The sequence below is a fragment of the Arvicola amphibius genome, chromosome 3, assembly GCF_903992535.2.
Source record: "Arvicola amphibius chromosome 3, mArvAmp1.2, whole genome shotgun sequence".
Lineage (NCBI taxonomy): Eukaryota > Metazoa > Chordata > Mammalia > Rodentia > Cricetidae > Arvicola > Arvicola amphibius.
The window spans coordinates 143408375-143531062 of NC_052049.1; the positions used below are offsets into that span (position 1 = coordinate 143408375).

Genomic DNA, 122688 nt, shown 5'->3' on the forward strand with positions numbered 1-122688 from the left:
GCCCTCATCTCTGGGGACGCTGGTTCTTGGAAGCCAGCTGCTATGTTCGGAAGTCCAAATAGTTCTGAAAAGAGACTCCACTGAGAGACCGTGAGTAGACATGTCCAGCCATCAAGTGCCAGATACATGGGTGAGGCAGCGGATTCCAGCTTAGACCCTCTGTTTCACGCACCTTCTTCCTGGTGGAGGACCCAGATCTCCCCAAACAGAGTTGGGTCATTGCCTTTCTTCCCTGTCAGACTTCCTAATGAAGAATCTGTGCGGACAAGAGATTCAATCAATCTTTTGTTGGGAACGGTGGTAGTGTATGTTACCCCAGTATCAGGAGGCAGAAGTAGGAGGGTTGCTCACTTGAGACCGACCTGAGCTCTACAAGAAGATTGTACATATTAAAAAAAATGCATACAAAACAAGCCACCATTCCAGCACAGAACAGGGAGGATACTCCATGTTGATGTCCACGATCTGTGCTGCTCCCAGGGACGAGGTTGATGTCAGGGTTCCAAGCTGCCTCTGGAAACCGTGTGGAAGTTCATGGTGCCGTCACCAGCTGCCGTGGACAGGGAAGCGTCTTTTGCTGAAGACTCATGTCTGAGAATGAGACACATTGAAGACTTCTGTGACAACCTCTTCCCACTCTACCCCTCCCCCAAAAGAAACAGTTTAGATAGGAAGCTTTTGAAACTGTGATAAAGTGTAGCTCTTCACAGTTGATGGCTTCTGGTAGTGGGTGGGGAAGGACTCAGTTTTCTTTAAGGGACTGGCCACCAGGAGTTTGAACATGCTCCAATGAGTATATGGGTAATACAAATTGGACTTAGTGTGTTGGGGGGGGGGCACAAGCGTGGGAGAATGGACCTGGGAGGTGTGGGAAGTGAGTGTGATCAGGGTGTGCTTTATGAAATTCTGAAATATTTAATAAAAATTATGAGAAAATTTTTGAAGAATTGATAAAAATTATACTAAAGAAAAAACACAAAACAAAGAAAAGCAACCATTCTCTTATACATATAAGTCTTGGGATGGTTTGTTGGGCAACAATTATAACTGAACAAGCAGATGAAAATTTACTCCTTTTGAGGAAGTTCAAAAGGATGTACCCAGAGGTTTTATTGTATGAATCTCTAGGGTGTCGGGTAGATAACCCCAGAATCCTATAGATTTTATTACATGAATCTCTAAGGTGAAGCCTACAGGTTGATTTTGTTTTTGTTTTTGTTTTTTTTGTTTTTCAAAACAGGGTTTCTCTGTAGCTTTGGAGCCTGTCCTGGAACTAGTGATGTAGACCACGCTGGCCTTGAACTCACAAAGATCCACCTGCCTCTGCCTCCCGAGTGCTGCACCACCGCCTGGCCCCACAGGTTGATTTTTCAGGAGGAATTTTTCCTCCTTCTTTTCTTCCTTTCTTCCTTCTCCGCCATCCTTCTTGCTTTTCCTCTCCTCCTCTCTTCCTGATTATTATTAGTAGTAGAAGTTGTATTGATTTTTTTATTTTGCTTTTGGTTTTGTAGTTGCTGTTTTCTTTGTTTTTTGAGACAGAGTTTCTCTGTGTATGACACTCCATGTCCGTTGTATTAACTTTTGAAACAGAAACTCCTACTGCAGCCCAAGCTGGAACTCAATATATAGTCTAGGATGCCTTTGATCTCAAGGAAATTCTCCTGTCTCAGCCTCCCAAATGATTGGGTTACAGGTGTAAGCCTCCACTCCCAAATCAGTGAAGGCTTTTAGAATGTTAGCAAGTCACCAGCATTTTAAAGTCTGTGTTTTCTCAGGAGACAGAGGGCACAAATGAAGGTTCACTTGCAACTCAACAGAAAATTTCCAGGGGATTCAAAGTCTTGAAATGCTCAATATGCATAGCCCAGTGCCTAGAAGAATGTCTCACAAAACCAATGTCCTTAGGAGCCAAACTGGTACTGGCTCATATAGAGACCCAGAGTCTTGGAAAAGAAAGAGGCTCTCAAGGCCTGCACGTTGCCAGGGCAGCACAGCAGAGCCGACCCTGTAAGTGCAGGCGTGGGTAAGTCAGGCCAAAGTTGTAAGCATGGGAGAGCTTTCCCCATTTCACATCTGGCAGACCAGCCCTACAACTGCCCAGGCCCAGACCCAAGGTTATGACTTGGCCTGCCCTATCATCCACCCCGCCTAGGATCTGCTAGAGCACGCGAAGGGGCCTGACCCGAAGACACTAAACTCCACAACACAGGGCAACAACAGGATATCCACAAGAGTCCCAGTGAATACCCAGCATCTATAGAGATAGCACAACAGAAACCAGAGACCTCGAACCAGATCAGTGACTCTTTGCAATGAACACTTACAGGACATATGGACAAAGGGGTTTACGGCATGACTCGCTGTGTCACGGTGTAGCTTCCATGATGAGATTTTTATTTTTTTCCTTTCTATCTTATTTTTTTCTTTTTTATCTTAAATTTTTTTTGGGGGGGGGGAGGTACATGGGTGAAGGGCACATGCAAAGGGATGGGGAAATGAAGGCACAGGGATCAAGATACATGGTGTAAAAAGCACATAGAATAAAGAAATTTTAAAAAGGAAGAAAGAATGAATAAATGAGAGAGAGAGAGAGAGAGAGAGAGAGAGAGAGAGAGAGAGAGAGAGAGAGTTTCAACAGGATGACTTGCAGCTGTGTGTCCTGTCCCGGACCTCCTGTGGTCTTGCAGGTGGCTCCGCCTGCAGCAGTGTGGCCTGTCCCAGTCCTCCCGTGGACTTGCAGGTGGCTCCGCCTGCAGCAGCGTGGCCTGGCCCGGTCCTCCCGTGGAGTTTTAAAGGCAGGATGTTGGCCTCCTGCAATCCCAGCCTCCTGCCAGATCTCCTTTACAAGAGATACTCAGAGCCCTAGAACATTCTCAGTATCTGTGTTCTCTGGATGTTGAAATACGGTTTCAAAGGTTATTCCCAAGTAACATGACCCGCCTCACCAGCACAATAGTTCAAGCTGGCCATGGGCTCCAGAGCCTCCTTTGTTAGCCTCCTGTGTTACTGAAAAATGTTTTTTTTCCAGTGGGGGGATGCTGGGAATTGAATCTAGGGCACTGTGCTGGCTAGGCAAGCACTCTACTGATAAACTAACTATGTTCCCAGCCCTCACGCGCATCTTTTGTCTTCTTTGCTTTTTACTTAGAGCCAAGTCTAAGTTGCCAAAACTGGCCTTGAACTCACTCCGGGGACCAGAAGGCCTTGATCTTGTGATCCTCCTGCCCCAGCCTCCAAACTAGCTGTGACGCGCCTGGCTGGGGGGGGGGGGGGGGCGGGGAATTCGACTAAACTTCTTGTAGAAAATGCATCTGAAAACTGGATGTGGATATTTGTTACATGAGGGTCCATCTGAGAATAAAATCCTTTTATTCATTCATAAGCTTGGTTCAGTTTTGGAGCTTCCTGAGGGACAGTCTAAGAAAAGAGAAAAGGAAGGGAGGGAGGGAAGGATGGAAAGAAGGAAGAGGGAGGAGAATAGAAGGAGAGGAAAGGAAAAGAGAGAAAGGGAAGGAAGAGAAGGGGAGTGAAAGGGAAAGGAGGAGAGAGAGGAGAGGGGAGGGGAGGAGAGGAGACTTGACAGCTGCAGTTTTCAGCACTAACTGTCAAACGTCCCACTGGGTCTTGGCACTTGAGGACACTTTAATGCTGCCTCTCTGTGGGATCAGTGCCAGCAATACAACGTGGCATCCCATAAGTAGCATTTCTGTAGTTCTGGGCATTTGTAGTTCTGTGGGGTAACTACCAGCTCATCAACACAAGTATCAGGGTATACAATTCAACACCATTATCTTGAAAACAACAATAAAACACTCAGAGTCCTTAGCACCATGGTTCTCAACCTGTGGGGTTGCAGCCCTGGGTGGAGGAGGGGATGATGATCCTTTTACAGGAGCCACATAACAGATATCTTGCATATCAGATATTTACATTATGATTCACAACAGTAGCAAAATTACAGTTATAAAATACCAACAAATATAGTTTTATGGTTGGGCTCACCACAATGTGAGGAGCTGTATAAAGGGTTGCAGCATTAGGAAGGTTGAGAACCGCTGCCCTAGGTGAGCCAGGTCTGAACTATTTTGAGAGAGCCAGGCAGGGCAGGGCTCCCTGAGGAGTAGATCTCTTTTAATCGGCCTCCCTCTGGGCTTCTCCATGGAAGCCTTGCTCTCTTTATAGGGTAGGCTGCTGTCTTGCAGGTTCCGAGCTCAGCTCTCAGGCCCCCCAGCTCTCTTCCACAGCACAGACCCTTGCTGCTGCGGTGGACGCCTGGTAGGTAGGAGTCTAGAGAAAACGGGACCTGCAGCGGGGTGATGGGGTAGGAAGATGCAAGTCGGAATGGATGAAAGTGATCAGCTGCAGAGGTAAAGGGATCAAAGAACCTGATCAAGATGGAAAATACTCCCAGCTTTGGTACAGGATTCGGTGTCCAATGCCTTTCATCCCGTCACAGCTGAAGCAGGAGGATTTCAGGTTTCTCAAGGCCAATAGTGAGACTGTGCCTCAGAAAAGAAAATAGAAAAAGGAACCACACACCAAACAAGTAAACAACAACAACAACAACAACAGCAAAACCCAACTTCTCCACATTTGTGGTTGACTTCCCCTGTAATTAACAGTTTTCTGAATTCTGCTTCAGCTCCCAAACTCCAGGGTTGTTCTAAAGTTTCATACTTGTCATGGAAGGTGGCCGGAGTCTCTCCCATTGAACAGTCTCTGAGTCGGTTCACATAAAACATAACTCACATTCTGGAAGGGGCTCACTTAACCTTTCTTTCCTTTGCTTTGTTTATCCATTTTGTCCTATTTAATGACCATTCTAAATTAATATGCACAGCAATTTTTTCCCCCAGGACAACTCAATTTTCCTTGCTGCTTCTTTTTGTGGTTGTTCTGTTTGTTTGTTTGTTTTGATTTTTCAAGACAGGGTTTCTCTGCGTAGACCTAACTGTCCTGGAATTCCCTCCACAGACCAGGCTGACCTTGAACTGCCTGCCCCTGCCTCTGCCTCAGGAAGACCAGGATTAAAGGCTGGGCACTACCACACCCAACTCCTTTCTCCTTTCTTGAAGTCCCAGAAAGAAAAAAAAAAATCCCTGAGCCTCCCATGACATCAACCTCTGGTAACAGGTTTGCTGTGGTATGGAAAGAGAGTGTATTCAGGACAAGATTTTAATAGGTGACAAACCTGCACTCGGGGGCTCATCTATAAACAGCATACAGCTTGGTTGGTGATATGGCTCAGTTAGTAGAACGCCCTGGTTTGATTCTCCTCCCATACGGCCACTGCATTTCAGTTTGTTTATTTGTTTGCTTTTGAGAAACTTGAAAGTAGATGGAAAATATATGGTCCCTCAGTCTAATCTTCTGTAAGGAATTGCTCTGTGTGTGCGAGGGGGTGTGCCCTCTCATTTCATTTCGGTGAACCCGGAGCTCCATATTTCAGCTAGACTGGCTGGTGAGCCAACCCAGGGACCGCCACCTGCCAGTGTTGGAAGGGTAGTGTCTCAGCTGTGCTCAGCTTTTTTGTTGTTGTTGTTTTGTTTTGTTTTGTTTTTTCGAGACAGGGTTTCCCTGTAGTTTCTAGAGCCTGTCCTGGAACTAGCTCTTGTACACAAGGCTGGCCTCGAACTCAGAGATCCACCTGCCTTTGCCTTCCGAGTGCTGGGATTAAAGGCGTGCGCCACCACCACCCGGCTGTGCTCAGCTTTTAGCATGCTACTGGAAACCTGAACTCAGGTCCTCACACTTGCATGGCAAGCACTTTTCCCACTGAGATAGCTCCCTAGCATCAAGTACATTCTTTTACATGCCACATTAGCATGAAATCCTAGAACTTTTTATAGCAACTGATTGTTTTCATATAAACTACAGTCCATATGCCGTTTCAATTTTGTTAGTTGTCCAAATGATCATTTTTTTCCTCCCACCAATGTTGCATTTGATCATGTCTCTTTTCCATCCTTAACTTGGAATATTTACTGATTCCTGTCACTTGTGACATTGACATTTTTGAAGATTATGAGCCAGTGATTTCATATGTTCTTGAATTGGATGGGTAGTTTTATGTCCTCAGAAGGTCAAAGATAAGGCACAGGGTATCTGTTGGTCTCTATTGTAGGATGTCAATTTTCTTCACCTGTTACTGTATGTGATTCTTTGTATATCTGCTCCTTATTTCCTTGAAGCCTTTAAGTATTCTGTAAAGACAGCAAGGTTATACAAATACCCTGTTCCTCATGTGAACATCCCCTCTGGGTTAGCACCTACTCTTATCCAAACTGACCTCTCCCGGATGGTTATAAAATGGTTACCTTCCAATGATTGTGCTTAGCACACACACAGCCCTTGATTCAGCCCCCACCACCTAATTATAATGATGTACATTATTGTAATAAACACTGTTCAATTGTCTCTAGAAACTATAAGCATTTGGGGCTGAAGTTTGCTAGATATCATTTCCTCGAACGTGCTCTAGGTAAATATGTATAATAATAGGACCAGTCACGAGGCTTGTTTGTTTGTTTTGAAGGAACCATGAATCCTACTCAGCACTGGACTGAAAGTTACTGCTGTGGTTTGAATGTAAAACATTCTATGAAAGGCCCATGTGTTAGGGGCCTGTATCCATATGGTTGGTGCTATTTTGAAAGTTTCTGGAAACTTTAGGAGGTGGGAGATGATAATTGAGGGAAATGGGGTCCCTGGGAACAGACCCTCAAGGGTGTCTTGTCCTGGCGCCTCCTGTGTCTCTCTCTGTTCAGTGTCTGTCTGTCATGAGTTGAAGAATCTTCTCTGTCATATGCTCCTGCCAAGAGGGTAGGACCAAGCCACCATGCGCTGAACCCTCTGAAACTGCGATCCAAAGTGGATGTCTCCCTCCTTAAGTTGTTCTCTCAGGAGTTTTGGTCATGGCTATGGAAAAATAACTAATACAGAAAACTGGTACCAGAAGTGGGGTTGTTGCTGTTTTGGATCTGGTTTGGGGGTATTTGGAGGAGTGGGATAGTCATACCCTAGAATGCTGCAAACTCAGATTGACATGTGATTCTGGAGGGAGCTCAGAAGACCAGAACACCCTATGAGAATATAGAGAGTTGAAAATCAGCCTCTGAGGCCTTCAGATGGGAACAAGGACTCTGCAAGGAGTCTGACGGCCAGGAGCAATTGATAGTATAATGAGGCAATGAATTTGTTGACTTCCATGTCCTAGATTTTGTGGATAGTTGAACTTTAAAGTGGCAAACAAATTAATTTAGCAGAGGATATTTCAAAATGGCCTAATATTCAGACTATGTCATGGCTATACCTAGATACCTTTCACCAGATTCATAGTGAGACTAGTGGCAAAAGACAGAAGGGAAACAAAGCCTTGAAAAACTTGTAGTGTGATCAAAAGTGCCCATACAAAGTAGGAGCTAAAAACAGTGTGAGTTTAGAAGTGATGAGGGCCTATTAAAAGGAAGTCAACAAAGTTTCAACAACAGGAGAAACACCGGGAGGAAATCTCAATGATTAGCCAGATCATACATATGCCAGGCTCAGGGGCATGGAAAATTAAATTAATCTGAAAACATTTGATTAAGAAAAGGGAATACTTCAAGGGTACCCCACTCACAGAAGACCACCTATGAAGGTGTTTCCTGATGTTTAACTGTCCAAGTACCCAGAAGTCACTGAAGCCTTGCTTCAAATGGACCCATCTACTGCTCAAGTTGGCAGTAGACCTCAGCATCATCTGAGAAAGAAGAATAAGCATCTGTGCTGGTCTTCCCCTCACAGTTAATTTGTGAATCTAAACTTTAGGTTTTAGGGCATAACTCTGTGTTAGAATAATTCTCTGGCACGCACAGGGCCCTGGCTTGATCTCCAATACCAGATAAAGGAGGGGGGAATAGAGAGAGAGAGTGGGGGAGAAGGAGGAAAGAATGAAGGAAGGGAGGGAAGGCGAGAAGAGGGAAGGAAAGAAACTTAAAAGTCTAAATTTTAGATTTGTACATTGAGAATGTATTCTGAGTATTAAAAAAGAGACAGTTGTGTTTTAGAATGCCTCGTGTCTACTGTGTCACATTTGGTTAGAAAAATTGCTCTAGAGCTGACTATTCTAACAAAGACAATGCAAAACCCAGTCACTGCTGATGCCTCCAGTGTCTTTCAGATTCTGACAATACTAAATCAGACTGATACAGGAAGGGGAAATAAGAGTACACATCTCAAGACATAAATTCAATCCCCCCAAAAACATGTTTTAAAAATAAAATCTGGGCATAGTGGGACACACTTGTAACCCCAGAACTCAAGCAGCGGAGGCAGAAGAATACTGAGTTTAAAGTCATCTCAGATAACATAGTAAGACTTTATCTTAAAGAACCAAACCAAGCTTTTCCATCTCTCTCCCAAAGAGGTAGCTTCTTCTCTCCTCTCCCTGACTCTCTCTCTCTGTCTCTCTGTTTTTCTTTCTCTCCTCTCTCTCTCTCTCTGCTCTTTCTCCTCCTCTCTTTTTCCCCTTTTCCTTTCCCCTCCATAACACACTTTCTCTGAAAAAAAAAAAAAAAAGAACCAAACCAAAACAGGAAGATTTGCTACATAAGGACATGAGCATTCTAAATCTGGAGGCCACACAAGGAGAGTCCATTCTCCCCATGGACAAGGATGCCCCTCATCTTCCCATCTCCTGCCTGACAGCAACAAGAATACAGTTCTTTTCAGCCCCAAACACAACCAGTGTGAAGGCAGAGACAAGAAAGAGGAAATACAAGGTAGGTAGGAAAAACTACTATTGGCTCATTGTAGGAGGCCATCCTACCACGGTGCTTGGGTTTAAGCAGGCTCTTGTTCACCCGGGGCCGGGAAATGTTTCTGCTAATGCTTCACATTTATACAGTGCTTCTCCTTTCAAAAATACTTTTGTTTTCACTCCCCTATTTTACCCATCCAAGAATAACTTTCTTCTTTCCACTAGGTCAAATGGCAATTTGTGTTGGACTATATCAAAACCCTTCCCCCACACTTTGTCACACATGAATCTCCAAAACCATGACCACTGCTGCTGTTTTGTTTACTTATTCTGTTGTTGTACTAGTAATAACATCTAAATAGCAAAGTGATTAACTGTCAGTCCACATTCTATACCTAAATAGTCACTATCTAGATAAACTACAGAACATACTCTGTATCCATGAGAGCCCCTTTGTGCTTTTCATTCTAGGCCCTGAAACAATGGTCCCCTGATATGGCTTCTAGGAACATTTTTTAGACAGAACTTTGCTTAACTTTTATATAAAAGGAATCATAGACTAGAACTCTTTCGTGTCTGGCAGGTCATTATTTTTAGTAGGCATAGAAAACAGAAAATGTACTCCATTAAGACTTTTGCAGACATATGTATCATGTATTTTTTTAAAAAAGATTTATTTATTTATTATGTATACAGTGTCTTCATGTGTACCTGCATAATAGAAGAGGGTATCAGATCTCATTATAGATGGCTGTGAGCCAACATGTGGTTGCTAGGAATTGAACTCAGGACCTCTGGAAGAGCAGCCAGTGTTCTTAACCTCTGAGCCATCTCTCCAGCTCTGTATCATGTACTTTTGTTCATCACTATCACTCTTCTTCGTACTCTTCCTTCCTCCAGATAGTCTCGGATCTTCTTTCATATGTATATAATGTGTGTGTGTGTGTGTGTGTGTGTGTGAAATAAATATATTTGCTATTAAATGTAGATTTCACATATGGAAGAAAATGTGACATTTGTCTTTCTCTGCCCCAACTTGCTCCCTTTTCTTATCATTCCTCCTGTGTTTGGCTTTCCCTCAGTCTTTGTAAGATTTCTTTATCTTCTTGGAGCTGATCAATCCTCCAGCGGTTGTTCATTTGCTTGTTTGTGCCGTTAGGAGATCCAACCCAGTGTCCTATGCATGCTGGGCAAGAACATTAGGACTGAGCTAAATCTTCAGCTCTTGGTGTGTTGAGTGTGGTTTTACTAGATTGCTCGGGCTGACCTTAAACTCTTGATTCTCCTGCCTCTGCCTCTCGAGTGATAGAATCACAGAAGTGTAGCACTACCCTCAAGGCATTTATTTCTTTTTAAATTATGGTGTAATGTTTTTCTCTGTAAATTTACTATCATTTGTTTTCTGGTGGAATTGATTATTTCAACTTTCATATACTTTAAATAAAGTTGTGGACACAATATTATACAAACAGAAGGACAGGTGTATTAGGTTCTCTTGATGACAAAGAATAGAATTGCTGATTCAGGCCCCTAAGTGCAGGCCTCTAATTGCAACTATTAAGGAGGCTGATGCAGAAGGATTCCAAGTTCAAGGCTTGGCTGAACTACGGAATTCAAGCCTGGCCTGGGCAACTTAGTGAAACCCTGAGTCAAACTAAAAAGAAAAAAAAAATGAGGCTGACAATGTGGCTCAGTGGTAGAATGCTTGCCCAGAATGTCTGGGGCTATGGGTTTGATTCCCAGAATTAAATAGAATTGTTGAATGATAAAGCAGAGGCAGGTTTAACTAAAGCAGAAACTAACAGGTAGTTTTCCAAAAACATAGCATCCTTTTACACATCCCTGCAGGTATGGATTCTACATCCTTGAAAATATTTGATGTTATCTATATTCATAATTTTAGCCTTTTGGGTTTTTTCAACCTTCTTTTGTATTTTCTGAGTTATTTGTAAGGCTGGGTGATCCTCTCTAAATTGTTTTCCTCATTCTTTTTTCTTGTCTTTTCTTTTACTGCTGTGAGAAGTTTCCTTTTCTAGGTTTCTAGTCAAGTCTTTACCTAAGTTTTCTTTAGTACGGGAGACTGAATCCAGGGCTACAAACACACTGAGCTACACCATTGCCCGTGCTTTCTACTTTGCTGATTTTCTTTCTGTTTTCCCTTTTTTTTCTTTCTTTCATTTTCTTTTTTGTCTTTTCAAGACAGGGTTTCTCTGCGAAACAGCCTTAGCTGTCCTGGTATTAGCTCTTGTAGACCAGGCTGTCCTCGAACTCACGGAGATCCACCTGCCTCCGCTTCCAAAGTACTGGGATTAAAAGTGTGTGCCACTACCACCTGGCTCGAATCTTTATTTAAACAAGTTATAGGAGCCTTTTTATAACATGGTGTTTCTGAGACTTGAGGTGTATCTTAGGTGGTGGAGTGTTTCCCTAGCACACACAAAGCTCTGGGTTTGATCCCTAGCAATGTATAAACTAGATACAGTAGCACAGACCTGCGATCCCAGCACTTGGGAGGTAATCAAGAGAATCAGTAAGCTCAAAGTCGTTTTGACTACATTATCAGTGGGAGGCCTTCCTGGACTTTGAGATTTTCTCAAAAACAAACAAATATGCCTTTTAATTTCAGGACTCAGGAGGCAGAGGCAGTCGGATCTCTATGAGTTTGAGGCTAGCCTGGTCTACAAAACAAGTTGAGGATAGTCAGAGATGTTACACAGAGAAACCCTGTCTCAAACAAACAAACAAACAGTGGATGTTTGCATCCAATAAATGGCAACGTCCTTCTAGTCTATGTTTTGCAAATAAAAATTAACTTATAAAGCAGATAGAACTGCATATTAGAAGATAGGGAAAATATTCTGAGGTGTAGCCCATCGTATCCTTATGAGCTAAAGAAGTGAGTCAGGGAGTTGGGAAGATTTCTTGTGGGTGGGGCACTTGTCATGCAAGCGTGGGGACCTGCGATCAGACCCCCAGCTGCCACATAAGTGCTGGTCAAGCATTTTTAGCTGCCTGAATTCACAGTGCACAGAGAATAGAGATGAGATCATTGCAGCAAGCTAGCTAGTTAGACTTGCTAAATTGGTGAGCTCTGGGTCAAACAACAGACTGTACCTCAATACATAAAGTGGTAAGGAATGGAAGATGGCAACCAACATCAGCTTCTGGACTCTACATGCATGAACATATATATGCGCGCGCACACACACACACACACACACACACACACACACACACTCATGCCCACAAACACTTTTAAGCTTGTATATATACACTCATACACAATACATGAGCCCACATGCACACACATACACACACACACACACACACACACACAAAAGGAACTGAATCATATTCTCGAATCAATTATCTAAAAGGTCATAGTTTAATTTGGTTTCATTCACCACTAAAGCATCTGTTGACACCCTCTAGGGATTCTAAGGCATGTAAGAGAGTTTCTCTCTATGAGGTGTTACTATTGAGCAAGCAAAGGCAAGTAGGTCAACCAGGACTCCAAAGAGGATGTTAAAGGGCATGCATAATGCGACGTAGGAAGGGGGAAGGTAGAGAAGGAGGAGAAAGAGGAGAGGCAGAGACTAATTCATTCTAATTGGTGGGGGAGAGGGCACTCCTAGCAGAGGAGAACTCTGGAAGATAGAACAGGAGTTGTCCATGGTTGGACAGGCTTTGCTGGATCAGGAAACATGAGGAACACCCACAGGGACAAACTGGCCAAGGGCCAACGGGGATATGAGGTGGCCAGAATAGTCTTCATTTATTTCTCTTTTCCTGCCGCTACAAGAGCCAAGTTCTGACCAACAACTTAACACAGCATCTCTGGCTCTGCTGAAATCTACTGAGTTTATGAAGCAATTGGAATAGGGATTTTTTTCCCTCACATTTGACTTCTGGCAAGGGTACTCACATTGAGAACTGTAGGATTTAGTCATCAGAGGCTGTGAGTTATGAAAACCCAAGAACTCTAATGGCACCAGACATGTACATGGTATGCAGACTAAAGATCTTTATACATTAAATAATAATTTTTAAAACATGAAAAAAAGAACACCAAGAAGTACTGTATGAGGACTTATTTAAAGGAGAAAAGTTTCTAGCAAATAGAAGAAGTAAACTAAGCACAGATACGAAGATCCCTGGCAGCCTTGAGGAGCAGGGGGTTTGGTAGCCATGCTGGATATTTAGGAAGCTAAGGCGGGAAGATCACTTGAATCAGCCTATGCCACAAAGCGGGATAGTTTTTTGAATGTTGTGTAGATATGCAATGGAATACAGTCTAAGATCAGGAGTTTGATTTAACAATGGAGCTCTTGCCTACTGTGTGAGGCCCTGGCTCTGCTTCTGAGTCCACACAAGAAAACACGAGACACTGAGCTTGCATCCTCTACACTGATGAGCACCCAGGAAGCTTCAGGCCTGGCAGTGATAAGATCAGGACAGCAGAGATTTGAAATGACTTTTACAAAGTTTTAGTCTTTTCTGGACTTGAGTTTCTTTGACAACCTGGTGAAGTCCACAAATTCCACAGAATATAACTTTGTTATTATTTTTTTTCTTTTTTGAAATAAGATTCTACTAAGTAGCACAAACTGGCTTAGAATTCATAATGTAGCCCAGTTTGGCCTTCAAGTCATGACCATCCTCCTGTCTCAACCTCCCAAGTACTTAGATCACAGGTGTTGGCCACCATAGTTAGCTGATATTATTTTTAAAAATGTATAAATCAAAGTGCAAGATGAGTCTGGCAGCACACTCCAACAATCCCAGCACTTAGGAGGTAGAGGCAGGAGGATTAATAATTCACAGCCGGTCTGAACTACATGAGACTCTCTGACAAGTAAATAAGTGCATAGAAATTAAAAGAACACAATCTGTATTACTGGTGGTAAATGCTTGTAATCCCAATACTAGGGAGGGAAAAGGAGAGGTAGAGGCAGGAAGATTTCTCCGAGTTTGAGTCCAGCCTGGTCTACATAGCAAGTTCTAGGCCAGCCAGAGCTGTATAGTAAGACATACGAAAGAAAGACACACAAAGGGCTGATGCAATGGTTCAGCAGGTAAAGATGCTTGTTCCCGAGCCTGCTTAAATCCAACCACCACATCAAAGAACTAACAATTGTCCTCTGACATCCACAGGCATAATATGGCATGCATACACATACATGCACAGGTGCATGCACACATGTGTGCACGTGCACACATACACACACACAATGTAAAAGAACTTAAAGATATACAAACATGTTGAGACACACACAATTTTTTTTTTGAGACAATCTCACTAAGTAGCCAATACTGGTCTCAAACTCCCTATGTAGAGCAGCCTGGCCTCTGGCTCTCCATCTCTCCGTATCAAGCTCCTGAAAGCTGGGTTACAGGCACAGGCCACCATGCCCAACTCTGAAATATTTCCTGTGATAGTAGCTCCATTATAAGCACACGAAAATCCAGCCATAGACCTAATGTAATTTCTAAGGGAGAGTAAGCAGTTTCTTGGGATAAGAGTACCAACTTCATTGTGATTTGAGGATGTCTATCATTCCTGCTGGTGACAGGTACAGGAACTGCTGATATGTTATGATCTGGCACATATATACACAATCAAAGGAAATTCAATCCTTGTTTCTATGTTAACAAAAATAAAAGCAAGCCTCTCTTACAGACTGTGTATAACACACACACACACACACACACACACATACACACCAGCTTCAGATTCTCTGTTACTAAAACACCTTTGCCTACCAGAAAACAGGAAGCAGAACAGCCATTTAGGAAGCCTCAGTGGTCCAGATAAGTCTGAGTAGAGAATTCTATATAGCATCGAGGCAGTGGGTGGGATCAGGGGTTTTTGGGTTGGAAGACAGCTGGTGTCATGGTCTGAAGAAGAACTGTCCTCAACTTATTTATGAGTTGAACACTCAATACCCAGACAATGGTACTGTTTTCGAGGTGTAGGAGCATTAGGAAGCCTAGCTAGAAGTAGGTCACTGGGGGCATGCCTCTGAAGATCCTGCCTGGTCCCCATTCCCTTCCTCCTCTGCACCTTGTTTCTGCACAGTGATTTGTTCTGCTCCACCACACCCTCTAGCCTGGCAGATGGAAACCCACAGAAGCGTGAGCAAGATCAGCCTTTGCTCCCTTAAGATGTTGTCATGGGTATTCGGTCTCAGCAACAGGAGAGTGACTAACCCAGATGGGAGGTGGCTGGGTAAATGGCTGAGAAGAATGACTGGGATTGCTCACTGAGGTTTTTAGCTTGGGTAACAAGCGGAAGGCAGCCCAAGCCATAGTAGGTCATTCAGAGACAATAGTCATAGCCTACTAACCTGCCCTTTAGGTCTGTCCTTGCCCTGCTGAAGGCTAATTTCAGCATAGCAGTTAAAATGACTTCTGCAAAATAAGTAGCTCACGTAATGTCAAAGTCATCTTACTTGTCACTGAGACCCCAGCTGACCTAGACCACTCTGTCTTTCAGACCCCATTTCCAACTGTCCTCCACGCCTCCTCACGAAGTTTTCTCCATCATTGTTGGCCTTGAACCTTTGCCTGGGACAGTTCCTGCAGAGAATCCTCTGTGTTGTATTCTGTAACATACCAGGATGTATATGGCTTTGATTCCCTTCAGCTCACCCCAAGGAGACACAGTCTGACAACCCCACCTTAAAAAGTTTCTTTGGATTAATGGTATAACTCTATGATATAGCACATGCCCAGTACGCCTACAGTCCTCATACTCCTAAATATAATAATTTAAAAAAAAAACCCTTACTTCCAAGAGCTGGATGATCGGAGGGTCAGGACCTAGGAATGTGAACTTGGCAACAGATCATCAAGAAAAGGTTAGTGAGTTGGTCTTGAACTCACTATGTAGAGGAGGCTGATACTGAACTCTTAATCCTCCTATCTCTACCTCTTTAGTGCTGGGGTTATAGGCATTCACCACCATGACCGGCAAGAGAAAATGTATTTCTGAATTAGATTTTAAGGCATGTGGTAGGAACTTGTCTAATGTTTTGGCATTGGTGCTGTTGTAAAACAGCAAGATTTTTGAGTCATTAATGGTTTATTTTGGTCTTCTCTGTGTTTTAGATTTTCTGAGTCATTTGAAATAAAGATGCATGTCAAATTTCCATGAATTATTTGATCTCTAAGGAGTAATGCTAACTAATACCTGCTTTAATTCTAAGCAATCTCATATCAAAGACTATTGAGGTAGGCCTTAAGAAGGCCATGCAAGGGCAGAGGGTGTGACTCAGCTAGTCGAGTCTTTGCTTAGCATACACAAAAACCTGGGCTTTAGCCCAGCACTGCCTACCCTAGACATGGCAGTGTGCATTGCCTGTAATCCTAGCACTTAAGAGGTAGAGGTAGGGGGATCAGAAGTTCAATGTAACCTCTGGCTATATAAGGAGTTTGTGAACAGCACAGAATACATGAAACTGTGTTTCAAAAAAGAAAAGCAAAGAAAGGGATGAGAGCCGGGCGGTGGTGGCTCACGCCTTTAATCCCAGCACTCGGGAGGCAGAGGCAGGCGGATCTCTGTGAGTTCGAGACCAGCCTGGTCTACAAGAGCTAGTTCCAGGACAGGCTCCAAAGCCACAGAGAAACCCTGTCTCGAAAAACCAAAAAAAAAAAAAGAAAGGGATGAGGAGAAATTTATAAAACAGAGGAGGAGGAAGACAAGGAGGAGGAGCGATGGCCAGACACTGATACCCATAGTACTATAATTCTACATTGTATATTTGGGTTGGGTGCTGAGGACCGGGCTGTTTTTGTTGATACTGTTTTGTTCTGGACACTGAATCCAAGGCTGGCCTGAAATGCACTGTATAGCCCAGGTTGGCTTCGGGGTTACAGGCGTGGGCCACTATGTTGTGTGTGTGAAAGACTGCATCAAAATGAAAACTAGTCGGGTCATACAGTGCACTCTATTTAGAAGCTGTGCCTAATTTATTGAACTAAAGAACAATTTAAATGGTTAGGCACATGCATAATGCAGGCCCATTTAATTAGTATCTATTTTGTAAACCTGATTTTTTTTTTTTTCCGAGACAGGGTTTCTCTGTAGCTTTGGAGCTTGTCCTGGAACTAGCTCTTGTAGACCAGGCTGGCCTCGAACTCACAGAGATCTGCCTGCCTCAGTCTTCCTGCTTCAGTCTCCCGAGTGCTGGGATTAGGCAGGTGCACCACACTTGCCTCTACCTAGTTTGATTTCGTTTTATGATTTACATTTCACTCATTCGCCTTAATTTTTGAATGTCCTTATATAAAATTATAAATAACATTTTCATAATTAAACTGAGCAGTCCTCATCTCTAATGTTTGTGTTCTCTTTGTAGAACGATGCAGATATTCAGACTGCAGCCTATTTAATTAAAGGCAACAAGAGAGAATCCTCACAGTGCTACTGTAGCAGCCAGATTAAGTCTCATGCAACAATTAAGAGTTCTAGCATTTAGGGATTTGGGTGTTTTAGAAAGAAAGTCTGTACAAATTTTGAATGGTAGGATATAACTGAAACATTTGTAGTCCCTTGAAGTTAAATTAATACCTAATGATTCTGAGCAACTATGAACCACTTAGCACCTTAGTGCTGCACCCCAAACCTCCAATGCTGCACCCCAACAATTCAAAGCTGTACCTCAACATTCTGAGTGCTGGAACCCAACCCCCTCGGGCTACTTTATCTCCTCTGGGGAAAACATTCTTAATTCTGTTGGTATGAGAAACATAACATTTAGATTTTTGGCTTGGCCCCTTAATCACAGCAGGGTCATCTTGGAATGCATCAATGTCAGATCCTGGACATTTCAATTTCACCAAGTATCAGATCCCATCTCCTCCATCTTCCTTAATCTAGTCTAATAAATTACCCATCTCTTTATTTTCTCAGGCTCTTATCTTGGGCATTCCATGCCATTAATTTTCAGTTTATCTCATTCTTAGGATGAAGAAGGAAGACTTATTACTCTCTGGATTCCCTTTCGTTTGTCTGTGGCACTTTCCCATTGATACAAAATGCTAGCCTCGTACAGGTCATCAGCTGCTTGTAATTGATTTCTGCAAATTTTATCATGGTTTTTTTTTTTTTTCTTCTAGTGCTACTGAGGGACCATGGTCTAGTTAATAGTTACACATTTACTGAGGCTGCTTTCTGCTGCTTGCCTTGTTTCAAAGTGCTAAGTTTTAGGAAGTCCGTGGCTAAATTTTGTAGTGCTTGTGGAAGTATTCTAACACACGAGTCTTGATAATATGTTGTGGGTGTAATATGTCTAAAAGACCAAATACATTTTTTTTTAAAAAAAAAGGCAGATGAGTACAGATCCCAAGCTTCTGAGCTCTGTGAAGTTAAAGTTTGTCCACAGGATACATAGTCTATACATTCTTGCAGACTGTAGCACCAGGCGGCAGGAATCACAACTTTGTTCACTAATAAACTCCTAATTAGTACAAGTGTCTGTCACATAGTAGGCAACCAGACATAGCGTTGACTGAATAACAGATGTGTGGAGAGAACTAATTAGGAGTTTATTTTTAACCTTTTCACTCATGACTTGAAGTTGTGTAAGATTGTTTTACTTATATTTACTTTCTTAGACATGGTCTTATTACATAGCACAGAAGACCTTTAACTCATGATTGTCCTGCCTTAGTCCTTAGTCCTGGACTGCAAATGTGTACCACCATACCTGATTCAGATGCTTTCAAGTTTCAGGTATCAGAGCTATTCAGACTGCCTTTTTTTTTTTTTTTTTTTTTTTTTTTTTTGCGGGGGTTTGGTGGAAAGATTCATAGGGTCTTAAAAGGAAGACACAAGACACTCAGTAGCTGTAGCACCCAAGCCAGGGAACAATGGACCACCCATTGTTCTTACCTGGCACCTCCTGTAGCCTACAATGGAAGCTCGTTGGTTGAGTGCAATTGGTTTCAGGACTTGGGTTCAGTTCCTAGAACTCACATGGCTATTCATAATCATGTATAACTCTAGTTCCAGAGGATCCAAGGTTGTTTTTTTTTTCGGGCCTCTATGGGCACTGCATGCACATGATGCACATATACACATGTTCCTACACATAAAATAAAAAATGATTATCTCTCTCTCTCTCTCTTTTAAAGATCACTTGCTATTCTTTGCAACCTAAGTGCTGTTACTTCCTTATCTGTTGCCTACTCTCAGGAAGGGCTCTATGTTGGAGAGTTAGCTGGTACTAGCTGTGCATATCTGGATCACATCCCAGTCTTCCCACCACCACCATCAAGATGAATACATGTAGCCAGTCATTGATCAGAATAATACACATCTATCTGCCTTAACTACTCACTAACCAGTGTAATATAATACATTTCTATCTGGCTTAGCAAGTCACTAACCAGTGTAACCCTTGCCTCTTTGGCTTAGCTGTCACTCATCAGCATAACACATTTCTTTCTGGATTAGCCACTCATTAACCAGCCTGGTACACTCCTATCTGGCTCAATTCTCTAGCAGCGGGACACTCTGCCGACCACTGGTGGTGCAGAGGGTTGCTTCAGGTCAGGTATTGATCCTTGGATAAATCCCAGTGGCCAGGAGCATCAGAATTCGGGCACAAAGGGAGTCCCAAGCAAGACAGGTATTCTGAGCCATACCCAGGGCACGTGTCTCGTGCCCGTGTCAGTAACCTGAACAGCCTTGCTGCCTTCATTGCATTACCCACACCTTCACGAAATAGCTCTGCTGTGAGATGTTCACTTGAATAGGACATGGGTGTCCAGCCATGTTTCCTGGAATGATCCTGATGTGTTCTGATGAAGAGTTAGACATGAGTCAGAATTCACCGGGAGGAAAGTACATGTAGCACAATGCAGAAAAATCCCACGCACAGACATCTGTGAGCGAGACTGCAAGAAGCCTGTAGTGTTCACTATGTGGCATTCAAGTACTCCAGGAAACACCTCAGAAGTACATTATTCTCAGCAAAACACTTCCTGCAAAATTTCTGGATGTTAGACTTTTCCCCCAAACATTTATTTTAGAGGGCGTGTGTGTGTGTGTGTGTTTGTGTGTGTGTGTGTGTGTGTGTGTGTGTAGATGTCTACGGAGGCCAGAAGAGGTCATCTGATCCTCTAGAGCTGGAATAACAGGTTGCTGTGACATCCTTGAGGTGAGTGCTGGGTGCTGGGAGTGTTGGGAACCAAACCCTGGTCCTTTCCAACAAATAAGCTTTTTTAAATGCTGCACCATCTCTTCAGCCACAATACGTTAGATTCTTTTTGTTGTTGTTGGAACATTCCATCATATAATGCATAATAAAATTTCTGGAATTTAGTACAAATGATGTTGAATTCCCAAAACATGTGCTCAAGATAAGCACATTTGCGCTTCTCAGGATTATACCACACTGACCTGATATGAAATAACAATCGTATCCACAGCAATACATGGTAAATTTCCCAAACATGGATGACTTGCTGAATGTGTACCTAGTTCCGGTCTGTCTCTTTGTAAAAGCAGTTTCAAAACTGTTCCTTCCTTTACATGTGATGTGACAGTCAAATCAAAGGATGTTTTTCAGTCCTTGCCTTATCTGAGGTCTTTGCCTCAGTTGAGGTAAGTGAGCAACCTTTTTTTCTAGATACCCCAGAGGCCTGGTCATCTCTTTTTCTCCCATGGAGTCACCACCATGGTGTGCTTAGAGTGAGACCCCGGCCGCAGGTCCCAGGGCAGAATATTTTTCTATTTCTGAATGTCTGTTTGGATGCTTATGGGTTTTCAAACACAATGTGCCTAAAACACAATTCTCTTATTCTCACTTTTCCTTCTCCCCATACCTCACCAGTCAACCTGGTATTTCTCTTATATTCCACTTATTTTTATTCTTTATATTTTATAGATGCATACAAAGGAATGAATCCTATACACTCATATCCCCTCAAGCATATCACCTGGACACAGCGAGGGAGAGGAGGAGGCGGAGGAGGCGGAGGAGGAGGAGGAGGAGGAGGAGGAGGAGAGGAGCGGAGGAGGAGAGGAGGAGAAGGAGAAGGAGAAGGAGAAGGAGAGAAAAGAAAAGAAGAGCGAAGAAAAAAGAAGACAAGACAAGAAAGAAGAAGAAGAAGAAGAGAAGAGAAGAAGAGGTAAGAAGACAGAGAAGAGGGCAGAAAAAATCACAATGACAAAGCGCACATAGACATCCTCATCCTACGACTCCCTACTCCGACTACCTGCATCACTCCTCCTCCTCCTCCTCCTCCTCCTCCTCCTCCTCCTCCTCCTCTTTCTCTTCCTCCTTCTTCTTCTAGAGCTTGTGCGTGGAGTTTATTTGGGAAGAGTGTATCGGAGAGCAAAGGGAGGGGAAAGGAAAGACACAGAGACAGAGACAAGACAGAGGGAGGGAAGGAGGAGAGGGGAGCCACAACTTCATTTTTTTTATAACTCCTAGTTCACATATTAAAAGTAGGAGTTCAGGAGGCTAGAGAGACGGTTTAGTGATTAAGTGTGTGTATTACTCCTGCCCAGGCCCTGAGTTAAACTCCCATCCTTCACACGAAGCAGACGCCTTCCTCCTGTAAGTCCAGCTCTGGGGATCTGAAACCCTCTTCTGGCCTCCTTGGACCCCAGCACACACATGCACACCAGCTCACCGCCACATAGAGAGACACATTGTTAAAACTAAAGTAAGCCTTTAAAAGAACATGGTTGGCACACCCAGGAGCCTGTGCTCTACCAGAATCTCTTTATAACCACTGCTAGGGCTGTTCTTTTCATTACAGCTAGACACCAGATAAGCCTAGACATGTATCAACTGATGAACTGGAAATGAAAATGTGGTGCATACACGTGCTGAAAAGGAAAAAAAATGAAATTTGGAGGGAAATGGATAAAACTGAAAAGGCAATTTTAATTATGTAATCCAAGTTTAGGAAGACAAATGCAACACATATTCATGGATGAAGGACTAGGGAATGATACCCAAGCTTGACCTCTGACCTCCCATACAGGCTCACACACGCCATGACACAGAGACCTCCCACAGCTCAGCAAACCTGCGGAATAATTAAAAGTTACCATGGTTTTAAATTTAGAAGTGTTTGCGTGTCTAGGTACTACAGTCACTTCTGCAGGCAGGAACTAGAACCAGTTTTCACTTCCTTATACCTGTGGTCAGAGAGTAGACAGTGTCACAAAAGGACAGAGCAGACAGCCAATGGAAGGAAAGGCATAGGACTGTTTATAGAAGCTGCTGTCTTGGCTATGAGAAACCATTTAGAAAAGACAGCTTACACTTCAGAGAGGAAACCCACACAGTTTGGTCTGTCTGTTGTTAGTTACTGTGCAAGACTAGATTTAGCCATACATTCTAATTATCTTTGCATTTTTATTTCCACATACTTTATGATGAAAAAAGCTATCAAATGCCATACTTGAAAGAGTATATTTCTGGGCATGGTGGCACACACCCTGTAATAACATTACTTGGGAGGTTGAGAAAGGGGATCTTGGGTTCAAGTCCAGCCAGGGTTACATAGCCAGACTCTGCCTGTAAGCAGGCAAGCCCAGCGTATTTGCATTAGATGATTCTTAAGTGTTCTTTTATGATTGTCCTTGAGCTATAAATGATAGAATTACTTTTTTCTTTCTTTCTTTCTTTCTTTTTTTTTTTTTGGTTTTTCGAGACAGGGTTTCTCTGCAGCTTTTTTTTTTTAGAGCCTGTCCTGGAACTAGCTCTTGTAGACCAGGCTGGCCTCGAACTCACAGAGATCCGCCTGCCTCTGCCTCCCGAGTGCTGGTGATAGAATTACTTTTAAAAATTATTTTTAATTTATGCACATGGGATTTTGCTGCATGTATGTGTGGATATCATAGTGCTTAGCCCAGAAGAGAGTATTTGGAGCTATGGGCAACTATAAGCAGGGTCCTTTGGAAGAACAACCAAAGTTCTTAATCATCTCTCTAGTCCATAGACTTACATTTGATATCTGAAAGATTTTCTTAACATTTTCAATTGGTTTATAATGATTTTTGTGGAATTAAAGACCTTCATGTGCCGGGTGGTGGTGGCACAAGCCTTTAATCCCAGCACTTGGGAGGCAGAAGCAGGTGGACTTCTGTGAGTTCAAGGCTGGCCTGGTATATAAGAGCTAGTTCCAGGACAGGCTCCAAATCAACACAGAGAAACCCTGTCTCAAAAATAAATAAATAAAGACCTTGATGTTTTAGTGACCAACCTCTGGACTGCTGATCTCTTTGTCACATGACCAAGTTCCAGCCTTTGTCTCCTTCGTCTTCATATTTCTTCCTTGCAGTGCTAGGAGCTCATGTCAGATAAGCACTCTGCCACGGAGCACACCTCCAGCCTTTCCAAAGATGCTTTGTTTTGGTATTTAATAGAATCTCAGCTGGACATGGTAGCACAAGCGTTTAATCCCAGCACTCTGGAGCAGAGGCAAGCAGATCTCAGCGAGTTCGAGACCACCCTGGTCTACCAAGTGGGTTTCAGGATAGTCAGGGCTACCCAGATAGATTCTGTCTCAAAAAAAAAAAAAAAACAACAACAAAATGTAGACTCTTGCTCTGTGGCCTTGGTTGACCTGGAACTCATTGTATAGTCTAGGCTAGTTTAGGCTAAATTTACAACAATCCTCCTGTCTCAGCCCCTGAGTACTAGGATTACATATGTTCTCTCAACATTCTTTCTTTCTTTCTTTCTTTCTTTCTTTCTTTCTTTCTTTATTTGGTTTTTCAAGACATGGTTTCTCTGTGTAACTCTGGCTATCTTTGAAGACCAGACTGGCCTCAAACTCACAGAGATCCACCTGCTGGGATTAAAGGTGTGCACCACCGCTGCCTGGCTACATTTTTCTATTCTTGTTTATAACTATATTTATTATTGTGGAAGGGTATATATGGATAAGTGCATGAATGGAGGTCAGACAACTTGAGGGAGTCAGTTTATTCTTCCAGCATGTAGGTCCTAGGACTGGGGTGATAGAACTTAGGTCACCAGGCCTGGCACCAAACACCTTTTACCACCTAAGCGATTTCGTCAGCCCATTTTTCTGTTCTTCATACTTCTTAGAAACTAAGCAGAGGTGTTGGTGCTGAGTCGCACCTCTTGCTGCCTATTCACCCTTAAGCCTCCTACAATAGCTGGTCTGTGACCCCAGCTGTTGTGTTAAATTATTTTTGATTGTCTGAAACTGTTTTGTCTGTTTCCCATTACCAGGGTTAACTGAGAAGTGATTGCAGAACACGTCAAACTTCTGTTCCCTTTTTAAAAAATTGCACAAGACATTACTAAATAGTGTCCATGGGAAGTCTTCCAGGAGTTAACATTTGTGGCCACCACTATATCAAAGAGCTCTTTCCGTTGTCCAAAGGTTCATGTCTCATTGCTGAAACAGCTCATCTCTCCATGTTCTGCCCTGCACAAACCAGCTTTGGAGCTAAAGTTAGTCACGTTGGTTGTGCATGTTATTTTATTGTACATATCTAATCATCAACAAAATACTACTTGTTCACAACAGAAATTTCATGTATTTTATCTGAAGCAAAATAATGATGGTGATAATGATGATGATGATGGCTGGAAAGATGGCTCAGCAGTTAAAAACACTTGTAGAGGACCTGTGTTCAGTTCCCAACTCACAACCTTCTGTAACTCTAGTTCCAGGAGATCTGGCGTTCTCTTCTGGCTTCTGGATGCACTGCCTGCATGTGGTACACAGACAAAAACACAAGCAAATAAATACTTATACACATATGTATTGTTATATTTTTCCTTTGGCACTAGAGATTTGAACCAGGGCCTTTTGCATGCTAGGCAAGCACCCTACCACTGAGCAATATCCCAAGCCCTCACACATATTCAAAAAAATCAAACCAAATCTTCAAATAATAATACTAGTATTGCCAATTTCGTGCTTTGCCAAAAACATGGGTTAAAAATCATACCTCTAAAAATTTAGAAATGGAAAAACTATAAAGGGAAAAAGACACAGAGTCGACCATAGATTGCTTTAGTCCTTCCTATTGTGATTCTCACTCAAATGCAAAAAAAAAATGTTTCTTAAATAAGTGTGTTTTTTTTTCCCAATGAAACTAGAACCTTGCAATTTTGTACTTCTTCATTTGGGTTTGCCTATAATCGGAGTGGCTAATAGCTGCAGCCCTTGTTGCTTTTTTTAGCTGCAGCAGATTCTTGACATCTGTTTGTGCTTAAGTGATGACACAACATCAGAACACGCAATGTCATCGTGTCACATTGTTATAGCACAACAAGAAAATTACAGCTCCCCAACAATAACATGGTGTCAGAAGTGTCCGCTTGGTGGTGAGTCAGTGCTTTAGAAGTTGCAAGCTATTTTAAGCTCATTCAGTGCTTCTGAAGCTTGAGTCCTAGCAGATATGGAAAAATTTAGGGATGTAGAGGACCTGATATGTATGGCCCCCATCTTCCTGTCCTGGTCACAACAAACACGGGTTCCATGGGGGAACTGCATGTATTTAGGGCTGGGTTCCAACTCTTCTGCGCCAGGCCAGCATCCCTGTGGAGGAGGAGGAACTATAATTATCTTCCCGTCTGGGGTAAGCCCTGGGGTGGCATCTCCCAGGTGACCCTACTGCACTCGGGGCGCAGTTCCGTAGCTGCTTAGGTGCGCAGCGCAGGTGGTCCCTGTGGGTCCCGCATCCTCTGAGACCCTGGCCCGGGAAGACAGGTCCCCAAACTCCAACTCCAGGGCGCGCGGCGGCGTTGCCATAACAACCGGCGCGCGCAGCCTCGGCGGAGGAAGTGACGAGAGTGGGTTGGCTGTTGTTGGGACACGTGACCCGGGTAGTGTTTTGACAGGGCAAACAGTGAGAGAAAGAGTGGAGAGCGAGCGAGGCGGGCAGGCAGCGAGCGAGGCCGGTGGATGCGCGGGGCGCGGCGTCTCGGCGTCTGGGCGTCCCGTCGGCCGCAGGGTCGCTGCGCGCTGCGCTCGGGGAGGCGTGGCCCGGAGCACGGAGTGTGATGTGAGCGGCCGGGCGGCCGCGGAGAGCAGTGCCGGGAGGAGGAGCGAGGGGTCCCGGAGGGCGGCGAGCGGGCGGGCCATGGGAGCCGCTCCCGGGTGGGCAACGCCACGCGTGGGTCGGCGCGGCTGAGGACATGCCCGGGCTCTGCTGCTGACCGGCTCCGACTCCGGCGGGAATCCGCCTACCGAGGCCTCGGCGAGGCTAGCCAGAGGGGGAGCCCCGCAGGTGAGGCCCGGGGGGCTGCGGGGGCTGCTGCGCCCCGGCCCCTGCGGTGGTGCCTCGGTGCCCAGAGGACACTTGACCAAGGGCTGCCTTAGTTCCCGTGGCCCGACTCTTCCTCCTCCGTGCCTGTCCCTCCAGGGCATAAATAGATCCTGCTTGTGCTTCCGAGACGCTGTGTCAGAGGAGGACACCTTGGCTTGGAGAGCCGAGGGGCGGGGAGCAGGGGTGCTAGGCCCGAGGACGCCCGGGGAGGCGGTGCACAGACTTGAGGGTTTTTTTTTTTCCTTCAGACCTGCCCAGGGTTCTGTCACTGCAGTCTGCACCAGGAAGAGGCCTAACTTCGTAGTTTTTCTTGCAAGATCTAGGGGTTAAAACAAGACTCGAGTGTTTCTTTTTTATTTTCATCTCTTAGCGTTCGGAAAACGAAGCAGAAGCTGTTGAGTCAGCGGTGTGCCGGTTGGAAGAACCCACACCTGTGTTTTACAGCACTTTGGGTGGAAATTGGATGCGAAAATGAAGCCAGACCGAGGTAAATGATTTATTTAAGTAGGGCCTGGGTTGTGTTTTGTTTCTCTGTCTCCGTTCAGAGGCGTTAACCTAATTTTCCACAGGATCAACTATTCCTGTTTCAGACTTGAAAGGACAGTTTCTGTGAAGACACCGGCTGCTGAGGAAGAGATGAGCTTATGGAGTGGGTGGTTAAAGTCGGATGGGAGGACCAGTTCTAGGAGAGTGTTTGGTGTGTGGCACAATGAAGGTGACAGAAGTAGCGTTTAATGAGTGGCCACAGGCTCAGTGTCCTGTTTAGTTGCAGTTACTCAGGTTTTAGGTAAAGTCAATCCAACTTCTGAAAAGTTTTTCGACTTTTGAAACTTCAGTTTGAACTTCATAAAGAGTATTATTTTATTATCATTACCGTTTTTCATTATCTGTGTTTTGTTTTTCTCGGTTTGTTTGTTGTTTGCCAAGTTTTCTAGGCTGGCACAGACATCACTATGTAACCCAGGCTGGCCCAGAACTCACTAATCTTTCTGCCTTGGCCTCCACGATATTGTCATTACAGGCATGTACCACTGTGACCTCTCCTTGGTTCATTTTAGTGCTCTTAGTGAATTCCAGTTGTTTTTTAGAGTACCCCAGCTTCAGTCTTCTATATGGACAATTTTCCATTCTAAATCTGTATTATTATTATTATTATTATTATTTATTTTTTGTTTGTTTGCTTTGCTTTTTTCAAGACAGGGTTTCTCTGTGGCTTTGGAGCCTGTCCTGGAACTCATTTGGTAGACCAGGCTGGCCTTGAACTCACAGAGATCCACCTGTCTCTGTCTCCTGAGCACTGGAATTAAAGGTGCGAACCACTGCCTGGCTTATTGTTTGTTCCTCTCCCCCCTCCCCCCCACAGGGTTTCTGTGTAATTCTGTCTGTCCTAGAACTTGCTCTGTAGATCAGGCTGGCCTTGAATTCAGGAACTCAGAGAGCCTCTGTCCTCAGCCTCCCAAGTGCTGGGATTAATGGCACCATTGCCAGGCTCTAAACCTACATTTTCAAGACTTAGAAAATAATGTCATACCTTGCCCCTCCCCCAGCCCCATTGTTTTAATGAAAAAAGGGGGGTGTCACAAGCCTAGAAGATGGCTCAGTGGATAAAGGTGCCACCAAACCTGATGATCTGAGTTCAAACCCTGGAACCTACAAAGTAGAGAACCGACTCCCGAAAGTTGTCCTCTGACCTCAACCCATGCATATTTGCACACACAGACCCAAAATATCAATATTTTTAACATAACAAAAAATACCTTAAAAAGAAAAAGTATAAATGATGTGTCCCATGTGACTGTGGCTAGAGCCCACCTGCCTCAGTCTCCTGAGCGCTGAGATTACAGTCCCTCAACACCACACCAGCCTCCTTTTGCTTTTCAGAGACTTCAGAAGTTGTTTGTCAGCCTTCTGATTAGGGATAAGGACAGCCCTGAGGCAAGTTTGATAAAATAGTAGTGGTTAGGCGGGAAGACTTCATTATCAGTTGTGAGTTTGATTCCAAGAAACCCTGCAGTAGGTACCATTGTGTTAGGAAGGAAGGGCTAGACAATGGCACTCTTTGAAATCTCAGCTTTCAGGTTTGGAAAAAGTGATTTATCCTCTGAAGCGGATTTTCAAGAATCTGTGCATTAAAATGGTTATTTTCCTATATCCATTTTTCAAAATGATTAGAAATACAAATTGTCTAGTTAAAGTATGTCTTTTGGTAATAATGTCTACTAAAATATACAAGGAAGAAGTGGGAGACAGCTATATTTAATTTCATGCTTTCAGTTAGTTTTTGAGTGTTCTACTGTTAATTGAAATAAGTGTATAGTTATGTCTATAGGCATATCATCAAATGCATTGCTGCTGAGAGGGTTGCCTGTGTATCGTGCTAAGTTTAGATTTTTAGATTACATCAGTGACTGTGGAAAAACTGGCACCAAGGTCAGGAGCTGCATCTCAGAATAAACAAGCAAATAAAATCAAAGTCACTGTTTGTCTTGGATTCTTATTAAAAAATTGCTTTAAATCCACAGCAGTTGAAAAATAGCATTTGCAACAGAAACTTGTTTTACCTTAGATAAAACTGTAACTGAACAATAAAGGTTTAATTATGGACTGATACAAGTTAATAAGGAAAATAAATCCATTTATCAAGATTCCCAGAGAAGTGAGAGTGAGTTTTTTCCCTTGAAAACTGTTGATCTTTTTAATCATTCTCAGGTCAGAAATGAAGTAATCCTAAATCCAATGTTGCCTTTTATTCCATAAAAACATAAACTGTTGTTGGGTGGTGGTGGCACACACCTTTAATCCCAGCACTCCTGAGCAGGGGCAGCCTAGGCTACAGATGAAGTTTCAGGAGAGTCAAGTCTACACAGAGAAACCTTGTCTGGAAAAAATCAAAATAAAGCTAACCAACCAACAAACAAACAACTATACCCATGAACTGTCCAGTTCATAGATTTATTTTGTTTCTTGTTTTTGTTTTTCGAGACAAGGTTTCACTGGCTGTCCTGGAACGCATTTTGTAGACCAGGCTCGCCTCGAACTCACAGAGGTCTGTCTGCCTCTGCCTCTCCAGTGCCGGGATTAAAGATCTGCTCCAATACCGCCTGGAGATTTTTTTTTAAACAATATTCAGAATAACTACAAATTCTTACTTAACAAACTACTACAGAGACACTGAAGTAAGTTTTTCACAGATTTTTTTTTCAATTTTCAAGCAACATGTTCTTGTATGGTCTCATTTAGCCCAGGCTAGCCTTCAACTTACTTTGTCACTGAGGCTGGCATCAAACCTGATTCTCCTGCCTCCACCACATAAGTACTGGCGTTTATTTTAGTACAAACAAAGAAAGGGGCTGGAGAGATGGCTCAGCAGTTAAGAGCACCTGCTGCTCTTCCAAAGGACCTGAGTTCAGGTCCTAGCACCCACATGGTGGCTCACAATCACCAGTCACTCCAATTCCAGGGGATCTGATGCCCTCTTCTGCCCCCCTTTCACTCTTTCTCTCTCCCCCTCCTTCCCTTTCTCTACAAGACACACACACACACAAAACACAGATGCTTTTTAAAGGAAAAAGAGTACATACAGTCAATATAACAACCTTATATTGCAAATTGTTTGATTGCAAATGTGGCAGCGGTGGGGGGGGGGATGCTAAATATTGGGTGCCATGTCAGGATCTAGAGAAGATAGGTGAGATATTTTCTTGGTGTCTCTAACTTCAAGCAGGCTACTGTTTTGTTACAAAACAAACCTGTTTGTTACATCTGGTTTTTGGCCCCCTGTTTCAGCAGTCTCTGTTGCTAATGTTCTTATTCCTCTTGTTTCCGGCTTTTAGTCTGTGTCCTGGAGAACTATGTGATCCTACTTGATACCAGGTTCTCTGTAAAATGAGGGTAGATAGCAGACTCTCAGGTACTCATCTAAGAACTAGTAAAGCGTGGTTTTTTTTTTTTTTTTGGTTTTTCGAGACAGAGTTTCTCTGTGGCTTTGGAGCCTGTCCTGGAACTAGCTCTTGTAGCCCAGGCTGGCCTCGAACTCACAGAGATCCGTCTGCCTCTGCCTCCCGAGTGCTGGGATTAAAGGTGTGCGCCACCACCGCCCGGCGAAAGCGTGTGTTTTAATGTAGCAACTCGACACTGTTTGCTTAAGAGGGTACAACTGTGTCCACCCTCATTTTTGAGACGAGATTTCACTCTGTAGACCACATTGCCCTGGAACGTGCTTTATGATTGATTGGGTGTGATATTTGGTTGGCTGATAAAAAGCAGTGGGAATCACAGAAAAATCAAAATGCTTTTTGTTTCATATCCTTCGTTTTTGTTCTTCCTTTACTGTTTTCTTTTCCTTCTAAAAAACATTTATGTGTATGGATGTTTTGCTTACACGTATGTCTCTCTCTCTCTCTCTCTGTGTGTGTGTGTGTGTGTGTGTGTTGCTCCTGCTATCTTCAGAGGCCATAGAGGACATCAGATTCACTGGAACTAGAGTTACACACAGTTTTGAGCCACCATGAGAGGACTGGGAACTGAACCTGGGTCCTCTGCAAGAGCAGTCTTCTCTTAACCACTGAGCCAGGTCCTCAGCCCTTCATTTCTTCTTTGTGGCACTAGGAATTAAACCCAGGGCCTGTACGCTCAGTACTCTTGAGTCATACCCTATCTCTTTGAGCCTTTGGAGGGTGAAAGTAGTCCGTTTTTAGAGTTAGGCATACTATTTCTTGTGCAAACCAATCCGAACAAAGGTGTATGGTGGAAGAAGACTATCAGAGCAGTATAAGGCTGGAATCTCGCATTTTTAATAATTTCTAATTTTACAAGCAATTTTTAAAGTTATTTTGTATTATATAACTCACAAGTGTGTTTTAGGGAGAGGGAAGTTCATCAAAAGTGTATTTTGGGGGTTTGAGGAATAGCTCAGTTAGGGTACAGTTAGTACACTTAGAGCTCAAGGTTCAATCCCCAGTGTGCATGTACTGACTGGCTCTGTGGAAACATGCATGCGTGAATGAGGGAGTGAATGATGAAGGGTAGACAGACAGGTAGATGGCAGATGGATGGCGGATAGACTGATGGATGGTGGACGGATGGACGGACGTACAGACTGACTTGTTCCACAGCATCCACTCTGCTTTTCGCAGCAATAGCTTTTGAACGCACAGTTCCTTGGTTTACTACAATGGAGAGAGTGGCACAATGAATTTAGTAGCAAAAAGACCAGAGCCTTCTAGATTTTTGTAAGTTATGCATCTCTAGTGAAATAGAAGTGTGCAGGCAACCAGAAATTGTACATTATCTGCTGGTGTTGAGTGTGTGCATGTGTATCAGTTCCCTTATATGGTGGGTATACTAGTGGACTCTGCCTGTTAAGTAATAGAATACACTCAGTTAACATGTTACTGTGTAGCAAATGACTACATTCCACATAGTCTAAAACATTTTATTAGTAGGCAGAAATAAATTTTAAAGTTCCAAACAGTTTATATAACATTGCTTGGCTGACAATGGCGGCATAAGTCCTTGATGGTGCTTGTCAGTGTGCATTCTGGAGTCCTTTCTTAATACTGTGTGCTCCTTATCACGTTTGCTTCTGTCTTCTCAGAACTCAGAGTGTTTGACACATGGCAGCAGCTAGGTAGATGACTTTTACCATGATGCTGACATACTGGGCATTTGCAGACCTTACTTAACAGAGGTCAGAAGGGAAGTGTGCAGTGGCCTAGTGCTGGCTTTCCTTTCACATTCCCAGCACCCAGCCTGGGCAAGTGCAGGCACAGGCTTTCGGGTTTTTTTTTCTTCTTTTTTCCAGGGGCGGGGATTGGGTTTGTTTGTTTGTTTGTTTTGTTTTGTTGTTGTTTTTGTTAGTTTTTTTGAGACAGTGTTTCTCTGTGTAGCTTTGGAGCCTGACCTGGAACTTACTCTGTAGACCAGACCAGCCTCAAACTCACAGAGATCCGCCTGCTTTTGCCTCCTAAGTGCTGGGATTAAGGGCATGCGCCACCACTGCACAACTTGTTCTGTTTTTTTTTTTTTCAAGATGGGGTTTCTCTGTGTAGCCCTGACTTTCCCTAAACTCGCTCTGTAGGCCACGCTGGCTTCAACCTCACAGAGATCTGTCTGCGTCTGCCTCCTGAGTACTGAGATTAAAGGTGTGCACCCCCACCAGCAGCCAGTAGCCTTTTAATAGATAGCTGTCTGGGAAAACATTCAACCTACAAAGAGACACATGACATAACTGTGTAGTTTATATTTCTTTATACCGTCACCTGCTGGTATAACTACCTTAGTATCTGTCTCTGTTAGAACGCTCTGATTACAAAAAATATTCCTGGATTATAGGTTTTTAAACGATGTCACCTGCTAAGCGCTGGTTAGCTACAGATGGTGAACTGCTCTGCCTCGGACTCAGGGATGTGCAATGGGGACCTGGCCCCAGTTATACAAATATGAGTGGTGTCTCAAATGTGATCTTTGTGTAGAAGTTATTAAAGCATATTTGCACATGTTATAAACATAAAGTATCTTGATTTTGTTTTTTAAGTGGTATTTTGGCTCACAGAAACTTATTAAAGAGTAAGACAAATTTTAATTATCAATAAATCAATTACTTAAATGTACTGTGTTTCAAGTCATAAACATTTTGCAGATCATATCTGAGGCTTGAATAAATGGAAAGTCTAATCTACAAATAAAATGTCAAACAATTTGATATTTTTAAGTTAAAATGGGAGGAATGTGCTCTGTCTCTCTCCCTTTTGTTATTATTTTACAGATTTTGTCATTAGCCTTCGGATTGTCATGGCTTTGGACCTGCTTATGTAGACTCAAGCAGTCCTGTTATCTTCTCTTATCTTCTTTTTTGTTTTGCTTTGTTTTGTTTGTTTTTTGAGACGTGGTTTCTCTGTGAAACGGTCCTGGCTGTCCTAGTCCGAGAACTCTCTTTGTAGCCCAGGCTGGCCTTGAGCTCTCAGAGATGAGCTGCCTTCTTGAGTGTTGGGATTAAAGGTGTGTGCCACCACTGCCCAGCAGTCCTGCTATCTTTAAATGATGTTCTGTAGATACCTGAAACAGAAGGAAGAAGTGATTAATTAGGTCTAGACCATGTAGCAGGGGAATCACGTGCATTCCTTTTGTGGTGTGGATGGTTCTTTGTTGGCCAGTGTAAATCAAACAACACAAATGACAGATGCTATGTTAGCTGCAGTCTTTGGCTTAATTCCCAGAGAAAGGTGGTAATGGTGTTACTAGCAGCCAATAGTTGGGCCTTCCATGCTAGACCATGTTCCATGTTCTTTCCAGATGTAACTCATTTAATCTGCACAGTTACTCATGGTTGTAGCTATTAGCACCTTTGTTGTAAACTAAGAAACTAAGTCACAGAGAATTTTAGTTTGTTTCTTTCTTTCTTTTATTTTTGTTTTGTTTTTTCGAGACAAGGTTTCTCTCCTGGAACTAGCTCTTGTAGACCAGGCTGGCCTTGAACTCACAGAGCTCCTCCTGCCCCTGCCTTCTGAGTGCTGGGATTAAAGGCGTGTGCCAGCACCACCTGGCTAGAATTTTAGTTTCTTACAGAAAGCATCCAGATAGTTAAAAAGGTGAGCCTGAGTTCACAGTGAGTTCAGGTATGTGCTCCCAGCTTCACTGGTGACAGTCATTTACATTAAAGTATTATAAGATACATCTTAATTGGTGGGGGGAAGTAGGCTTGAGGGAGTCTGGCTATCTGGCCTGACAGTCCAAGTTTCATTCCTAAGACCCACATGGTGAAGGGAGACAACAGACACATGCCCCCCCCACACACACACCACAGACAAAAAAATAAATGTAGAAGCCGGAGAAACAGCAACTATCCCTGAGCTTCATGACTCCGGATGCTGCCGGTCTGCACGGCTCCAGTGCCTTCACAATGGGCTTTTTAATAAATAGTACCTTGGCTCAGAGTTACCCTGCAAATGAAGTAAGTTAACATACATATTGTGCTCAGAACAGCAGCTGCCACTTAGAAAGCATGCAAATGTGCTCTGCTGTTGTTGCGGTTGGACGTTTTCTAAGGAAGAAGCCAGGCATTTAGAGAAAGCCGGGAGGAAGAAACAAAGGGGCTGATTGAGCTCCTGGTCCGTAGTCGAGGTGATCCAGTTAAGAGCGGCCACCCTGTCAGGCTGTCACACACTTACGCTGATGAGCCTTGACACACCAGGCGCTGACAAATAATTGCTAGCTTTGATGCGACTTTTGAGTCTGGGATGGTAAAGGGGTGGGCAGGGAGGAACCCTATGTTTTTGCTTGTCATCCAGTGAAAAGGAAGTGATTTAGTGGACTGAGCACTGTCATTTCTCTGTCCAATGAGGAAGAAATCTGAAGGTAGACTTGGAAAGCTAATGTGTATATACAGTGAATGATTTAAATGTTAAAATTTCATTTATCTTCAAACAGTGATGAATCCATGTGTTTTGAACATCTTATGTAAACAAGTACAGGAGAATTTTAGTTGTTTAATCAAATATCATTTATATTTATTCTTTTTCTTGTTTGTTTGTTTCATGAGACAGAGTCTAACTCTGTATCCCAGGCCAGCCTCAAGCTTGGAACAATCCTCCTGCCTTAGCTTCTGGAGTGTCAGGGTCACAGGATTGCACCACACCTGGCTTGCTTTATTCTTTGGCCCCTCTCATTTTTACATCTGATCATAGTAGTGTCTTCTTTGTTTCTTTTGGAAGCGGAGAACTTTTTAAAGTGAGACCACTAAGCTTAGCGTTCCATACTCCTGAGGTTAGTATGATAAAGGGAAAATTGCTATACTTGGACAGGGTACCTTCTTTTTTTGCAGGTCAGTCTCTCCTTACTTAGCTGGGGGAAGATGCAGAATAGACCCAGTCTGCCAATTTACACATCTCCCAGCACTCAGGAGCATGTGGAGGAGAATTATCACAAGTTCCAAGGCCTGCCTGGGCTACAGAATGAGTTCCACGCCAGTCTTGACTTCAGAGTGTGATATTATATTCAAAGAAACAAAAGCAAACAACAAAATCAGAGTAGTTCCATATTGTGTCTGAGGTTCCCATTGGTCTGACTGGGCAAAGACTGCAGTTCTTAACCAAAAACATTAGACCCAGGGCTGAATCTGATACCTGAACTCCAGGTAGACGTCTGAGGTGAGTTTAGAGTTGAATTATCACATTTTTCATTTTATCATAAAAATCCCTTCTCTCCAGGATCCCATGGTGCTCCTTGTTTTTGTCTTCTAGGCTGGAATGTCATTTCTTTCAGAGAGGTATTTTTTTTCCCTGATTACCCTCATGTTCTCAACTCACATTAACTGTTACTATTGATTGTCTATTAAACCAGATGTCTCTTGCTATTCTGTGTCAGCATTCTATGATCCTTTGACAGCATTTATTAAATTTTGTAATTAGTTATCTTTTTTTTTCTTGTTTGCTGTCTGTTGATGCATGAGGCCATAGTTATATTCCCTGGCTCATCGATTTTTTAGACAGTAGGTGTATTGTAGGTGCATCTACAATACATTGATATACATTTGTCAAACGAACTAATGAATGGATGAATGGCGAGTACACATCAGTGTGGAAGAAATGGGAGAATTGACACAACTGAAATTTTTCCATTTTAGGTATTTCTCTGAGCTGTAACTTGGAGGCTGTCATCACAACTTTATTCCTGTTTTTTTTTTTTCAAACCCATTTTAAAACATTTGCCCATTCCAAGACTGGGATTGCAGGTTGTGGCCACTGTGCAGTTTTATGCAGTGCTAGGGATCAGCCCCAGGGCTACTTGCATGCTAGCTAGGCAACCCCTCTACTACCAACTGGGCCACATCAGCCCAGCGTTTTCTTATTGAAAAAAGTGTGTGCATACGTGCATGTTGTAAAGTCAAGTTGAACTGAAATAAAATACTATAAAATAAGTAGACAAAGGCTGTTTGGTCAGGTGTCAGTGGTCTCTATGTTATCTGATTAGCAAGTGATCCACAAAAACATTTGGAGGAAGCTCTGATCACCTTCCCCACGCTCAGCTGGATCCTATTGTTTCAGGAGGGAGGGACCTGTTTCCTCATCTGGAAGATGTGCTTGGCTCAGTATTGTTTCTGAGCTCAGGTGAAATGACGCGAAGGACTCTGTGAGCTTGGAATGCTCTAATAACATTCTTGGTTTACCCTGAAGGGAGAATCTTTTTCAGTAGGAACTGAAGTGCTCCAAGGGCAATCAGGTGCTTCACAGTTGGGGCTTCTCTCCTAATCGCAATTCACACATTTAAAATTGAGTTAAGGCCTCGAGGGATGGCTCAGCCTTTAAAGGCTAGGCTCACAACCAAAAATATAAAAATGAATTACTCCTCATTCCCCCACTTGTTATACCAAGTATAGAGTCATTTTGATTATTAAATGCATATTTAGATATACTTTTTATTTTCAGAGTTGGAGACAGTATCTTATTTAGCCACCTGGGCTAGCCTTGAACTGTCTTCACAACCTAGGTGGGACTAGGGTAATGGGGCTGTACCACAGGCCCAGCTTGGTTAGATGATTTTCCAGGACTATTAAACCATGGCCATGATTTAGTCAGGTCAGTTGGACCCTCTTAGCTGTGTGATGTAATGTAACAAGAATTAAGGACCTGAAACCTCATGATTAAATCTGGATTGAAATTCTAACTGCAGGGGCTGGCTGGAGAGATGACACAGTGATAAGAGAAGTTGCTGTTCTTGCAGAAGACCTAGCTCCAGTTCTCAGCACCCACATGATGATTCAGCCGTCTTTCACTTCCAGGCATTCACATGGTACACACAGAATAAATAAATACATATAATATTCACGTACTATAATGCCAATATTTGCCAGACCAATATGACCCTTAGACAATTACATTGTGTGAGTAACAGTTCTTGCTCTGACACTGTCAACCTGAAGCCTTTTGGAAAGTGAACTGAGAATTTGGCAGTGTCAGGCACCATATGCCTCACACAGGCAGGGGTATGGGTTAGCTCACTTGGCTTATTGGTTTCAGAAAGATCTAGCCCACGCATAATACAGGAAGGGATTTAGGGTTAGCTCTGGTTTTTGTTTTTCCTCAGCTATTCTGAAGAACTGAGTATTTCAGAACTTTGTTATAAAAACTACTTTTAACAGGCACCAAAAATCAACAGACTTTATGTCCCCATCAACATTGTGTGCACTATGCAAACTTGAAGTCGAAACCCACATTGAACTATGCAGACGCCACAGAAAGGGGAAGTAGGTGAACCGAGCTGTTTCTGGGTGGTGATGGCCAGTTTAGAACAATACTAGGGCAGGGAGATTGGGGCAGTGGGGGAAATACAGAATGATGAGCTGCCAGCCAGGACTGAAGTTTGGTAATTGAGAGCATTGCCTAGGATTCCACAGGACTTGGACCAGGCTCTCTTCCAAGCCCAGAATTCAGACTTGTATCGTGGTACTGTGAGTAATAGCCAATGTCAGTTAAAACCTTTGGGGGAGAGGGGTATTGAACTGGTCATTAATGGGACTTTCTTTCTTCCTTTCTTTCTTTCTTTCTTTCTTTTTTCTTTCTTTCTTTCTTCCTCTTTTTCCTTTTAGTTTTTTGAATTAATGGGAATTTTTGTGTGTCATCTTATAATTTGTTAGCTTTGTAATGTAAAATGAAATACTCTGGTGTTTGTTTGTTTCTCTTCTAAATGAGGATATTTATTTTTATAAGGTTATCTGTGGGTTGAATGAAATTATATGATAAAGAACTATATATGCACCAAACATAAGTAAGAAATTATTTATTCTTTTTGTTTGTTTTTTAAAAAACAGGGTCTTAGCATGTAGCCCAAGCTTGTCTGTTCTTACTTTGTAGCCTAGGCAGACCTTGAACTCAAAGCTGTCATACTGCTTCTGCCTCCAGAGTGTTGGCATTACAGGCTTCACCACCACAGCTGGCACAAGAAATTCTGTGTCTAAGCATGTGTGCTTATATGTCACCTGGGTGTTCCCCACACATAGAGATGATTAAGTCAAGGCAATGGGAATTGAGTGGGGAAAGGGCCAGAAGCATCGAGGCCAGCACAGTTAGTGATCTGATACAGCTGTGACCTAGGAGTGGGAGCACATGAAAAGGGGACCCCATTGCTGGGGTCTCTGAGAAGTTCACACACACACACACACACACACACACACACACTCACACACACCTTCCCTGATTGTGGAATTCAAAGTTACTATGGAATGAATTTGGATTATTGTGGCTTTGGTTTAATGTCAACATAGATAGCTACTTCATCTGTAAAATCCCAGATGATTAGGAATCCTTTTGGTTTTTTGAGGTCTTGCTAAGAAAAGTTATGGTTATACAGAACAGCTTCTGCAACTTTGACTCATAATTGTTTGTCTTGTAGCAGCTTGTAGTCATCAGAAATGCGCTGATAGCGAGGGAGCCTCAGAGCTGTGATTCCGTCAGAGTGCTCTGGGGTGATTGACGGTAGCCAGGAAGATGGACTTAAAGGTGTACAACTAAAAAGACACATTTTATATCGACATAGATGGGCTCTTTTTTCAATTGTGGGTTGAGATGCCTCAGAGGACTTTCTAAGGAGAGCTGCAGTGTGTAAGTGTGTGGTGGTTTGAATGAAAATGGTCCCTATAGGCTCATAGGGAGTGGCACTATTTGAAAGGATTAGGATTTGTGGCCCTGTTGGAGTAGGTGTGGCCGCGTTGGAGGAAGTGTGTCACTAGGGGTCGGTTTTGAGGTTTCCAGTGCTCAAGCCAGGCCCAGTATCTCTCTCTTCCTGCTGCCTGCTGATCTGGATGTAGAACTCCTCACAGTTACCTCTCTGGCCCATGTCTGCTTACCTGCCACCATGAAGATAATGGACTGAACCTCTGAAACTGTAAGCCAGCCCCAACTAAATGCTTTCCTTTATAAGAGTTGCTGTGGTCATGGTGTCTCTTCACAGCACTAGAAACCTTAACTAAAACAAGGTAGAAGACAGAATCTTGGATTGAGATCTAATTAAGGAGTAGAAGAGATTCATTTTTTTAATTAAGCCAAGGACTTTGGGCTTAATCTATTTGGTGGGCACTAACTAGTAAGTACTTTGGGATGACGACAGAGAACTTTTTAGAAAAATCATTGGATTTTGTTTCTTTAATTTAGTTGTAAGCAAGCCTAGAGATGATACTGACAATCTTGAGATCATGTTTTAGATCTCAGAATTACATTGTGATCTGCACTTAGGAAAATTACTTAGCACTAACCTCTGCTCTTGGCTAAATTCTTCCTCTTCCTCGTTTATCCTCCTCTTTGCCTTTGTTCTTTGATTATGAACACGAAGATTCCTCCATTCTGAGAGGTCATGAACTACCAGTGTCGTGCACAGCACTAATCATCATGTGCTTGCTGTTTTATGTACTCTTGTCAAGCAGTAAGCTGCACTAGTGTTTAGCTACAGGTTCTAACATGTGAGGGAAACACACACACGGTAAGGTGGGAAGACAGAGGTTCCTTTTTCTCATTCTAGACAACTGTTTGCAGTAGCTTAATGACTCCTGTGGAATTAGATGCCTTATCCTGCAAGCTTCCTATGAGCCTGAGCATGGTGATCCCTGCAACATGGATCAGTTTTGCTGGCTGTGTTGAGGAGAGGATGATCATGTATCTATCCTTCCCCAACCACAACCAAGGATTAAGGAAGGAAAGCTGTGGACAGCAGAGGGGCCTTGTTTAGGCTAGGAAGAGCATGAAGCAGAAACTGTGAGGGTCTGCATTTTAGTTCTCTGGCTGTCTGTGTGAATAGTCACCCTCCCTTTAGTCTCTTCATCTGATGGTTGGATGAGATGATTTCCGGGCCCTTCTAGGTTCATTGTCCCTTTATTCATAACTCCTTTCTGTTTCTCTGGACATGTCTACTTAAAAGCTGGGAAGGATCTAGCCAGACCATTGAGAAAGTGTGTTCTCATCTTAGCAGTGACTATGCAGAGTGACACTGGTCCTGGAGGTCTACTTTGCTCCAGCTTGTATCATCTAACCTTGACCTGTGCCTTTCTGGTAACGGTATGAAGAGTTCAGGTTGTCTACCAGGTACTCTGAATGGCTCAGATCAGAGTGAAAGCCTCAGGTTCATACATAGTGGCCAGATTCAGCTGCTAGAAGCCTGAGTGAGAAAGGCTTTTGGAGAATGTGAAGCTCTTTAACTTTTGCAGTTAAGAAAACTAGACTTTGTACCGTGTGTGTGGCGTACACCTTTAATCTCAGCACTTGGAAGGCAGAATCAGACAGATCTCTGAGTTCGAGGCCAGCCTGCTCTATAGAGTGGGTTCCAGGACAGCCAAAGATACACAGAGAAACCCCCCCCCCCCCAAAAAAAAGAGTAAATCTTAAAAAATGGGGGCTGGAGAGATGACTCAGCAATTGAGAACATTGGCTGTTGTAAATGGAGGGAGACAGCGCTTTTGTTTCCTGGCCACTTGGGCCCAAATAATCATATAGAAACTGCATAATTACGCTCTATTTGACCAACAGCTCAGGTGTATTTCTAGCTAGCTCACAGAGATCTGCCTGCCTCTGCCTCCTGAGTGCCAGGATTAAAGGTGGTGTGCCACCATTGCCCAGATATATTATTTTATAATTTTTAACATGAGACTTGTGGTTTGTTAGCTCACATCTGTGTTTCTTGGGCAAGCTACATGGCATTTGTCTGACTCTACCTTTTTTCCTCCTCTATCTCTGCTTTGATTTCCCCACCTTGCTATATTCTGCCTGCCAATAGAACAAAGTATCTTCTTTATTAAACAATGATAATAAACATATTCACAGCACACAGAGGAGAATCCCACATCAGGCTGATCTTCCAGAGGTCCTGAGTTCAATTCTCAGCACCCACATGGGTGGCTCACAACCACCTGTAATGGGATCTGGTATCCTCTTCTGGCCTGCAGGGATACATGCAGGCAGAACAATATATACATAATTAATAAATCTTAAAAGACTTTGGTCAGGCGGTGGTGGCACACACCTTTAATCCCAGCACTCAGGAGGCAAAGTGACAGATCTCTGAGTTGAAGGCCAGTCTGGTCTACAGAATGAGTCTAAGAAAAAAAGGAAGGGACAGAGGGAGGGAGGGAAGTGGTGGGGGAAGACAGGCTTGGGGAAAGTCTTCACCTGTCCCGCTGAAGCTGGCCTCCGTTCCTAGCTGCACAGCGCTTGTGTAGGACCTGTGCACAGGGGCTGTTTGCAGCAGTCCAGCGGAGGTGAGGGTGGAAAAGTGTTGAATCTGCAACTTGATTCTAACAATTTGCAGTGCTGCTTATTGCGGTGAATGCCTAGCATTTCTTCAATACATAGGTTGAACACATCTTCCAGATGCTCTGACAGAAACCTACGAAGGTCAAAAGAGAGGCTGAGATCAGAGAGAAGTGGTTAAGACCTCCGAGAAAGAAGAACAGAGGACAAGAGAGAGTCAGCTGTGGGCAGGGAGTCGGGGCAGAAAATGTTCAGTGGCAAGGTGTCCTTGTAACACAAGAACACTAAATTAGGAAGAGCCTGGCCTCCCTCTTGGAACTGAAACGAAGACCATGTACTGACTACACTTTTCTTGCCTAGCCTTAACCTGACTCTAGCTCACTTGAGTTTTTATTCTCCAGAGGGAAGCGGGTGCATTCAAAGCTCTTGAACTGTGTCTTTTCTTCTTGACACAGAATTGCTTTAGAGAGTGTTTATAAACCAGTCTCTTGCCCTTCTCCATTGCTTAGTCAACAACGGAGATGAGTAGACAGGGATAGGCAGGATGCCAGAAGGAGTTTTGTTTTGCCTGGTGTGTTTTGGAAGGATGTCATATTGCCTACCTTGCCTGGAACTCCCTACATAGCTGAGGATGGCCTTTGTCGTAAGCCACATGACTTAGATCTGTGGCCCTGTTCACAGGCCTTAAAACTGCTGATAGGTCCTAACTCTACCTCCTAAGACCTGGGATTACAGATATGTGTTGCTATGCTTGGATGTTCATAGGGGGTATCTTAAAAAATAAAAATGAAAATATTAGCATACCTTCAGTAGAGTATATTGAAATAATTTCAAAGATAGTTGACATTGCTGGCCCTGAGACAACCCTTCTCCCCTGCTGCCAAAGGGCACTTGTCAGTCTTTCTGTATGCAGCGCTGGCTAGTGTTTTCTTTTCCTTATTTACTAAAAGAAATAGTGCTAGAGAGATGTCTCAGTGACTTAATAGCAGAGTACCTGATTCTTAGTCCCAGCACTTGTCAGGCTCATAGCCGCCTGTATTTCAGCTCCTGGGGATCTGGCTACCCTCTCGGGCTCTGAGGGCATCCACACTACACACAAATAAAAAGAAAAATGGATATTTTTTTTCTTTTTAAAATAACGACTTTTAGTTTCTTTGAAAAAATTCAACACTTTAATTTAGTACCTGCGCTCGTCTCTCTCTCTCTCTCTCTCTCTCCTCTCTCTCCTCTCTCTCTCAGTGTGTGGTGTGTGTGTGTGTGTGTGTGTTGGTGTGTGTGTGTGTTTAATTAGTTAACTAAATTATTTAGTGCAGCGCTGTGCTGGGGGTGGAGCCCGAGCCTTGTGCATGCTAGGGAGTCCTTTACTATTCAGTGGTGTCTCCATCCCTGTTTTGTGAGTCTTTTTGTGTAACCCAGGCTGACCTGCCCTATCTTCCTGTCTCAGGGTGTCTAGTGCTGGGATTACAAGTCTGTGCCACCACACTAGGTTGACTAGGTCTGTGTAACTGTTCACCTTACTTGTTTTTTGCTAAACTTCTCCAGAATATAACACAGAATCTGTCACTGACAACAGCCCCTGTTAATAGAGGTGACAGTAAATATATCAGTGACAGGCATAGAAGTTGGAGTTGTCACTCACCAACTGCTTTAGTTTCTTTAGTCAGCCTCTTAATCTTCAAAATACTATTTCAAGGAACAGAAGAATAGGTAATTATGGGCTCTTAGCACCATGGGAAAAGCTTTCAGGAAAACATCGAGTTATCAGAATAAAAAGTATTGGTTCTAGTTGACTTGAAAGTAGCATGCTTTGCAAGAACAGGGTGTTAGCACCCAGAGTGCGTCTGTGAGGAAGTAAGGGGAGATCCATGTGCACCTCGACACATGCTTTATGTAATAATGCTGAAATTAGCTATGTGCTATAGGGTATTAACATGAATTTTACACCTGATCTTGATGCTTATTATATGTGACTAATGTGTGTGCAGATATTATTAGACAAAGTGTTTGCCCAGTAGCTTAGATTAAAATAACCCTTGTTCTAGCTCATTTTAAACAATGTAGTATGAATGGTGCCAAAAGAACCAGCTAGAACATTTTCTTCTCTCCAAGATCGTAGGTCTTGTAAACAAGGCTCTGGAGGTACTTTGCAAGGCTCTGCTCCTGCAGCCCATCTAGGTCACCGTAACCCAGACCTCTGCACAGATGAGGATGCCAATTAGGCTTCTTTGAGTCTTATAATTTATATCAAAAATGCTTTTGACTGTTAATAACAAAGCATTCCGGGTGCTCTTTTGCCACCCAAACCATCTCAGCAAATACAAACTTCTTATTCGGCATTCATGGGAGAGGAAATGAATGTGGCTAACATCTTCATTTATCCCTAGGCTGTCCCACCAGCATAATACTCTCTTTTTAATTTTCAAAAGGGCGTAGCTGTGTCTATAACTGTTAACCATGTTAAATTAAACTATTTTGTTATCTTTCTTGCAACTTAATTATCATGTTAAATGGCAAGAAATGTCAAAAATAAGAATAGAGTCCTTTGGCAGTGAAGATCAGTTTCATCTCTTTGTTATTTATCTGTATTGCGCTCTCTCTCTCTCTCTCTCTCTCTCTCTCTCTCTCTCTCTCTCTCTGTGTGTGTGTGTGTGTGTGTGTCTGTCTGTCTGTCTGTCTGTCTGTCTGTCTATCTCTGTGTCTCTCTCTGTGTGTATACATGTGAGGAGGTGTTGGGAGTGCTCTGAATTTCTTTGTTATAGCCTGGACCTCATGTATCCAAAGGTAAATAAACTTAAATTACTTAGCTGGTTCTGGGAATCCAGCTGAGGGCATTGTACAGCATTGACTGCTACTGAGCTGTGTCTCCCTGCCCAAGAAGGGACGTATGTTCTTGAATTGCTTGAAGGCCAAGAGCTGGGCTAGATGGTTTGTGGCATTGGAGAAATCTTTATTGTCACTTCATGAATAGATAAGTTCAGGGAGCTTTTGCTAGGACAGAGAGCCTCCACCGGAGCCTCCGCCCTGAGTGATCTTTGCAGTGAGGTTAGAGTTCCTGTGGAGGTGCCTGCACTTCCCACCTGGGCTTTTGTATCTGAAGTTCACCCTGGGAAGTTAGAGCCTAGTCGTGGCGCACCTGGCAGCCTTCCTAGCTTTGTCTCTTTTGGCCTTTTCCGTGCACCCTTGGAGCCCTTCAAAGCTGCACTTCATTCACAGAGCTGGCTGGAAGCCAGGTTTAAGTCTTCAGTCTGTGGCTCCCAGGTCACTGTCCATTTTCACTTGCTTCACTTCCCTTGGACTGAGCGCGTGACCCCTGTCGTGAATTGACAAGCTTTCCAGTTTGATCCTTTTGTTGTCCACCTCATGGCCTGTGGCTTCCAGGCTTCCTGCATAACGAATGTTGCTTTACAGATAGACGGTTTGTTTTGGTTTTACATTTCTCCTCCTAGGAGCACTCTGCTGCTGAGGTGTGTCCCAGCCTGGTTGCAGCTTTGGCATGTTGTGGGCTGGAGTGGCAGATACTAGCTAGAAGATAGAAAACGTCAATGTTTTCTCTCAATTTAGACACTTTCCATGTTTAAATCTTATCCTTGTGAGTCTGTATTTGCCTTATGGATGGAGATGGATGGATGTATATAAGAAGCACTGGTCCAGCGTGGTGGCACAGGCCTGTAATCATAGCTGCTCATCATGCTGAGACAGGGAAGCCCAAGTTCAAGGTCTGCCTGTGCACTACAGTGAATTCTGGGTCAAGGTAGGCAAGGTTTTGAGACCCTGTCTCAATTTAAATAAGTAAAAATTGGCAGAGTAGGTATGGTGGTGAGCAACTGTTAGTTATTCCAGCACTTACAGGACTGAGGCCAGAGGTCACTGCAAACTCAAGGCCACCTTGGCTACACAGTGCATTTGAGGTCAGCCAGGGTTACATAGCAAGACTCTGTGAAGGAAGAAAAAGGTCAGAAAGAAAGGAAGGAAGGAAGGAAGGAAGGAAGGAAGGAAGGAAGGAAGGAAGGAAGGAAGGAAGGAAGAAAAAGAACACCGTAGATGTATTTCTGTGATGATAATGCACTTGTCCAGCATGTTTGAGGCCCTTAGTTCAGTCCGCAGTGTCTGTCTTCTGAGAAGGACAGCTGTGTCTAAGCTCTTATAGGAAGAACTACATTTGAACCTTAGTTTTGTCCACTTGACTCTTGTTACTTGGGCAGTAGCAAGTCAGTTTTCTCAGGGTTAGCTAACAACTGCATGAGAGTGAGAGGAGGTGGGTATGTAGCAAGTTGGGTGGTGGCTCCCCAGTGTATATGTATCCATGGTAGTTACTGAACATACCCACATTGCTTGACAGGTACCTCTGAAAGGCCCTGTTTGTTCAGGAAGTGTCAAAGCTTGTACCTAAAGTATCTTAGCAGTTATTTCTGCTATAAGGAAGCATAGATAATCTACAACATTCTAAAAAGTTGGCTTTTGAAGTTCTTCCCTTTTCTATTTGGAATAAATATATTGTTTTAAAACCCATTATAAAAGATGAGCTTTCCTGTCAGTTTCCTTGCATCAGGATAACAGAAGTAACTTCCTGAACTGGGCCATGTAGAGTGCGTACTGTGTGTGTGTGTGTGTGTGTGTGTGTGTGTGTGTGAGAGAGACGGGGCAGAGACTAAGGACAGCAGCCAGCCCTTGTGTAGCATCTGTGTCTAGACTCTTGGCCTACAGATGGAGATCTGCAGAGCTGAGGCTGTGCTGCCAAGCGTATCTGTCATCACTTTGTTTACTAAGGTCAGCAACCCAGGGAAAAGCAAGACTCCTTCAGAAAAACGGAAGGTGCTTTTCAGAATCTTGGAAACCAGCAGCACAGGGGGAACATTCTACTAGACAAACTTTTCCTAGTTGGTTTTTATTTTTCAGGGTGGTGTGCTTTAGGTTACTAATTTATAATTACATCCTGACTAAATAATTTTTTATTTGGTTTTTTGAGACAGGGTTTCTCTGTAGCTTTGGTGCCTGTCCTGCAACTAGCTCTTGTAGACCAGACTGGCTTCAAACTTACAGAGATCCACTTGCCTCTGCCTCCTGAGTGCTGGGACTAAAGGCCTGCACCACCACCCCAGGAGTGATTAAATAATTTAATGTATCTTCTGAGTTCTTTTTTTCTTGCTTAGTATCTATGTATGTTTGTATTTGAAACAGAGTATCATTATGTAGCCCAGACTGGTCTCAAAATCTGATTCTTCCTGCCTTTGCTTCCTAAGTGCTGGGATTATAGGTGTGCACTACACCTGGCCTGGAAATTCTTTCTTTATGCGGTTGAGCCATACTCTAGTATCAGTAAGCACTCAGTAGCATAAGCTGTTAACCACAGTGCTCAACAGCGTAAATGAAAGGAAGTGTTCCTGTTCTGTCTAGGAACTATTAGTATTGTGTTTATTTCCAAGACAGAGTCTACACTACATAACCCCAGATGACCTGGATATTGTAATCCTCCTGCCTCAGCCTCTAGAATGCTAATGTTGCAGTTTTGTTCCACCATGCTCAGCTGTGTTTTATGTAGTCTTCTCTTTTTTGAAAGATGGTAAAAAGTTGATTTTGAAATACAAATTTATTAAACCAGATTTTTAATATGATCCCCTTCCATGAACCAGTTTTTTTATTTGAGCAGTGGAAATAATACCCTCTATTCATTTGTGTTCTATTCATCTTCAGTAGTTTGAGAATAAAATTAAATTATGTGGGATTAAGTTGGCGTGGTGCTGGGTTAGCAGTCGTGACATGCCAATGTGGTACTGCCATCTGAAGAGCATGCAGTGTGGCAGAGGAAACCCCGTCAAGTGGCCACTTGTCAGCAGCAGTATACTAGGTCCAGTACTTAGGGGCCCCGAGGCTAGTCGTGAACCAGGGAAGTTTTTAGTGACTTAGTACTTCTCTCTCTTACTGAGTCAATAGAAGATTCATGTTTTGAACCATTTGGTCTGACTTTAAAACTCTGCCTTCTCTACCGTAGCATTCCTTGAGTTACCTGCATCAGGTCATAGGCTCATTCTGTGTTCTCAGCATACCCCTACCCAGTCCCTCAGGAGAGTTGGGAGCTCTCCTGCTGCCTGGTGGAGCAGCCAGCAGTAGGGTTAGAGTTAACTCTGGGTGTGTTTACTTGTGTGTTACAAACCCCCCGGGTCTAGACGCTTCCTTGGGGTGGTAATCCTGTGGATTCTGGGGCTGTTATGAAACTGCCGTGCTGTCTGTGGCCGCTCGTGTAAAAATAGCCCTGTGGTGCTTAGTGGCCAGTGTTTCCATCGCCTGTACTCCCCCCACCTAGGACACTTGAGGTAAACAAAGCTCCCAGTAACAAGCAGATTGCGGTGGCTGCTCTATAGATCTCTCAGAGCTGCCACCAAGAACTCATAAAGCTTCCACTGCTTTAACGTTCAGAGCCCTATGCCCTGCTTGATGAGAAAGATGTTCAGAAAAGCATTTCTGAAATAGAAACATTTGTGATCCTTCCTGTTTGTCCCTTAGTACCAGAGTTGAGTCTCCCAGGTTCTTACAGGGGCTTGGGGTATGACTTAGTGACCCAGAGATTGCCTGGAGAGCACAAGGCCCTGGGTTCAATAACCAATGCCATTAAAAAATTTTAAAATCCAAACAGCTTTGCAAGCTGGGGAGGTGTTTTTTGCTGTTGATGTTCATGGAGACAATATGGGCTAGTATACATGAAACCTGAAAAATACCTTCCCATGTCCAGGTAATTTTGAGATAAAAGTAAATGAATTTAGATTATGTGCCTTGCTTCATGTAACAAGAGACCTTATGCTGGAATTCCTACACTGTAAGAGCTCAGTAAGCATCTTGTGACTTTTCCCTTTTGACTCTTACTCTGCGACCTGCTAACCTCGTAAGGCACCGGGGTTTGTGAGGTCAGACAGTCAGGCCCTGCCTGCCAGTTGAGTGCCTCTCTGGTGGTGTCTTTCTAGGAGTTTGCCGATAGAGTTCATAGTAGGTAGATACTGAAGGTTGATGCTGCCTTCGCATGGTTACTGTTTCTGTCTTTACATGTTGTCTGAGGGTTTTGCTTGAGTGAGAACCCGATTTACTTGAAGTGGGAGGCAATAAATGTTTCCCCCCCTTCCCTGCTTTGTCCTGGGTTTCATGTACAGCAGTAAGGATCAGTTTTGTCTTACACACTCTGGTCTTTTAAGAGCAATCAGAAGTACACGTGTTGGGCCCGCGCTGGTCATTGTCAGTTCACCGTTCTTCCCTTTCAAGTTGCCTAAACACAGCTGAGTTCTTAAGAGGAGCAGAGAAAACATGACAGTGCTGCCAAGTAGACAGGAAGCCCTGTGAGCGAGCAAGCCGGCCCAGGAGTGAGGTTGAGCACAGCCGGCATCCAATCAGCTGAGCGCACTGTTGCTATGTGCGCCCTACTCTGCCTTTGTGAGGAGCCTGCACCGGGAAGTGCTGCGTCCGCTCTGCTCCCGTGCTTTCCACCACTGCCGACAGCTGGATCCCTCCGTGGCTGACAGTGTAGCAACTGACAGCTGGAGGCTTCCAGGATGGTTTTCAGGGGGAACAAAGGGCTCCGAAGACAAGGTGTGTAAATGAGGTGTTTTCAGTGGCTTTGTTGTCAAGCGTCCAGTTTGGGGTGGTTGTTGATTGTACGGCTGCTTTATGTGGATTTTTAATAAACAGGTCCAGGGATATGATTGGACTTTGAGAGTCATGGGACATAGGGAATTGTTCTTTGCTGCAGATAGCCTGTTTTCTTTGAACTGCATTGCCCGAATGATTATTAAAATGCTAATCTGAACAATGAGTGGGAAGAAAAGAAACCAGATACATACAGTGTGCTCTCTTTAATGAGGAAAAACGTGATAGAAATGAGAACATGGAAGAGGGAGAGCAGTTAGCCAGAAGTCCTGGCTGCGTGCACAGAATGCATTTTAAAACAAAAGCTGCCAAGAAATGTTTTGAAAATCTGTTATGTATGTTTAGTTGAATTAATTATTTCTGAGTGAGATCAAAACTGTCAGGGATTAGCTTAGTGGTTTTTGACAGGAAGGGATCCATACTGCCCATCCATATGCACTTATGAAAAGTGCTCTCCAGAATTAAGCGGGCTCTTAATTTCTAGGGCTCTTGACCAGTTTTGTGCATTTCAGATAGGATACGATGATGTAATTCACCACTAAATCAGTTAAATGTCTATCTAGAAAATAGAGCAAGAGATTTTGAAGCCAACCTACAAATGTTTATTTACAAAAGTATTTTAAGACTAAAGTTAGTCTCCTAAGTATAATTCTACACCTGGTGAGCTAATTGCAAGTATTAAAAAATTATTAATTAAACAACACTGATTTAGTAATTGAATAGGTTATAAGGTACAATTTGTTTGAGGTCTGAAAATGCTGGCCTATATAACGAGGGTTTTTGGTTGTTTCCTTCCCTTTTTTTTCTTTTTCTCCCCCCCCCCCCATTTTTTGTGTGTGTGATGCAGGGTTTCTCTGTAGCCCTGGCTGTCCTGGAACTCACTCTGTAGACCAGGCTGGCCTCGAACTCAGAGATCCTTATGTCTCTGCCTCCTGAGAGCTGAGCTGAGATTAAAGGCATGTGCCATCACTCCCCGGCTTCAGTTTTTTAATTAAATACCGTGAAATCAGAATTTGTATAATTGATACAGGTGATGATTCTTTAAGCTAATTAAAGTAAAACAGAACAATTAGCTTATTTCCTATTTATGAACATTGTTGACCCGTAACTAGTGCAGGCCTTGGTTGTGGTTTTGTTTTTATTTTGTGGTACCAGGGATCAGATGCAGGCCTTGTCCATACTAAGCAAGCACTGTGTCTCTGAGCTACCTTGTCAACCATCACATTTTCTTGTATGTGGTTGTGTAAGTCATTCCTTTTCAATTCACTTTGAGACTTGTGTCTGAACTTTTTAATTTTTATAAACATTCCTTGGAATAGGATTGGTTTTTGTTCTTTTCAAAAAGTCCTTGTAATTAGAAAGTCATAGCAACCAATGTCAGCATTTTTGATAAGTGAGGCAAAGATGTTTCTTTCCTTTCTAAACAACTTAAAATATGTTCCTGCTTTTGTGTCCTTTGTTACTTATTTTTAACAATACATTTATTTGTGTCAGGGTTAAATCTTGCTGGGTCTGATGGCACACTCCAGTAATCCCAGCCCTTGAAAAGCTGAGGCAAGAGGATCACAAATTAGAGGCCAGCCTGGGCTACAGAGCCAGACCCTGTATTTAAAAAAAGAAGAAATGACCACATGGAGTCAATCTGGTTGTCTTCTCTTTTTGAACTCATTCTCATCAACTGCTAATTTTATTGTCTAAGTTACATAATCACAAACCCAGAGCTTTACTTAAAATGTTTTGCTCTCCAGTTCCCTTTGGTTTACTTCATAAGGATTAATTGAACTCTAGGTGCAGGCTGTTTCCATGTGCTGTGAAAGATGGGAGAACACAGAGCTGCAGACGGAGCTGAGCACACTCACTTGTCACACAGGCTTTGCTGTATCCAACAGGGATACTCCTGGCAGAGCCTTCCTCCCAGTCCTTGCTGAGCATCTGGAGATGTTTTCTGTACGAGAGCACTGGGAATCCCATTGGCTGTCAGAATCTTGGGATGACGGACAGCTAGAAACCAGTGGTTAGAGTAGCGGTGCTCTCTAGTTTAATTCCTGGTTTATTGATGGTAGAAATTCCTCTGCCTTCTGTATCAGATCTGTAAATTGACTATATGCCTTTACACTTTGCTTTATTGAAGCAAATGCAGTTCTATTTATCAGGTACAGTGATGTTGAAATTTGCCTGTATGTTTTGAAATCCGTAAGCTGTGTTATGTAAATACATCTCATTTCCTAGTCCTAAATTCTGCCCTGTGTTGGAAGGAGGAATGTTGTAGGTGGTGCTGGGGCTTAGGCCAAGTGGACAAACTAGGTAAGTGTGCCGCCACTGGCCTCTTCTCCAGAGAGGCTCCTAACTACACTCTGCTGTTTACACTCCAGTCTGGCAGCAGTGGCTTTTCAGTCTAGGCCTGTGAGGTCATTTCTACTGTAGGTGTCACCCTAGACATTTGCTCTCTTGTCCTGTAAGTGTCCCCCTAAATGCTGCATGAAAGAACCTCGAGCTCTCCCCTTTAGAAACTCCCTGCTTGTCTGTAGCCCGAGTACAGGAAATATTAGTTTACATAGTCAGCTAGGTGGGGCAGATGGATCATAACTTTTCTTTCTTTTGGTCAGCTATTTTATTCTCTCATCCTCCTCTCTCTCTCTCTCTCTCTCTCTCTCTCTCTCTGCCTCTCTGCTTTTTCCATTTGTTTTCTTTGAGACAGTGTCTCATATCCAGTTGAATGAACTCTTGAGCTCAGGTGACCATCCTGCCTCAGCCTCCCCTAACAGGGACTAGCCTCCAGCATGGCAGCTCCCAGGCTGTTGCTGGGCAATTTCACACATCACTGTGCTGGTATATAGACTTGATGCTTTTGTAAGAACAGAGTGTGTCTTATTTTAGCCTTCAGATGTCAGTGTGGAAAGTCAAAGACTGATGATGGGAAAATCTACCTGTTAGTGATATTAATTGGGTCTGGTTATATAATCCTTTGTGCCAAGACTGTTACGAAACTGGCAGCAGAGGACTGTTGGCAGGGAAGCTGGAATTATTACCTTCTTGTTCTTATTCAGAGATTCTGAGCCATCAGAGGAAATAATGGTGCACATTGGGACAATAAAATTACAAATTACAGGAACTAGTCAAGATAGCATGTAAAAAAATAACCAGTCAGACCTCAGATTTGCTAGAGTTTCCTGTGTGGTACAAGAGGGAACTGAGGCAGCTGGTTATACATGCCCCGATCTCCAACTTGTATTGTTAAATATACTTGGCATTAAGATTGAAGTTGGAAGGGAACGGGAAGGAAGAGGGGAGGAGATGGAAATTTTTAAAGATAAAAAAATAAACCAAAAGAAAAAAGAAAAAAAAAGATTGAAGTTGGAAACTGTGCATTGTGGGCCAAGCCTGGAACCTCTGTTGGCCGAAGCAGGGGGATTGTGAATTCAACCCCAGCCTGGGACACACAGTGTCTCAAATAGTGATAACAATAATACTAATGATTTGGCCTGTTTTCCTGTGGAGACTTGGGATCCCAGTTGTGCCCTGGAGGACTGTGGACCCTGGCTCTTCTTCAGTGTAGTGATTTCAGGGTGTGTTGAGGTCTCAATGAAAAAATGTACAGAAGTACTGAGGTTAATGACCCAGTTAAACACTCAGTGAAGGCTGATGCAAATCCCCAAATGTGAACATGTTAAATTTTCTCAGTATTATGTAGATTTTAAGTTGAAGGTTTTAAGACTTTGTCCCAAGATTCGCATTTATAGATATACATTTCTCAATTTTGTGAGCTGTGTCAAGCTATGTAAAGAGACGTGAGGATTGACTCAGAAAAGAGAGTCAGAGAGGATGGCTGTCAGACAGCAGCTAACTGCAGACAGTGGGCCTAGAGAGTGAGGGAAGCCAGGAAAGGAAAAGAAAGGCTGTGTTCAGAGCAGTCTTCTATGGGCTGGGTTGTGCACGCCCCACCCTGCTAATGCCCAACTGCTTTGACCTCTGAGTCAAGTCTCTGGGTAGTAACTTGTTTCTCCCTGGGGTTCGCCAGCAGGAACTTAACAGGACAACCTTATCATTGCTACCATTGCCAGCTGTCTAGGAGCCAGGAAGTGGATCTCACAAATGAGATGAATAAGAATTGTCCCAGAGTGCAAAAATTTCCAGAATAGAATTTCAGCTATTATGAAGCTACATTTTGAAAACTCAAACTTCAAAGTGAAAATTTTCAGAAAACACTCTTTTAAAAGGTCACTTTAATTCATTCACAAAGTTTCTAATCACAGTATTTTCACTGTTTTGAGTTATAATAATTTTATTGTATTATGAGCAAGATTTAGTCTGGGTTCCATCCTGACTTTTATGCTTTCTTTTAATACTAAGGTTTGTGTGTGTGTGCCAGGGGGAAGGGGGGTCATACCCAGGGCCTCATATATGCAAGGCAAACACTCCACCACTGAGTTTCACCCAGCCCTAGTTCTGAGATGATTTGGTCCCCACATAAACATCAGTTAGTCTTTAAACCTGCTGAAGACCACGCAGTTAACTGGGAGCTAAAAAGCAAGCAAACAAATTTAAAAAGGCAGCTGATGCCTCCTATCAGACCCCATCTTCTTGCTGTCAGCTAGTACAGTGGTTCTGCTAGTATTCTGTCTGGATCAGGCCCAGGGATTACTTTGCATTTAATAAAAAAGTAACACAGCCTTTAAGAATTTGGGGCAGTAGAATTACCACAAGTTCAAAGCCAGTCTAAGCTATATTGCTAGTACCAGGCCTTCTAGGGCTTCTTAACAAGACCCCATCTTAAAGAACAAAACAGAACTGAGCGATATACAGTTATAATCTTAGCACCTGGAGGTAGAGGCAGGAGTTGAAAGTCATCTTTGTCTACATAGTAAATTCAAGATCAGCCTGAATGAAATGAGACTTGTTCTTTAAAAACCGAAACAATGCTGAGGAAGATGGCTTAGAGAGTAAAGCCATTGCCACTCAAATATTGACACCTGAGTCTTAGTTCTCAGAACCTGTGGAAAGCTGGGCATAGTAATGTAGGTATACAACCCTTGTGATAAGAGGTAGATTCTTGAACGAGCTAGCAAGGCCTACGCAGCAGTAACAGACAACAAAAGGGAAACTTGGGAGCTGAGACTGACACCTGAAGTTGACTTCTGACCTCCACATGCATGCTATGATGTGGTACTCCTACACTCACACAAAGGTACACACATGTGCACATACACATACATACATGTACATCATATACACACATGCGCACAGACACAAAATTCAGGCTTAAGACAGACGGAGTAAAGATTTCAGAACATGCATGTGAGAAAAACGTTAGGTTTTGAACACCTGTGTGGATTTTGGAGCCTCAAAGGAGACGGTGATGTGTACCAGAGTGTATCCTTTAAACGACTGCTTTTGAAGGTTGTCCTGATGAGGCCCAGTGTCTGCATTGACTTCTGCATTCTGAATGGGCTGTGGCAAAGAGACAGGCACAGAAAGACCAGTCTGGAACTCACTCTGAGACACAGGCTGGAATTTCTGGACACTGGAAGCTACCTGGACTCTGCAGACATGGTCCTGTTCTAGAAATGGAGGTCCACTGACTGTCAGCTTCCTCCATCTTTGTTTAAGACAGTCCAGCTGAGCTGCCGCTGCTTCGTCTGGCAATTAGAAGCACGTCTGTATCCTATTATCTTTTTGTATTTCTCCAGGAGTTTTAGGTTTCACACATACAAACACACTCAGTGGAAAATGTGAATGCTGAGAGCGCTAAGGAGTGAAGGGTCACACATGTGGCAGAGGGATGAATGTTGAAAGGACTGAGTGTGGTTTGGGGACTAGCCTGTGTTGTAACCATATTCCCATGAGGTAAAAATGCAAGACTAAATTAGGTTAGGCTTAAGGATAATTTTGGAAAGTTATGTGCCAGTTATCAGGGATTAGTAAGGCTGGAACAAAACAAAACAGCACAAGAATAGTAGATGGTTACCTTTTTAGCACAGACTATTCTCTGAGCACTCAGCCAAATCTAGAGCATGTGGTTCTGAACAGGGAGCATTGGCTTTCTCCTGTGACAGTGTTCTCTCAGCAACTGCCTCCAAGTGCTTTCTGCATGGGCTGTGGAATAATAATACCAGACAGTACGGATGTTTCCACAAAGGACAGTGGAAAGGATACCTTCTCCTTGAGGCATTTCAGTCTGAAAGAGCGACGTCTTAAGGCTGATGCTTTTCAAGGAACACAGAAGTGGTGTGAAGTGGGCTTAGGCAAGGAAGATGGCAGTGAACCAGAGCTGCGTGGCCGCCAGTGCAGACATCTCTCACATGGATGAAAGCATAGTTCTGCAGCCCAAATTATAAGGAGGCAAAACTGTATCCTCTAGGATACCAGTGGATTCCCTGAGAGTGACAGCTTCTTCTGATGAATCCAGGTCCCTCTGTTTCACTATTAACTCTCACCATATCACAAATGAGACCCCCTTGCCATCCTTTCAAGATGGCCCTCTCCTTGAAGGTGTAATGGAGTCTTGCTCTGCCCCTCCCTTGGAGTTTGTGATGGTGTCTTGTTCAACCCTCCTGGAACTAGCTCTGTAGACCAGGCTGGCCTCAAACTCACAGAGATCCACCTGCCTCTGCCTCCGCAGTGCTGGGATTAAAGGAATGTGCCACCACTGCCTGGCATTGTTTCTGCTTTCTGAAGAGCTGAGTTTTGCTGATAGTTTTTCACACCTAAACATTAAGTTCCTTGTTTCCACTCCAATCTTTGAGCTAATTCTTCAGATTGAGTTCAGAGGGCTTTTCTAGAGACTTGGTTAACCCCAATTCCTATGTAAGCATTCAGTAGATTGCATGATGTTTATCTGCAGGCCTGTGAAAGATTGACCAGGCCTAGGAATTTCTCTCCCATCGCTTGTTTTTATGGATTTGGATACCTTTGACTCTTGTGTTAGAGACTTCATGAGTGATTGCCTAAGGCAGTTTGCTTATTTTAAAAATAAATGTTGCTCTTTTTCCCCATTTAAGGGAATCTATACTGATAGATTAGAAAGTAGTTGGCTATTAAACTACAAAGATTCTAAGGATAATAAGAATCATTATATGGGAAGGCAAATGGGAAACTTTTTATCACTTAAATCTGAAAGAAACTGAAAACAAGAAAACAAAGCTAGAACCAACACTGAGTATTCATTCAAGAACCTGTTTCTGCTGAACACATCTCAGCCAGCAAGTGGGATCAGCAGGTAAAGGGCTTGTGGTACAACCCTAAGAACCCAAGTTTAATGTCCAGAACCCAAGTCAAAACAGAAGGAGAAAACTAACTCCATAAGGTTATCCTCTGTACGATTCACATGCACATTTATACACATGTACACACACAGATATACATACATCATATACACGCATACGCACATACACAGCTTATTGGCCTTCTTTCCATTGAGTTTCAATTAAAGGTGTGTTTTATTCATGCCGAGTTTAGGAAGGAAAAGCACACTGCAGTGAGGTCTTCCAAAGACAGAGCTGCAGAAGAGGATATAGGCTTCAGATGCTGGGGAGACCCAAAGAAGGGTAGTGTTCATGAACTGAAATGGAGATCTTCTAATTGTTTTTTACCCACCCTTCCTCTTTTCAGGCAGATCTCACTATATAGTCCAAACTATCCTTAAGCTAGTCATCCTCCTGTCTCACCTTCCAAAGTACTAGGATTAGAGGTGAGAGCTACCGCACCCACTCCATAGCATATTTTTTGATGTGTAGAATATGGTGAATTTTCCCCTCAAAAAATTATGTTAGGAAATATAAAGGCAACATCTGCTTGCACCTTTTAAACCCAGCTTGATTGGAGGCTGGAGAGATGGCTCAGTGGTTAAGAGTACTGGCTGCTCTTTCAGAGGTCCCAGGTTCAATTCCCAGCAACCACATGGCAGCTCTCAACTCTCTGTAACCTGACACTTTCACACCAATACACATAAATAAGTTAAACCCAGCTTGATCCCCTCCACCTGCTGTGAGAGCTTGACTTGAGAGTTCCCAGTGGGTGTCTTAAGAGGCTCTCACACATGGTGAGATTAAGCCTCCATGGTTTCTAGAAGGTGATTGTTGTTTTGACCTCTAGCTATAGTTATAGGTTCCCACTAATAAGTTCATGTGGCATCTCAAGGAAAGCAGGACGAGGGTGCTGAACAATGGGTGTGCTCTTTGGGTGCAAAAGAGGATGAGTTACCTTCTGAACACCCAGGTCTCCATGGTGTAGCCCATGAGACCATCAGGAGGTGGTACTAGAAATGAGCAGTTCAGTGACCAAGGTGAAGGAGAATGAGGTGCATGTCCTGGGGCTCGGTGGTGCACACATTTGATCCCAGCACTCTGGAGGCAGAGGCAGGCAGATCCCAGTCTGAAGCCAACCTGATCTACACGGAGAATTCCAGGCCAGCCAGGGATACACAGATCCTGTCTCAAAACAAAACACTAAGTAAATAAAAGAATTGGGGTTTGGATTTTTTTTTTTTTACCTCATGCCCCATTACTGTGCTTCTAGCATCCAGCTGTCCTGGAAATGGAATTGCTGGACATAGAGCAATCAGACTGTATAACACATGGCAGACTGTATAACACATGGCAAACATATCTTTAGGCATTATTCAAAAATAAGAAATATGAAATTGTATTTCTTTTTAACTGAGTGAATTTCATCATGCATTCTGCTAAATAAGATTCTTTTTTAAAATACCTTTAGCAAAATGTACAACAGAAATCTAAAACAATACAGATGCTGCTGAGACAGATCCAGGGGAGGAAGTGGAAAAGCAAAGTACAAACCATGATCCTTCATTTTGAAAATGCATCCAACATGTGTGCATTTGCTGCACTTCATTATTTATAATAACAAAATAACATCCTAAACTCAGGAGCAATGGAGAGGCCATTTACTTTATATAATATTCTAATTATGGTTGCTTTATTGTTTTGTATTGTTTTAGATTTCTGTTTTCGTAAATCTTGTCTGTGACTTTGAAAGACGTAGAGCCAGATAGGTCTGCACATGTGTTTGTTTGATTTCGACCATGCCCCAGCTTGTTAAGATTTGTTTTAAGGCATTACAAAAATGCTACATAATGTTTGAAACAAAACTAAAACAAGACAGGATGTCATCAAATAGAGCTGACTCCTTTTTACTTTTTTCTGTGTCTCGGGGCTAAATTGTTGGAAGAAGCCACTTGTTGGTTTCTGCCTGCCTGACTAACTTTGACCTGAAATAATCACACAGAAACCGTATTAATTAAATCACTGCTTGGACCATTAGCTCTAGCTTCTTATTGGCTAACTCTTATATTAATTTAACCCATTTCTGTTTATCTGTATATTGCCACATGGCTGTGGCTTACCGGGTAAAGTTCACAGCATCTGTCTGTCTATTTCCAGCAGCTCCATGGCATCTCTCTGATTCCACCCTTCTTTCTCCTAGCATACAGTCTAGCTTTCCCCGCCTAGTTCTGTTCTTCCCTGCCACAGGCTCAAAGCACTTCTTTATTCATTAGCCAATAAAAGCAACCCAGAGATTGAAGGACCTCCCACACCACTAAATGGTGACAGCGGTGTGATTTGTGTACCTCCAATATTTCTTTTTTTTTTTTTTGGTTTTTCGAGACAGGGTTTCCCTGTAGTTTCTAGAGCCTGTCCTGGAACTAGCTCTTGTAGACCAGGCTGGCCTCGAACTCACAGAGATCCGCCTGCCTCTGCCTCCCGAGTGCTGGGATTAAAGGCGTGCGCCACCACCGCCCGGCTTCCTACCTCCAATATTTCTAGCCACTTTTCCGCCACATAAACTCAAATGATTTTGCATGGCTTATAACTCCTAAAACCAGAAAGAGGACCATCCTGTATATATGTCATCAGCTTCCTCTGTCCCTGCAGAGCAGTGGCTGTGCGTCTGTAAGACAATGATCCTAGCGGTAGCATAGTTTGCTGTGTAGGAGTGTACTTGTGTTGACATGCTTTTGAAGCAGTTTTGTCATTTAGGTGCTGGAGAAAGGACCCAGGGCCTTGTGCATGCCAAGTACATGCTGTGTTTCTGAGCCACACTGCCAGCCTTGCTTATTCAGCTGCACATTGTAGGAAATAAATGCATATTCTAGGTACTTCCTTTAGTGTTGGGGCATATATAAGGCTCAGCAATCTTAGATGCTCAAACATTAGAAATAGTAGTGTAGACTTGATCAGCAGTGTTGTTTTTTTAAATATGGTGCCTCATTTAAATCAAAGTTTCAGATGAATGAGTAATTTTGTAGTACAAGTATATCCTGTACTGAAGTTCAAATGTAGTTGGGCAAGTTTTATTTTTGTCAAATTGAGCAACCATAATTAGAATATTATATAAAGTAAATGGCCTCTCCATTGTTCCTGAGTTTAGGATGTTATTTTGTTATTATAAATAATGAAGTGCAGCAAATGCACACATGTTGCATGCATTTTCAAAATGATCATGGTTTGTACTTTGCTTTTCCACTTCCTCCCCTGGATCTGTCTCAGCAGCATGTCGTGTTCATGTCAGAATCACATTTAGTGTAGATGGGACAGGAAAATCTTGTTTCCTTGTCTTTACTACTAGTGAATACTTTCAGTGGTGTAAAGCTGCTGTCCTTTGTAAAAAAAAAAAAAAAATACATTTAGGATCAACCCAGTACAAAGTCCCTGAACCTTGGAGACTGCAGCCGAACCAACTCTGATAGAGTTGTTAAAGACAGGAAATTAGTAAGTAGTGAGGTCTACATTCACTTCTGTGGGGCTTTGTTGACTGGAGACCCGAGTACTGAAATGGGACCGAGATGTGTTGTTGGAGGCATTTCCTGTGTATTTTGAAGGAGGTTACATGACCTGTCTAGACTTTCTCTGGAACTTCTTTATTTTTATTTTATTTTATTTTATTTTTTATTTTATTTTATTTATTTTGGTTTTTCGAGACAGGGTTTCTCTGTAGTTTTGGAGCCTTTCCTAGAACTAGCTCTTTTAAACCAGGACAGAGATCAGCCTGCCTCTGCCTCCCAAGTGCTGGGATTAAAGGCATGTGCCACCGTCATGAATTTTTTTGAACTTCTTTAATGTTTTATCAGGGAGAATTAATAAATAAAAGGAAGTTGGCTTGCTTTTAGGAACTGTCTCATTTCATCTCAGCTGCTATAACAAAATGCATTAAACTAAGTAATTTATGACAAAGAGAAATGTGTTGCTTACTGTTCTGGATGCTGGGAAGTCCAAAGATCTAGGCATCGGAAAATTTAGGTCTGTAAAAGGCTCACCCCTGCTTCAGAGACAAGCCTTCCTGTTACATCCTCAAGTAAAGGGACAAACAGGCTCCTTTGGGTGCCCCCAGAGGCCCAACTCTGACTACCATCATTTTGGGTGCTAGTTTCAATGAAGACTTTCAGAGGACACAAGCATTCAGAGTATTTTAAGAAATCTGACATGTGTTTAGGAAGGCAAAGTACAACTTTTACTGACTTCAAGGTAAAAGGGAGGGAATGTCTTAAATGTTTTATACAAATTTGAAGACATTCTCGTCACTTAAAAAAAATGAGATTAGAACCTACTCAGTGTCTTCCAGGCCTCTCACAACTGCCTAAGGATAAAAACATTAAATTGAAATGGCTTGTATAAGTTATTTTTAATTACAATGTAGAAAAATAACTCAGTAAAAAAATTTATTCTCATACATAGTCCTCATAAAATATAAAGCCAAAGATTTTAGCATTTTAATATGCTTTAATTGAAATAGAATTATATTGCCCCACTCTCCCCTAACCCTTCCCTGCCACCACTCTGGAATCCCCCTCACATCACCTTCTCAACTTGGTTTTCGTTACATATGTGTGCATATGCACAAGTATATAGAAATTCAACCTGCTGAGTCCGTGTGTGTGTGTGTGTGTGTGTGTGTGTGCATGGTTTCAAGGCTGATCACTTTGCAGTGGACAACCTGTCAAGGGGCTCATTCTTAGCCAAGGCTAATTCTCCCTCTTCCAGCAGTTGTTAGTTGCTTGTAGCTTTTAAAATGTCTAATGGTGGATCCTATGGAATTTCCCCCCTTCCGCAGTAACATGTCTACTGATAACTGCCATTGTCCTTTGTAGGAGAGGCTGTTTCACAGCAGACTTCCTGGTATCCTGGCTCTTACAAATTTTCTGTTCCCTCTTCTTTGATGTTCCTTGAGCCATAGATGCAGAAGCCATGATGTGGGTTTGCAGATGCTAAGGGGCCAGAAGAGGTTTCCCTTTAACAATTTTAAAGCCAATCAAATTACAGAACCAATACACTGTAAGTCATTGTGACGTGTTACAGTTATAAAGTTACTGATATATGAGTTCAGTGGTTGGTTCAGTGTTAGGGGCCAGGTCTTTCAGAGTTGGTAGTATTTGTGATGCTGTGTATCTTGATATTTGCTTAGAGCAATGTCAACTCTTAGTCTTCCAAGCCACCATGACATTTTGCACATGTCACAACCGGTATTTTAATTACCTCTGTCCATGGAGCTGTTGAAATCTTGCAGTTAGAGCAGTCCATCTATAAATGCTGATCACAATGAGTGTGAGGCAGCACTTACTTTATGGCACTGATAAGACTCAGAAGAGGTTTATCAGAATAGCTTTGTGTTAGTTTTTAAATGATTCATTGGTATAAATCACTTTGAAATAAGTCATATTGATTTGAAGAGAAAGACCCTGTCAGTTCCCCAGGAAGTCAAATGCTCCAGTTTGAGAAATATCTTTCTCAAGATATTTCTTTCTCCCTCCTTGGGGCCAATAGCTCACAAACAATGGCATGAAGATTTATTAGTAGTATGAAAGGTCATCCTTAGCTTAAACTCGTTCCTAACTAATTCTTATAATTTAATTAATCCATATTGTTTAATCTGCATTCTTCTGCATGGCTCATTACCTCGTCTCCTTTTTGCTGATCCTCCTTCCTCTGCATCTTTCTGGTGACTGCCTTTCTTTTTCCTAGAATTCTCTCTCTGCCTGGAAGTCCCACCTCCTGCCTAGCTATTGGATGTTCAACTTTTTATTACACAAATCATTGCAATACATCTTCACACAGTATACAACTATCCCACAACGTTCCCCCTTTTTGTCTAAATAAAAAGGAAAGGTTTTAACTCTAAAACTATATGCATTAAGAACAATTGTCAAATAAGAATTACATTTGCAATATCCAGTCCATTCGTATGTAGAAAATTTAGAGAAACTACTGTTACCTATCCTTGCTTGGTGAGTTCAAAGTTTTGTACCTAATTTATTTTCTATTATAACTAAGAAAAACTGTAATTATATCTGGTCTCCAAGTCTATCAGAGACCCAAAATGAACAGAATATTACTTGAGTGAACAGGAAGTACAGAGCAAGCAACTTCCAAAATTAAATTACAGATTCAGCTGACCACCTAGAAAGAAGAATCCAAAATTCCTCTGCAACATTGGGGTATCCATCTTTGGCCTACAAGCCTAGAATATATGATAGACTTTTCTATAAAGCAGGAATTTTTGAAGGACTGTTCTACCTTTTCTTGACAAAGTTTGTCAGTTGCCTTCCTTGGTATCCTGCTTGTCTAATTTGAACAACTTTGTCAATAATCAAGGCAAGTTCAGTTTCTTGCCCAATGGCTAACTTTGCCACAATGAAGGCAATCTCCATCTGGATGTTCTTCAATGCCAATTGCCCTTTTTTTAAAGTAAATTTATGTTGCCAGGAGCAGACGTGTCTCACTTTAATAGAAAGCCTTATGTTATTGAAACAGCTCAGATTCCATATTCTGTAGGTCTCTGAAGTGTTTGAAGATCACTTATCTATCTAAAGTATACCAGTTTAACCATGAAAATGTGACTAGCTACTAACCTGTATTTCTTAATTATATATTACATTTTTAAATTAACTGCATAGGTAAAATACCTTAAACAAGAGTAGAAACATATATACATATATGTTTTATTATATATATAACAAAATATTATATATAATTATAACAAAAATAACCTTAAATTTGTATCAATATAAAAAATCATACCAGTGTTAAATATTTGAGATTTATAGTTGCTTTTTAGTTTGACATAGATTCAGTAATCTACCCTTTTAGCCTATCATTTCTATAACCTCCTTTTTTTCCAGAATGAATTCCATGAATCTAATCTCCTTTGCTCAGCTATGACCAACAACAACTTGTAACCAACCCCCTTAAATGATGATAAACATCCATAATCCATTGAATAACCAAAAGTCACCCACTCCACCTTTGGGAATGTGGATATCATGTTCTCTAGACTGCTTTCTGTTGTCTGTGGGTGAAGGCATCTTTAGGGGACCTGAGAAAATTGGGATAATGGTCAAGTCCTTGGAAAGTTAGCTCTATTGTTTTTTGTTTAGTCTCTGTGATGAGAAAGTATAGAACTCATCTGAAGTTTTGACTGGAGTAGTCTGTGAGGATGGACCATCTCAGCTAACAACTCTTCTGGATGCAGAATTTTGAGGGAACTGCAACAGAGGCATTTTGAGAGGCTGGATCACCAAGGCTACTTGTTTTCATTGGTGTTTTGTCATTTTCTTCTAAAAACACACAGACTTTTAGAGGTAAAATATATATCTGCATTAACACAAGTATGAAATGTGCAGTGTATAGTATACAAGCCAGCTAAAGATGATTTTCTTGTTTTATGTTTGGGCAGGTAAAAGGCATCTGTCAACTTTATAAGTTCATTTGGACTGTATAACCAGATCTCTATCCATGCCCTATGAAAGTATAGCATGTAATTCTAATTTTTGAGTAGCCAACAATATTTATCATGTCTCAGAGCTGTTTACATGCTGAGGAATCAGCTGTCTTATAGTCTTTCTTGCTTTTTCTTCATGTCTCTAGCCAAGATTTTTCAGGTCTCCCCCATCAATCTGATCTTTATTAATTTTGAAGGAATTCGTAGTTTTTTGTTTCCTATAGAAACAAAAGTAAAACCTCTTCCCCAATGCAGCATATTTTCTGACTTGCATTAAGAAGTTAAGACATTGTTAAAATCTATAGGCTGATTTAATTTAGCAGTTTCCATAATCCAGTGTCTCTCAGAAGCTGTTGTTTTTATTAGTATTTTAAAAAATTAAAGTCAACAAAGCATCATACAGGATCCAGACACCCTGTGTGTTCTGTTCCTATGTTGAGGGATCAGCATATATATCACCTGTATTGTATTTTTGGTGGTTTTTTGTTTGTTTGTTGTTTGTTTTTCTTCATGTTTGTAGCCAAGATTTTTAGGAGGTCTCCCCCAATCAAATCTGACCTTTATTACTTTTGAAGGAATCCATCTTTATTGTTGGACTATCTTTGTTGGACTAATCCACAAATAATGACCCAGGAACTTATTAATTTTTAAAGTTTTGCTTTAGCTTAAACTTTTCCCAACTAATAATTAACCCATATTCTTTTAATCTACATTCTGCCATGTGGCTCAGATACGTACAGCATATCCAACTTGCTCTAAGTCTGCTGGTGAAATTATATATCTAGATTCCTTCTCGCAATTTCTCTTTGCCTTCAAGTCCTGCCTACATCCCCTGCATAACTATTGATTGTTCATCTTTTTATTACACCAATCACAGCAGGACATCTTCACAGTGTACAAATATCCCACAACAATACCCATTCCTCACTTAATGTGTTATTGGTTGATCTATGCAATTTGTGACTACAGCTGACACAAGACTCTTGCATACAGCGAAGATGGTGCTCTCATTATGACATAACTCCTTCTGCCCTCTCTGAGTCTCCCTTGCTTAGTGCTCACTCTCTTCTTATTACCTGGTTTCAAGGTTCTGTTAAGAGCAGGGAGGCTGGCAGAGGCAGGCAAATCTGAATCCAAAGGCAGCCTGGTATACAGAGTGAGTTCCAGGATAGCCAAGGCTGCATAGAAACTCTGTCTCAAAAACAAACAAACAAACAAATAAAAAGACCAGGGAGTCCCTGGGGGTTGAAGAGATAGCCCAGTAATTGAGTACTTGATTCTCTTTCAGAGGACTGAAGTTTGGTTCCTAGCACCCATGTGGGGAAGTTCATAATGACCTATATCTTGTGTTCCAGGAGATATGATGCCCTCTTCTGGCCTTTGTGGACACACACACACACACACACACACACACACACACACACACAGAGAGAGAGAGAGAGAGAGAGAGAGAGAGAGAGAGAGAAGTTAAAAAAAATATAAGGAGTTCTGAATCGCTAAACATTATCCCCAGTGGCTGCACACTGAAATTTCCTAAGAATCCTTTCTTAAAGATACAGTGCTTGAAAAACAGATATAATGCTTGGTCTTAAATGGGCCCGAGTATTATTTTGTAATTGTGTTTTTGCTTGGGTTCTCAGAATTAGATGCGGGGCCTTGCATATGAGTCATAAACTATGCCACTGAGCTACATTCCCAGCCACTATTTTTGTTTTTCAAAGATTTCCAGTTTGTTCCATGTTTAGTTAAAACTCAAAACACAAAATTTCAAACTTTTGAAGTTACCTCTTAAATCTCATTAAGAATCATGTTACATAATAGCATTTATACCATAAGCATGTTCAGACAATGTGCTTTACCTTTGAAGTGAACAATGCTATAAGCTATATTTTGTCTCCATCTTTCTTAGGAAAATAAGCTTTAAATAGATAAAATCTGTTTTCTTAGCTTATGTAGCTCAAAGTACAGTCAAGACTCAAGCTATTTGTTAACATGATCATAACCATGACATCATAATTTGTCATCATTCTTGGTGACGACCAATATTAACCAGTAGAGTGTGCTTACTTTTGTTTTGGCCAATCGTGTTCTGGCATGTAAACAAGAATTGGGTAAATACCATCACTTGACGTTTCTACACTTGGATGGTTTTAACAGGCGTACATCTTCCACTTGCTAAATGAATACTTGATGGAACATAATAGTTTAATTGTCAGGCCTTTTTTTCTTAAATGGAAAATAATAAATAGTTATGTGGTAGTCTGAATGTATTTGGCACCCATAATCTCATAGGGAGAGGCAATATTAGGAAGTGTGGCTTCATTGGATTGGATATGACCTTGTTGCAAAAAGTGTGTCAGTAGGGGCAGGTTATGAGGTGCTCAGGATACCACCCAGTGCCTCAGTTGACTTCTGTTGCCTGCAAGATGTAGGACTCTCAGCTACATCTGCCTACATGCTGCCATGCTTCCCACCATCATGATAATGGACCAAACATTTGAAACTGTAAGCAAGCTACCCCAATTAAATATTTTCTTAAATATTTAATTTTAATTTAATTTATTTATTTTAATTTAATTGTGGTCAAGGTGTCTCTTCACAGCAATAAAAAAACCTAACTAAGACAAGTTGTGTATCTTAAAATTAATGACATTACAGATTTGATGAAGTAACAGCTGTAATTGTACATAAAAGACTTAAATTTAATGGCCACTTCTTGGAGGTGGACAATGTGACCAGGGCTTGACACACATGTTTTAGATTCATTTTTATCTTTAATTATATGTATATGTGTGGGTTTGAATGTGACTTTGTGTGTGTGAGCATAGGTGTCTGTCAAGGCAGGTAGTATGGAATCCCAGGAACTGGGGTAGTTGAGCTAGCCAACATGGTTGTTGGGAATAGAACTTCAGTGTCTTCAAAGAGCAGATCACACTCTAATTCGGTGACCCATCTCTAGTCTGCCACTGATGTCTTTACATTTTATTGTATTAATATTGTGAGATTAAATGAGATATAATGTGTACCATGTTGTCTGGCATCCAGAAGGCACCTAAGAGTGAGCTGCTATGGCCTTGTAGCAGTGTTAGAGCTAACAGTGCAGTAAATCCACAACCAGTGCAGAGAACAGTGCACAGGGCTCTGCTGTTCCCACAGCTTTATACTGCAGGCAAGTCCTTTAGCAAGCAGAAATCTGACAGATGCTGTTGGTGTTTCTTCGACTGCTGCATTTGTAGAATGCCGAATGGGTATGCTGTAGAGTGGAGTGCTGCTCATTAAAGACTCTTGTTCTGACATTTTCCCAAAATACAGAAATGTAATACCCATTGTTACAATAATCCATGGAATTTTATCCAAGAAATTTGGTATTAGAGGTTATACAAAAAGAAAACCCATTCAATAATAGACTTGGAGAATGCAAGTTGTTTTAGCAAGGCCCTTCCCTGGTTGCTTAACAGCTCTTTGCTTGCAATATAAGTCTAGTAACAAGTATTAAAGATGCAACCCTTTCTTCTCTCGTACTAGCAAACCTTTTTTTAGTTTTGTTTGTTGTTGTTCTGTTTTGTTTGGAGACAGGGTTTCTCTGTGTAACAGCCCTTGCTATTCTGGAACTCACTTTGTAGACCTGCCTGGCCTTGAACTCACAGAGATCTGCCTGCCTTTGACTCCCAAGTGCAGGGATTAAAGGCATTCACCATCACTGCCCAGCATATATCTTTTCTGGTTTTAGATGCTGAAGACCTTAGTAAGTACTGTCTGTTTAGATTTACCAGGCACTGAAGTGCTGTAAGTCCTTAACTAGGATTAGAGATGCAGCTCTGTGGTAGAGCACTTAATTTACAGTCCTACAAAAAATGAAAGCTGAACATGATGCATAGCTGTAATCCTGGCCCTCAGGATGCAGAGGCAGGAGAATTCAAGGCCAGCTTGGGATACATAACCAGTTCCAAGCCAGCCTTGGGTGCGTAATGAGTCTGTCTCAATACAAAAGATACAAACTAGCTGGGCAGTGTGAAATAACGGGTGCCATTTCTATGAGGATTCTGTTTCCCATGGCATATATCAAATGGAGATAACTTTATAAACAAACCTTCTTGACCAAACAAATGATGTATGTGAAAACTATTTAACTAGTTATATATTTATTTGTGAAGTATGTAACACTGTTGCCAAGGTCAGAAATAAAATGTTCACTGTTGCTACTTGCTTGTATTGTATAAGTGGCCATTGTAATATGGCATGAAAAACAAGTTAAAATATAAAGACTGAAAAGAGAGAAGCAAAACTCATTTGCACTAATTATGGTTGATTACTTAGAATATCCTGAATGCACGATACATGAACACCTGGTACTCTGGTGACTTGCCTTAGCAACAGTACTGTATGCCTGTATTTAGTGGTTTTAGTCTCTCTCTCTCTCTCTCTCTCTCTCTCTCTCTCTCTCTCTCTCTCTCTCTCTCTCTCCCTCCCTCCCTCCCCTTCCTTCTCTTCCTTCCTTTTTTTTTGAGACATGGTTTCTCTGTATAACAATCACTTTGTAGACCAGGCTGGCCTCAGACTTACAGAGATACACCTGCTTCTGCCTCCCAAGTGCTGGGATTAAAGGCATGCGTCACCACTGCCCAGATAGACTGTTTCTTAACAGAAATTTGGACATTAAAAAGTAAATAGTGAACACCATTGTGGAAATTTGATCCAACATAGTCATTTATCCTGTACAGAGATGTCTGTTGAGGAAGTTAGGAATGGATGGAATGGAAGGAGGACTAGATGTAGAGATCTCATCCAGGGAACTATTGTAGTTACCCTGGAAGAGATTACAGGCATAGAGTGGGAAAGAAAACCAGCTAGAGAGGCTCCTTGAGCGTGTGCAGTGTTAGAACGTAGAGAAAATGTAGAAAGAAGAACAGGTGTGGGGCTGGGAGGATAGGAGCAGGACAGAGTGGCAGATGACTCTGGACTCAATGGATTCATTGTAGCTGTTTTTCTTGTCCCTCTGTCTGTCTTTGTTGTTTCTTTGTTCTCCCTATCTTCATCTTAATTTCATTATGTATCCTACCACAGAGCAGATTCTTCTTCATTTAAGTGAGACCAATTCAATGTGTGGCATACCTCATTTCTAATCATTATAATAACCTATACAGTAGTTGGAGAGTTAGCTATAATTAAAGTAACAGGGAATCAAGGTAATTGTCTTAGTTGTACTATTATGACAATAATCTTAGGCATCATAATTTAAAAACTGTTACATTTTTTATTGTGTGTTTAAATTCATGTGAATGTGTGTATACAGATGCATGGGTATACTCATGTCACAGCGCATGTATGGAAGTCTCAGGACAGCTGTGGAAACCATCTCTCTCTTTCTACCATGTGGGTCCCAAGGAAACAGAATATTGAGCTTGCCAGCAAGAACCTGTAGCTACTGAATCATCTCAATAACCCCCAAAATTCAGAACTTTAAAAGAACATACATTTAGCTTAGCACAGGGGTGTGTATACACCTTAGTTTCAGCTATGAGAGAGCCTGAGGCAAGAGAATTGTTGGAGTAGACAGGGGACAAGATTTACTTCCTGCAGGTTTGTGGCTAAGAATAAAGACTGAGGAGCTACTGTAACTAGCAAGAGCCTTTGCACTGTGTCCCCTCACAGTGTGTATATGTGTGGTGGGACAAGTACCTGTATGTGTTTGGAGTCCAAAGGACAAGCTGAGGTGTTCATGTTCCTCAAGTCCTGCTTCTTTTTGTATTGTTTTGTGACAAGCTCTCTCACTGGCCCAGAACTTAACAAGTAGGCTAGCCAGCAAGCCCCAAAGATTTGTCCATCTCTGCCTTCCTGGCAGAAAAATTGCAAGCATGTGACACCACAATGGGCCTTTAAAAAATGTGACTATGGGTGTCTTCCCTGCATGTATGTTTGTGTATGATGTTTATGCCTGGTACCCACAGAAGTCAGGAAAAGACATAAGATCCTGGAACTAGAATTAGAGATCATTGTGAGCCAACATGTAGATGCTAAGGATTTAACCTGGGTTCTCTAGAAGAGCAGTCAGTGCTCATAGCCACTGAGCCTTGTCTCCCAATGGACATTTTTTAAAGTTTGTTTTTATTTTTTATATTTCATGTACATGTTTGTCTGTGTATGTTTGTGCACACGAATGCAGTGTCCACAGAACCCAGAAGAAGACCCCAGCTCTCCTGGACCTGATCCCAGCGCTGGGGAAAGTATCATTTCAGCTGCTCATTCACTCCGTTAGCTCAGCTTACAACTGTTTGTGCGATGGGTTGCACTATCCCATTGTAAGAATCCAGGTTCAAAATTAACTTAACCTTTATTGCATAGAGTTAATGTTTAAAATGTTTAAAATATTGTTTGTCTGGAGCCCACACAGGAGGGTCAGTGAGATGGCTCAGCAGGTAAAGGCACTTGCCAAACAAGCCTGAGTACATGCCCAGAACCATAGTAACGTGGTAGGGGGAGAGACTGACTCCAGAAAATGCCCTCCAATCTCCACACATGGAGTGTGGGACACACAAGCTTGCACTTGGGTGTGTGTACATGTGCACGCGCGCACGCACACACACACACACATGGGGGGGGGGAGGAAGGAGGAGGAGAAGGAGATTTTTTTAAGAAAAAGGGTGCATAACAGCCTTAGTTGGGGGTGCTGAAAATTGTGTACCACATCAGGATCTGGATAAGCTAGGTAAGTGTGATATTTTCTTGGTGTCTGTAACTTCAGCTAACCCACCTGCATCTCCAGTTGAGAAGTGGAGACAGTGGACCCCCAGACCAGCTGACTAGCTACATTCCCTCAGTGGTGAGCTCCAGATTCAACCAGAGGCCTATCTCAGAGAAAATGGAGAACAGTCGAGGAAGACCAGACAACAATCTCTGTCCCTCACATGCACCCTCACACACATGCAAAGATATAAAAATTAAATAAGGGGAAGGCTGAATTAAAGATGTTGGATATGGGGCTAGGAAGGTGACTCCGTAGTTCAGAGAGCTTGCTGCTCTTTCAGAGGACCAGAGTTCAGTTCCCAGCACCCATGTTGGGCCACTCACCTGTAGCCCCAGCTCTAGTGGAGCCAACTTCCTCTTCTGGGTTCTGAAGGTGCCAGCACTCACCTGCACATTTCCACACACAGATATACACATATGTACTTAATTTTCAAATCAAATCTTTAAAGAAAAAATCTGAAACAAAAACCATGTTAATCCATGATAGGTTTGTTACTGGTGTTTCTTATAATCAATTTATTGAAGATTTAATTTTTTTTACATTTTATAAGAAAACACTAGTTTTGTGTGTATATATGTAGTATGTATGGACGTGTGTGTGTGTGTGTGTGTGTGTGTGTGTGTGTGTGTGTATATATGATGTGCATAGGGAGGGTAGAGAACAACTGTGGGCGGTTGGTTCTAGGGATGAAGTGTTAAGACTCTCAGTGTGAAGAAGTGGAAGATTCCGGGTGTCACAGAGTTATCAGGACAGTTATCTGAGTTCAGCTGTAGTGCCACTTGGCTTCTTCAGCCTTCCTTTTCTCCTGGTCACATTAGTGGTTAGTGCCCCAAGTTTTGGAGAAGGTTGTCTGAAATAATCTGTTCACCCATGGAAAATGGATGACATGAACCCATATAGATGTACGCATGTGCCCATGGCTCTAGGCTGCATGCCAGCATCTTGCCACAGCTGAATGTGTCAGTGGCTTATGCAGCTCTGGACAGAGAGGGAATTCAATAAGAGATCAATGTAGAGCATATAGAATAGAGGCCTTTCACAGGCAAGGTCGGGAGCTCTCAGAAGCTGTGGCAGGTGAAAAGGAGAGGACAAAGGCATGCCTGGTGGGTGGAAGGAGAATGGAAAGGACAAGAGCTCTGTAGACAGGAATTTGTCTGGGGTGGAGAGGCCATGCAGGAAGCTGTAAAAGCTGAGCTGACCTGGGACTCGGGCAGCATCCACAGCAGAGTACCTGTCACATTGTCCAGTTAGAACAGCTGGCTCTGTGTGACAGCTATGACCATAATGTCAAGCTTGAGGGGTTATAAGTGGTTTAATTAGGAAGCCAACCAGTGAAGAAGAGGGATAACAGAACCTTTGTACCCTAAGGGTTATCATGGAGTAGGTTTTCAGTAGGATAGATCTGCACTGGGGTAGGAGATGGAACAGAGCACAGGTTCCCTTGCTTCTGTGCCCTGTGCTTGCAGTCTGTCGGGATCTGGGGCTAGGCTGGGACTTGGGAGAGCCATGTTCTTGAAGCTCTGACTTAAGTCCACTTCAACTAGGAAAGTAAGCAACTTATGCATAGTGAAAGCCCTAGCTGCTTGGGAAGATCCAGAGATGAAATAGGCTCCCTCACCACTAGGTGTGCAAGGACAGGCCACTGACAGTTGCCAGTGCAGTGTTTGAAGGCTTTCGGGAGTGGTCGAATTAGACTTCCTCAAGATTCTTTCAGCCCTGTGAGTTTGTGAATCTCTGCTCTTCAGAAGCAGTGGAGCTGGTTGTGCTTCAGCATTTGAGAAGTAAAGGCAGGAAGATCAGAAGGTTAAGGATAGCCTTGACTATGTAGTGAATCTGGGGCCTGCCTGTGGTAAATTAGAATTTATCTTTAAGTTTCTGTTTTTTTTTTTTTTTTAATGAACCAACAAGAAAATAAAGGGAGGCAGAAGTAGCTCGGAAAAAAACTTGGAGAGATCGCAGCCATGCTTCCTGAGAGATGCAGGGTGAGCAGAGCCTCTGACTGCACCAATACCTGCCATGCCAGGGCCACTAGGCTGTTGTTGCACATGCTGTTTGACTTATTTCTATAGTCTGCCAAGGTAATAGAAAGATTCCTTGTCTCTCATAGCACAGAGTAAAATCCCAGAGCTGGGATTTTAGACCTAGGATACTACCCTTAATTAGAGATGGCATTTGTTGTTGGAGGCAGTGATTTGGGTTTTGCATTTGGGGGGTTTAGTTTTTGATTTTTTGAGACTGGGTCTTGCTATAACCATTAGTAACCTGTAATTTACTGGGTAGTCTAGGCTGGCCACAACATACAAAAGTCCTCTGTGTTAGCCTTCTGAGTGCTGGGATTATAGACATGTACCATTGCACCCAGCTCACATGAGTTCCCATTGAATACTTTAGGGTTAGAAGTGTATCTCAGTGACAGAGTAAGTTAGAGTAGCCAGGCCTAGAGCTGCACACCTGTAATTTCAGCTCATAAGAGCCAGAGGCAGGCCAGAAAGTGGTGGTGCACACCTTTAATCCCAGAACTTAGGAGTCAGAGGCAGACAGGTCTCTGTGAGTTCGGGGTCAACCTGGTTTAGAGTGAGTTCCTAGAGAAACCCTGTCTCAAAATAAACAAACAAAAAGAGGCAGAGGTTAGGAGTTTAAGACCAACCTCTACCACTTGTGAATTCAAGGCCAGCCACCCTATCTACAATCAATTAATTAAAAATTAATGAATGAGGATTATAGCTCAGTTGTAGAGTACTTGTAAGCATGGCAAAGTCCTAGCTTAGTTTGTGTATGTTCCTGGGTTCACAATGATAGATAAATAAACAGTAACACTGTACAAGTGATGATTCAAGTGATGGAATTTTTAATGCAATTTTTAATAAAAAAAAAACTTTCCTTTTTTAAAATGCCAGATGCCCTGGATGAGTATTTTGAATATGACGCAGAGGAGTTCTTGGTCTCTTTGGCCTTGCTGATAACAGAAGGACGGACACCTGAGTGCTCTGTGAAGGGTCGTGCAGAGAGTTTCCACTGCCCACCAGCGCAGTCTCGCTTCCCAGGAACAGCCAGGCATGAATGCAGCGACAAGCTGGCCCAGGTGAGGACCGGGCTCCATTGCTATTGGGGTCTGTCCTTTGTGTAAACCTCTTCCAATTTTTTCATCCCTACCATTCTGTCACAGTGGTGTTTGTATTCAAGTGGGTGCTTGAAAGTGCTGTAGGTGACGCCACTAAGGGGAAGGGAGGCTGGCCAGCCTTCATTGCATGATTCCCTTCTCTCCTCTTAGAGAGTCTTCCCTGACCCTTCCAGTTCGCATTCCTAATGTTAGGATGGTTTTCCTACGTTACCTATTTCCCCTGTATGTTTTTCTTTTAAAAATTTATTTATTTTTATTTTAAGTGCAGTGGTGCTTTGCATGTATGTCAGGGTGAGGGTTTTGGGTGCCCTGGAACTGGAGTTACAGACAGCTATGAGCTGTCCTCTGGAAGGGCAGTCAGTGCTTAACCACTGAGCCATCTCTCCTGCTCCTCCCCTGTAATTTTCAATGGTAATAATTTTTGTTATCAATACTTTAAAAAATGTTAAAACATTTCCATAAGTAGTACATATTTTTTAATTTTTCTCAATTATTTCTTAAATATATTCTTGAACTTTAAATTTCTTGTTGTTGTTGTTGTGAGACAGGGTTTCTCTGGGGTAGTCCTGGCTGTTCTGGACTGTTCACTCTGTACAGCAGGCTGGCCTCAAACTCAGAGGTCCACTTGCCTCTGCCTTCCCAGTGCTGGAATTAAAGGCATGCACCACCACTTCCTGGCTCACTTTTTTTTAAAAATTTTGTTTAGTAAATATGAGTGTTTTGACTGCATGTATTCTATACCACTTGAATGCCAGATGCCCATGGAAACCAGAAGAGAGCATCAGATCCCTGGAACTGGAATTACAGATAGTTGTGAGTCACCATGTGGGTGCTGGAAATTGAACCAGGGTCCACTGGAAGAACAGCCAGTGCTCTCAAATGCTGAGCCATCTCTCCAGCATTCTAATTTTTAAACTTAAAAATACAAACTTTAAAAAAATCATGTTTCTTTTGATTATTTAATGAAAATAAATTTTTATGTTTTAGTCTTTAGGTTTCAGAATCTTTTCTGTGAACTGGTAAAATTGACTAGGCACATTGGGAACACTCAGTGACCTGTCAGACTTTGTATGTAGCTATTCTTTCCCATAAAATAGAGCAAAATTACTCTTCCCAAGAAAATGCACAGCATAAATGTTGTACAGTGAGCCCAGTGCACAGAGCAGCATTTAACAAGAACACGAGATGGCCAAACCTGAGCAAGCACTACCACATGTCACGCTTCTTATGCAGATGTCTACAATTAGAGTTTTGAAATTTAAATACAAAATTAGGACAGTTGTTGAGACATTTGTTTATTTTCATTTTCTCTTAAGTGTCGCCAAGCCAGACGAACCAGATCTGAGGTCGCACTGTTGTGGAAAAATAATCTTCCAATCATGGTGGAAGTAATGCTCCTGCCAGACTGCTGCTACAGCGACGAGGGCCCTAGCGCAGAGGGGATGGATCTGAATGACCCCGCCATTAAGCAAGATGCACTGTTACTGGAGAGGTGGATCTTGGAGCCAGTTCCCCGACAGTGAGTTGTTAAACTTGGTCTCAAGTTTTCCAAAACCTCTTACACCTTACTGTGATATTGCATCTTGTCTCTGAATCCTTCTTTTTATGTAGTAAAGATGAGATACTTACTGTGTTCACTAAGTAATTCTGACACCAAGTGACATTAGGAAGTGCATGTGTGTGTTCCCAGAGCACACATCCCAGGAGGCATTTGTCCCCACTTTTCTCCTGCAAAAGCAGTCACTCTTTATTTGCTGGCCTGTGATTGTACCTTCTTCCTCCCCTTAGGAGTGGTGATCGCTTCGTTGAAGAGAAGACGCTTCTGCTGGCTGTCCGGTCATTTGTATTTTTTTCTCAGTTAAGTGCTTGGCTGAGTGTTTCTCATGGTGCTATTCCACGAAATATCCTTTACAGGTAAGTCTAGGGGAAGAGGGACAGTACATAGCCACTGGCCAGTTCACTGAGTGGTGTCTTACCTGTGAAAAGCGAATTTCCTTCATTTTTAAATGAAAATCAGTAGAAGTTTTTATCAAAACAAGTTAAGAGAGTAATATTATGGGTAATCTTGTTAGGTTAAGTCTCGTTAAGATGGCTTGGTATGTTAAATTTGTGTAGAATAATGTTTTGAAAGCATTCAAGCTTACTTTAGGAAGCCAATCCAGCCTTAATGTCATGATAAAGTAGAAACAGAAGCCACATGGGTTTGTTACTTCTTTTGATGAACGGAATTTTCTATCTAAAACACACAAACATTTTTGGACATAGTACTGTGTGCCCACATCACCAAGGATGCTGGGTAGGAGAATTGTTGAGCAGTGAGTTTGAACCTGAGCAAAATAGCAAGAACTTGTCTTTAAAAAAAAAAAGTACATGTGTGTGTGTGAGTTCCTTTATGCATGTGTGTGTGATTGTATATTTGTATGTGTACATAAATAAACATGCAGACTGTAAAGCAACTAATATTTTTATGCAGGTGAAGTTTCTAAATTATCTTGCTCAATTAAAATGAGCAGAACCCACTTAATAATAAATGCAAAGTCCTTTTTCCTTTCTATTTTGGTAAGTATGATTAAATTATAATATTCTTGAGCTCTTGGTGCTTAAGTTCTTAAAAAGATATCTCAGCTGGGCATGGTGCCTCGTGCCTATAATCCCACAGACAGCTAAAGTAGGAGGATCGTTGCAAGTTTGAAACCAACCTGTGCCGTGTAGTAAATTCCGGGACATCCTGGGCTACAGAGTGAAACTCTGTCTTGTTTGTTTTATTTTTATTTTTGTTTTGGGGGGCAGAGTTTCTCTGTGTAGCCCTAGCTGTCCTGGAACTCATTATGTAGACCAGGCTGTCCTCAAATTCAGAGATCTACCTGCCTCTGCCTCCCAAGTGCTGGGATTAAAGGCATGCACCACCATGGCCCAGCTATGAAACTGTCTTAAAGAACAAAATAATAAGAACAGCCATTACCAAGTACTCTGTTGTGCCATGTGTTGGTTTTGGCAGTGGCACGCATGGTAAAGTGCTGAATGTGGACCTTGGTGGGAATTAGTGCATAGCACATGGCTGCCTTTTCCCCTGAAAGTGTTGTACAGAGGCAGAGGGCTGCTTATGACTGACCTGTGTTGTTTGGCCCTAGAATCAGTGCTGCTGATGTCGACTTACAGTGGAGTTTTTCACAGACTCCAACTGAGCACGTGTTTCCTGTTCCCAACGTCTCTCACAACGTGGCCTTGAAAGTCAGCGTTCAGTCCCTGCCCAGACAAGCTCATTATCCAGTTTTGACCTGTAGTATTCATACTAACATTCTCTATGAGAAGAGAATTCAAGAGCAGGAGCTAAAAGCATATCAACACCGCGGCCCTGGTGAAATAGAACATTGTTTTCCCAGCAGCTCCCAAAGTCTGTGCAGCAAACACACATGGACCGCAGCACCCGTGAGTGCCCTGCATGTAAGAAGTGGTGTGACTCCTGAGTACACTGCAGCCATTAGAAATGTCAGGCTCTGCCCAGTCACAGGCAGCAAGTCTGACCATGGGGCATCTCAAGACAGTGTCCTGGGCTTCAGTGGCACCACGGGAGAAGTAAGGTCGTCACAGGAGGTGTCAGTGAGAACTTTAAAATCACTCTCTTTGATCGATTCCAGTGTCTCCAGCTGTCAGAGCTCCCGGCAGGCAGTGGGGGAGCCTAACCCTTTAATTGACTCCTTGATTCAGGATCGACAAGAAGTCATTGCCAGGATTGCTCAGCACCTGATTCACTGTGACCCCAGCTCCTCTCGTATGTCTGAACACCCCTTCAGTACCCCAGAGTCCACCTCACTTAGCTCCAAGCTTCACCGCATTTCCCAGGACAGTGAGAGAGTGAGGAGATGCAGAGAAGGATCTTTTGGGAGCCCAGAGATTAGCACCACAGAAGACGCCAGTGAGGGGAAAGGGAGAGGGAAGTCGGAAACTCCACAAGGAGAAAGCTGCACCTCTCACAGCCCTTCCCTTCGCCAGCCTGCCGGGGAGGCGAACCCACTTATCGGCTCTTTGCTCCAGGAGCGACAGGACGTCATCGCCAGGATCGCGCAGCACTTGGAACACATGGACCCCACGGCTCACATTCCCCGGCCTGCGTTCAGCAAGCATGACTCCAATTCCATTCCTTCTAAAGTGTTCAGGAGTTCATACAATGGCAAAACCTTGTTGAAGAAGAACAGAGAGAATGCCTCTGTTTCTGCTTCACATGCAGAAGTGTCCTTACTGGGAGACAGAGGGGATGGGAAAAGCCCAAAACCTAATAAATGCTTCCGATCTTTCACATATGGTCCCCAAGAAAAGCCTCTGACACATGAAGTAAGAACTCAGCATCAGATGCATCCTGATGACATCATTCACAGCACTGGGCAGGAGGCACAGAACAAGGCTGCTGGCTTAGTAACGTCCTCTAATATGTCTCTCTGCAATGAAAGTAAGTTAGGTTTGATTAGCAGATTGGAAAGTACACCTTGTAAATCACAATTTAAGGAACTTGAGATGAGCTGTGAAACTGAGAAACAGTGTTCACATTGCAACAGTATTGACAAACAGATTTGCACAAATAAATGTGCAGAGAAAATAAATAACGAGAATTATAACCCAGGATCTCTCAGTCATCTCCAATGCGATGATTCAAATGGTATTGACTCACAAATAAAAGTTACTATGTTGGAAATGTCTGACTGTTTCAGTAAGTACAAAACTAATTGTTCAAATAAAGACTCACAAAGATCAAAGACATGTGAGCAGAGCAGTCACCTTAGCACAGAACATGACCTCAGTGATGATACTGAAGGCTCCGGGTGTACAGCCTCAGACCAGCTGGAAACTGAGCAGGAGGAAAAAGAAGATTCGCTCGATGGAAAACCTCAAAGGAAAAGTGTGAAGCACTGTTTGTCTACGGGTGAAAGACTGAAAAATGCAGACATATTGGTAGGTAACATGTAATATTTCGAACATAATTTTCAACTACTGGCTGTTAACCGTTTCACAGGACATCTGGCCACAAAGGCCCCAAGGTGCTTGCCATCTGTAGATGCCCAGTCTGGTATGGCAAGCCTTCTACAGAACTACTTATATCCTCACCAGCAGCCCACTCTAGGTAACAGCAGTAGATCACGGATCTCACGGTTTAAAATGCAGTGTGTGGTCCCATTTTTAAAAACTGCAATTACAGGAGTCAGTTTTCCCAGGCACTGTGAGGTCTGTCGCTTCCACCTTTCAGCAGTTGCTCTCCCTCAGCACCGTCTAAAGGCCTTTACGTTTGGCCTGTAGATGCAGGAATGAGTGCTGTTTATAAAAACAAACAAACAGAAAACCTCGTTGATTTCTGCATTCTTTACAGCCTCCTCTTGGTGACGTCACATGATTATAGAACACTCAGTTCCTTTTGACGCTTTGCCGTGGGTCAGGCACAACAGTGGGGGAAACTGAGGCTCCAATTGTTGGATGTGCCTGGCGCTCTATCATCCCCAGTGCACTCCTTTCCCCCTTTTCAGGTTTCTGGTAATCCAGGGTTCTACTGCTCCCTTATATTAATCAAGGACAAATCTGTGGGCTGTACAAGTCCTCGGTTCCCTTGGATTTTTCCTGTTGGCTTTGTAATTTGAGTATTGTAAACAATCGGTAGACAATAACCAGGAATCAAGCAGACACCCCATCAGCCTGGTGTGTTTTCAGGCGACTCTGGCCTGGCATGGATGCTGCATAGCAATGAGTCAGGCTGTCTGCAGGAGTTCCACTGAGTGGTTAATCACAGGACTTAGTTCCTGGTTTTCCCCCTCACAGCTTAGTCCTTGAGTCACACCAAATCAACCATATAATTCTGAAAATGATAATCTTCTTTATAGTGCATGAACCTTTAACCTACTGCTTAAGTAGGAAAGTACACCCTAAAAGTTCAATAGTCACAAAGACTTACTGTGGCCTTAACAACACTAGATGTTTTTGGAGAGGCACAGTGGAGCATGCCTGCAGTTCCAGGATTTTAGAGCTCAGGGAAGAGAGATGTGGGCTCAAGGCCGCCCTGTCAGGTGAGCAAGCCCTTCAAGAGTAATTTGGATATGTTTTTTGTTTTGTCTCTAGCACTGACATGTTTGTTCCTGGGTTTATTTTTCATAAAATTGTGCCCCACTTGCCATGTGCTCCAGGGCCTCCAGCACACTGTGTGAGTGTTTGTCTGCCCAAACCTTCCTTCTCCTCTGGTCAGGCTTTCTTTTCCCACAAGCCGGAAGGGCTAAGTAATGTCCTGGTCACTAAGCTGGGAAATGTTAGAATTGTGGCCAACTCAGTCTTTTTTAGTTTTTATTAATATTTTTTTTTGTGAATTTCTGATCTTTGGGTATAAATTTGTCCAGTTTGTAAGAAGTCCCTGCTTTGTGAGACTCACGCAGTTGCCCAGGCTGGGCTCAAATGCCCTGGGCTCAGCAGTCCTCTTGCCTTAGCCTTGTAAGCCACTGGATGGCGAGCATATGCCACTCTTCCCTCTTTCCCTGTTTCCTGACTCAGCAGACACACTGGATGGTAAGCATAAGCCACTCTTCCCTCTTTCCCTGTTTCCTGACTCAGCACACACACTGGATGGCAAGCATATGCCACTCTTCCCTCTTTCCCTGTTTCCTGACTCAGCAAACACACTGGATGGCAAGCATATGCCACTCTTCCCTCTTTCCCTGTTTCCTGACTCAGCAAACACACAGTGCTGTGACTGTGTTTCTTGATTTATACTAGTTTTTAGGAAAGTTTTTTTACTTTTATTTTATGTCTGTGGGCATTTGCCCATATGTATGAGTACCACATGTGTGTCTGGTGTTCACAGAGGCCGGAAGAGGGCACTGGATCTCTGTAACTAAAGGTACAGATGATAGTGAGCCACCATGTGGGTGCTGGGGACCACACCTGAGTCCTCTGGAAGAGCAGTAAACGCTCTTAACTGCTGAGTCATCTCTCCAGCCTGTTTTATATTTCTGAACTTGTCAAACCAAATTAAATCCCCTAAAAATGGCTCTTGTTATTGATATGGTTTTATACTTTACAGTCTTAACTTTGTTTTCCAGCTTTGTTTTTCATAAGTTAAAACAGTTGATGCTAGATTGTGAGTGAACATGCTGGTAAAACACTTGCATTGGGCACACTTCAGAACTTTTGAAGCAAGATATCAAAAACAAACACTGTTTTCTGTGCTGATGTGTATGTGTGTATGTTCATACATATAAAATAGAAAGGGCTCTTCAGCTTTCCCACCAAGGGTATGTACCTCAGACTACATTAGGAATGAACCTACAAATTTGCCATTATTTGGATATTCTCACTAAAATCTAGTACTTTTTCCGACAGAGGGATACACTGAAACATTCAAGTGTCTGGAGAAAACATAATTTTCATTCCTTGGATGGGACATCAACCAGAGCCTTTCACCCTCAGACAGGGTTGCCTCTCCTCTCAAGTCCCGTAAGTGCCCTGCGTTCCCTCATGCCCAGCACCTGCAGGCAGCAGGCATGCTCGCAAGCACCTCAGCTAACGTTAATTGAAATGTTTCAAAGCTTGTGAAATAAATTTTCAGTTAGAAAACCTTGTGGGTTTTAAAAGTACATTTGATAGTTATATGATAATATTGGGAAGGACTATAAATGGAACAAAAATAAAATGTATTTCATTGGTTATTGTAATTTTCCCAGTTCTTTTGCTGAACGTTTTAATTGTTACTACGTGTAAAAGAAAAGATTTTAAAAGATACATTTTTGTTGATGGAAATTCCTACAAAATTTTTTTTTTTTAGTCTCAGCAAATATTGGCACCAGCAGCAGTATTATCTAGAAGCTGGTACAAATAGTTCCATAGTTTCAAGTGCAGTGGTTAAAGGCGTGAGGTGTTCAGAGACAGTAAACCAATGCAGGAGGCCCTGGGTTCCATCCCAGCACCAGTTGGGAGGGTGAGGCTGGATGACTGTAAGTCAGGGCTATCCTGGGCTAGAAAGTGAGGCCCTCTCTCCAAAAGGTGGAGTTATGTTTGAAAGAAGACATCTGGATATGAAATTATTCTCCTTGAAGTGTTCACACACACAAGCATGCATATACACACCTATGCATGTACACCCACACATAAACACATACATGCACTCCGTGTGGATAAACTAGTAGAAGGGAATGGGATGAGTGGAAGTTTAGTAGGTGCAAGACAGATATTTAGCAAGAACCTAGCATGACAGACAGAAAGGGGAGGCAGTGGTAACCCTGAAAGGGCCATGGACAACAAAGTGACCTGCTCAGGCTGTCCAGCAGAAGTTCAGCCACGGACCAGTTAAAGCATGGAGCATGAAGAGGAAAAGGAAGAGCTTCTGAAGCCTGAGTCAGGCTGAGAATTGTACAGACTCATTCATATTTATTTGTTTTTGTTGGTTTGTTTTATATGGTCTGGTTCTGGGACACATTTGATTCAGAGATGTTTTCAGTGGTATTAAAAGGTTGAACCCATTTGAATAAGCAAATGCTAGGAAAGTGCCCTACCAAGCTTTTTCCATGGTTTTTTGTGGTCTGGGGTGGTTGGCTTTGAGGCAGAGTCTCCCAGAGTTTTCCATTCTGGCCCTGAGCTTCCTGTCCTCTTGCCTCAGCAACGTATGCGGTCTATTGAGTTGCCATCTCTCCTAGCCATAATTTCATCTGTTTCTTCTCAGACCAGCACATCAAATTTTTTATGCATATCTTATATTAATTCCAAAAGCAGACAAAATTCTCATGTTTTATCTGACTATCTTTAATTTGCCCTTAAGTAGAGCTTCATTTTTAATGTGTTTTGATAAGTGGTTTGTGGGAAATATAATTTAGTGTATGCTGGTGATTGAAAATCCAGAGCACCATTTTTTAAAGCCATTCTCTGAAAAGTATTACATTTCTTGGGACTTTTACAGTGGATAGGATGCTAGCACTCTCATTTTTCCCCTTTTAATTTAAGCTCTTAAGTGGTATAGGCTCCACACACACACACACACACACACACACACACACACACACACACACCAAGTACACAGATATATAAGGTATACAAGTAAAAGTCCTGGGATGGAAAGATAGTTCAGTAGGTAGTGCTCAGCTCACAAGCCTGATGAGCTGACTTCTGATCCTCAGTGCCCATCAAGAGCACCCACTATAGCATGTGTCTGTAGTCCTGGGGATGGGAGGCAGAGACGAGGGGAGAAGGGGAGCTCTGGCATTTGCTTAATCACAAGTCTAGTAGCATCAGTGAGCCCCAGGTTCAGTGAAAGACCTTGACTCATAAAGGGAGGTAAGGAATGACTTAAGAAGACGCCTGACATTGACTTCTGACCTCCACACGCATGCATATCTGTAAACACATGCTTGCACTTGTGCACAAATTCATACAACACAAACACACATGAGTAAGAGTCCTTGTACAGAGACACCACATAAGCTTTAGTTTTGGGGAAAGCCTAGTTCCATTTAAAACATAGTCAAAGTGCTTTTATGAGTATCTGGGGTTTTCCCATATTAGTTAATAGAATGAGAATGAGAGAAAAATATGTGGTAAGCCTCATTATTTGAAGTAAACTGTTAATTAGAGAAATTTTATTACTTTAAGGATATGCTTTGGGCCAGCGAGATGGCTCAGCAGATAAAGGTGCTTGCTGCCAAGTCAGATGACCTAAATTCAATCTCTTGGGCCCACATGATGGAAGGAGAGATCTGACTTTGTGTGTGTTCTCTGACCTCTACATGTGTGCTCTAGCATGCATGTACTCACACATGTACAAAACAGGAAATAAATGTCATTTAAACAATATGCTTTGGCTGGAGAGATGGCTCAGTGGTTAAGAGCACTGGCTGCTCTTCCAGAGGCCGAGTTTAATTCCCAGCAACCATATGGTGGCTCACAACCATCTGTAATGAGTTCTGGTGCCCTCTTCTGGCCTGCAGGCATAAATGCAGTCAGAACACTGTATACATAATAAATGAAATCTTAAACAAAACAATATGCTTAACTTGGATTTTCTGAGTGTTTTATTAATTTAAAAGGTAGTCCATTAAACAATACAACTAATTATTTTGCCTTTAGGTTCCTCAAAGAAAAACACAGTCGGGTTGCTTTGATCTGGACACATCGCTACTGCATCTGAGAAGTTTGTCCTCCAGAAGGTAACGACTCATAGAGTGTGTATGTGTGTGTGTAAAACAATGGCACAGCAGACTGGTGCAGCATACCTGCTGACTCTCAGTCAAAGTGAGGTAAAAATATATATTTTTTCCTTGGGGCTAGAGAGACAGTGCAGTGGTTAAGAGCACAGGCCGCTCTTGTAAAGACCCTGGTTCAATTTCCAGCACTCACATGGTGGCTTGCAACCATATGTAACTCTAGTTGCAGATGTAATCTGACCTTCTTATGGCCTCCACAGACACGAGGCATATGTAGTGCACAGATGTACATACAGACAAAAGACATAAACTTTATAAAAATCAAAATTTTTTAATTAAAGAAAAAGGAAGTCTTGTTTTCATCATGATGTTGCACACACAGTGAGCCTCACTGTGCACTTGTCACTGTAACTAGAAACACACCAGCTTATGGCTTGACATAGAGGCATTCATTGTCACCGTGACCAGAGACACACCAGCTTAAGGTCTGAAGTCGATTCATTCATTTCTGATCCTTAACTTCTGTCTTCTAGCCACATCGCCTCCCTCCCTTCTTCCTTCTTTGTCAGCACTGGGATCCAGCCGAGGACTTCATATACAGTAGTTAAGCATTCTACCACTCACTGGGCTCTATCTCCAGCCCTGTAATTACAGTCACATAATTTTGCCTTTGAATTCTTGTTTTCAGCTGTAAGTGAGATGGATGTAAAATTCTGAATATCATACATTTCCAGTAGCTTCCGCTCTGTGATGTATTATAAATTATATCTTGAAACTTTTCAGTGAATGTTTGTATGTATGTATGTATGTATGTATGTATTCTTTACCAAATATTAGCAATAGAATATTTAATACGAAATTTCACTACAAATTTTGTCTTAAAATTTGATAACATTAATTTTATTATAGTAGTTTGAATTTCTAATTCTAATCAGCTTTTACTCCTTTTTACAGATGTAAGTAAGAAAATACTGCAGTTAGTGTGTTCTTTTTTCCTTTTTTTTTTAAACAGCTCTCGACCATGTCTGAATATTGAAGAGGATCCAGATGCTCATGAAAAACCTTTTCTGAGTTCGAGCGCTCCAGCAATCACAAGTCTTAGTCTCTTAGGAAGTTTTGAGGTAATGCTGTTTTGAAACTGTTTTAGGGGTCGAAGTTCCCCAAACTAGGACTATTATGTTTTCACCCTTTCTGAAAAGGGAATAAATGGTTAGACTCTTTCTCCAAAGCCTCGAAATTACTTTTCATGCCCTTCTCAAGTGGTCACTTAATTGAAGGGATGCTCTGCACACACCATAATGTGTTCATTGGTGAGTTCTCATAAGCTTGTGAGGGGCTTGAGAGAACGCTGACTCACTCAGAGGTGGTCCCCGGGCATGAGCACCAAATGGGTAGTGAGAGATTTTCCACTCTGGTTTCTGCACCATCGTGTCTCTTTCTAGTGCATATTTTCTCATTTTTTTTTCAGGTAAACAAAGCCCCATATATTCTACAACAGCATTTTTTAAAGAAGCAATAATTTTTCAACATGACAAATGTTTGGCTTAGCTTTCTAATGGAACTTCTTATGTGGCCTGTTTAAGTCCTTCTAGCACTTTCTATGGGGGGCTCTCAGGGCCAAATACCTTCTATGGTAGAGTGTTTTGTTTTGTTTCAAAATCTGGCCTATTTTGAACATACCCTAGGCTAGCCTTGAACTCATAGAAATCCTGTTGTGTCAGATACCCAGGTGCTGAGATTACAGCTGTGAGTTATTATAATCATCATTTTTCTTTTTGAGACCCGGTCTCTCTACGTCACCCAGCCTAGCCTTGAACTTACTCTCTAGCACAGTCTGGCTTCCAAGTGGCTACTCACAATACTCTGGCTTTAGTCTCCCAAATGTAGCAAATGCATGCTACCATGGAAACTAGAAAATATAGTCAAGTATTTTCTTAAATAGAAAATAAAGTTAAGACTTACCAGTGGTGGTACACGCCTTCAATCCAGCACTCAGGAGGCAGAGGCAAGTGGACCTCTGACTTCAGGAAAGCCTGGTCTACAGAACAAGTTTCAGGACATCCAGGGCTACACAGAGAAACCCTGTGTTGGAAAAGAAAGAAAGAAAATGAAATTAATTACTAACTTTTCTATCTATTTAAAACATACCTTGGTACTTTGTCTTCCAGGAATCTGTTCTGAATTACCGTTTAGACCCCCTCGGCATAGTTGATGGCTTTACTGCTGAGGTGGGAGCCAGTGGTGCTTTCTGTCCCACACACTTAACTCTGCCGGTGGAAGTGTCATTCTACAGTGTTTCGGATGATAACGCTCCCTCGCCTTATATGGCAAGTACTTTTAATTGTCTTTTTCTTCAAGAATCAGGGAACCTAATAATAATTCACACCTTTGCTTCAGTCCTGTCCTTGAAAGCGTGAAGCAATTCCTAAGAGAAAGTTAGAAAGTGAATACAGATCAATAGGCCAAAATACTGTCCATACCTTTTTCTCATCTGGCTTAAATAACAGGCGGCCTGTTTTGCATTTGAAAGAGGTGCTGAAATTTCACTCATTTCTGCATGACTTACTGACGATTGACACAGTCAGTCCAGCTTGCTAAGTTCACACAAATCTCCAATCATACTGTGCATTCTAATTCCAGATGGCTGCCTTCTCACATGGTTCCTATCTCAGTCAGACTTGTGGCTACCTGAGGCCCCCTTACCCCTCCCCCTTCTCCTGTTTAGTTTGTCTTTGGCCCATCCATTTTTGATCCCAGGGTGCTAGAGAGTGTGAGTGTGAGCTATTTCTGATCACACCAGTGTCTTAGTGGGGAGTGAGAGAGCTCCTGGGAATTAGAGCACAGTCCTGAGCCTGAGGTCCTATAAATTTACCTTTCCCATTTCCTACTGCAGTGGATTCTGGGTAAAATCAGCGTTACCCTGCAGAAGCTTCTGGAGTGTATATAAACACTTCTTCAGATACAGAGGAGCGGTTTGTAGTGATGGTGTAAAGCGCAGAGTCACATTGTCTCTCTGTGAGAAGCAGAAATTCTCACAGGCCTAGAACTGTGCAGCCCTGGCTTAGCACCTGCCGGTGGCTTCCTCTCTCCTGCCTTCAGTGCTTTGAAGAACATTAGTGAAAATGTCTTTTGTTAAAAATAAAAGCTATGAAAAGCTTTCTGTATACCTGAGGGGAGGAGACGCTATACTTTTTAGGGACCTAAGTATGGCCATCTCAATGCTGACCTAGTTTGTCAAGGAGGTTAATTTGGGTTTACTCCATTTTTTTTTGGGGGGGGGGTTTTCAAGACAGGGTTTCCCTGTAGTTTCTAGAGCCTGTCCTGGAACTAGCTCTTGTAGACCAGGCTAGCCTCGAACTCACAGAGATCTGCCTGCCTCTGCCTCCCGAGTGCTGGGATTAAAGGCGTGCGCCACCACCGCCCGGCTTGGTTTACTCCATTTTTACAGTGAAATTTTGGTCAGGGTCCTTCTAGTATTTTACTTTGATAGAAAATAATGGTCTGGGTGGGAAAGAAAACAGGATTCCAAAATACATTCAAACAGAGGACTCTGAGTAGTTCTTGGAAAAGGGCTAAGTCAGCCTACTGAATTAAGTTAACCCATCCTTTTAAGGACGCCTGCCTTCATATCTCAGTAGGTTTGAGGCCAGCATGGGCTATATAGTAAGTTCTAGAAGAGCCTTGGTTACAGAGGAGAATCCTATCTCAAAAGCCTAAAGCAACTAAAAAGCAATGCCTGCCTGACTTTCCTGTGATAGACTTCACTCAGCTGCCTATCGTATTTCCCCAAATCGGCTTCCTTGGTAGGTGTGGGTTCCTTTCATAGTGGCTCACTTCAAACAGTCCATTACAGATTTAACTTAAATGTTCTTCTATTTTGATAGCTTAATCCTCTTTAAAAGGACTGATCATGTTTTGTAAGATAGGACTGTGTTTTATTAGATGATACGTATCACAAACCATCAGGAGTAATGCACCTTTATGTTACTCTAATAATTGTATGACCTTTCCTCACAGATTGAATGGACCCCAGAGGTAAAATGTTAGGATAGAACAGTCTTTGTGGTGGGATTTTTGCATCAAACAATTCTTTAAAAATTAATTCTTCATGTTGGCATCAACAATAAGAGTGTTCTCCAGGAACTCCACCATACAACTCAGCTGCTTGGAAGCTGCCAGAGAAGCCAGCCATCACGGTAGTGAATTCAGGCTAGGCCTTGTGCTATGGACTCATAACTGGCCAGGTGCAGCTTCCGCCTGTTTGTAATTGGTCAGGCCAAGGCTTGCAGCTCTCTGTTTCCCATCTACTGTTTCAGATCAGTTTTTGTTGTTATTTCTTTTGGTTTTTGACATGCGGTCCATGTAGGCCAGTCTGACCTCAAAGTCTATGTAGCTGAGGCTGGCTTTGAATTCCTGGTCTTCTTGCCTCCACATCCCAAGTGCTGGGTTACTGGTGTATCATCACACCCAGCAATTCATTTTCTTTATTACACAATAACTTAAATATTACTTTGTGTGTGTGCTAGGAGTCTGTCAAATTTCGTTCATTTTAACCTTAGTATTACAAGAATGCCAGAGGAGATATTTCTTTATGTTCCTAATAATTTTATATTAATAAATATTAATAGTCTGGCCTATGAAACAAATCAAGTAATAGTAATTAAATCATGATATTTGTATTTCCTAACTGTCCAGTGCTTCTACTGGTTTTATATCCTTTAGAGATTGTTGTTTGGTGGCTAGGGTGATGGCTCAGCAGTTAAGAACGCTGGCTACTCCTCCAAAGGACCCAAGTTTGGTTCCCAGCACCCACCTCGGGCAACTCACAACTCTCTCTGATGATAGTTTCAGGAAATCCAGTGCCCTCTTTTGACTTCCAAGTGTACTGTACTCATATGCACAAGTACACACAATTAAAAAGAAGAAAAAGAAATGGTTGTATTGGGTGCTGTCCTAAACGTAAAAGACCTTTTAAAGAACTTCAGTCACTATCTGCTTAATCACATTATTATTATGTTCTTAACACTATCAGAGTTGTATATTTCTCCTTGTATGGGAAGGAAGTTGTGAGGTAGGACAGTAACTCCTGGCTCTACCAGTGTGATTATAAATTAGCTATCATTTTAATAAGCTTTACCTTTTCTTTCTGGAACTAGAATGAAGAGTATGTTTTTCATGTAACTGTCCACAATGCTTGTTCTTGAATGTCTCAGTGAGTATGCTGAGCACACTGTGAGGAAATACTGCTGCATTGCAGAGGCCTAAGTCTAACATCCCTGCTGTCTGCGGGAAGTTAGGATCATATGTCAGAGTATGGCTCTCTCTTCACCTTGGTTCACTCCTTTGTACTCCCAACCTAGGTCTAGTTTCCAAGCCCAACAAAGATGTTACCTAGTGCAGCAGGTCTGTGTTATATTTACCTTATGGTTTCTATTTACAATACGTAATGATGGAATCATGAACTTTGTACAGCACACATTTACTCTGCTTGCCTGGAAGGAAAAGAATCACCCAGAAAGTAGACAAGGGTCAGCATTCACTGTTGTCATCTGTGGTCACCCTGGTTATTGAGAAGCTTTTGTGTATTCAGTCTGAGCGTTGAACTTACTTTACATTGTTTGGACTTTGCGGAAAAAGTGCCTATGCTTAAGGTTAAGGTTTTCTTAAGCTTGGCTTATAATGATGTCATCAGGAAAGTCCTGTTGAAAGGAAGATTTGGTTTGGTAGATCTGGAGAGTGGCCAGGCAGACTGCTTTTCCAGCAAGGCCATGTGTGTGCTGCTCCTGCCGCTCCTGCTGCTCTGAGCACCAGACTGTGGAGGACCTCGTTGTCTCCTCTTAGGCTCGTCTAGGGAAATGGCCGCGTTTTCCCTTTTACCTGTCCTGAGTTTCTCCCCAGACAGTCGAGCCACTGTGCTCGAGTTTTAGAGCCAGTTCAAAGTCTTATATCCTTAACAAATAAACAGCTAAAAGGCAATGCCTGGGTGTCCCAGCACTCAAGAGGCTAAGGCTGAGTTTCATCAGTTCTAGCCCAGTCGTGGCTACATAGAAGGCTTTGTGTAAACAAAAAAGCCAGCCAAAAGAAATAGAAATAAGCTGGACATGGTGACACACACAGTGTAATTCCAGCACATGGAAAGCAGAAGCAGGAGACTCTGGAGTTCAAGGCCAGCCTCAGCGACACAGTATGTTTGAGACCAGCCTGGACTACGTGAGACCCTGTGATATAAAAATGTAAGATTCAGACAGCATGACTCAGCTACTTGTGAAGTAGCGTTTCCTCTCGGAAAAGGGAGTTGTGTGGCCTTTTCACACAACAGGCGGCCTGGTGTCGCTGTGAGACCTTCGTGTTTCACGTTTGCTTTGAACATCTCTTCCTCTGGAAATTTATCAGACTGGAACCCAGCCCTCAACCCCACTAACCTGGTGTCTGCATTCCTTTTTTTCTGTCATTAGGAATTCAGATGTGTAAGTTGACTCCCTGACTGAAGAATCCCTTCCAGCTGGGGCCCAGAATTATACTTTGTGTACTCGTTACTTTTCCATACTCCAAGACTAATCAAATCATTTTTTTTGCTTCTCCATTCCCCCTCCTCTTAGACTAATCCTACAGCCTCGCTTTGTTTCCTTACAGCTAGGAAACCTGAGCCTTAGTCTGTGTCTCAGAGGCAGTTCTCAGCAGTGCGGCCTTATGTAATGCTGTATGCTGCTTGTTGCAGCATGTCCGAGAAGAGCAGCAGGGAATGGTTTCTTTTAGAAGGGGAGCCCCAATGTTTTATTCACAGACTGTATCTCAGTGCAGTTTCCATAGAAATACGTTACTGAACTTGAATTAACCTGTCGTGTTCTTGTTTTTGTCTTTTATATACCTATGCACTCAATTTGTCTTCTTTTGTTTCAAGGGTGTGATTACTTTAGAGTCCCTTGGTAAAAGGGGTTATCGAGTACCTCCTTCAGGAACGATACAAGTGGTATGTGTTTTATAGCCTACAATTGCAATAATCATTCTCTCACACACATATAGAGCTTAGCCCTTTCTCCTGCTACTGCTGCTGCAACGACCTCGGTAAGTAACAGTGGGGCTGCAGCTCTGTTTGGAGTTGCCATGCTCTGCCCCAGGAATGAGCATTTGGGGGACCTCCATTAAAGAAAAAGATTAGTAAACTAATAGAGGTGAATGCTTTAGACAAGTAATGTGAATGATTTACATGACACCAACTGACCTGTTTCCAATATAATTAGATCCTGACCAGTGCCTTCTATCAAATATAAACCACATTGAGATTGACCTATATAAAAGAAGGCCCCCAGAATAGTAGTGTCACTCTGGTAAGAAAATTTGGGAAACGAGGTGTTATTACCTAGGGTAATGATTTCTAAAACTGACCCAATGCAATCTGATGATTCCAGGGCAGAGAAGGTGACATTCCTTCATCTATATATTCATCTAATTTGGACTTAGGATACCCCTTATAACCAGGGCAGGCCTGATGTACGTTATCTTACTGTGACCCGCAAGGATAGCAACACAAGTCCTCAATCTGCTTCAAATTTTGCAGACTGGAAGAATCTGGCTGAGGCTGGCTGCTCACACTCAGCCCCTGGTCTAGCCCAACAGGTTCCCTGAGTGCTGGGACCTCAGGGAGTCTGGTCACACCGTACCACATCTGTACCAGGGCTATGCCAAGCCTGTGCATTTGTCTGGCATCTCACAGGGTGAGACAGTAGTGAGCAAATGCATGTGTACCACAGAAGAATGGCTGCATATTAAAATTAGTTTCTCTATCCCAGACATTTTTTAAAGTTAAAGAGTGACAGGTGCCCGTTCCCTATTTCCTGGCTGTGAAACCCATGAGGGCATGTGGATCATTGGAGAGCTAACTGTGAGCTACCTTAGGAATAAGACATTAACCAGAAAGAGAAGTCCACCTCTCAGTGGTCCATCTTAAGCATGATTCTATTTCTTACATAGTTTGAAATCCTGGGTCTGCTTGTGCTTGTTGAATGTATCAGCCTTGATCTTAGCACGTGCTAGGTTGTAAACTTGGATCATAATGTTGATGTATTTCTCATTTTGATTCAGTGAGTGATGTCCAGTCCCTGGGATGAGCTTCTGAAAGCATGGCACCAAGTTACCGATTGATGTGTTGGTAATTTGGTTAAAGTCAGTTCAGCAGCTTGGGTTTTTATTTAAAAATGTATATTTATAAAAAATGATTCATAGCCAAGAACAACTGAAGTACTTCAGTCTTCTCTGAGAATCCGTATCTTGGTCTGTAATGATGTTGATGGTTTGTGAAACCGACCGTTTGTGGAGTGAAACTGTGTTGCTGCAGACTTTGGATCTAATGAGAATAATGAGCTTTATTTCCTGGCCTTGAAATGTTTTCAATAGAAAGTCCCCCCTTGAGCGTTTATAGCGATTTTTATAGTAAGTAGTTAAAACAGCTGCTTTAAAATCCTTGTTTGCTGAGCTTGTATTTTTATTTTAAAAATTGCAGTCCATTAAAATATAAGAAAAATTTAATCTACCTTGAGGATTTGCGCTTAATATCCAGTAAAGCTAATATTTGAAATGATGAAACCTAGAATATTCTAATGCGAAATACACCATGAAAAAGTGTGTTATGCTTAAATTAGAACAATTTCTGAAAATCTGAACAATGACAAAAATGTGTCGTTTGCTATTAATGCGAAATTTGTGACTAAAGATTTTGACTTATTACAAGGTTTTCTTATTGTGACATAGAAATGAAGTTGAATCTTTGATTATTTTGTGAACTTTTGAAACATTAATGTTAGCCTCTGAAATGAAACTTATTCAGTGGAATTAGATTACTAAACCACCTGTTTAATTACTGGCATGGTGTTCTGAGTCATATAAATCTATCAGCATTGTGAAGAATAACCCCTCTGTTGTTTCTTCAGACCTTATTCAATCCTAATAAGACTGTGGTGAAGATGTTTGTTGTGATGTATGACCTACGAGGTATGCCAGCCAATCACCAGACATTCCTGCGACAGAGGACATTTTCTGTTCCTGTTAGACAAGAAATGAAGAGAAGTATTAATAAGGACAACGTCCAGCACACAGCACAGTTATTACGCTACCTCATACATCTGAGGTAATGTTTCAAATTAATAGGACAATGTAACATCATTACACTTGGTTTTTAAGGAAATGATTTGACTGAGTGGACCAGTACCGTGTAATCTGCTCATGGGGTCTTTTGACAACATGCCAATGTGGAGAACATGTGGCATTCATTCTTACCACCCTTTAGCAGGTTGAGGGACTGAGGAGGGAGGATCCCAAGTTCAGCTCTGCCTGGGCTACAGTGCATGATCAAGACCGGCCTTGGCAGCATAGTGAGACCTTGTCAGAGTCAAAAGAAAAAGGAGGGCTGAAGACACAGCTTACAGCCTTTGCATGTGTAGCCAATATTTACCCCAAATCAGCGACCTCTCCTTTCAGTCTTCACCCAATGACTAAATACTCAGAAGTATTTATATACAAAGGTACAGAGCCTAATTGAAGAAATGGTGTCTTCCCCAAGGCCTCCCAAGGTGAAAACTTAGGGGAGGAGTGTGAGCCAGCCAGTGAAGTCCACCCTGGCACATGTTGTCACACCAGGCCTTTCCATTAGTTTTGGAGTAAAATCCACAAACACAGATGATTTCTGCTATGCCAAGGAAACTAGGAGAAATTAGCACTGTGTGGAGTCTGCTGGGGAAGGTTGGTGGAAGATAGAAACAGCTCCGAGCCAGCTTTTGATTTCATTTCATGACTAACTTTTATCATTACTGCTAGTGGTGTTAGGTTTGATGATTTTGTTTAACCAGCTGCTAAGAATAGCAGTGATTATCCCAGAACTTGAAGCTTACCTGGCATGATGCATACATCTGTAATACTAGCAGCACTAAGGCCGCTAAGGCAGGAAGATTGCTAAAAGATCAAGGCCAGCTGACATTATATAGTGAGTTTCAGGGCAGCTTGAGTACAGTTGAGACCCAGTATCAAAACAAAAACTATGGGCTAGGGGATGACTTAGTAGGTAAAGCACCTGCTGCACAGATCTGAGATCCAGAACAGACATACAGGCTGGGAAGACTGGCAGCCATCTAGAATACTTGCTCTTGGGAGGTGGAGATGAAATTCCTGGAGTGAACTGGCTGGCTAGAGGTGCTGACTAGTGTTTATGTCAACTTGACATATGTTTGTCCTTTCGGAAGAGGGAACCTCAACCGAGAAGATGCCTCCACCAGCTTGGCCTGTGGGCAAGCGTGTGATGCATTTCCTGATAGACAGTTGATGTGGGAGGACCCAGCTCACTGTGGGAAGTGCCACCCCTGGGTTGGTGGTCCTGGGTGCTACAAAAAAGCAGGAAGAGCAAGCCAGTAAGAAGTGCCCCTCTATGGCCTCTACTTCAGTTTCTGCCTCTAGGTTCCTGCCTTGAGTCCCTACCCTGATTTCCCAGATTGATGAACTACAAGTTGTAAGATGCAGTAAATAAACCCTTTTCCTCCCCACGTTGTTTGTGTAATTGAGTTTTATCACAGCATTAGAAACCCTAGTTAAGCTACCAGACTAGCTACGCAGTGAGTTCTGGGTTCAGCAAGAGTCCTCCCCTCATAAATGAAGTGGAGAGCAACTGAGGAAGATACACACAGGGATGCTCACATGCACAAGTACACATTTAAGAAAAACTTGAATCTTGTCTGGGTTTTGTTTTGTTTTGAGATACAGTTTTATATTAGAATCCAGACTGGTTTGTTACTCAATATATAGTCCATGGTGGCCTCAAGCATGACATTCCTCTTGCCTCAGTCTACGAATGATGTGATTGCAGGCATACGCAGTAATATACAGAAAGCTCTTAGTATTCTTCAGGTATGGAATCTGTTTTAATCTGTCCTAAACCATGGGCAGACACACATTTGTCGGTGTGTCTGGAATCATGTAATTGGCTGGCATCAGTGGAAACTGGATACCGTGGATGGGGAAAGTGCAGATACAGCAGAGGAGCCGCGGAGCTGAAATGCAGGCTCACAGGAGAAAGAAGCCCTGACCCCACCACAGAACAGGAATGCAGTTTAGGAAGTGATGAATCAGGAGTGCATTTAAAGACTCGTTCTTTCTTTCTCTGTACCTAGGTTCCAGAGCTCTAAATCTGGAAAGATCTACCTCCATAGAGATGTACGGCTCCTGTTCTCTAGAAAGTCCATGGAGGTTGATAGTGGCGCTGCGTATGAACTCAAATCATACACTGAATCGCCAACAAACCCTCAGTTTTCACCAAGATGTTGATGGGGGTGGAGAGGCAGCTAAAAGTATTTGCTCAGTACCCAAGCTTGAATGTGAGCATTCACAGAATGGAGTACATCAAATCAGAGCCAGGAGAGTGGCCCTCCTCCGTTGTCCTTGTCCAGACCTTATTAAAGGACCCCTGAAGTGAGAGATCCATGACTTCAAGTGGACTGGAAGCATCCGTGTCTTCATCCTTTTCATACTGTTGAAACCACTTCATTGGACAGCTGCAATAGCAAAATCCCCAGTTAGATTAGTGTTTGCACATTTCATTTCTGTTATTTAATATTTAATGTTTTTCTTCATACTCAAGTGATGTTTGTCTCTAGTGTTCTAATGTAGCACAATCCTATGTAAAATCATCCTATGTATTTTTGACGTTAATGTTGAAATCTGAAATATATGCACAAGTCTTTAATTTTTGTGTGGTGTGTTTTAAGTGCTGTTCATTTAAGCTACTGAGAATGAAATGTTGGGCTTCTTTAAGATTAATGCACTATGCAAGCATGTATGCTTTTTATATCTCTCCGAGTTAGTTTTTATAACACTCATCCAGGGACTGTCTCTGGAATAACATACTGTTCTCGGTGCAGTCAGAGCAAGCTGCTCTATTTCCCTGGCAAGCTCTCAGCCTCATGCCCATTCTCATTCCTTCTAAGGTTCTCCCCCCAAAATGTTCTATTTTTCCTGAATCACTACTGTAGAGGTTTTACTTAAATTGTTGTCCGTCCCATGCTAGATAATTTTCTCATACTTTTAAAAAGAATATGTACTTTTAAAAACAAATTAATATTTATATTGTAAATATATGCAGAAAACTAAAATGTGTATTTGGCTTTTCTTCTTAGATGAGACATTTATATTTATGTGACTGTTGCATTAGCCATCAGACAGTTTCCATTCTACCTCTGCAGCTGCCAAGGAGAGAAGCATTTGGAAATTGGAAAGGCTACCAAGCAAGGGAGCTTGACTGGATGTAGCAGAAGCCTCCTCCTGTCATGCTTGGATAGAACACAGCAGTCTTGATATTCACGTTGGGGTGATGGGCAGCACACTAGACAACAGGGCAGGAATATTTGGAGTGCAGATCAGGATTGGGTCACACTCCTGTAATCCCAACACTGGGGGGTGCAGAGGTTAGAGGATTGCTTCAAGTTTGAAGCCAGCTTGGTCTACATAGTAAGCTCCAGGACAGCCAGGACTACATAGACCCTGTCGAGAGAGAGAGAGAGAGAGAGAGAGAGAGAGAGAGAGAGAGAGAGAGAGAGAGAGAGAGAGAGAGAGAGAGAGAGAGAGAGGGGAGAGAGAGAGAATCCTGTTCGAACTACCAAGCATCTACTTGGTTTCAGATAATTTTCAAGTCTCCTACTATATATCTTCTAAGTTGAAAATCCATTCTCTCCTTCAGTGAACTGTAGATCAGTCATGGAGTGCTTGTCTGGCGTGCACAAAGCCCAGAGTTAACCCCACAGCACAGAGTGAACCAGGCATGGTGGTACACATTGTAATTCCAGCACAAGGGAGGCAGAAGCAGGAGGATCAGGAGTTCAAGGTTATTTCTGATTCATAGTGAGTTTGAGGCCAACCTGAGCTAAAAATCTCTCAAAAACGGAGGGAGGGAGGGTGGGAAGAAAGAAAAATTCTGATCTTTTGAAAGCTTTTATGTGCTTACTAGATTTCAAATATTGTGTGCACATTCAGATCAGAACCACCAGAGGGAATTTTGGTTAGCATCTGTTCTTGGACTGGCCCTAATTGTAAGAATCTCTGTCAAGAGTGTTTGGGTGTTTCTAATCTCGATGGCTAGTTCTTTAAGCATTCCATTCCTTGTATTAGCCACATTAAATGCTCAGTGGCATCTAAATGCCACTATATGATTAGTAGCTAGTGTGTCCAATAGCACAAATGTAGACTACTCACATCATCACAAAAAATATTACGGAACAGCCCTATTCTGGGTTGATGGCTGGTCAGTCTACAAGGGTAGAAGTGATATCTGGAAGAGGGTAAAACTGGAAGTAAGAGAATGGGATTCAAGAGAAAACATTAAAATCAATTGTCAGGTTTGGGGTCAAGTGCCTTACCTACTAGGCCATCCCACTAGCCCCAAAATCTTGTTAGGTAGGTAAAGCCAGGTATAGTGGTACAGGCCTGTAATCCCAACATTTGGGAGACTGTTATTAGAACCCAGCATATAGACTACACAATTAGTCTGTCTCAAGACAAGACAAAAAAAATTGGAAGAACCCCATCAAAGGTCAGGTAAAAAGGCGTAGTGGCTCATATAACCCACCATTCCAAAGCCTGAAGCAGGAGGACCAGGAGTTCAAGTCTAGCTGTAAATCCATAGCAAGTTGAAGGTTAGCCTGAGTTAGGCTTGCTGTGGGAATCCACTTATCCAATTACCTTTGGGGGACCAGCCCTTTGGGTGTGGTCCAAGGTACTATGTGTGCACTGATAAGCTGCAAAAGAAAGCTCTCTTGCTCTGGCTCTTGTTTAGTATGGGGGAGACACTGGACAGCTGAGAGACAGCGCAGGATCAGCAATGTCTCTGCAGTTGTGAGTTTGTGCCTTTCCATTGCAAACTCTTTAAAAATCGGTTTTATTTCCCCCAGTGTGATTATGCAATATCTGGTGCCCAACAAGGGCCACAAACCTACGGCCTTGGGATTAAGAGTCCCATGCTGTACTGACTGAGCTACCATTGCAAGTCCTTAATGAATCAGCTTTATTTACCTCAGTGTGATTACACAATATAGACCATTTGTGAAAAATCAAGAAGTAGATGAATTCTGAAGGTTGAACCCAGAAAATCCATGATTTCAAGACCAATCTAAAGCATAGTGTGAGACCACTCATCTCGACAAAGGACAGGGCAGGGCCAGGAATGGTGGCTCATACCTTGTGATAGGGCATGTACAAGGACCATAGGGGATAAATGTATCAAGTACAGGAACCATAGAGAATAAAAATGTTTCAGGAAATCCAATGCTGGGGACCAGAGTAGCCCAAATTCCTAAACACCAAGATTCCCCAAGCAAAGACTTCATCGATGTATAGCTACAGCTACACATACGAATTCCTTGAGTTGTGTTTCATGGTTTCCATAACTTATAGGTAGCTGCCGTCCAGGTGGGGAGACACTGAGGACTTTTCTCTATCGCTTTTGGTCCAAACTAAAAAGAGAAAAGCACCAATAACAGAAAAAAAGCCATATTTCCTTTAAACCGCTGCCATTTCTTGGTTTTCTCTGTTTCTTGGTAAAAAGAGGCAATTAGCTGACTTAAGATTCTGGTTACAGCAGGAATCAGCCAAAGGATGGAGAATCATTTAATTTGAGGCCAAACTGAGCTTTGCAGCAAATTTGAGGCCAGCCTATTTAGCTTCTTAGTAAGCCCCTGTCTTAGCAACAAACAAAAAGTGGAGGAGGTGTGGCCAATATATAGAGGTCAAAGGAGAGCATTTTGAGAAATGGGGTATTGGGAATCAATGTGCAGTTTTAAAGATTAAAGTACATGAGTAATGATGGTGCAGAATTGTGTTCTAACAGGCCCTGGGAATTAAGATTTGTCAAAAGTTGCTTTTTTTTTTTTCAGCTCCAGCTTCCTACAGAATATAACACACTGGGAATGAAAATGGCCCGCCCCCAAACCCTGGTCCTCCTAGCTCCCAGTTCTGGTATCTTGGGCACAGGACTAAATCTGTATGTGATGTGAGATTCCTCTCTGTATGCTGTGAATACCATTGGTTAATAAAGAAACTGTCTTGGGTCTGCACAAAGCAGAAAAGAGGTAGGCGGGGAAGACTAAACTGAATGCTGGGAGAAAGGAGGCAGAGTCAGAGAGAAGCCATGTAGCCCCACCAGAGACAGACACTGGAACTTTATCAGTAAGCCACAGCCATGTGGCAATACACAGATTACTAGAAATGGGTTAAATTAAGATGTAAGAGTTAGCCAATAAGAAGCTAGAGCTAGTGGGCCAAGCAATGATTTAATTAATACAGTTTCTGTGTGGTTATTTTGGTTCTGAGCAGCCGGGAAACAAACAAGTGACCTCCTACTACATGTATGTGCACGTGTCCTGGCTTCTATTTCATCATTTCTATGTGGGAACACTGATATGAGGAAGGTAAAGAAGTGGAACTCATGTAACCCAAGCTGGTTTAACTTGCTGGGTAGCTCAGGATGGCCTTAAATTCCTGCTTGACCTACCCCTGCTTCCCAAGTATTGAGATTACAGGCATGTACCACCACATCTAACATCTTCTTTTCTCCTAATGTGGGTGAGCGTTACACTGGGACCAGAGCCAGGCTTTATCCTGTTGACAGTGTTACTTGGGGGTAGGATGGCTTCTCAGACACTTCCAAGACATGACATTGCCTTTGAGAAATTTTTTTATTTGATCACCCTGCCTCCCAGAAATTAGATTTGTTCTGACATAAATGTTACTATCTATCTTTTAGAGAGAGAGAGAGAGAGAGAGAGAGAGAGAGAGAGAGAGACTCTGTCTCCTCCTCCCCCCTCTCCCCATGTATATGCATGCATGTGCATACTGAAACCTGCAGAGTTTTTATTATTTTTTTTAAATATTTATTTATTTATTCATTATGGATACAATATTCTGTCTGTGTGTATGTCTGCAGGCCAGAAGAGGGCACCAGACCTCATTACAGATGGTTGTGAGCCACCATGTGGTTGCCGGGAATTGAACTCAGGACCTTTGGAAGAGCAGCCAGTGCTTTTAACCTCTGAGCCATCTCTCCAGCCCCAGAGTTTTTATTATTAACACATTTGTACAACAGTTACAGAAAGAATTGTAGATAGGCATGGTATCATTAGGATTCAATGCTTAGAAGCGAACTTTTGGTACAGTGGATTATCAATTTGTCATTTTTACATAGAAGCTTTTTTTCATTGTAGGGATTTTTTTTTTGAGAGTGGGTTTCTCCATGTACCCCTGGCTGTCCTGTAATTTACTCTGTAGGCAAGGCTGGTTTTGAATTCAGAGACTGCCCTGCCTCTGCTCCTGAGTGTTGGAATTAAAGGTGCACCACACCTCTGCCCAATTGAATAGATTCTTTGTAAGGTCACAAATACCCTTTTTTCTGTTTTTCTTGTCACATTTTAACCCAAAATTTACTCAACTTTACTCATATGTCTGTGTGTGAATTGTATTTGATTAATTAAAAGTGCTAGTTAGATGTGTCCATTAGCCTAACTAGTACAATTTTTCTTCTAGCTATAGCTCTAATCAAATGAAAAGCACTGAGAGGCTAAAGTAAAAGGTTTGCTGCGAGTTCCAAGCCTGCTTGGGCTAGAGTGAGACCCTGTCTCAAACAAACAATGCCAGATGTGGCACATGTAGGCAGGCAGATTTCTGTGAGTTCTAGGATAGCTAGGAATACATGAGAGGCTCTGTCTCAAAATAATCGTGGTGGGGAGCAAATATCAGACTGTTACTTTGTCAGTATAAAAAGATAACACACAGTTGTTTTTGTTCTTTTTGTGCAGTTTTGGTTTTGGAGACACCTTCATGCCATGTGGGCTGGCCTTGAACTCAGGCATAACTGAGACTGGCCTTGGACTGACATTCTTCCTCTCTCTACTTGCAAAGTTCTGGGATTCTAAGCGTGCACTACATTTCATTTGTGAAGAAATCAAGCCCTTCTCAAGGGATATCTTTGTCCAAGAGTTAGTCCCTTAAGCCCCCTTTTTTTTTTTGGTTTTTCGAGACAGGGTTTCTCTGTAGCTTTGGAGCCTGTCCTGGAACTAGCTCTTGTAGACCAGGCTGGTCTCAAACTCACAGAGATCCGCCTGCCTCTGCCTCCCGAGTGCTGGGATTAAAGGCGTGCGCCACCACCGCCCGGCTCTTTAAGCCCTTTTTTTATCATAAACAGGCATTTGGTTAAGTGCCTATTTAAGGCTGACTAACCTTCCCTTCCTTTTTCAACAGGAATTCAGTATTATGACTCATTTTGTTTTTCAAACTTAAGTCTCAGGCAAGTCTTCCTGTGTGAAATCCTCCACTTGTTGAGGCTTTGTGTTTCCTTGACTTTTGTTGTTGTCTTGTTTTATTTTTGAGACAGAGCCTCACATAGCCCAGGCTAGCCTCAAGGTCAAGCTGAGGATGACCTTGAACTTCTTGACCCTTCTTCCACTACCTCCCCCATGCTAGGACTATAGGTATGTAGGCATGCATCACCATGTTGGGGTTTTTAAATTAATATTTATTTTTTATTTTTTTATTAAAAATTTCCACCTCCGTTTTTTTTAAAGATTTATTTATTTATTGTGCATACAGTATTCTGCCTACATTCATGCTTGCAGGCCAGAAGAGGGCACCAGATCTCATTACAAATGGCTGTAAGCCATCATGTGGTTGCTGGGAATTGAACTCAGGACCTTTAGATGAGCAGGCGGTGCTCTTAACCACTGAGCCATCTCTCCAACCCCCACCATGTTGGTTTTATGTGGAGCTGGGAGTCAAACCTGTTCCAGGTAAATGATGCATCTACTACTGAGTTAAGTTCCTAGCGCTCTCTCTCTCTCTCTCTCTCTCTCTCTCTCTCTCTCTCTCTCTCTCTCTCTCTCTCTCCCCCCCCCCCCTCTGTATGTTGTTTTGGTGCTAGATAGAGATTGAATGCAGGAATTTGTACATACTAAGCAAACCCTGTAGATGGAAGTTTCTGTCCTGCCTGTCCTGCAGTCATTCAGTCCCAAATAAACACACAGAGGCTTATAGTAATTATAAACTGCTTGGCCTATTAGCTCAGGTCTATTATCAACTAGCTCTTACAATTTAAATTAACCCATAATTCTTATCTATGTTTAGCCATGTGGCTTGGTACCTTTTCTCACTTTGGCATTCTCATCTTGCTTCCTCTGCATCTGGCTTATGACTGCCTCTCTACCTTTCCTCTTCCCAGAATTCTCCTAGTATGGTAGCCCTACCTATACTTCCTGCCTGGCTACTGGCCAATCAGCATTTATTAAACCAATATAAGTGACAAATCTTTACAGTGTACAAGAGCATTATTCCACAGCAAAACCCTCTACCACTGAGGAGCTCCATACCTGCCTTTTGATATAGGGCCTCATTAAATTGCCCAGAGTGGTTTTTTATTTATTCTATAGCCTAGGCAGGCATAAATTTCCCATCCTTTTACTTCAACTTCCCAGACAGCTGGGATTACAGTCCTATGCCACAGGGCCCACCTTCAGTTTTCATGGCTTCCAAATTCCACATCCAATTACTAGGACCTTTTGATTGCTCCCTATGCCCTCCAAACCGCACTCATTACCTTCCAATTCCTACCAGCTGAACGTACAAGGCCACTTTATTCCAAGAGTTCTGAGGCACATTTCTTTGGAACCAGATGTGCCAGCAGGTATAAGATGCTTTGTAGAATGACGAGTTGATACGAAGCCACAGGACTTGGCAATTAAGAAAGTCTTTCTGGAGCTCAGTGTTTTGAGCTAAGTACCCTGAAAAGACAAGGAATAGAAGCTGAATTCATTAATTGCTTATTTATTACGTAGGAAATACCAAGATCTGGTGAGGATCTGAGTGAAATATTGGCCCTATCCCTAGTGTGGCTAATGAGAGAGGGAAGGTGACATTACCAAAGAGATCATAGTTCCTGTCAAATGATGTTGTGCTTATTGTGATAGCTTTGAAGAGGTTGATCTCAGAAGAAAAGATTGTGCTGAGACAAGGTGGGGGAACTGAAGAAGTAATGGTGGACGGGATTAAGCTGAAGCAGAACTACTGCAGATCACAGTGCAAGAGTAGTCTGGAAAGGCGAGAGAAGGGAGGAAAGACGGTGCTACAGATAAACTACAATTCCCAGGAAGCACTGTACGCTCACGGACGGAAGTGAGGTGAGGCGCGAGCCTCAACCTTTGAGGGAAAGAGGAAGTGCTTGGGCGTCGCAGGGCCGGAGGCGCGGGGATAGGTAGGTAAGGGCGCGGCGCGGGAGTCTGGTGGGCCTGGGCTGCGGGAGCCACGGCGGGCGGGAGCCGGGGAGCCGTGTCGTCACAAGGCGACAGCCGCCAGCCCGGCGGGCAGCTGGGCAGGCAGAAGGCAGCGGGCGGCCTTGCCACCGGTAATCAGTCCCCTCCCGGCGTCTCTTCTGCAGAAGGAGCACCATGTCCGCGGAAGTCCCCGATGCAGCGTCGGCGGAGGAGCAGAAGGTGAGCGTGCGGCGGTGCCTCGGCGGGGCTGAGGGAAGCAGGTGTGGCAGGGTCCTTGGCCGGCGGGCCTGCGAGAGCGCGGCCCGACGGAGCCTTTCGCTGGAGGCTGCCTGGCGACACCCCACGAGGCGGTCGGCTCCCCCCTCACCCCCCGCAGCCGGGGCCCCCGGAGGCTCGGACACCCAACGCTTCTCCCCGGTGCCTCGGTGTGTCACTTGAGTATGCGAGAGAGCCAGGCCTCGAGCCCATGCCAGGGACCCAAGTTTTATAGTGAGCTTTTTATTTGCTTAGGACGTTGGTTTTTCCCGGAAGCGCTCCGACCACTTGTAAGCTTGTCGGTAACCCCCCAAGCGGTGTCTCCGTTCAGGGGGGCGATGCCGATCTAGATCAGGATGGCGAGCCGCGAGGCCCCCATGATCGGTGTAGGTAAAGTCCAGGTGATAGCGTCCACTTCCCACGACTGCTGTGAGGCCCAACCGAGATCATGCACAACTCGGGCTCACAAATGCTGGCTGCCGGGGTTTGCACTTGACTAAAATTCGAGAATTGGAGCTTTACAAATTTTCACTACTCAGGTATTTCTCGAAACATGGGGATGCTTTTGTCAGCTCATTTGTGTTTTCCCTGACAAAGAAAAATGAGCTAGCCATCCGTCTAGGAATACGAGGCCTGTATGTTTATCTGGGCTGTTGGCCTGCCCATTCCATTGTAGTTAATTGTTCCGATGCCTTGCCTTCCTGGGTACGTGGAATCAGTTAGCTAAGAAAGGAGAACAGTCCTTGGTCTCGTTTCTTACATTGTTTTAGGGAGAGTTCCCAACATTTTTTCTTAAAAAAAATCAAACTGCGCCTTTTATCCCAGCACTCAGGCAAAAAAGCAGGCAGATGTCTGTGAGTTCCAGGCCAGCTGGAGCTACATAATGAGACCCTGTCTCAAATTAATTAATTGATGATTAATAACAAGCTGCTTTACTGTAAATGAGATTTGGTCTACTGTTTAAACTTTCTTAGGGCTTATATTTAATGTTGCCCTGTAGATTAGTGCTCTGTGCCCATCCCGTATGTTCTTTTAAGCATGTCAACTTTTCCTCTGTAATTTCTTCCATGTGATTGTTCCGTTCTGACAGTACTTGTAAATTAACTGACGAAAAGGAAAACAAAGATAATAATAATAATAATAAACCACATTATTTGGTTGTATCCTTTGCAAAAAGACAGATTTATTCTCCCTTCCTCCTTCCCTTTTTCTTTCTGCAGTAGGGGGCTTCTGGGGCAGCCTAGGCAAGGGCTTTACCACTGAGCTCTATTCCTGGGGTCCCCTTCTGCTTTTGTGAGAACAGCAAGTGAGAAGAAAAGAGAATATGAGTGTGCAGGGCAAGCACTTTACTGACCCAGCCCCTGCTGTCTTTTTGGGACAAGAACTGATGTGGCTCAGGCTAGCTAGAGAGCATGGCCCTGAAACTATTGGTCAGTTACCATGTAGGCCCTAATCTTTTTGTTTTTAGTTTTTAAATGATCTCACCAAGTTGCCCAGACAAGCCTTGAATTTGGTGATCCTCTAGGCTCAGACACCAACTGACTCAGGTTATAAACCTGTGCCATGAGGGCCAGCTGAGTAATGAATTTTGGAAGCCAAAAAAAAAAAATTAATAAAATAGATACAGTTTAAGGATTATAGTCTGAACAGTAATCTTACTGTTCATATTGTAAATATTACCTGTTCATATTGTAAGCTTTGATGTATTCACAATTGTTTAGGATTTAGGAACTCAAAGCCCATCTCTATCTTGTCTTAAATACACTGAAATAAATCTTGGTTTTAATTTGATACATAATGGTGTGGGAGGTGATTTTTTTTTAATTTATTGTATGTTGGGGGTGTTTGTGTAGAGGTCAGAGAATAACCTGCAGGAGCTGGCTTTCTCCTTCTACCATGAGAACTCCAGTATTTGGGTTGTCAGCATTCGTGGCTAGAGATCCCACCCATTGAGCCATTCTGCTAGCCCTTGTTTAATTATTTTTCAGGCAGGGGCTCACTCTGTAGCCCTTGCTTGCCTTTGATGTGAAGTGCTCCTCTGGCTTTAAACCTCCCAAGTTCAAGGATTACAGTCCAGCTGCCACTACACCCAGCTAAAATAATTTTGGGTGACAGGATTTGTTAGTATGTTGCCAAAGTTTGAAGTATTGCTTTCTAGGGTATAAATACTTTTGATTAAAATAGCCTAATATAATACCTCATATCAAGGATAATTTTAATGTTTTCTCTTTAAGATTTTTTTCTCTGTAAGCATTTTTAAGGTCTGTTTCTAGCTAATGTCATTAATATAAATTAGAGGGTGTTAGGAATGTGATGTCCCTTTTTGAATTGAAGAGTGGCTGTAGATTTTAAGTGCCTAAGGCATGAACACTATCCTTAAACAAGAGGAAAATGTGCAAAGTCACTTCTGTGTTCTAGTGAGCCAAATCACCTGTTTCTTCTATTTGGAAGAACAGTTACATGACCTAAAAAGTTGATTATTGTCTCTGTTCCCATTTGACCTTTCAATTATAGCCAAAGTATTCAGTTAAAAATACTTTTAAGGTTTTGTGGTACGTTAGCTTGTTGTCTTTAAAAGTTTAAGATAGCGGGGCCCTGCAAGGAGTAGGACAAGGTCACTGTTTCTACCCCTGATAAATAGCACACACTCATGTTAAGAGAAGAATTACACAGACCAATGGTTATAAAATTGAAAGCAAATTTTTTAAAAAGAGAAGGCAATCAGATAGGCACCTGTTTTTAGTTAGGTTATTAATTAGATATGTATGAGCATAAAAACAGATATCTGTATCCTTGTATCAGTCTTAAACAGAAACACAGCCTATGTATAAACTGTTCATTATAGCTGGTATTGTGCTGAAACTAAATATATTGAAAAATGGTAGCTGCTGTTAAAAGTTAACTACCCATTAGCCATGTGATGACTAAGTTCTTTTAACATAAGCTATGAGGTCATTTAACTATTTAGAACTGAAGATAATTTTAAAATTAGTTCTAGCTAGGCATAGCGGTTCACACCTAATAATCCAGCAGTCAGGAAGCAGAAGCTGTCCAGTATAATACAGTGAGCCCATGGTGATAAAGCATAGAAACTTTAACTTTGATCCACTTTAAAAATATGAACAAAACTAAATACATAATGTTTATGTGCATTGTGGCTCAGGTTGGGTTTTTGTTGTTGTTGTTTTGTTTCTTTAAGGTGCCAGTAGCAGGGTTTTTAGAGATTATTTCACTCAGGCTAGGTGAAGTGTCTTAGAAAGACTGACTAGCTGAAGTAGAGCTCCCAACTGAAATATTCTATTAAGGAACACCTGGCCAGGCTGGAGAGGTAGTTAAAGAGCACTGGCTGCTCTTCCAGAGGAACTGGTTCTAAGTACCCACATGGTGGCTCACCACCATCTGTAACTCCAGTTTCAGAGGATTCAGTGTCCTCTTCTGACCTGAGTACATGAGTAGTATACAAATATACATGCAGACAAAATACACAAACTTAAAAATAATTATTTTTTAAAAAGATATAGGCCAGGTGTGTAGCATACACTTTAAATCCAGTATGCTGGAGACAGAGGCAGGCAGGTCTCTGAGTTTATGGCTAGCCTGCTCACATAGTGTGTTCTAGAACAGCCAGAGCTATGTAGAGAGACCTTATCTCAAAAACAAACAAGCAACCCCCCCCCCCCCAAAATACAAATATATATAAAGGCCTGGTGGTTTTGTGCATGGTGTAAAAAGAAACATAGATTTGCAGTGAAAAACCTCCTGTTTTCTCAAGGGCTGCCTGTTGGTGGACTGGGCAGGGGGTGACCTTGCACAGTCCAGCCTGGGGTAAATTTATCTTCCCTACTGTCCTCCATAGGATGAAGTCCAAGCTCACCAGCTCCTTTCATCGCATTCTCTTGTTTCATCTCCTCTTGCCCACCCTGTTCCATTCTCTTACTGATGCCTCCTCCATCCTTAGACAAAACCTGCTTGCCTACATCTTTGTGTAAATCCTGCATGCCTTTTCTTTAATCAGAGTTATGCTTGGTTGCATGTGGCAGGAAGATGAAACTAATAGGAGTTTAAACAAGATAGAAGTTATTTTTCTCTCTTGACAAAGAAGCCCAAAAGGCTAGCCCAAGGACTGGGATAGTGGTTCTGAGGTTTTCAAAAACCTTACGTCCTTTGTTGCTGCTCCACCATTCTTAGCACCTTAGTTCTTACTGCAGTATGGCTGCTTCAGTTGCAGACATTTTAAGCTCATTAAACCATGAGAAAGGACACAGAGGGCAAAAACTGTATTCTCTTCTTCATGGGAGGCTTCTTAAATCTTGCACATGACATTTATCTCTTATCGGCTGTTTGTTTTAATGTGTATGGGTGTTTTGTCTGCATGTATGTCTGTGTATCTGTGTGCTGCTTGGTGGCCTTGGAAGGTCAGAAGAGTGCATCAGATCACCTACCTGGGACTGGAGTTAGAGACCATTGTGAGCCACCTTGTATGTGCTGGGAGTTGAATCCAGGTCCTCTGGAAGAGCAGCCATTGCTTTTAACCACGGAGCCATCTCTGATGTCTTCTAATGGCAATACATTTTCTTGAACATCCCTAATCATATATGTAACATGACTTTTCCTTATATCAGTGTTTAGCAGTACATGTAAATTTGCCGCTCCCCCAACCCTGTTTTTAAAAAATTCTAGTTAATTTTGATCTTGATATTTTTTGGTAGGCTTAATAATGTTCTTTTTTTCTATCCAGACAGATTTCTCTCTCGTTTGTCCAATGGGGTCTCCTATCCCAGACTGGCCTTGAACTAAAAGGGTAGTCAGGATGAGTTTGAACTCCTTACCTCATTACTTCTACCTCCTGAGTACTGGGGTTTCAGTCATGTCCCATCTTGTGGTGCTAGGGAGGAAACCCAGAACCTTCTTAATTACATTTCCAGCTCTACCAGCTTGTTAGATTTGCTTCTGTAGTATGTGTAAGATTTGTACTTTGTAACTTAGATTCCTGAACCTATTAATTCTGTGGCATCAAATATTCTCAAGCTGATGGTAAATCTGTGTAGAAAGTTTCTTGGTTTTATGGACGCAGTTGAAAGACATTGTCCTTCGGGAGACTTTTACTTACTGTCATTGAATGCCAAGCACTGGCAAATCTTAAGGAGTTACAGGACAAAAGTGACTCTATAAATTGGTGACAGTAGTTGAACCTTCCTTTGTTGTTTGTTTGTTTTTCCAGACAGGGTTTTGCTGTAGTTTTAGAGCCTGGCCTGGAACTAGCTCTTGTAGACCAGTCTGGCCTCGAACTCACAGAGATTCACTTGCCTGTGCCTCCTGAGTGCTGGGATTGAAGGCATGCACCACCACCGCCTGGATAGTGAACCTTCCTAACAATATCGTTAAAGGTCTGTTGGCCTTTGTTAATTCATCAGTGCCTTAGTGAACATGTTGCCATATTGCTCAGCAGACAGAGAACTGATTCGAGTGCTCAGGTTTTACTGCTGAGCTATGTAACTTAGCCATAGGCTGAAAAATGTTTCGATAAAATTATTAGCTTATTAGAATATAAAGTAATCATTTAACTTTTTTCAGTATTAAAGATTGAACCTAGGAAATATCATGCATATGTGAAGCAAGCACTGTACCACTGAGCTACATTCCCAGGCCTAATAATTTTTCAAAGGCCTTTTGCTATTGTTGGTGCTGATCTATTGAACCTGGGACCTCATGGATTTTAGATTGTGCTTTGCTACTGAACTCTAGCCCTTGAATGTTTCCAAATATGTATTCATAGTTTATGCCTTAGTAACAAAGGGTTTCTATTGTATTCTAATAGTAAAACTCACAGAAATACATGTGTTAATCTTAATTCATGTTTACATTTGGTCAGGATTAGGTTCTCTTCTAAGTGTAGACTATACGAAGACAGTTATAACCAGCCCACCGTTATTTGTTAAGTCACTTAGTTATATAGGTATACTTTATTTCATCGTGTATTATTAAAGTATATAAACCTGTGACTGTAGAGGTTTCCTGTCCCAGGAGCCGCTTCCAAATTACCACACAGAGACTTATGTTAATTGTAAATGTTCAGCTAATGGCTCAGGCTTGTTACTAGTTCTTACACTTAAATTAACCCATATTTCTGTTTAGACTTTGCCACATGTCATGGCTTGTTACCTCATTTTCTACACATCCTGCTTACTCAGCAGCTCTGACTCCACCGTTCTTTCTGCCAGCATCCTTAGTCTGATCACCTGCCTATACTTTTTGCCTGACTCTCAGCCAATCAGCATTTTATTAACAATGAGCATAATCCATAGCATGTGACACAAGAAGTTTTAAAGAATAAAATTTCAAAATCAGCTTTGAATTTTTAAAACTATTTTTCTTCCTGAATTTGACATTTCTTTTTAAGCTTTTTAAATTTTATTATATTTTATTAGTGAGTGTGAGTGTGCAAGTGCCCATCTACCACAGTACATATGGGCAGAATAGAGAACAACTTGGAGTCTGTTCTCATCCGCGACCCAGGGATCAAACTGAGGTCATTAAGCTTGGTAACAAGTGGCCCTTTACTTGGGGGGGGGGGGGCCTTTTTGAGTTTCTTTAGTTGGTTGGGGTATGTTGTTATTGTTGTTTGATTGATTGTGTTTTTTTTTTGTTTTTTTGTTTTTTTTTAAAGACAGGGTTTCTCTGTGTATCCCTGTCCATTCTGGCACTTTCGATTAGACCAGGCTGACCTTGAACTCTAGAGTCTCTGCCTCTGTCTCCTGAGTGGTGTGATTAAAGGCTTTACCAGCACATCTGTCCAACTTCCTTTACTATTGTTTTTGTTTGTTTGTTTGTTTGTTTTTTAAGACTTGGTTTTATATATTACATCCTGGCTTCACTTTGTGCGTGCTGGGGTTATGCCCAGTTTTTAAGCTTTTGCTTAACAGTCTCATTTTGTATCCCCAGCTGGCCTGGAAATCACTAGAATGTCCAAGCTGTCCTCAAGCTTGTAATCTTGCCTAGAAGTTTGAGGCTGCCTGGCTCTTAGTAGTTTCTTTGCTTATTGCCCTTTTCCTGACCCCTGCTGTGGATTAAACTCAGGTCTTCATACTGCCCAAGCAACTGCTCTGCCGTTGAATTAAGGGTACACATGTATACAGTCTTTGTGTGACTTCCTTTTGTTTTGTATTGAGGCAGGTATCATTAGCCAGGCAGTCCCTGAACTCACCATAAATTTCCACAAATCCTTGAATACTAGGAATGTTGGCATACGTAATCAGACCTGATCAGTCTTTCCTTCCTTCCTTCCTTCCTTCCTTCCTTCCTTCCTTCCTCTCTTATCAGGGCTTCATGAGATGGCTTAGAGTGTTGAGGTTCTTGCCTCTAAGCCTGATAACTTTAGTTTGATCTCCAGATCTTATGTGGTGGAATAAGAGAAACAACTCCTGCAAGTTATCCTTTGACTTCTACACTTCTGTTGTGATATGCAGATGCTCCACACACAACATACATACATAAATACATACATACATGTAAAAGAAATTATTGGGATCTTTTTTGTAAAACCAAGTACTTGTAAGATAAATAAATATAAGTAAATGCTGTCTGCTTTAGGATGGGGCACAATGAGCTCTCAGTAAGTTTTTCTGGCTGACATTGAACTCATACTCAAGTGATTCTGCCAGCACACTCAGCTAATGATGAACTAGCTGCCTCGTTCATAAATGTGCTGATTTCAAGCCTTTTTTTCCCATAATAAATTGATAACTGCTCACACTGATTACCACAGGAAAGACCAGAGTTCCTAGGGTCTGCCTAGAAATTATCCTTTGTAGCAACAAAGTCCACAGTAACCTGAATGACTTCTCTGCTCCTGACATTGCTCATAGTTGAAACAGCAGAAATCATCAAAGCCTTGCTGCCATGCGAGTCTCCTCCAAGGGGGAAATTCCAGATCTCAGGCTTTCATTCCTTGGGCAAAACAACTCTGTTGCTGCTGAGTGGTGGTGGTGGCACCTTTAATCCCAGAGGCAGGCACAGGTGAAGAATCTCTGTTAGTTTGAGGCCAGCCTGATCTACCAGAACTTACTCAAGGACAGCTAAGACTGTTACACAGAGAAACCCTGTTGAGAGAGAGGGAGGGAGGGAGGGAGAGAGGGAGAGAGGGAGAGGAGAGAGAGAGAAATAACCAGTACTGTTCCTGGGTGGACCTCTAGTGCCAGTTAGGCTTCCTTCCTTCAAAGGATAAAACAGCGCTAACTATCTTCGATCCCTGTTGTGGTGCTGGGACCTACTTGCATGATCAGGCACCTGTGTTCATTTTATACAACACACAGACTTGTACCTTCTCATCGTAGGATACCAGTAAGTAGCACTTGCCATCCCATGTCCGGCATGGGAACTGCACAAAGAGCAGGGCCTCTGTATTTCTGTGGGCTTTTTTGTTGTTGTTGTTGTTTTAAACTCACTTTCTTCCTTTCCTTTCCTTTCCTTTCCTTTCCTTTCCTTTCCTTTCCTTTTCCTTTCCTTTTTCCTTTCCTTTCCTTTTTTCCTTCCCTCCCCTCCCCTCTCCTCCCCTCCCCTCCCCTTCCCTTCCCTTCTTATGGTGTATACAGTATTCTGCCTGCATGTATTCCTGCAGGCCAGAAGAGGGCACCAGATCTCATTACAGGTGGTTGTGAGCCACCGCATGGTTTCCAGGCAGTGCTCTTAATCACTGAGCCATCTCTCCAGCCTGGTTTGTTTGTTTGTTTGTTTGTTTGTTTGTTTTGAGGCAGAGTTTCTTTGTGTAGCCTTGGCTATCCTGGAACTAACTATAGTTCAGGCTAGCCTCAAACTCAAGAGATCCACCTTCTCCTGAGATTAAAGGCGTGCCAGTCACCACCTGGCTGTCTATATATTTCTAATAACACTTTTGTCTTAGTATCTATATTACTCAATATAGGTGCACTAGCATTTGATTAGGGCTTGTTTAATATGTTATTTCCCCTGTTTATTTTCTACCTGTCACTTATTTTTAAATTTTACTTGGTAAGTGGCTAGTTTTTGTTGTATTTCTTATTGTCTCTGAATTTTTATCTGTTCATTTATTTGTTTATTTTTGGCATTTTGAACAGGTGGTCCTGGAACTTGCTATGTTGACCGTGCTTATGGACTTGGTGGCAATCCTTTTGGTTCTGTCTCTCGAATACTAGGATTACAGGCATGACTGTCTCTCTTGGCTTCCAGCTATAGATTTAAATGGACAGGTCCATCAGTCCTTTTATGGTTATTGTGACCAAATTTTCAGTGTTTTTTGTTTGTTTGTTTTTATTTTTCATCTCACCTTTTTTCATTTTGAGCAAATCATGTTTACTTTGTCCCTTTGTTATTATGGTGCTATGTGGGTAGTATCTAGTCCTGTTATTATTTTATTAACTTTCCCCATTGATTTTCTTTTCTTCACTACTAAACTACCAATTTGGAAATGTTATGCTTTATTCTTGTTTAGTTAGCGCCACTTAAAACTTTATTATGCAAGCCAGGTGGTGATGGCACATGCCTTTAATTCCAACACTCAGGATGTAGAGGCAGACAGATCTCTATGAGTTTAAGGGCAGCCTGATCTATAGCACAAGTACCAGGACAGCCAAGGCTACACAGAGAGACCCATCCCGAAAAAAATAAACGCTCACTTATGTATTAATTTATTTTTTCATAGCTCTGACTCAATATCTGATAAAAAGTCATTTAAAGGAAGGGTTTACTTTTGCTCAGAGATTGAGGAGACACTCCATGATGGATAGGAATGGATGGTAGCACGAGCCAGTGTATCTGTAGCCAGGAAGCAGAGATGAATGTTGGTGTTCATCTTTCTCCCTTTACCCTCTTCTCATATTGTGTGTGTGTGTGTGTGTGTGTGTGTGCACGTGCGCGCGTGTACATGTGTGTAAGTGCACATATGAAGTCCAGAAGAGGACATCACGTTTTTTTGGAGCTGGAGTGACAAGTGTTTGTACAATGTGTGCCTTATTACATAGGTGTTAGGATCCAAACTCCAGTCCTTGTGATTGTGTAACTTCTCTTAAACCATTGAGCCATCTCTTTAGTCCACTTCCTTTTTAAAATTTATTCTAATGCCCCAGCCTATAAAATGATATTGACAACATCTAGGGTAGATCTTGCTACCTAATTAACCATCTATAAACTCCCTTACAGATATACCTAGAGATTATGGTTCCTATCATGTTTTGACAGTCAGTATAAACTCATCATGACTTCCACATTACAATATGTAAATTAAAAACACTATCCTGATGTATGTTTTTCTTTTTTGTCTCATTTTGTTTTTGCTGCACTTGGAATTGAACCCGGGGCCCTGCCCATTCTTGGCAAGTGCTCTATACTGAGCCACACCCCAGCCCTTTGTTGCCTACCTCCTTCCCTCTCAGATGCAGGAAATTGTGTCCCTGAATCTCTCCCTTTACCCCCTCCTGCAAAAGACATCTAGGGTATAAATATTTGATGCATATGTAACCTATTTTTTTGTTTGTTTTATATTTCATTCTCTTTATCTCAAATCTTTTTCTCCCTTCTTCAGTTTTTTTTTTTTTCTTAGCTCAATTAAATGTTCGAGGATGTCTTTGATGTTCAAGAACCTGTAATCATAGCAAATTCTGACTGCTTCCATTTTTAGCATAACTACAGGTATAAATTATCTCACTTGACTTTTATTAAGCATCGTATGACGAGGACAAGAATAAAAGCTACTTGACATAGTTCAGACAGAAAGGAAATGGTTTCCAGTGCTACATTACAAATTCTTGAAAGGGTTGGAAGGACAGAAGGAGAAATAAAGAGATGTTTCCAGAGGCAGGGACTGAAGAATGTCTCTGACTGTAGGAGTAAGTCCTGTTTGGAGCCTGCCATCTTCTACCCCACTGCTGTGCAGCTCTACAAGAGCCCCTGGTTATCTGTGACTGCCCACTAGAGGCACTCACGGGCTGCTGCTCTGTAGCAGCATGATGAAGAGGAGAATGAGTTCTTTTCTCCCACACTTTTTTTTAAAATCTGTTGTGGCTACCATTGGCTACCTCATTGGAATACAGTTTGGAAAATGTAGTTTTAGCTTTCTATTTGTACTGTTCGGGGAAGCATGTAGAGCAGAGCAATAATGGCTAAATGCCAGCAGCCACAACACCCCACCCCCACACGTTTATATCGATATAAGCAAATCTGTAGCTGTGTTAGAATGTTAGTGAAAGTCCAGCAACTTTAATGTAAGGTCCTAAAACTTCTGCAGTAGATTAAGAATGGTTTTGTATGGTTCAAGAAAAGTATTGTGGAAGTCTTGATAGTGCTTCACTTTGTTTTAAAGTGTAGTTTAGGTCTGTCTTTTTATATCTTTCCTTCTTTTATTGAATACAGAAAGTTTGACTTCATCTAGGAAATTGTACTAGCAGCACTTATTGATAATGTGTTACATATTGGCAAGGACAGTCAAGAATTAGATTCCCCTCTTTCTTCCACCCTTCACTTCCTCTCACCTCTCTCTTCTCCCTGTCGTCCTCTCCTTGACAAGCTTCTGGAACTGGATATGTAGACCACCAGCCTAGCCTCATTTTTTTCTTGTGTGAGCATGAGTGTGGGTGCATGTGTGCTACAATATACACGTGAAGGTCAGAAGGCAACTCTCAGGACTTGGTTCTCACCAACCACCATCAGAGACAGATTAAACTCAAGTTGCCAAGTTCATGTGGCAGGCTCCTTTAGCTGCTGTGCAATCTTTCTGACCCAAGAAAATCTGATTCTGTGACAGGAAGGTTTGAAAGTTCTGGGACTAAAGGCCAGCAGTTGCCTTTGGCTCCTTTTCAATAGCAATATTTAAAGTGGGCTAACTGGACAGGGAAGCCCAAGAGTAATAGGTTCTTGCATCCAGTTTTACTTTGAAATTGCAGTTCTGAGAATGCCAGTGGATTGCAGATTTGTGTAGTGAAGGGTGAGCAGCCAGCCACTAGATGTCGCTAAGGCTCTAGCACACCTTGCGTTAAACTGCATACCTTATTTTTGTCTTAGCGTCTACAGCTTTACATAAGTGCAGTATCTTCATAGCTTTACCTAGTTAGGTTCTACACTTTGTGAGACAGAAATCATGCATAAAATTAGGAACTACCCCAACCCTCAGGAAGCAGAGGCTGGTAGATTTCTTTGAGTCCAAGGCCACCTTGGTCTGCATAGTTCCAGGACAGCCAGAGCTACAGAATGAAACCCTGTCTCAAAGACAAACAAAACTCCTTAAAGAATGATGATATTGCTGTTAATTTTTGTTTTTACTCGGGCATACAACTAGACTTGCATACCAGCTGAAGTAGTGGGCTTATGAAGGCATAGCTTTAAAATGTGACAGTCTTACCTGTGCTGAATACACAGGTAAATTTTGTATGAAGCATATGTGTGAATGGCCACAGTTAGAGATTGGAAGTCAACATAGATATATAAAACTGCAGGCTTGAAGGTCGAAGTAGGACATCTGAAGCAAAAAAGGAAGGTTTATGTAAAAAGATTAGAAAACAAAGGGCACCTGCCATTAGCACCTTTTCCCTCAAAATCCTCTAAGACATAAATGAGGTGCATAAAGGAGTTGTTGAGAGCCAAGTGTTGATAATACAGAAGGGAATAGAATATGTATAAATGTGATTTTGAGGAAAATCTAAAAAAAATGTATGAGATTGAAAAGTTCCTAAGTAAGTTATATACTTGCTATGGAAGAACAGTTGGCTTGACATTTATAGATTTAACATTTTGGCTATTTTTACTTCACAAATAACCTTAGAGATTCAAAATGAGCCAAAGTGAGGTTTTGCCATTCAGAATGAGTCTGATAGCTAAAATTGCCCTTGCCAGCTGCCTAACCTCCCATAATAGGAGGCCTGTGATTTTCTTGATTTATTGTTTCTGACATGATATGATGAATAAATTCTTTTCTGTAAAGATAGCATTTTGAAGAATGTGGGCTAAATCAAGGTAGTTTTCAAGAAAATGATCTTCAGACAGTGACAGGACCAGAGGTATAACCAAGTGCCCCCAAGTTTAATCCTTAGCCTGAGAGGGGAAATTTAATGACAGTCTTTTTAGAAAGCACTTTGATACCTAAAAATATGTGATCTCTTCAACATGAATGGAATTTGCCTTTTGTTGGTAGGAAATAGGGACTCACTGTAGGCTGGCCTTGAACTTGATACAGTCTTCGTGCCTCAGACTCCTGGGTACTGTGATTAAAGGCATAATCTCTCACGTCCAGCCAGATGTGAGGATTAGTGAACATATTTCTCTCCTTTACAGACTTGGTCTTCTGAATTCATTTAGTTAGGAAAAACGTGCTGGTATTTGGGCAGCTATTAATGTCTAGTAAAGAGTCTTAGGAGTTTAAAATTCTACATGATTTTGAATAAATAGGAAATCAGAAGGGCCTTAGATTGTGGTGGTATTAAGAAGATTCTGTAAATATAGACAGAGAGCTGAAGAGTCCATAGAAGGAGACAATTATAAATGTATTATACATGACTGAAAGTGACTGCAAGCCTTGAGAGCTGAGCTGTCTCGGTATTTTTATCCAGTGTGTGGGGTGTACATGCATCATAGCTATAATAGAGCTGTCACATGGGACATTCGAGAAGGAAGACAGGCTCTTAGAAGGTTCCTCTGCTTCCTCTTAGTCAGAGGCTGGATTACTTGGCATTCAACAACGAAAGTCAGAATCCAGATAGTAAAAGGTGAATTATTTTCAAATCTGAGTTTTAATAGAAATAATTTACTTGAAATTATTTCAGGAAATGGAAGATAAAGTAACTAGTCCAGAGAAAGCTGAAGAAGCAAAATTAAAAGCAAGGTACCCACACTTGGGACAAAAGCCTGGCGGGTCCGATTTCTTAAGGAAGCGATTGCAGAAAGGGGTAAGTTGTTGAGTAATGTCTTCCCTCACGGGGAAGCTCAATGTGCTGACAGGCTGTGAGGTGAATGTCTGCATTTTTATCTCTGTATTTCAGGTGCGTGTGTCTGTATTAAAAGAATCAATTATGTTTTAAATTATAAGTATTTCAAGTATGTAGCATAGTACAGATGATAATGTAAGAGAAGTCCTGTAACCACCACCTTTATGTACTATTGATATGTTGTCACCCTTGTAAGAAACTAATTGTAGGGATAATGCAAACCTACCCTGTATTTTCTCTATGACCCTTCTCCCTCTTCTCTTCAGAAAGAACCGATGTCTAGAAACTGACGTTTTTACCCTACCACCCTTACTAAAGCTTACCTATTAGAAAGCAAGCCCCACATAACATCCAGAGGCTTATGATCCTTTATAAAATCATCTAATTTGCTTCATAGTTCATTTCTTTAATCCAATTTGCACATTATAATCTTAGCAGTTCAAATTAATGAAAACATTTCATTATCTCTTAGCATTGAAATCATGGTGTTACTCATTTGTTTCTAATTTTCTCTCCTTCTGCTTGAAAAAAAATTAGAAAATTAGGATTAAAGCACATTTGAATTTTTTATTATATGAGGATCAGAGAATGAATGATAAAGTATATGTGGAAGACAATTACTTTATTGTAGAAGATGCTAGATTTTTATATTTCTCTTTAAGTAAATACCTTAAGTGTATTGGTATCCGCTGCTTATATATAAAAAAACAAGTCTGTGGGTGTTCACCATAGTTACATATGGACTATTTTCTCAACTCTGAACTCCAAAAGTGATTTTTAACAAATGATTTTTAAAGATACCAACAAATAACGTGTTTTTAAACTTGTGAAATGAAAGGATTCACATCTTTTAAATAATATATAGACAATTATGTTAAATATAGAAAAATGTAAATTTTCTGTGTCATAAAACAGAATCTAGTAGGGAAATTATTCCAAATATCGGAACCTTAAAAAACATTAACATGACTCTAAATAAAGGAATTTAACAGAGGAAATAATGACTGCTTACATGCATGATAGAAATCGTACTAACTTCAGCCAAAGTGGGAAAATACTTAGAATAATTCCTGCTGCTGAGTTTGAAATTAAATGTAACTAATAGATAACTTGTTTTGTATAAACATTAAAATCATTACTCTTAATTTTCAAAGTATTTTATGGAAGATTTATGGAAGTATTTACATTGACTGATCTCTTATAAATTAATTTTAGGGTATAATTCAATATGAGAAAAATATCTTCAAATTTGAAGCTTTTTTTCCCCTCTTAAAGCTTTTACTATAATTAGAAGCAGCCTTATTGTTCATCATCAGAGAAATAGTAAGTTATAATCAGTCAACAAAATAGAATATGTGGTTATATAAAATCATGATTGTAAAAATCATGTAGTGGGTAAATAGAAATCTCACAGTGAGAACTGCATTCATTAGGAATTTAGCTGTGCAAAATGTTCATGTACTGTCTGATTACAGTACTGTACGATTAGGTTTATTTTCAGCTATGACATAATCATGTATAATCCTGGGCATCAAATTCATGTTTGCACTTGGCTGGTTATTAGTATTAGTTAAGAGATGATTTCTCCACAGCAGAATTAATATATCTTTTTTTTCTTTTTTTATTGAGCTATATATTTTTCTCTGCTTCCCCTCCCTTCAGCTCCCTCCTCCCCTTCTACCCTGTTCCATGATCCCCACACTCCCGACTTACTCAGGAGATCTTGTCTTTTTCTACTTCCCATGTAGATTAGATCCATGTATGTCTCTCTTAATGAATTAATATATCTTAAAGTTGGTATTGTAGATGTAAACAGTTGGAAATGAAGTAAATACCATTTGAATCAAATAATTCTATAGAGTTTGAAATGTGAATGTGTGAGTCTGTATTTTCTCAAACTATCAATGGAATAAGCTTTTTGTGCTTTGAATCAAATAATTCTATAGAATTTGAAATGTGAATGTTTGGTTCTGTATTTTCTCAGACTGTCAATGAAGTAAGTTTTTTTGTTATTGCTGTTGTTTTAGAATTTTTTTTAAAGTCTTGAGTCACAAAGTTCTAGATTTCAATTTTCTTCTGCCATGATAGTTAACAAGCTAAGAGACTTTGTTTCTTTATTATTTGAGAGGGTTAAATTGCATTTAATTACCATATCAGATCTTTTTCTGTATTATTGGTGGTATTATGAAGGTAGTGTTATATAATATTTCCTGCACTTTAACAGTAATACTGTGTACATGATGAGTCAGCCCATCAGAGTGGGTAAGGATTTGAACAGTCTAGCACATGATTTTCTGTATTTGTAAGGTTTGTAAAGTACCAAGACTAAGGACCCAGTTCTAATAAATATGACTTTAAAGTTTGTCATTTTAGGTAATCACATACATAGTGCCAGTGCTGTTCAATTTTAGTGGGAAATTAGGCATGATGGAATGTATGTGATGTCAGTACTTGAGAGTTCAGGCATCCTGGGCTACATGAGGCATTTTCTCGAATGAATGAATGAATGAATGAATGAATGAATGTGAAGAGAGGCTCTTGTAAGATTGCCTTCCATATGATCTAAAATATATTTTATTTGGTTTTAAGGAGTTTGTATTACTTGAGATAGGGTCTTAGTATAGCTCACACTAGCCTGGAGCTTTTACTAAGTAGCTCAAGCTGACTTCAAACTTGCTCTCATATTCCTGCTGCACAAAGACTCCAAATTGGGGACTGTGTATTCTCTTCAGCAGAACATCCCAATACACAATTAAATGAGATCCTTTTATGATTAATATTTTTAGTATAAACAGTTCTAGTTAGAAACTGAGTTCATTAAATTGGAGGAAATTATATGGTACTTAGGCATGCAAGATGAGAGAGGATAAAGAATCTTGCTGCCTAGCCTGTCAACCTTAGTTCAGTCCCCAGGACTCAGGAGGTGGAATGAGAGAACCAACTGTGAAAATTGCCCTCTGACCTCCACATAGACTCTCTTGACACACATACCTAGTAAATAAGTAAATATAATTATTTGTTTATTTGGTTTGTAGTGTCCAGTTTCTTACTTTGTAATTAAGTAACACAGATAAGAAATTTACCAGACTTCTTTGTTGTCCATATGCCAGCAGTGCTCCATTTTCCTTTTTAAGACAGGGTCTCACATAGTTGAAGCAAGCTTTGAGCATCTGTCTTCCTGCCTTCCCATCCTGAATGCAGAGATTCCAGGTGTGCCACACATACTTAGCTAGAAGCAGCTTCTTGATTTGGGAGCATTAGAATTCTACACTCATTTTAAAGCATCATACAAAAATGATCCTGCAGCAACCTCAGACATACCTTGCCTGCATTTCATTGATAACTGCTCCATATGAAACTTGTACAGTACTATCCAAAAAGTAGTTTCTATTCATAGATCCATTGGCCATAGCACAGATCTAGCTTATCAAAAAGGGGGAGCCAGCTAATAAGACCTGTTTCCTAGGCCATTCAGTAGCCTTATGCTACTGTGAGTCTCAGCTACTTCATTTTAGGGTCTCTAAAGTCTGAGAAATTTTTTTCTGCTCATTATTTATCCAGGCCGTCATTTCATCATTTTATTATTTCCTTTTGCCAAACCCAGACTTTAATGACCAAACCTTATCTTTGATTGTAAAAGTTGTTATGATGGTTGATTTTAATTGACCATTTTTTATCTCTCACTAGCTCTTGAACATTAGTTTATGTATAGCAGACATTCAGTAGAAATGGATATAAGCCAGACCTCAAGCAAATTTCCCTGGTTGTCCTTAAGCTATCGTTACAGTTTTATCATGGTGTTAGAGGCCTGTGGTTTCTTCATTTTTCCATCCAAAATCAGTCCAATGGTATAAAGAACTTTTAAACTCTAATCTAATTTTTTGTTTTTGCTTGCAGCAAAAGTATTTTGATTCTGGGGATTACAACATGGCGAAAGCAAAGATGAAGAACAAGCAGCTTCCTGCTGCAGCCCCGGATAAGACAGAGGTCACTGGTGACCACATTCCTACTCCACAGGACCTTCCTCAGCGGAAACCATCCCTGGTTGCTAGCAAGCTGGCTGGCTGATTAAAAGAGCTGAACTGCATGAGTCTTCTAATGTCCTTTATTTCTCCTTTCTGTGTTCCTTACCCACTTTCTGTTTCCTTTCACTCACTGTCATTTGAGACTGACAGCTTTGCAGATAGTGGTAGTGTGCGCTGCTGTCGTAAGGGAGCATACATATGTAGAGGTTTTGATTAGTTTAACAGTGCACTGATGCAAAGGACATGTAACAGCATTAAGTAATTGATGTTATAATAATTGTACATATTACCTAGCTGGTGTAGGGCTGGCTCCAACAAGTAGCAAGCAAGTTTTACAGCTTTAACGTTCTGGCTTTCCTTACTTTCTCGTAATTACAGCTTTGTATGTTACTCTTATTTAATAGAACCTCTGTTGTATTGATTTCTTCTGTATTTTCCTTTTGAATTTTGTAAGACAGAAGTTTAAGACCACAAGTTGGAAGACAAGTCACATAATTCAAACACAAGTAAATGGGCTGCAAAAGATTTGAATAACTGCTTGGACTTGACGGCCTTAAACCTGCTGTTTCAGCTTTAACAAGAGCATCTTACCTGGGCGATATTTGCCCGTTCTGGTGTGACTTGTGTGACTCCAGTGCTTACCAGCTGTTGAAGCTAGTGCTCTTCCTCGTTCTGCAGTCTTGAGACAGCTTTCTTTGTTGAAGACGTGAATGGGTGTGCATGTGCACTGACTATTGCATTCACTTTTGTGCCATTTTTGTAAATACAATAGTTTTGCACAACCTTTTACAAATGTCTGTATTAATTTCACCATATTAGAAAGTAGATAATGTGCCAACCAGAAGCACAAGACTTCCTACACAAATCTGCCCACCATTACTGCTTTTGTATAAGAATAGTTTACAATCTTGAGCTTATTAGAATACCAAACTAATATCTACTCACCCTGATACAGAATTAAGCATTTTTATTTGTTACTAATATTCATGACTTTCAGTGGCCTTGTACAAATATGATATGTTGCTTAGGCATATCTTTTGTTCTATGCAGAACATTTCATTTTGACTCTTACAAAAAATTACCATTCATATAATTTATATAAACTTTCTTAATGTAGAAACTTTTTACTTCCACGCTCAACTTTGGGGATACTAAAGTTAAAGGCTTGCATTCTCTGCCTTCTGTATTCTTCTCAACCCCCATCTTCTCTCTTTTGCTTCTGTGACTTGTGTTGGGCTGTTCCATTTATATGAGAACATACATATCTATATCTGTCTTTACTTTTTAAACTTGCTTAAATAAAAGGACTTTTGTGAGGTTTTTTTTTTTTTTTTTTTTTTTTTTTTTGTTATGCTGAGGATCAAACCACTGTCTTACATGTGCTTAGCAAGCACTGTACTATGGAACTACGCTCTTATCCCTAAGGGAACTTTATAATGAAGCAAGTAGTTGAAAAGATTGGTCTAGGAAACTGTCAGGATTAGCTGAATTCTGGTAAATAATAAGTAATTAGAATGAACTAGGAGAATTTGGGCTTACAACAGTT

The 122688-nt window shown here is 42.0% G+C and overlaps 2 protein-coding genes and 1 long non-coding RNA gene across 9 annotated transcripts in view; 2 read left to right on the forward strand and 1 right to left on the reverse strand.

Annotated features, from left to right (window-relative positions):
- Nucleotides 1-2879, reverse strand: part of LOC119808703 — a 2998-nt gene extending 119 nt beyond the window's left edge. The window contains exons 1-2 of the long non-coding RNA XR_005284548.1: nt 2671-2879; nt 1-591 (exon numbers count right to left, since the gene is read on the reverse strand). The exon at nt 1-591 is cut by the window's left edge and continues 119 nt beyond it. This is a non-coding gene — a long non-coding RNA (uncharacterized LOC119808703). The remainder of the gene's footprint in view (nt 592-2670) is intronic.
- A 22720-nt stretch (nt 2880-25599) lies between these two features.
- Fam214a (family with sequence similarity 214 member A) lies at nt 25600-95358 on the forward strand. Of its 6 annotated transcripts, none has more exons than XM_038321167.2 (13): nt 25600-25754; nt 26389-26505; nt 73250-73434; nt 74790-74992; nt 75262-75387; nt 76605-78420; nt 80824-80937; nt 83557-83636; nt 84646-84754; nt 85802-85960; nt 90535-90603; nt 92561-92757; nt 94787-95358. In XM_038321167.2, the coding sequence occupies exons 2-13, from the start codon at nt 26490-26492 to the stop codon at nt 94938-94940; spliced, it is 3228 nt and encodes a 1075-aa protein (XP_038177095.1). In that variant the 5' UTR covers nt 25600-25754; nt 26389-26489; the 3' UTR covers nt 94941-95358. The 6 variants fall into 6 exon arrangements, 5 of the variants coding, with proteins under 5 accessions (XP_038177095.1, XP_041910565.1, XP_041910564.1 ...); XM_038321166.2 differs by lacking the exon at nt 25600-25754 and adding an exon at nt 25769-25979; XR_005284557.1 differs by lacking the exons at nt 25600-25754; nt 94787-95358 and adding an exon at nt 25767-25979 and having other exon boundaries at nt 90535-90698; nt 92561-92697.
- A 7441-nt stretch (nt 95359-102799) lies between these two features.
- Arpp19 (cAMP regulated phosphoprotein 19) lies at nt 102800-121204 on the forward strand. Of its 2 annotated transcripts, XM_038322607.2 has the most exons (4): nt 102800-102897; nt 103081-103135; nt 116956-117078; nt 121015-121204. In XM_038322607.2, exons 2-4 carry the CDS (start codon nt 103091-103093, stop codon nt 121183-121185), a joined length of 339 nt encoding a protein of 112 aa, XP_038178535.1. In that variant the 5' UTR covers nt 102800-102897; nt 103081-103090; the 3' UTR covers nt 121186-121204. The 2 variants fall into 2 exon arrangements, with proteins under 2 accessions (XP_038178535.1, XP_041910702.1); XM_042054768.1 differs by lacking the exon at nt 102800-102897 and having other exon boundaries at nt 102904-103135.
- The last annotated feature ends 1484 nt before the right edge of the window (nt 121205-122688 follow it).

Bases quoted from the DNA above. Each gene is read 5' to 3' on its own strand.
- Fam214a (XM_038321167.2), top strand. The intron at 75,388-76,604 runs GTAAGTCTAGGG...GTTTGGCCCTAG, and splicing joins CCACGAAATATCCTTTACAG to AATCAGTGCTGCTGATGTCG. The intron at 83,637-84,645 runs GTAACGACTCAT...TTTTTTAAACAG, and splicing joins AGAAGTTTGTCCTCCAGAAG to CTCTCGACCATGTCTGAATA.
- Arpp19 (XM_038322607.2), top strand. From the start codon at position 103,091: ATGTCCGCGGAAGTCCCCGATGCAGCGTCGGCGGAGGAGCAGAAG. The intron at 103,136-116,955 runs GTGAGCGTGCGG...AAATTATTTCAG, and splicing joins CGTCGGCGGAGGAGCAGAAG to GAAATGGAAGATAAAGTAAC. The intron at 117,079-121,014 runs GTAAGTTGTTGA...TTTTGCTTGCAG, and splicing joins GGAAGCGATTGCAGAAAGGG to CAAAAGTATTTTGATTCTGG.